This window comes from Anomaloglossus baeobatrachus, chromosome 1, assembly GCF_048569485.1.
Source record: "Anomaloglossus baeobatrachus isolate aAnoBae1 chromosome 1, aAnoBae1.hap1, whole genome shotgun sequence".
Classification (NCBI taxonomy): Eukaryota; Metazoa; Chordata; class Amphibia; order Anura; family Aromobatidae; genus Anomaloglossus; species Anomaloglossus baeobatrachus.
Window position 1 is genome coordinate 116817530 of NC_134353.1, and position 142316 is coordinate 116959845.

Consider the following 142316-nt stretch of genomic DNA (forward strand, 5'->3'; position numbering starts at 1 on the left):
CACAGCCCTGTTAGTTGTGGAATTGCAGTGATTGGCCGGTCCGCACAGCGTGACCGAGCCTTTATACCGGCGGGCGCGCTGTGCTCTGCACACAGCCATCCAGACAGTCAGTGCAGGGAGAGTGTTGCTGCTTCAGGGAAAGGTTTGCGGCCCTTTATAGTTATTTCCGTAGCAGGGCTGCAAACAGTGTGACCAGAAGTCCTTCTCAGGACTATTGTAGTTGTATACAGGCAGGCAGGGTATAGCCAGGTCGGAGTACAGAAGCAGAGTCCTTCTCAGGACTATTGTAGTTGTATACAGGCAGGCAGGGTATAGCCAGGTCGGAGTACAGGAGCAGAGTCCTTCTCAGGACTATTGTTGCTGTATACAGGCAGGGCAGGCAGGGTATATCCAGGTCGGAATACAGGCTAGTGACCAGAAGAGTCCTTCTCAGGACTATTGTAGCTGTATACAGGCAGGCAGGCAGGGTATATAGCTATTCCTAGTGGTGACCGTATACCAGCCTTCATCACCATATCTGGGGCTGGTGTACACAGTTTAAAACAGTCCTGATAGTGTCAGACTTCTCAGTAATTGTCGCTCTTAAAAAGCTGTTAGGTTCTTAGTGCGTCCGTGCGTGCATTTAAAAACCGCACGTGTGTGCCTGTCGGTGGCAGCATACAGGTGCACTTGTGTGCGTTTTGCACAAACTTGGACATAACGCACAAGTCTAGTGAATATAATACACGTCAGTCAGCAGTGTCTGATAGTGTCAAACTTCTCAGTAATTGTCTCTCCTAAAAACCTGTTAGGTTCTTAGTGCGTCCGTGCTTGCATTTAAAAACCGCACGTGTGTGCCTGTCAGTGGCAGCGTACAGGTGCACTTGTGTGTGTTTTGCACAAACTTGGATATAACGCACAAATCTAGTGAATACACGTCAGCACAGCATTGCAAAATGCGCAAGGGCGTTGGCAACGAACAAGGAAGTGGACGTGATGGTGGTGCAGGCAGAGGCCGAGGTCGTGGGCAAGCTCTAATTTCGCCACAACAAAGGGCCACATCTACTCGCTCGCACGTCCTGTCCCAAATTCTTGGGGACCGCAGCAGTACACCGCTCTTGAACCAAGACCAGTGTCAACAGGTTGTTAGTTGGATAGCGGATAATGCTTCCAGTCAGATTGGCACCACCACAAACACTCTGTCTTCCACACGGTCAAGTGTCAGTAGCCGTGATACTGCACCGCACATTTCAGAACCTGATCCTCCTTCCTACCACAAGGCTGAGTACATGTCCACGGACATTACTGATCCCACACTTGGACACTCGGAAGAGCTGTTCACGTTTCCATTCGCACATTCTGGCCTCTCGCCAGCTCCTGTTGAAGTGGGTCATGAGGAGATCGTATGTACAGATGCCCAAATATTTGAGCAGCCACGTTCTCACGAAGTTGGCAATGTGTCTCAACAAGGGGTGGACGATGATGAGACACAATTGTCAGGAAGTCAGGAGGAGGAGCAGGGTGCGGAAGAGGAAGACGACGTGGTGGATGATCCAGTAACTGACCCAACCTGGCAGGAGGATATGCAGAGCGAGGACAGCAGTGCACAGGGGGAGGGAGGCGTAGCATCCCAACAGGCAGTAAGAAGCAGGGTGGTGGCCCCAGGCAGAAGTCAGGCAACCGTTCCCCGGAACAACAACACGACACAAAGTGCCTGTACAAATGTTAGGTCTTCCCGAGTCTGGCAGTTTTTTAAGTTGGCTCCAGATGATTCTAAAAAGGCCATTTGCAACACCTGCCATGCCAGCATCAGCAGGGGTACCAAAACTATCAGCCTGACCACCACCAGCATGATCAGGCACATGTCAGCCAAGCACCCGACTTTGTGGGAGGTACAACAGAGTCGAGGAGCAGTGCTTGCTGATGTCACTGCTACGTCTTCGCTTGTTGTGCATACGAGCCAATCCCCTGTCCATGCTGCCTGCGAACAAGCCTCCTCCGGCCCTGAACCTGCAGTTGCCTACGCAGAAATAACACCATCATCAAGCACGTCCTTGTCCCAGCATAGCGTTCAGTTATCCATTCAGCAAACCTTTGAACGCAGGCGCAAATACACTGCCAACGCCCCACATGCCACACTTCTAAATGCTAACATTTCGCGACTGCTTGCGCTGGAAATGTTGCCTTTTAGGCTGGTGGAGACAGAAGCATTCCGCGACCTGATGGCGGCAGCTGTCCCACGTTACTCGGTCCCCAGCCGCCACTATTTCTCTCGGTGTGCCGTCCCCGCATTGCATAACCACGTGTCACAAAACATCACACGTGCCCTGAACAACGCTGTTTCAGCCAAAGTCCACCTAACCACAGACACGTGGACAAGTGCTTGTGGGCAAGGCCGCTACATCTCGTTGACGGCACACTGGGTTAATATTGTGGAAGCTGGGACCCAGTCTGAGCGAGGGACGGAACACGTCCTTCCCACACCAAGGTTTGCAGGCCCTACCTCAGTCAGGGTTTCACCCACACTCTACAGCTCCGGAATGTCATGCTCCTCAGCCTCATCCTCATCCTGCGCATCCTCATCCACTTTACCCTCCACACCAGTCCCAAGCTGGAAGCACTGCAGCACTGCCTCGGCGAAACGGCAACAGGCTGTGCTGAAGCTAATCTGCATAGGTGACAAACCCCACAATGCAGAAGAGGTGTGGACAGCTCTGAAACAGCAGGCAGATCACTGGCTCACACCTCTGAACCTAAAGCCAGGAAAGGTCGTGTGTGACAATGGCCGGAACCTGGTGGCGGCTTTGAGGCGAGGCCAGCTGACACATGTTCCATGCGTGGCCCATGTGCTCAACCTCGTGGTTCAGCGGTTTCTAAAGTCATACCCAGAGCTGTCTGATCTGCTGGTAAAAGTTTGCCGCCTGCCTGCACATTTTCGAAAGTCACCTACTGCTTCAGCCGGCCTTGCCGGCTTTCAGCGCCGTTTGCATCTTCCGGCTCACAGACTGGTGTGTGATGTCCCCACGCGTTGGAATTCAACTCTGTACATGTTGGTCAGGATATGTGAGCAGAAGAGGGCAGTTGTTGAGCACCTGCATCACCTAAGCCGTCGGGAAATGGGTCAAACTCCACACATAACACCTGAGGAGTGGAGATGGATGTCCGACCTATGTACCATCCTCCAAAACTTTGAGGACTCCACCAAGATGGTGAGTGGGGATGACGCCATTATTAGCGTCACCATACCGCTTCTCTGCCTTCTAAAACGGTCTCTGCTCAAAAACAAACATGATGCATTGCATAAACTGAAAAATAAGGAGCGCTGAGAGTGTAATACCAACAGATCAGTGAGGTAGATCAGGAAAAATACACTCACCTGAAAAGGTTGTGATAGTCACAACCACTGATAGAGCATAGGATGATGGCGTCTGCTGCAGCCCCACATGAATGTGCATACAAATCAGAGTGAAAAAGGGGGTTAACGCCGCGCATCAGCCAAAATGAAGATGTAGCACGTTGATGTTATAAACGTATTCTTTTATTCCATCGGTCTACGCGTTTAGAGGATATACCTCTTCTTCAGGACCAGTGCATCAACATAGTATCATACTATGTTGATGCACTGGTCCTGAAGAAGAGGTATATCCTCGAAACGCATAGACTGATAGAATAAAAGAATACGTTTATAACATCAACGTGCTACATCTTCATTTTGGCTGATGCGCGGCATTAACCCCCTTTTTCACTCTGATTTGTATGCACATGATGCATTGCAGGCGGAGCGCGATGAGTTGGAGCAAGAAACAGTAGTGGGTGTGGGTGATAACACATAGCCGAGCCTTGTCTCATCACAACATGCAGTGGAGGACTATGACGAGGAGGAGGATGAAGACATGGAGCAACTCTCCGGCCAAATTGAGGATATGACATACACACCTGTCATATCCTCGGTTCAGTGTGGCTGGCCAGAGGACAGGGTAGATGAGGAGGAGGACAGCATGTTCAGTCATCGTGTTGGTCAGGATACTGAAGTACTGGCTGTTAAGAGTCTGGCGCACATGGCTGACTTTATGGTAAGCTGCCTGTCTTGTGACCCTCGCGTTAAGAACATCTTGGCCGACAATCATTACTGGTTGGTAACACTGTTAGACCCACGCTACAAGGAGAACTTTATGTCTCTTATTCCCGAGGCGGAGAGGTCAGCCAAAATGCAGCAGTTCCGGAAGGCCATAGTCACGGAAGTAGGCAAAGCATTCCCCTCACAAAACGCTAGCGGCATAGGTCAGGAATCAGTGGACAACCAAGGCGTACAGCTGAGAGGGGCACAAGTCCAATCCGCCAGAGGTAGGGGAACAGTCTTTAAGATGTGGGACAGTTTTCTCAGCCCCTCACGTACCACAGCCCCTGAGGTGCGAGGTAGTGCCACAAGAAATCCTAAGTTTGCCCAGATGCTCAAGGAGTACCTTGCAGATCGAACAACTGTACTCCGACATTCCTCTGTGCCTTACAATTATTGGGTATCCAAGCTGGACACGTGGCATGAATTGGCTCTCTACGCCTTGGAAGTCCTTGCCTGCCCTGCCGCTAGCGTTTTGTCAGAGCGTGTTTTTAGTGCCGCAGGTGGAATCATTACAGATAAACGCACCCGCCTGTCAACTGAAAATGCTGACAGGCTGACTCTGATCAAGATGAACAAGGGTTGGATTGGGCCAGACTTCACCACACCACCAGCAAATGAGAGCGGAATTTAAAGTTTGTAACGGGAATTTGCCATGTACCTCCACTCACCCATGGGTACACACTTCTGGACTTTGGATAATCGCTGGACTGCTCCTCCTTCTCCTCATGCGCCACCATGATGACCGTTCCAATAGTTAGGCCGTTGTTTCAGGTATACCCCCAGTGGTAGATTTTTTCGCCCATTCTTTCAGAATGAACATTACAACGACAGGAGACCCGCTCCTTTGCAATGGGAACAATGTTTTGAGGCCCTCATGCACATCTCTATCCAGGGACAATGTGGAGCCTCCCAATTTTTGGCTGCCCTGCCAAAGGGCTATACTACAATAGACCCACTTCCTTACAATGGGCACTTCTGGTTTACAGGCCCTCATGCACGTCTCTATCCAGGGACAATGTGGAGCCTCCCAATTTTTGGCTGCCCTGCCAAAGGGCTATACTACAATAGACCCACTTCCTTACAATGGGCACTTCTGGTTTACAGGCCCTCATGCACGTCTCTATCCAGGGACAATGTGGAGCCTCCCAATTTTTGGCTGTCCTGCCAAAGGGCTATACTACAATAGACCCACTTCCTTACAATGGGCACTTCAGGTTTACAGGCCCTCATGCACGTCTCTATCCAGGGACAATGTGGAGCCTCCCAATTTTTGGCTGTCCTGCCAAAGGGCTATACTACAATAGACCCACTTCCTTACAATGGGCACTTCAGGTTTACAGGCCCTCATGCACGTCTCTATCCAGGGACAATGTGGAGCCTCCCAATTTTTGGCTGTCCTGCCAAAGGGCTATACTACAATAAACCCACTTCCTTACAATAGGCACTTCAGGTTTACAGGCCCTCATGCACGTCTCTATCCAGGGACAATGTGGAGCCTCCCAATTTTTGGCTGTCCTGCCAAAGGGCTATACTACAATAGACCCACTTCCTTACAATGGGCACTTCAGGTTTACAGGCCCTCATGCACGTCTCTATCCAGGGACAATGTGAAGCCTCCCAATTTTTGGCTGTCCTGCCAAAGGGCTATACTACAATAGACCCACTTCCTTACAATGGGCACTTCTGGTTTACAGGCCCTCATGCACGTCTCTATCCAGGGACAATGTGGAGCCTCCCAATTTTTGGCTGTCCTGCCAAAGGGCTATACTACAATAGACCCACTTCCTTACAATGGGCACTTCAGGTATACAGGCCCTCATGCACGTCTGTATGCAGGGGCATTGGTGAACCTCACAATTTTGGACTGCCCTGGCAAAGGAAAATACTACAAAGACTCACTTCCTCAAAATGGGCACATTAGACTCAAGAGGCCTTCATGTACGTCTCTTCTCAGGGACATCGGAGTGCCACACAATGTTTTCACGTAAAATCTTTCATGTAATCTCCAAAAGTAACATACACCAGCTCTATCTCACTATTGGGTTTGTGCCCTTAACATTTCCGCCATGAAAATTCATTTTGGTGTCATTTTTGAAGGTTTTCTGGTGAGTTCGTAAAAATGGCGTAAAACGCGGACAAAATTGTTCACAGCTGTGACTTTTGAGTGATAAATGCTTCAAGGGGTCTTCCCCATGCTGTTGCCATGTCATTTGAGCACTCTTCTGAGCCTTATGTGACATTTTTAGGGTTTCTGCATGCTGCCGGGGGTCATTTCATAAAAATACTCGGGTCTCCCATAGGATAACATTGGGCTCGGTGCTCGGGCCGAGTACACGAGTATCTTGGGATGCTCGGCCCGAGCCTCGAGCACCCGAGCTTTTTAGTACTCGCTCATCACTACTGTTAAAGCCTACAAAGTACAAGTACACAATGTAATCTTTGATGTAGTAATTGAAAGCATGAATCAACATTTTCTCACCAGCAGAACAATGTATGCTGACTATGGTGTCTGAACCCTAGAAATTTCCCTGACATCAGAGATAAAGGCCTTCCAACATCAGCACTTGAACAATTAAGCAATCATTTGCTCGAATTTGATGGAAGAACCACAATTGATAACTTGCACTGTGAATTAGAAGAATATACTGTCAGGGTGGCAAGAGTAACACCAGTTGAAGACGATGGTACAAAATGTGATGAGGAGTCAGAAATGGAACTTGTGAATAAGTCATGTGGTTCATGTAAGAACTGTGCTATTTGCTGCTATCAAATTCTACGGCGATACAATTTATTAACGGATGCATATAATGCGATTGGTCTGGCGTACAAGTTCCTACTCACATTATCTTTCACACAAGTATCTTGTGAAAGAAGTTTTTCAACCCTAAAGTTCATCAAGAGCCGTCTAAGAAACTCAATGTCCCAAGAGCATTTGGATTCTTTCACGCTGATCGAAACAGAAAAGGAAATTCTTATGAATCTTGATGTGGATTGTGTTATTAAAAGAGTTGCAGAAAAGAGTGAAGTTCTGCAAAAACTTCTCATTCCTTAACACTAGAATTCCCAGAAATTTTGAGCTCCACCCTGAAGTCCTGAAAGAGGGTCAAATGACCCTTAGTCCAAACTGAATAGAACTAACTAGAAACTAAATGGCTAAACTCAATGGAAAACAACAATCTCCTGTGGTGCGACAGTAATGGCCTTAATTACAGAACAAAAGACGGTGATTATAGGATGTTAGCTAGGTTAGGTTCCAAAGGTAGAAATGTTAAATGACCCCTCTCTGGGACTTCTCGTGTTAAGAACAAAAAAATAGTTCTGCAAAGACGTTTTGCAAGAAAAAACCTCTAGGATCTACATGTGGTATATTTGTGATTAGTTGCAAAAGAATTTTGTTTTGTTTGACTATTTCAAGTATAAGTTAGGCATCATGGGTTGAAAAATGTTGTGTTTATCCTGGGATGCATTATAGTTTTTGGCAAGAAAAGTGGTGAAAAAAGAGAAAACATACTCATTTAAATGAACCTAAAGACTTTAATTTTCATTGCACTAAACATTTTTATATATAACTGCTCTTTACAAACAAAGTTGATTTTAATCAAAAGATATTGGGAGAAGAATAATTTCCACAATTGGATGTATTTTAAAAAAATATTCTTGTGCTGAGATAATCTTATATATGTGCCCCTGCTATGTACTGTGTAATGGCCGTGTCTGACCGTACAGGGATATGGTCTGATCATACCACATCTCCAGGGCAGGGGAGGACACAAGAGTATACAGACATTACTGCACGGAATAACAGCTGATTCTTTTTGAGAGTTAAAACGTTGCTTAAGAACAAGCAGGGAAATGGTTTACCTTACAAAAAGAATCCCATGCTGTAATGCTTGTATACTTTATTACTTCCTCCCCGAAACAGGAGATGTGGTATGATCAAACCATGTCCCTGTACAGTCAGACACAGCCATTACACAGTATATACCAGGGACACAAATATAAGATTACCTCAGCACAGAAACATTTTATATACCGTCCAATTGTGGAAATTATTATTCGAAGATCTATTGATTAAAATCAACTTTAAAATGAACATTGTTCATGGGAAAACACCTTTAACTTATTACTTTGTAAAATAATAATAAAAAGATGTAATCTGAGGTTGTTTTGATGCATTCAGATGTTATGTTATATATTTATGTTATATTTTATTAAATTAACCCGCTCTTTAAAATGATTACCAAGTACTTGATACTGATGGCCTATCTGTAGGATAGATCATCAATATTAGTTCAGTGAGCATAGGACTCATTACATCCATGTCCATCAGGTATATGAAGACGCTACAGCACTATATGGACAGTACCTCATCCTCTTCATTATCTACAACAATGTTCCCCAACTCCAGTTCTTAAGGCGCACCAAAAGTGCATGTTTTCAGAATTTCATTTTTATTGCATAAGTGAAGATTTCAATACCTGCGCAATACTAAGAAAACCCTGAAAACATGCACTGTTGGTGGGCCTTGAAAACTGGAGTTGGGGAACACTGGTCTATGGGACCCAGCTCTGTAGGTAAAATAGAAGATTTGCCAGGTCCTGCAACTAGAATCAATAAATAGGATTGAGCTGTAATACAGGACACAGCTGTGACTACACAACCTACAAGTGCACAAGGATATTACACATTCGCAACGCGACAAGTGGGTCTGTGCACCCCCAAATGCCAGGGCTCCCAGTCCGGCCATGCTTGCATGGGAGGACAGACACAGTGATAAAATGAGGGTCAGGAGTCAGAGCTGCCAGGAGGGCTGTGATTGGTGATGGCCATCCCCTCTATACGTTACATGTACAGCACTAGTGTAGAAACTGCTTGGTCTCAATTCATAATTTGCATTCTTGTCGCTTTTTTTTCTATAGAGTATCTATTGCTCCAAATTCGTCAAAACTGAGTGTGTACTTCATGAATTTCTCGAAAAGTTAAAAAGCGGTTTGCCTACTTGTCTTTGCTAGATTTTGTGACTTTTTAAGCTCAAAGTTTCACATTTTGAAAAATACCATAAACTTACACCAAAATAACTACCTTAGATAAAGTCACTCTCAGATTACATTTGGGCATAATTCTTGTCATTTTTTAAAAATTGAAATTGATGAATCAGGTGAAAAAAAAAACAGCTTGGATCACCCAATATTCTGCCCACAATGGGAAAACAGCTCCTCCCCTGAAAAAACAAAACAAATAACAACAAACGAAAAACAACAAACAGGCAAACTTAAGGGGGAAAAAAAAAAGTAGAAAACTTCCACAGCAACAATGAGGTGTGCAAAAGATTGAGCCATTTGAAAAAGTCACATGTCATGAATGAAACAATACCCTTAATAAAAAAAAAATATATATATATATATATATATATATATATATATATGTGCCCACATAGCAGATTTGCGTGCACATTTTTTGTACACAACACTGCATGTTTTGGCAGGAAAAACGCAGAAGAAAAAACACATTTTTAATCATTTTTTGTATGGCAATCGCGAGTGGTCCCTGTGCTGTACCCCTGCGATCACCACTGGGTCTCCAGCTGATGTTATAGTTGAGACCTGACTCTCACTGCCAGGAGTGGTGCTCGTGCCACTCCTGACAGTTTCACCCCCTAAAAGCTGCAATCAATCGTGACCGCAGCTTCAGGAAACAGGGAGAGGAATCGCTTAATCTCTCCTTGGTGATCGGGTCCCTGTAATGTGATCACAGGGACCCGATCGCTGCCATAGTAACCCTGAATCATCACTATGACAACCCTCGGTTACTGAGCTACAGAGATCCTCACACACTATGCCGGATGCATGGTGTGTGAGACTAAGTGGCAGTGAAGCACTGACAGATATAATCCACTGCAGTGATCAAGGAAGAGCGCTGCAGTGGATTGTATCAGTGATCAAACACAAGAAGAAAAAATAAAAGAATTGACATGTTGCTTTTTTTCTGCACTAAAATCGGTAAGTAAAAAATCTGCAACATGTGCACAGCAAGTCAGGAATCCCATAGACTTTGCTAGGATGTCCTTTTCCTTGGAGTATTGATTACAATCTGGCGGCAGGCTCCCAGGTGTGAGAATTTGTGACTAATGCCGACAGTATGGCAGGCTCTCTGCTGTGAGGGCTTGTGGCCAATGTTGGTAGTATGGCAGGCCCTCAGCTGTGAGGATTTGTGGCCCATGCCAGCAGTATGGTAGGCTCTCTGTTGTGAGGATTTGTGGCCAATGCCGGCAGTATGGCAGGCTCTCAGCTGTGAGGGCTTGTAGCCAGTGATGGCAGTATGGCAGGCTCTCAGCTGTGAGGGCTTGTAGCCAGTGATGGCAGTATGGCAGGCTCTCAGCTGTGAGGATTTGTGGCCAATGCCGGCAATATGGCAGGCTCTCTGTTGTGAGGATTTGTGGCCAATGCCGGCAGTATGGCAGGCTCTCAGCTGTGAGGATTTGTGGCCAGTGATGGCAGGCTTCCAGCTGTGAGGATTTGTGGCCAGTGATGGCAGTATGGCAGGCTCCCATCTGTGAGGGCTTGTGGCCAGTGATGGCAGTATGGCAGGCTTCCAGCTGTGAGGATTTGTGGCCAGTGATGGCAGTATGGCAGGCTCTCTGCTGTGAGGGCTTGTGGCCAGTGATGGCAGTATGGCAGGCTCTCTGCTGTGAGGACTTATTGCCAATGCCGTATGCAGGCTCTCAGCTGTGAGGATTTGTGGCCAGTGATGGCAGTATGGTAGGCTCCCAGCTGTGAGGATTTGTGGCCAGTGATGGCAGTATGGCAGGCTCCCAGCTGTGAGGATTTGTGGCCAGTGATAGCAGTATGGCAGGCTCTCTGCTGTGAGGATTTGCGGCCAGTGATGGCAGTATGGCAGGCTCTCTGCTGTGAGGATTTGCGGCCAGTGATGGCAGTATGGCAGGCTCTCAGCTGTGAGGATTTGCGGCCAGTGATGGCAGTATGGCAGGCTCTCTGCTGTGAGGATTTGCGGCCAGTGATGGCAGTATGGCAGGCTCTCTGCTGTGAGGATTTGTGGCCAGTGATGGCAGTATGGCAGGCTCTCTGCTGTGAGGGCTTGTGGCCAGTGAAGGAAGTATGGCAGGCTCCCAGCTGTGAGGATTTGTGGCCAGTGATGGCAGTATGGCAGGCTCCCAGCTGTGAGGATTTGTGGCCAGTGATGGCAGCATGGCAGGCTCTGTGCTGTGAGGGCTTGTGGCCAGTGAAGGCAGTATGGCAGGCTCCCAGCTGTGAGGATTTGTGGCCAGTGATGGCAGTATGGCAGGCTATCAGCTGTGAGGATTTGTGGCCAGTGATGGCAGCATGGCAAGCTCTCTGCTGTGAGGGCTTGTGGCCAGTGATGGCAGTATGGCAGGCTCTCTGCTGTGAGGACTTATTGCCAATGCCGTATGCAGGCTCTCAGCTGTGAGAATTTGTGGCCAGTGATGGCAGTATGGTAGGCTCCCAGCTGTGAGGATTTGTGGCCAGTGATGGCAGTATGGCAGGCTCCCAGCTGTGAGGATTTGTGGCCAGTGATGGCAGTATGGCAGACTCTATGCTGTGAGGGCTTGTGGCCAGTGATGGCAGTATGGCAGGCTCTCAGCTGTGAGGATTTGTGGCCAGTGATGGCAGTATGGCAGGCTCTCTGCTGTGAGGATTTGCGGCCAGTGATGGCAGTATGGCAGGCTCTAAGCTGTGAGGATTTGTGGCCAGTGATGGCAATATGGCAGGCTCCCAGCTGTGAGGATTTGTGGCCAGTGAAGGCAGTATGGCAGGCTCTCTGCTGTGAGGGCTTGTGGCCAGTGAAGGCAGTATGGCAGGCTCCCAGCTGTGAGGATTTGTGGCCAGTGATGGCAGTATGGCAGGCTCTCTGCTGTGAGGATTTGTGGCCAGTGATGGCAGTATGGCAGGCTCCCAGCTGTGAGGATTTGTGGCCAGTGATGGCAGTATGGCAGGCTCTCTGCTGTGAGGGCTTGTGGCCAGTGATGGCAGTATGGCAGGTTCTCTGCTGTGAGGGCTTGTGGCCAGTGATGGCAGTATGGCAGGCTCTCTGCTGTGAGGATTTGTGGCCAGTGATGGCAGTATGGCAGGCTCCCAGCTGTGAGGATTTGTGGCCAGTGATGGCAGTATGGCAGGCTCTCTGCTGTGAGGGCTTGTGGCCAGTGAAGGCAGTATGGCAGGCTCCCAGCTGTGAGGATTTGTGGCCAGTGATGGCAGTATGGCAGGCTCCCAGCTGTGAGGATTTGTGGACAGTGATGGCAGTATGGCAGACTCTCTGCTGTGAGGATTTGTGGCCAGTGATGGCAGTATGGCAGGCTCCCAGCTGTGAGGATTTGTGGCCAGTGATGGCAGTATGGCAGGCTCTCTGCTGTGAGGGCTTGTGGCCAGTGATGGCAGTATGGCAGGCTCCCAGCTGTGAGGATTTGTGGCCAGTGATGGCAGTATGGCAGGCTCTCTGCTGTGAGGGCTTGTGGCCAGTGATGGCAGTATGGCAGGCTCTCTGCTGTGAGGGCTTGTGGCCAGTGATGGCAGTATGGCAGGCTCCCAGCTGTGAGGATTTGTGGCCAGTGATGGCAGTATGGCAGGCTCTCTGCTGTGAGGATTTGTGGCCAGTGATGGCAGTATGGCAGGCTCTCAGCTGTGAGGATTTGTGGCCAGTGATGGCAGTATGGCAGGCTCTCTGCTGTGAGGATTTGTGACCAGTGATGGCAGTATGGCAGACTCTCTGCTGTGAGGATTTGTGGCCAGTGATGGCAGTATGGCAGGCTCCCAGCTGTGAGGATTTGTGGCCAGTGATGGCAGTATGGCAGGCTCTCTGCTGTGAGGGCTTGTGGCCAGTGATGGCAGGTTCTCTGCTGTGAGGGCTTGTGGCCAGTGATGGCAGTATGGCAGGCTCTCTGCTGTGAGGATTTGTGGCCAGTGATGGCAGTATGGCAGGCTCCCAGCTGTGAGGATTTGTGGCCAGTGATGGCAGTATGGCAGGCTCTCTGCTGTGAGGGCTTGTGGCCAGTGATGGCAGTATGGCAGGCTCTCTGCTGTGAAGGCTTGTGGCCAGTGATGGCAGTATGGCAGGCTCCCAGCTGTGAGGATTTGTGGCCAGTGATGGCAGTATGGCAGACTCTCTGCTGTGAGGGCTTGTGGCCAGTGATGGCAGTATGGCAGGCTCCCAGCTGTGAGGATTTGTGGCCAGTGATGGCAGTATGGCAGGCTCTCTGCTGTGAGGGCTTGTGGCCAGTGAAGGCAGTATGGCAGGCTCCCAGCTGTGAGGATTTGTGGCCAGTGATGGCAGTATGGCAGGCTCCCAGCTGTGAGGATTTATGACCAGTGATGGCAGTATGGCAGGCTCTCTGCTGTGAGGACTTGTGGCCAGTGATGGCAGTATGGCAGGCTCCCAGCTGTGAGGGCTTGTGGCCAGTGATGGCAGTATGGCAGGCTCTCTGCTGTGAGGATTTGTGGCCAGTGATGGCCGTATGGCAGGCTCCCAGCTGTGAGGGCTTGTGGCCAGTGATGGCAGTATGGCAGACTCTCAGCTGTGAGGATTTGTGGCCAGTGATGGCAGTATGGCAGGCTCTCTGCTGTGAGGATTTGTGGCCAGTGATGGCAGTATGGCAGGCTCTCTGCTGTGAGGGCTTGTGGCCAGTGATGACAGTATGGCAGGCTCTCTGCTGTGAGGGCTTGTGGCCAGTGATGGCAGTATGGCAGGCTCTCTGCTGTGAGGGCTTGTGGCCAGTGATGGCAGTATGGCAGGCTCCCAGCTGTGAGGATTTGTGGCCAGTGATGGCAGTATGGCAGGCTCTCTGCTGTGAGGATTTGTGGCCAGTGATGGCAGTATGGCAGGCTCTCAGCTGTGAGGATTTGTGGCCAGTGATGGCAGTATGGCAGGCTCTCTGCTGTGAGGATTTGTGGCCAGTGATGGCAGTATGGCAGGCTCCCAGCTGTGAGGATTTGTGGCCAGTGATGGCAGTATGGCAGGCTCTCTGCTGTGAGGGCTTGTGGCCAGTGATGGCAGTATGGCAGGCTCCCAGCTGTGAGGATTTGTGGCCAGTGATGGCAGTATGGCAGGTTCTCTGCTGTGAGGGCTTGTGGCCAGTGATGGCAGTATGGCAGGCTCTCTGCTGTGAGGATTTGTGGCCAGTGATGGCAGTATGGCAGGCTCTCAGCTGTGAGGATTTGTGGCCAGTGATGGCAGTATGGCAGGCTCTCTGCTGTGAGGATTTGTGGCCAGTGATGGCAGTATGGCAGGCTCCCAGCTGTGAGGATTTGTGGCCAGTGATGGCAGTATGGCAGGCTCTCTGCTGTGAGGGCTTGTGGCCAGTGATGGCAGTATGGCAGGCTCCCAGCTGTGAGGATTTGTGGCCAGTGATGGCAGTATGGCAGGTTCTCTGCTGTGAGGGCTTGTGGCCAGTGATGGCAGTATGGCAGGCTCTCTGCTGAGGGCTTGTGGCCAGTGATGGCAGTATGGCAGGCTCCCAGCTGTGAGGATTTGTGGCCAGTGATGGCAGTATGGCAGACTCTCTGCTGTGAGGGCTTGTGGCCAGTGATGGCAGTATGGCAGGCTCCCAGGTGTGAGGATTTGTGGCCAGTGATGGCAGTATGGCAGGCTCTCTGCTGTGAGGGCTTGTGGCCAGTGAAGGCAGTATGGCAGGCTCCCAGCTGTGAGGATTTGTGGCCAGTGATGGCAGTATGGCAGGCTCCCAGCTGTGAGGATTTATGACCAGTGATGGCAGTATGGCAGGCTCTCTGCTGTGAGGACTTGTGGCCAGTGATGGCAGTATGGCAGGCTCTCTGCTGTGAGGATTTGTGGCCAGTGATGGCCGTATGGCAGGCTCCCAGCTGTGAGGGCTTGTGGCCAGTGATGGCAGTATGGCAGACTCTCTGCTGTGAGGATTTGTGGCCAGTGATGGCAGTATGGCAGGCTCCCAGCTGTGAGGATTTGTGGCCAGTGATGGCAGTATGGCAGGCTCTCTGCTGTGAGGGCTTGTGGCCAGTGATGGCAGTATGGCAGGCTCTCTGCTGTGAGGGCTTGTGGCCAGTGATGGCAGTATGGCAGGCTCTCTGCTGTGAGGGCTTGTGGCCAGTGATGGCAGTATGGCAGGCTCCCAGCTGTGAGGATTTGTGGCCAGTGATGGCAGTATGGCAGGCTCTCTGCTGTGAGGATTTGTGGCCAGTGATGGCAGTATGGCAGGCTCTCTGCTGTGAGGATTTGTGGCCAGTGATGGCAGTATGGCAGACTCTCTGCTGTGAGGATTTGTGGCCAGTGATGGCAGTATGGCAGGCTCTCTGCTGTGAGGGCTTGTGGCCAGTGATGGCAGTATAGCAGGTTCTCTGTTGTGAGGGCTTGTGGCCAGTGATGGCAGTATGGCAGGCTCTCTGCTGTGAGGATTTGTGGCCAGTGATGGCCGTATGGCAGGCTCCCAGCTGTGAGGATTTATGACCAGTGATGGCAGTATGGCAGGCTCTCTGCTGTGAGTACTTGTGGCCAGTGATGGCAGTATGGCAGGCTCTCTGCTGTGAGGATTTGTGGCCAGTGATGGCAGTATGGCAGGCTCTCTGCTGTGAGGGCTTGTGGCCAATGTCGGCAGTATGGCAGGCTCTCAGCTGTGAGGATTTGTGGCCAATACCGGCAGTATGGCAGGCTCCCTGCTGTGAGGATTTGTGGCCAGTGATGGCAGTATGGCAGGCTCCCTGCTGTGAGGATTTGTGGCCAATACCGGCAGTATGGCAGGCTCTCTGCTGTGAGGGCTTGTGGCCAATGTCGGCAGTATGGCAGGCTCTCAGCTGTGAGGATTTGTGGCCAGTGATGGCAGTATGGCAGGCTCCCAGCTGTGAGGATTTGTGGCCAGTGATGGCAGTATGGCAGACTCTCTGCTGTGAGGATTTGTGGCCAGTGATGGCAGTATGGCAGGCTCCCAGCTGTGAGGATTTGTGGCCAGTGATGGCAGTATGGCAGGCTCTCTGCTGTGAAGGCTTGTGGCCAGTGATGGCAGTATGGCAGGCTCTCTGCTGTGAGGGCTTGTGGCCAGTGATGGCAGTATGGCAGGCTCTCTGCTGTGAGGGCTTGTGGCCAGTGATGGCAGTATGGCAGGCTCCCAGCTGTGAGGATTTGTGGCCAGTGATGGCAGTATGGCAGGCTCTCTGCTGTGAGGATTTGTGGCCAGTGATGGCAGTATGGCAGGCTCCCAGCTGTGAGGATTTGTGGCCAGTGATGGCAGTATGGCAGGCTCTCTGCTGTGAGGATTTGTGGCCAGTGATGGCCGTATGGCAGGCTCCCAGCTGTGAGGATTTGTGGCCAGTGATGGCAGTATGGCAGGCTCTCTGCTGTGAGGGCTTGTGGCCAGTGAAGGCAGTATGGCAGGCTCCCAGCTGTGAGGATTTGTGGCCAGTGATGGCAGTATGGCAGGCTCTCTGCTGTGAGGGCTTGTGGCCAGTGATGGCAGTATGGCAGGCTCTCTGCTGTGAGGGCTTGTGGCCAGTGATGGCAGTATGGCAGGCTCTCTGCTGTGAGGATTTGTGGCCAGTGATGGCAGTATGGCAGGCTCTCTGCTGTGAGGACTTGTGGCCAGTGATGGCAGTATGGCAGGCTCTCTGCTGTGAGGATTTGTGGCCAGTGATGGCCGTATGGCAGGCTCCCAGCTGTGAGGGCTTGTGGCCAGTGATGGCAGTATGGCAGACTCTCTGCTGTGAGGATTTGTGGCCAGTGATGGCAGTATGGCAGGCTCCCAGCTGTGAGGATTTGTGGCCAGTGATGGCAGTATGGCAGACTCTCTGCTGTGAGGATTTGTGGCCAGTGATGGCAGTATGGCAGGCTCCCAGCTGTGAGGATTTGTGGCCAGTGAAGGCAGTATGGCAGGCTCTCTGCTGTGAGGGCTTGTGGCCAGTGATGGCAGTATGGCAGGATCTCTGCTGTGAGGGCTTGTGGCCAGTGATGGCAGTATGGCAGGCTCTCTGCTGTGAGGGCTTGTGGCCAGTGATGGCAGTATGGCAGGCTCCCAGCTGTGAGGATTTGTGGCCAGTGATGGCAGTATGGCAGGCTCTCTGCTGTGAGGATTTGTGGCCAGTGATGGCAGTATGGCAGGCTCTCAGCTGTGAGGATTTGTGGCCAGTGATGGCAGTATGGCAGGCTCTCTGCTGTGAGGATTTGTGGCCAGTGATGGCAGTATGGAAGACTCTCTGCTGTGAGGATTTGTGGCCAGTGATGGCAGTATGGCAGGCTCCCAGCTGTGAGGATTTGTGGCCAGTGATGGCAGTATGGCAGGCTCTCTGCTGTGAGGGCTTGTGGCCAGTGATGGCAGTATGGCAGGTTCTCTGCTGTGAGGGCTTGTGGCCAGTGATGGCAGTATGGCAGGCTCTCTGCTGTGAGGATTTGTGGCCAGTGAATGCAGTATGGCAGGCTCCCAGCTGTGAGGATTTGTGGCCAGTGATGGCAGTATGGCAGGCTCTCTGCTGTGAGGGCTTGTGGCCAGTGAAGGCAGTATGGCAGGCTCCCAGCTGTGAGGATTTGTGGCCAGTGATGGCAGTATGGCAGGCTCCCAGCTGTGAGGATTTGTGGCCAGTGATGGCAGTATGGCAGACTCTCTGCTGTGAGGATTTGTGGCCAGTGATGGCAGTATGGCAGGCTCCCAGCTGTGAGGATTTGTGGCCAGTGATGGCAGTATGGCAGGCTCTCTGCTGTGAGGGCTTGTGGCCAGTGATGGCAGTATGGCAGGCTCTTTGCTGTGAGGGCTTGTGGCCAGTGATGGCAGTATGGCAGGCTCTCTGCTGTGAGGATTTGTGGCCAGTGATGGCAGTATGGCAGGCTCCCAGCTGTGAGGATTTGTGGCCAGTGATGGCAGTATGGCAGGCTCTCTGCTGTGAGGGCTTGTGGCCAGTGATGGCAGGCTCTCTGCTGTGAGGATTTGTGGCCAGTGATGGCAGTATGGCAGGCTCCCAGCTGTGAGGATTTGTGGCCAGTGCTGGCAGTATGGCAGGCTCCCAGCTGTGAGGATTTGTGGCCAGTGATGGCAGTATGGCAGGCTCTCTGCTGTGAGGATTTGTGGCCAGTGATGGCAGTATGGCAGGCTCCCAGCTGTGAGGATTTGTGGCCAGTGATGGCAGTATGGCAGGCTCTCTGCTGTGAGGGCTTGTGGCCAGTGATGGCAGTATGGCAGGCTCTCTGCTGTGAGGGCTTGTGGCCAGTGATGGCAGTATGGCAGGCTCCCAGCTGTGAGGATTTGTGGCCAGTGATGGCAGTATGGCAGACTCTCTGCTGTGAGGGCTTGTGGCCAGTGATGGCAGTATGGCAGGCTCCCAGCTGTGAGGATTTGTGGCCAGTGATGGCAGTATGGCAGGCTCTCTGCTGTGAGGGCTTGTGGCCAGTGAAGGCAGTATGGCAGGCTCCCAGCTGTGAGGATTTGTGGCCAGTGATGGCAGTATGGCAGGCTCCCAGCTGTGAGGATTTATGACCAGTGATGGCAGTATGGCAGGCTCTCTGCTGTGAGGACTTGTGGCCAGTGATGGCAGTATGGCAGGCTCTCTGCTGTGAGGATTTGTGGCCAGTGATGGCCGTATGGCAGGCTCCCAGCTGTGAGGATTTATGACCAGTGATGGCAGTATGGCAGGCTCTCTGCTGTGAGGACTTGTGGCCAGAGATGGCAGTATGGCAGGCTCTCTGCTGTGAGGATTTGTGGCCAGTGATGGCAGTATGGCAGGCTCTCTGCTGTGAGGGCTTGTGGCCAATGTCGGCAGTATGGCAGGCTCTCAGCTGTGAGGATTTGTGGCCAATACCGGCATTATGGCAGGCTCTCTGCTGTGAGGATTTGTGGCCAGTGATGGCAGTATGGCAGGCTCCCTGCTGTGAGGATTTGTGGCCAATACCGGCAGTATGGCAGGCTCTCTGCTGTGAGGGCTTGTGGCCAATGTCGGCAGTATGGCAGGCTCTCAGCTGTGAGGATTTGTGGCCAGTGATGGCAGTATGGCAGGCTCCCAGCTGTGAGGATTTGTGGCCAGTGATGGCAGTATGGCAGACTCTCTGCTGTGAGGATTTGTGGCCAGTGATGGCAGTATGGCAGGCTCCCAGCTGTGAGGATTTGTGGCCAGTGATGGCAGTATGGCAGGCTCTCTGCTGTGAAGGCTTGTGGCCAGTGATGGCAGTATGGCAGGCTCTCTGCTGTGAGGGCTTGTGGCCAGTGATGGCAGTATGGCAGGCTCTCTGCTGTGAGGGCTTGTGGCCAGTGATGGCAGTATGGCAGGCTCCCAGCTGTGAGGATTTGTGGCCAGTGATGGCAGTATGGCAGGCTCTCTGCTGTGAGGATTTGTGGCCAGTGATGGCAGTATGGCAGGCTCCCAGCTGTGAGGATTTGTGGCCAGTGATGGCAGTATGGCAGGCTCCCAGCTGTGAGGATTTATGACCAGTGATGGCAGTATGGCAGGCTCTCTGCTGTGAGGACTTGTGGCCAGTGATGGCAGTATGGCAGGCTCTCTGCTGTGAGGATTTGTGGCCAGTGATGGCCGTATGGCAGGCTCCCAGCTGTGAGGGCTTGTGGCCAGTGATGGCAGTATGGCAGACTCTCTGCTGTGAGGATTTGTGGCCAGTGATGGCAGTATGGCAGGCTCCCAGCTGTGAGGATTTGTGGCCAGTGATGGCAGTATGGCAGGTTCTCTGCTGTGAGGGCTTGTGGCCAGTGATGGCAGTATGGCAGGCTCTCTGCTGTGAGGGCTTGTGGCCAGTGATGGCAGTATGGCAGGCTCCCAGCTGTGAGGATTTGTGGCCAGTGATGGCAGTATGGCAGGCTCTCTGCTGTGAGGATTTGTGGCCAGTGATGGCAGTATGGCAGGCTCTCTGCTGTGAGGATTTGTGGCCAGTGATGGCCGTATGGCAGGCTCCCAGCTGTGAGGGCTTGTGGCCAGTGATGGCAGTATGGCAGACTCTCTGCTGTGAGGATTTGTGGCCAGTGATGGCAGTATGGCAGGCTCCCAGCTGTGAGGATTTGTGGCCAGTGATGGCAGTATGGCAGACTCTCTGCTGTGAGGATTTGTGGCCAGTGATGGCAGTATGGCAGGCTCCCAGCTGTGAGGATTTATGACCAGTGATGGCAGTATGGCAGGCTCTCTGCTGTGAGGACTTGTGGCCAGTGATGGCAGTATGGCAGGCTCTCTGCTGTGAGGATTTGTGGCCAGTGATGGCCGTATGGCAGGCTCCCAGCTGTGAGGGCTTGTGGCCAGTGATGGCAATATGGCAGACTCTCTGCTGTGAGGATTTGTGGCCAGTGATGGCAGTATGGCAGGCTCCCAGCTGTGAGGATTTGTGGCCAGTGATGGCAGTATGGAAGGCTCTCTGCTGTGAGGGCTTGTGGCCAGTGATGGCAGTATGGCAGGCTCTCTGCTGTGAGGGCTTGTGGCCAGTGATGGCAGTATGGCAGGCTCTCTGCTGTGAGGGCTTGTGGCCAGTGATGGCAGTATGGCAGGCTCCCAGCTGTGAGGATTTGTGGCCAGTGATGGCAGTATGGCAGGCTCTCTGCTGTGAGGATTTGTGGCCAGTGATGGCAGTATGGCAGGCTCTCTGCTGTGAGGATTTGTGGCCAGTGATGGCAGTATGGCAGACTCTCTGCTGTGAGGATTTGTGGCCAGTGATGGCAGTATGGCAGGCTCTCTGCTGTGAGGGCTTGTGGCCAGTGATGGCAGTATAGCAGGTTCTCTGCTGTGAGGGCTTGTGGCCAGTGATGGCAGTATGGCAGGCTCTCTGCTGTGAGGATTTGTGGCCAGTGATGGCCGTATGGCAGGCTCCCAGCTGTGAGGATTTATGACCAGTGATGGCAGTATGGCAGGCTCTCTGCTGTGAGTACTTGTGGCCAGTGATGGCAGTATGGCAGGCTCTCTGCTGTGAGGATTTGTGGCCAGTGATGGCAGTATGGCAGGCTCTCTGCTGTGAGGGCTTGTGGCCAATGTCGGCAGTATGGCAGGCTCTCAGCTGTGAGGATTTGTGGCCAATACCGGCAGTATGGCAGGCTCCCTGCTGTGAGGATTTGTGGCCAGTGATGGCAGTATGGCAGGCTCCCTGCTGTGAGGATTTGTGGCCAATACCGGCAGTATGGCAGGCTCTCTGCTGTGAGGGCTTGTGGCCAATGTCGGCAGTATGGCAGGCTCTCAGCTGTGAGGATTTGTGGCCAGTGATGGCAGTATGGCAGGCTCCCAGCTGTGAGGATTTGTGGCCAGTGATGGCAGTATGGCAGACTCTCTGCTGTGAGGATTTGTGGCCAGTGATGGCAGTATGGCAGGCTCCCAGCTGTGAGGATTTGTGGCCAGTGATGGCAGTATGGCAGGCTCTCTGCTGTGAAGGCTTGTGGCCAGTGATGGCAGTATGGCAGGCTCTCTGCTGTGAGGGCTTGTGGCCAGTGATGGCAGTATGGCAGGCTCTCTGCTGTGAGGGCTTGTGGCCAGTGATGGCAGTATGGCAGGCTCCCAGCTGTGAGGATTTGTGGCCAGTGATGGCAGTATGGCAGGCTCTCTGCTGTGAGGATTTGTGGCCAGTGATGGCAGTATGGCAGGCTCCCAGCTGTGAGGATTTGTGGCCAGTGATGGCAGTATGGCAGGCTCCCAGCTGTGAGGATTTATGACCAGTGATGGCAGTATGGCAGGCTCTCTGCTGTGAGGACTTGTGGCCAGTGATGGCAGTATGGCAGGCTCTCTGCTGTGAGGATTTGTGGCCAGTGATGGCCGTATGTCAGGCTCCCAGCTGTGAGGGCTTGTGGCCAGTGATGGCAGTATGGCAGACTCTCTGCTGTGAGGATTTGTGGCCAGTGATGGCAGTATGGCAGGCTCCCAGCTGTGAGGATTTGTGGCCAGTGATGGCAGTATGGCAGACTCTCTGCTGTGAGGATTTGTGGCCAGTGATGGCAGTATGGCAGGCTCCCAGCTGTGAGGATTTGTGGCCAGTGAAGGCAGTATGGCAGGCTCTCTGCTGTGAGGGCTTGTGGCCAGTGATGGCAGTATGGCAGGATCTCTGCTGTGAGGGCTTGTGGCCAGTGATGGCAGTATGGCAGGCTCTCTGCTGTGAGGGCTTGTGGCCAGTGATGGCAGTATGGCAGGCTCCCAGCTGTGAGGATTTGTGGCCAGTGATGGCAGTATGGCAGGCTCTCTGCTGTGAGGATTTGTGGCCAGTGATGGCAGTATGGCAGGCTCTCAGCTGTGAGGATTTGTGGCCAGTGATGGCAGTATGGCAGGCTCTCTGCTGTGAGGATTTGTGGCCAGTGATGGCAGTATGGAAGACTCTCTGCTGTGAGGATTTGTGGCCAGTGATGGCAGTATGGCAGGCTCCCAGCTGTGAGGATTTGTGGCCAGTGATGGCAGTATGGCAGGCTCTCTGCTGTGAGGGCTTGTGGCCAGTGATGGCAGTATGGCAGGTTCTCTGCTGTGAGGGCTTGTGGCCAGTGATGGCAGTATGGCAGGCTCTCTGCTGTGAGGATTTGTGGCCAGTGATGGCAGTATGGCAGGCTCCCAGCTGTGAGGATTTGTGGCCAGTGATGGCAGTATGGCAGGCTCTCTGCTGTGAGGGCTTGTGGCCAGTGAAGGCAGTATGGCAGGCTCCCAGCTGTGAGGATTTGTGGCCAGTGATGGCAGTATGGCAGGCTCCCAGCTGTGAGGATTTGTGGCCAGTGATGGCAGTATGGCAGACTCTCTGCTGTGAGGATTTGTGGCCAGTGATGGCAGTATGGCAGGCTCCCAGCTGTGAGGATTTGTGGCCAGTGATGGCAGTATGGCAGGCTCTCTGCTGTGAGGGCTTGTGGCCAGTGATGGCAGTATGGCAGGCTCTATGCTGTGAGGGCTTGTGGCCAGTGATGGCAGTATGGCAGGCTCTCTGCTGTGAGGATTTGTGGCCAGTGATGGCAGTATGGCAGGCTCCTAGCTGTGAGGATTTGTGGCCAGTGATGGCAGTATGGCAGGCTCTCTGCTGTGAGGGCTTGTGGCCAGTGATGGCAGTATGGCAGGCTCTCTGCTGTGAGGGCTTGTGGCCAGTGATGGCAGTATGGCAGGCTCCCAGCTGTGAGGATTTGTGGCCAGTGATGGCAGTATGGCAGACTCTCTGCTGTGAGGGCTTGTGGCCAGTGATGGCAGTATGGCAGGCTCCCAGCTGTGAGGATTTGTGGCCAGTGATGGCAGTATGGCAGGCTCTCTGCTGTGAGGGCTTGTGGCCAGTGAAGGCAGTATGGCAGGCTCCCAGCTGTGAGGATTTGTGGCCAGTGATGGCAGTATGGCAGGCTCCCAGCTGTGAGGATTTATGACCAGTGATGGCAGTATGGCAGGCTCTCTGCTGTGAGGACTTGTGGCCAGTGATGGCAGTATGGCAGGCTCTCTGCTGTGAGGATTTGTGGCCAGTGATGGCCGTATGGCAGGCTCCCAGCTGTGAGGATTTGTGGCCAGTGATGGCAGTATGGCAGGCTCTCTGCTGTGAGGGCTTGTGGCCAGTGAAGGCAGTATGGCAGGCTCCCAGCTGTGAGGATTTGTGGCCAGTGATGGCAGTATGGCAGGCTCTCTGCTGTGAGGGCTTGTGGCCAGTGATGGCAGTATGGCAGGCTCTCTGCTGTGAGGGCTTGTGGCCAGTGATGGCAGTATGGCAGGCTCTCTGCTGTGAGGATTTGTGGCCAGTGATGGCAGTATGGCAGGCTCTCTGCTGTGAGGACTTGTGGCCAGTGATGGCAGTATGGCAGGCTCTCTGCTGTGAGGATTTGTGGCCAGTGATGGCCGTATGGCAGGCTCCCAGCTGTGAGGGCTTGTGGCCAGTGATGGCAGTATGGCAGACTCTCTGCTGTGAGGATTTGTGGCCAGTGATGGCAGTATGGCAGGCTCCCAGCTGTGAGGATTTGTGGCCAGTGATGGCAGTATGGCAGACTCTCTGCTGTGAGGATTTGTGGCCAGTGATGGCAGTATGGCAGGCTCCCAGCTGTGAGGATTTGTGGCCAGTGATGGCAGTATGGCAGGCTCTCTGCTGTGAGGGCTTGTGGCCAGTGATGGCAGTATGGCAGGTTCTCTGCTGTGAGGGCTTGTGGCCAGTGATGGCAGTATGGCAGGCTCTCTGCTGTGAGGATTTGTGGCCAGTGATGGCAGTATGGCAGGCTCCCAGCTGTGAGGATTTGTGGCCAGTGATGGCAGTATGGCAGGCTCTCTGCTGTGAGGGCTTGTGGCCAGTGAAGGCAGTATGGCAGGCTCCCAGCTGTGAGGATTTGTGGCCAGTGATGGCAGTATGGCAGGCTCCCAGCTGTGAGGATTTGTGGCCAGTGATGGCAGTATGGCAGACTCTCTGCTGTGAGGATTTGTGGCCAGTGATGGCAGTATGGCAGGCTCCCAGCTGTGAGGATTTGTGGCCAGTGATGGCAGTATGGCAGGCTCTCTGCTGTGAGGGCTTGTGGCCAGTGATGGCAGTATGGCAGGCTCTTTGCTGTGAGGGCTTGTGGCCAGTGATGGCAGTATGGCAGGCTCTCTGCTGTGAGGATTTGTGGCCAGTGATGGCAGTATGGCAGGCTCCCAGCTGTGAGGATTTGTGGCCAGTGATGGCAGTATGGCAGGCTCTCTGCTGTGAGGGCTTGTGGCCAGTGATGGCAGGCTCTCTGCTGTGAGGATTTGTGGCCAGTGATGGCAGTATGGCAGGCTCCCAGCTGTGAGGATTTGTGGCCAGTGCTGGCAGTATGGCAGGCTCCCAGCTGTGAGGATTTGTGGCCAGTGATGGCAGTATGGCAGGCTCTCTGCTGTGAGGATTTGTGGCCAGTGATGGCAGTATGGCAGGCTCCCAGCTGTGAGGATTTGTGGCCAGTGATGGCAGTATGGCAGGCTCTCTGCTGTGAGGGCTTGTGGCCAGTGATGGCAGTATGGCAGGCTCTCTGCTGTGAGGGCTTGTGGCCAGTGATGGCAGTATGGCAGGCTCCCAGCTGTGAGGATTTGTGGCCAGTGATGGCAGTATGGCAGACTCTCTGCTGTGAGGGCTTGTGGCCAGTGATGGCAGTATGGCAGGCTCCCAGCTGTGAGGATTTGTGGCCAGTGATGGCAGTATGGCAGGCTCTCTGCTGTGAGGGCTTGTGGCCAGTGAAGGCAGTATGGCAGGCTCCCAGCTGTGAGGATTTGTGGCCAGTGATGGCAGTATGGCAGGCTCCCAGCTGTGAGGATTTATGACCAGTGATGGCAGTATGGCAGGCTCTCTGCTGTGAGGACTTGTGGCCAGTGATGGCAGTATGGCAGGCTCTCTGCTGTGAGGATTTGTGGCCAGTGATGGCCGTATGGCAGGCTCCCAGCTGTGAGGATTTATGACCAGTGATGGCAGTATGGCAGGCTCTCTGCTGTGAGGACTTGTGGCCAGAGATGGCAGTATGGCAGGCTCTCTGCTGTGAGGATTTGTGGCCAGTGATGGCAGTATGGCAGGCTCTCTGCTGTGAGGGCTTGTGGCCAATGTCGGCAGTATGGCAGGCTCTCAGCTGTGAGGATTTGTGGCCAATACCGGCATTATGGCAGGCTCTCTGCTGTGAGGATTTGTGGCCAGTGATGGCAGTATGGCAGGCTCCCTGCTGTGAGGATTTGTGGCCAATACCGGCAGTATGGCAGGCTCTCTGCTGTGAGGGCTTGTGGCCAATGTCGGCAGTATGGCAGGCTCTCAGCTGTGAGGATTTGTGGCCAGTGATGGCAGTATGGCAGGCTCCCAGCTGTGAGGATTTGTGGCCAGTGATGGCAGTATGGCAGACTCTCTGCTGTGAGGATTTGTGGCCAGTGATGGCAGTATGGCAGGCTCCCAGCTGTGAGGATTTGTGGCCAGTGATGGCAGTATGGCAGGCTCTCTGCTGTGAAGGCTTGTGGCCAGTGATGGCAGTATGGCAGGCTCTCTGCTGTGAGGGCTTGTGACCAGTGATGGCAGTATGGCAGGCTCTCTGCTGTGAGGGCTTGTGGCCAGTGATGGCAGTATGGCAGGCTCCCAGCTGTGAGGATTTGTGGCCAGTGATGGCAGTATGGCAGGCTCTCTGCTGTGAGGATTTGTGGCCAGTGATGGCAGTATGGCAGGCTCCCAGCTGTGAGGATTTGTGGCCAGTGATGGCAGTATGGCAGGCTCCCAGCTGTGAGGATTTATGACCAGTGATGGCAGTATGGCAGGCTCTCTGCTGTGAGGACTTGTGGCCAGTGATGGCAGTATGGCAGGCTCTCTGCTGTGAGGATTTGTGGCCAGTGATGGCCGTATGGCAGGCTCCCAGCTGTGAGGGCTTGTGGCCAGTGATGGCAGTATGGCAGACTCTCTGCTGTGAGGATTTGTGGCCAGTGATGGCAGTATGGCAGGCTCCCAGCTGTGAGGATTTGTGGCCAGTGATGGCAGTATGGCAGGTTCTCTGCTGTGAGGGCTTGTGGCCAGTGATGGCAGTATGGCAGGCTCTCTGCTGTGAGGGCTTGTGGCCAGTGATGGCAGTATGGCAGGCTCCCAGCTGTGAGGATTTGTGGCCAGTGATGGCAGTATGGCAGGCTCTCTGCTGTGAGGATTTGTGGCCAGTGATGGCAGTATGGCAGGCTCTCTGCTGTGAGGATTTGTGGCCAGTGATGGCCGTATGGCAGGCTCCCAGCTGTGAGGGCTTGTGGCCAGTGATGGCAGTATGGCAGACTCTCTGCTGTGAGGATTTGTGGCCAGTGATGGCAGTATGGCAGGCTCCCAGCTGTGAGGATTTGTGGCCAGTGATGGCAGTATGGCAGACTCTCTGCTGTGAGGATTTGTGGCCAGTGATGGCAGTATGGCAGGCTCCCAGCTGTGAGGATTTGTGGCCAGTGATGGCAGTATGGCAGGCTCTCTGTTGTGAGGGCTTGTGGCCAGTGATGGCAGTATGGCAGGCTCTCTGCTGTGAGGGCTTGTGGCCAGTGATGGCAGTATGGCAGGCTCTCTGCTGTGAGGGCTTGTGGCCAGTGATGGCAGTATGGCAGGCTCCCAGCTGTGAGGATATGTGGCCAGTGATGGCAGTATGGCAGGCTCTCTGCTGTGAGGATTTGTGGCCAGTGATGGCAGTATGGCAGGCTCTCAGCTGTGAGGATTTGTGGCCAGTGATGGCAGTATGGCAGGCTCTCTGCTGTGAGGATTTGTGGCCAGTGATGGCAGTATGGCAGACTCTCTGCTGTAAGGATTTGTGGCCAGTGATGGCAGTATGGCAGGCTCCCAGCTGTGAGGATTTGTGGCCAGTGATGGCAGTATGGCAGGCTCTCTGCTGTGAGGGCTTGTGGCCAGTGATGGCAGTATGGCAGGTTCTCTGCTGTGAGGGCTTGTGGCCAGTGATGGCAGTATGGCAGACTCTCTGCTGTGAGGATTTGTGGCCAGTGATGGCAGTATGGCAGGCTCCCAGCTGTGAGGATTTGTGGCCAGTGATGGCAGTATGGCAGGCTCTCTGCTGTGAGGGCTTGTGGCCAGTGATGGCAGTATGGCAGGTTCTCTGCTGTGAGGGCTTGTGGCCAGTGATGGCAGTATGGCAGGCTCTCTGCTGTGAGGGCTTGTGGCCAGTGATGGCAGTATGGCAGGCTCCCATCTGTGAGGATTTGTGGCCAGTGATGGCAGTATGAAAGGCTCTCTGCTGTGAGGATTTGTGGCCAGTGATGGCAGTATGGCAGGCTCTCAGCTGTGAGGATTTGTGGCCAGTGATGGCAGTATGGCAGGCTCTCTGCTGTGAGGATTTGTGGCCAGTGATGGCAGTATGGCAGACTCTCTGCTGTGAGGATTTGTGGCCAGTGCTGGCAGTATGGCAGGCTCCCAGCTGTGAGGATTTGTGGCCAGTGATGGCAGTATGGCAGGCTCTCTGCTGTGAGGGCTTGTGGCCAGTGATGGCAGTATGGCAGGCTCCCAGCTGTGAGGATTTGTGGCCAGTGATGGCAGTATGGCAGGTTCTCTGCTGTGAGGGCTTGTGGCCAGTGATGGCAGTATGGCAGGCTCTCTGCTGTGAGGATTTGTGGCCAGTGATGGCAGTATGGCAGGCTCCCAGCTGTGAGGATTTGTGGCCAGTGATGGCAGTATGGCAGGCTCTCTGCTGTGAGGGCTTGTGGCCAGTGATGGCAGTATGGCAGGCTCTCTGCTGTGAGGGCTTGTGGCCAGTGATGGCAGTATGGCAGGCTCCCAGCTGTGAGGATTTGTGGCCAGTGATGGCAGACTCTCTGCTGTGAGGGCTTGTGGCCAGTGATGGCAGTATGGCAGGCTCCCAGCTGTGAGGATTTGTGGCCAGTGATGGCAGTATGGCAGGCTCTCTGCTGTGAGGGCTTGTGGCCCGTGAAGGCAGTATGGCAGGCTCCCAGCTGTGAGGATTTGTGGCCAGTGATGGCAGTATGGCAGGCTCCCAGCTGTGAGGATTTGTGGCCAGTGATGGCAGTATGGCAGACTCTCTGCTGTGAGGATTTGTGGCCAGTGATGGCAGTATGGCAGGCTCCCAGCTGTGAGGATTTGTGGCCAGTGATGGCAGTATGGCAGGCTCTCTGCTGTGAAGGCTTGTGGCCAGTGATGGCAGTATGGCAGGCTCTCTGCTGTGAGGGCTTGTGGCCAGTGATGGCAGTATGGCAGGCTCCCAGCTGTGAGGATTTGTGGCCAGTGATGGCAGTATGGCAGGCTCTCTGCTGTGAGGGCTTGTGGCCAGTGATGGCAGTATGGCAGGCTCCCAGCTGTGAGGATTTGTGGCCAGTGATGGCAGTATGGCAGGCTCTCTGCTGTGAGGATTTGTGGCCAGTGATGGCAGTATGGCAGACTCTCTGCTGTGAGGATTTGTGGCCAGTGATGGCAGTATGGCAGGCTCCCAGCTGTGAGGATTTGTGGCCAGTGATGGCACTATGGCAGGCTCTCTGCTGTGAGGGCTTGTGGCCAGTGATGGCAGTATGGCAGGTTCTCTGCTGTGAGGGCTTGTGGCCAGTGATGGCAGTATGGCAGGCTCTCTGCTGTGAGGATTTGTGGCCAGTGATGGCAGTATGGCAGGCTCCCAGCTGTGAGGATTTGTGTCCATTGATGGCAGTATGGCAGGCTCTCTGCTGTGAGGGCTTGTGGCCAGTGATGGCAGTATGGCAGGCTCTCTGCTGTGAGGGCTTGTGGCCAGTGATGGCAGTATGGCAGGCTCTCTGCTGTGAGGGCTTGTGGCCAGTGATGGCAGTATGGCAGGCTCCCATCTGTGAGGATTTGTGGCCAGTGATGGCAGTATGGCAGGCTCTCTGCTGTGAGGATTTGTGGCCAGTGATGGCAGTATGGCAGGCTCTCAGCTGTGAGGATTTGTGGCCAGTGATGGCAGTATGGCAGGCTCCCAGCTGTGAGGATTTGTGGCCAGTGATGGCAGTATGGCAGGCTCTCTGCTGTGAGGGCTTGTGGCCAGTGATGGCAGTATGGCAGGCTCCCAGCTGTGAGGATTTGTGGCCAGTGATGGCAGTATGGCAGGTTCTCTGCTGTGAGGGCTTGTGGCCAGTGATGGCAGTATGGCAGGCTCTCTGCTGTGAGGATTTGTGGCCAGTGATGGCAGTATGGCAGGCTCCCAGCTGTGAGGATTTGTGGCCAGTGATGGCAGTATGGCAGGCTCTCTGCTGTGAGGGCTTGTGGCCAGTGATGGCAGTATGGCAGGCTCTCTGCTGTGAGGGCTTGTGGCCAGTGATGGCAGTATGGCAGGCTCCCAGCTGTGAGGATTTGTGGCCAGTGATGGCAGTATGGCAGACTCTCTGCTGTGAGGGCTTGTGGCCAGTGATGGCAGTATGGCAGGCTCCCAGCTGTGAGGATTTGTGGCCAGTGATGGCAGTATGGCAGGCTCTCTGCTGTGAGGGCTTGTGGCCCGTGAAGGCAGTATGGCAGGCTCCCAGCTGTGAGGATTTGTGGCCAGTGATGGCAGTATGGCAGGCTCCCAGCTGTGAGGATTTATGACCAGTGATGGCAGTATGGCAGGCTCTCTGCTGTGAGGACTTGTGGCCAGTGATGGCAGTATGGCAGCCTCTCTGCTGTGAGGATTTGTGGCCAGTGATGGCCGTATGGCAGGCTCCCAGCTGTGAGGGCTTGTGGCCAGTGATGGCAGTATGGCAGACTCTCTGCTGTGAGGATTTGTGGCCAGTGATGGCAGTATGGCAGGCTCCCAGCTGTGAGGATTTGTGGCCAGTGATGGCAGTATGGCAGGCTCTCTGCTGTGAGGGCTTGTGGCCAGTGATGGCAGTATGGCAGGCTCTCTGCTGTGAGGGCTTGTGGCCAGTGATGGCAGTATGGCAGGCTCTCTGCTGTGAGGGCTTGTGGCCAGTGATGGCAGTATGGCAGGCTCCCAGCTGTGAGGATTTGTGGCCAGTGATGGCAGTATGGCAGGCTCTCTGCTGTGAGGATTTGTGGCCAGTGATGGCAGTATGGCAGGCTCTCAGCTGTGAGGATTTGTGGCCAGTGATGGCAGTATGGCAGGCTCTCTGCTGTGAGGATTTGTGGCCAGTGATGGCAGTATGGCAGACTCTCTGCTGTGAGGATTTGTGGCCAGTGATGGCAGTATGGCAGGCTCTCTGCTGTGAGGGCTTGTGGCCAGTGATGGCAGTATGGCAGGTTCTCTGCTGTGAGGGTTTGTGGCCAGTGATGGCAGTATGGCAGGCTCTCTGCTGTGAGGATTTGTGGCCAGTGATGGCAGTATGGCAGGCTCTCTGCTGTGAGGGCTTGTGGCCAGTGATGGCAGTATGGCAGGCTCTCTGCTGTGAGGATTTGTGGCCAGTGATGGCAGTATGGCAGGCTCCCAGCTGTGAGGATTTGTGGCCAGTGATGGCAGTATGGCAGGCTCTCTGCTGTGAGGGCTTGTGGGCAGTGATGGCAGTATGGCAGGCTCTCTGCTGTGAGGGCTTGTGGCCAGTGATGGCAGTATGGCAGGCTCCCAGCTGTGAGGATTTGTGGCCAGTGATGGCAGTATGGCAGACTCTCTGCTGTGAGGATTTGCGGCCAGTGATGGCAGTATGGCAGGCTCCCAGCTGTGAGGATTTGTGGCCAGTGATGGCAGTATGGCAGGCTCTCTGCTGTGAGGGCTTGTGGCCAGTGATGGCAGTATGGCAGGCTCCCAGCTGTGAGGATTTGTGGCCAGTGATGGCAGTATGGCAGGTTCTCTGCTGTGAGGGCTTGTGGCCAGTGATGGCAGTATGGCAGGCTCTCTGCTGTGAGGATTTGTGGCCAGTGATGGCAGTATGGCAGGCTCCCAGCTGTGAGGATTTGTGGCCAGTGATGGCAGTATGGCAGGCTCTCTGCTGTGAGGGCTTGTGGCCAGTGATGGCAGTATGGCAGGCTCTCTGCTGTGAGGGCTTGTGGCCAGTGATGGCAGTATGGCAGGCTCCCAGCTGTGAGGATTTGTGGCCAGTGATGGCAGTATGGCAGACTCTCTGCTGTGAGGGCTTGTGGCCAGTGATGGCAGTATGGCAGGCTCCCAGCTGTGAGGATTTGTGGCCAGTGATGGCAGTATGGCAGGCTCTCTGCTGTGAGGGCTTGTGGCCAGTGATGGCAGTATGGCAGGCTCCCAGCTGTGAGGATTTGTGGCCAGTGATGGCAGTATGGCAGACTCTCTGCTGTGAGGATTTGCGGCCAGTGATGGCAGTATGGCAGGCTCCCAGCTGTGAGGATTTGTGGCCAGTGATGGCAGTATGGCAGGCTCTCTGCTGTGAGGGCTTGTGGCCAGTGATGGCAGTATGGCAGGCTCCCAGCTGTGAGGATTTGTGGCCAGTGATGGCAGTATGGCAGGTTCTCTGCTGTGAGGGCTTGTGGCCAGTGATGGCAGTATGGCAGGCTCTCTGCTGTGAGGATTTGTGGCCAGTGATGGCAGTATGGCAGGCTCCCAGCTGTGAGGATTTGTGGCCAGTGATGGCAGTATGGCAGGCTCTCTGCTGTGAGGGCTTGTGGCCAGTGATGGCAGTATGGCAGGCTCTCTGCTGTGAGGGCTTGTGGCCAGTGATGGCAGTATGGCAGGCTCCCAGCTGTGAGGATTTGTGGCCAGTGATGGCAGTATGGCAGACTCTCTGCTGTGAGGGCTTGTGGCCAGTGATGGCAGTATGGCAGGCTCCCAGCTGTGAGGATTTGTGGCCAGTGATGGCAGTATGGCAGGCTCTCTGCTGTGAGGGCTTGTGGCCCGTGAAGGCAGTATGGCAGGCTCCCAGCTGTGAGGATTTGTGGCCAGTGATGGCAGTATGGCAGGCTCCCAGCTGTGAGGATTTATGACCAGTGATGGCAGTATGGCAGGCTCTCTGCTGTGAGGAATTGTGGCCAGTGATGGCAGTATGGCAGCCTCTCTGCTGTGAGGATTTGTGGCCAGTGATGGCCGTAAGGCAGGCTCCCAGCTGTGAGGGCTTGTGGCCAGTGATGGCAGTATGGCAGACTCTCTGCTGTGAGGATTTGTGGCCAGTGATGGCAGTATGGCAGGCTCCCAGCTGTGAGGATTTGTGGCCAGTGATGGCAGTATGGCAGGCTCTCTGCTGTGAGGGCTTGTGGCCAGTGATGGCAGTATGGCAGGTTCTCTGCTGTGAGGGCTTGTGGCCAGTGATGGCAGTATGGCAGGCTCTCTGCTGAGAGGGCTTGTGGCCAGTGATGGCAGTATGGCAGGCTCTCTGCTGTGAGGGCTTGTGGCCAGTGATGGCAGTATGGCAGGCTCCCAGCTGTGAGGATTTGTGGCCAGTGATGGCAGTATGGCAGGCTCTCAGCTGTGAGGATTTGTGGCCAGTGATGGCAGTATGGCAGGCTCTCTGCTGTGAGGATTTGTGGCCAGTGATGGCAGTATGGCAGACTCTCTGCTGTGAGGATTTGCGGCCAGTGATGGCAGTATGGCAGGCTCCCAGCTGTGAGGATTTGTGGCCAGTGATGGCAGTATGGCAGGCTCTCTGCTGTGAGGGCTTGTGGCCAGTGATGGCAGTATGGCAGGCTCCCAGCTGTGAGGATTTGTGGCCAGTGATGGCAGTATGGCAGGTTCTCTGCTGTGAGGGCTTGTGGCCAGTGATGGCAGTATGGCAGGCTCTCTGCTGTGAGGATTTGTGGCCAGTGATGGCAGTATGGCAGGCTCCCAGCTGTGAGGATTTGTGGCCAGTGATGGCAGTATGGCAGGCTCTCTGCTGTGAGGGCTTGTGGCCAGTGATGACAGTATGGCAGGCTCTCTGCTGTGAGGGCTTGTGGCCAGTGATGGCAGTATGGCAGGCTCCCAGCTGTGAGGATTTGTGGCCAGTGATGGCAGTATGGCAGACTCTCTGCTGTGAGGGCTTGTGGCCAGTGATGGCAGTATGGCAGGCTCTCTGCTGTGAGGGCTTGTGGCCAGTGATGGCAGTATGGCAGGCTCTCTGCTGTGAGGGCTTGTGGCCAGTGATGGCAGTATGGCAGGCTCCCAGCTGTGAGGATTTGTGGCCAGTGATGGCAGTATGGCAGGCTCTCTGCTGTGAGGATTTGTGGCCAGTGATGGCAGTATGGCAGGCTCTCAGCTGTGAGGATTTGTGGCCAGTGATGGCAGTATGGCAGGCTCTCTGCTGTGAGGATTTGTGGCCAGTGATGGCAGTATGGCAGACTCTCTGCTGTGAGGATTTGTGGCCAGTGATGGCAGTATGGCAGGCTCTCTGCTGTGAGGGCTTGTGGCCAGTGATGGCAGTATGGCAGGCTCTCTGCTGTGAGGGCTTGTGGCCAGTGATGGCAGTATGGCAGGCTCTCTGCTGTGAGGATTTGTGGCCAGTGATGGCAGTATGGCAGGCTCCCAGCTGTGAGGATTTATGGCCAGTGATGGCAGTATGGCAGGCTCCCAGCTGTGAGGATTTGTGGCCAGTGATGGCAGTATGGCAGGCTCTCTGCTGTGAGGGCTTGTGGCCAGTGATGGCAGTATGGCAGGCTCTCTGCTGTGAGGGCTTGTGGCCAGTGATGGCAGTATGGCAGGCTCTCTGCTGTGAGGGCTTGTGGCCAGTGATGGCAGTATGGCAGGCTCCCAGCTGTGAGGATTTGTGGCCAGTGATGGCAGTATGGCAGGCTCTCTGCTGTGAGGATTTGTGGCCAGTGATGGCAGTATGGCAGGCTCTCTGCTGTGAGGATTTGTGGCCAGTGATGGCAGTATGGCAGACTCTCTGCTGTGAGGATTTGTGGCCAGTGATGGCAGTATGGCAGGCACTCTGCTGTGAGGGCTTGTGGCCAGTGATGGCAGTATGGCAGGTTCTCTGCTGTGAGGGCTTGTGGCCAGTGATGGCAGTATGGCAGGCTCTCTGCTGTGAGGATTTGTGGCCAGTGATGGCAGTATGGCAGGCTCCCAGCTGTGAGGATTTATGACCAGTGATGGCAGTATGGCAGGCTCTCTGCTGTGAGGACTTGTGGCCAGTGATGGCAGTATGGCAGGCTCTCTGCTGTGAGGATTTTTGGCCAGTGATGGCAGTATGGCAGGCTCTCTGCTGTGAGGGCTTGTGGCCAATGTCGGCAGTATGGCAGGCTCTCAGCTGTGAGGATTTGTGGCCAATGCCGACAGTATGGCAGGCTCTCTGCTGTGAGGATTTGTGGCCAGTGATGGCAGTATGGCAGGCTCCCTGCTGTGAGGATTTGTGGGCAATACCGGCAGTATGGCAGGCTCTCTGCTGTGAGGGCTTGTGGCCAATGTCGGCAGTATGGCAGGCTCTCAGCTGTGAGGATTTGTGGCCAGTGATGGCAGTATGGCAGGCTCCCAGCTGTGAGGATTTGTGGCCAGTGATGGCAGTATGGCAGACTCTCTGCTGTGAGGATTTGTGGCCAGTGATGGCAGTATGGCAGGCTCCCAGCTGTGAGGATTTGTGGCCAGTGATGGCAGTATGGCAGGCTCTCTGCTGTGAAGGCTTGTGGCCAGTGATGGCAGTATGGCAGGCTCTCTGCTGTGAGGGCTTGTGGCCAGTGATGGCAGTATGGCAAGCTCTCTGCTGTGAGGGCTTGTGGCCAGTGATGGCAGTATGGCAGGCTCTCTGCTGTGAGGGCTTGTGGCCAGTGATGGCAGTATGGCAGGCTCTCTGCTGTGAGGGCTTGTGGCCAGTGATGGCAGTATGGCAGGCTCCCAGCTGTGAGGATTTGTGGCCAGTGATGGCAGTATGGCAGGCTCTCTGCTGTGAGGATTTGTGGCCAGTGATGGCAGTATGGCAGGCTCCCAGCTGTGAGGGCTTGTGGCCAGTGATGGCAGTATGGCAGACTCTCTGCTGTGAGGATTTGTGGCCAGTGATGGCAGTATGGCAGGCTCCCAGCTGTGAGGATTTGTGGCCAGTGATGGCAGTATGGCAGGCTCTCTGCTGTGAGGGCTTGTGGCCAGTGATGGCAGTATGGCAGGCTCTCTGCTGTGAGGGCTTGTGGCCAGTGATGGCAGTATGGCAGGCTCCCAGCTGTGAGGATTTGTGGCCAGTGATGGCAGTATGGCAGGCTCTCTGCTGTGAGGATTTGTGGCCAGTGATGGCAGTATGGCAGGCTCTCAGCTGTGAGGATTTGTGGCCAGTGATGGCAGTATGGCAGGCTCTCTGCTGTGAGGATTTGTGGCCAGTGATGGCAGTATGGCAGACTCTCTGCTGTGAGGATTTGTGGCCAGTGATGGCAGTATGGCAGGCTCTCTGCTGTGAGGGCTTGTGGCCAGTGATGGCAGTATGGCAGGTTCTCTGCTGTGAGGGTTTGTGGCCAGTGATGGCAGTATGGCAGGCTCTCTGCTGTGAGGATTTGTGGCCAGTGATGGCAGTATGGCAGGCTCTCTGCTGTGAGGGCTTGTGGCCAGTGATGGCAGTATGGCAGGCTCTCTGCTGTGAGGATTTGTGGCCAGTGATGGCAGTATGGCAGGCTCCCAGCTGTGAGGATTTATGGCCAGTGATGGCAGTATGGCAGGCTCCCAGCTGTGAGGATTTGTGGCCAGTGATGGCAGTATGGCAGGCTCTCTGCTGTGAGGGCTTGTGGCCAGTGATGGCAGTATGGCAGGCTCTCTGCTGTGAGGGCTTGTGGCCAGTGATGGCAGTATGGCAGGCTCTCTGCTGTGAGGGCTTGTGGCCAGTGATGGCAGTATGGCAGGCTCCCAGCTGTGAGGATTTGTGGCCAGTGATGGCAGTATGGCAGGCTCTCTGCTGTGAGGATTTGTGGCCAGTGATGGCAGTATGGCAGGCTCTCTGCTGTGAGGATTTGTGGCCAGTGATGGCAGTATGGCAGACTCTCTGCTGTAAGGATTTGTGGCCAGTGATGGCAGTATGGCAGGCACTCTGCTGTGAGGGCTTGTGGCCAGTGATGGCAGTATGGCAGGTTCTCTGCTGTGAGGGCTTGTGGCCAGTGATGGCAGTATGGCAGGCTCTCTGCTGTGAGGATTTGTGGCCAGTGATGGCAGTATGGCAGGCTCCCAGCTGTGAGGATTTATGACCAGTGATGGCAGTATGGCAGGCTCTCTGCTGTGAGGACTTGTGGCCAGTGATGGCAGTATGGCAGGCTCTCTGCTGTGAGGATTTTTGGCCAGTGATGGCAGTATGGCAGGCTCTCTGCTGTGAGGGCTTGTGGCCAATGTCGGCAGTATGGCAGGCTCTCAGCTGTGAGGATTTGTGGCCAATGCCGACAGTATGGCAGGCTCTCTGCTGTGAGGATTTGTGGCCAGTGATGGCAGTATGGCAGGCTCCCTGCTGTGAGGATTTGTGGGCAATACCGGCAGTATGGCAGGCTCTCTGCTGTGAGGGCTTGTGGCCAATGTCGGCAGTATGGCAGGCTCTCAGCTGTGAGGATTTGTGGCCAGTGATGGCAGTATGGCAGGCTCCCAGCTGTGAGGATTTGTGGCCAGTGATGGCAGTATGGCAGACTCTCTGCTGTGAGGATTTGTGGCCAGTGATGGCAGTATGGCAGGCTCCCAGCTGTGAGGATTTGTGGCCAGTGATGGCAGTATGGCAGGCTCTCTGCTGTGAAGGCTTGTGGCCAGTGATGGCAGTATGGCAGGCTCTCTGCTGTGAGGGCTTGTGGCCAGTGATGGCAGTATGGCAAGCTCTCTGCTGTGAGGGCTTGTGGCCAGTGATGGCAGTATGGCAGGCTCCCAGCTGTGAGGATTTGTGGCCAGTGATGTCAGTATGGCAGGCTCTCTGCTGTGAGGATTTGTGGCCAGTGATGGCAGTATGGCAGGCTCCCAGCTGTGAGGATTTATGACCAGTGATGGCAGTATGGCAGGCTCTCTGCTGTGAGGACTTGTGGCCAGTGATGGCAGTATGGCAGCCTCTCTGCTGTGAGGATTTGTGGCCAGTGATGGCCGTATGGCAGGCTCCCAGCTGTGAGGGCTTGTGGCCAGTGATGGCAGTATGGCAGACTCTCTGCTGTGAGGATTTGTGGCCAGTGATGGCAGTATGGCAGGCTCCCAGCTGTGAGGATTTGTGGCCAGTGATGGCAGTATGGCAGGCTCTCTGCTGTGAGGGCTTGTGGCCAGTGATGGCAGTATGGCAGGCTCTCTGCTGTGAGGGCTTGTGGCCAGTGATGGCAGTATGGCAGGCTCCCAGCTGTGAGGATTTGTGGCCAGTGATGGCAGTATGGCAGGCTCTCTGCTGTGAGGATTTGTGGCCAGTGATGGCAGTATGGCAGGCTCTCAGCTGTGAGGATTTGTGGCCAGTGATGGCAGTATGGCAGGCTCTCTGCTGTGAGGATTTGTGGCCAGTGATGGCAGTATGGCAGACTCTCTGCTGTGAGGATTTGTGGCCAGTGATGGCAGTATGGCAGGCTCTCTGCTGTGAGGGCTTGTGGCCAGTGATGGCAGTATGGCAGGTTCTCTGCTGTGAGGGTTTGTGGCCAGTGATGGCAGTATGGCAGGCTCTCTGCTGTGAGGATTTGTGGCCAGTGATGGCAGTATGGCAGGCTCTCTGCTGTGAGGGCTTGTGGCCAGTGATGGCAGTATGGCAGGCTCTCTGCTGTGAGGATTTGTGGCCAGTGATGGCAGTATGGCAGGCTCCCAGCTGTGAGGATTTATGGCCAGTGATGGCAGTATGGCAGGTTCCCAGCTGTGAGGATTTGTGGCCAGTGATGGCAGTATGGCAGGCTCTCTGCTGTGAGGGCTTGTGGCCAGTGATGGCAGTATGGCAGGCTCTCTGCTGTGAGGGCTTGTGGCCAGTGATGGCAGTATGGCAGGCTCTCTGCTGTGAGGGCTTGTGGCCAGTGATGGCAGTATGGCAGGCTCCCAGCTGTGAGGATTTGTGGCCAGTGATGGCAGTATGGCAGGCTCTCTGCTGTGAGGATTTGTGGCCAGTGATGGCAGTATGGCAGGCTCTCTGCTGTGAGGATTTGTGGCCAGTGATGGCAGTATGGCAGACTCTCTGCTGTGAGGATTTGTGGCCAGTGATGGCAGTATGGCAGGCACTCTGCTGTGAGGGCTTGTGGCCAGTGATGGCAGTATGGCAGGTTCTCTGCTGTGAGGGCTTGTGGCCAGTGATGGCAGTATGGCAGGCTCTCTGCTGTGAGGATTTGTGGCCAATGATGGCAGTATGGCAGGCTCCCAGCTGTGAGGATTTATGACCAGTGATGGCAGTATGGCAGGCTCTCTGCTGTGAGGACTTGTGGCCAGTGATGGCAGTATGGCAGGCTCTCTGCTGTGAGGATTTTTGGCCAGTGATGGCAGTATGGCAGGCTCTCTGCTGTGAGGGCTTGTGGCCAATGTCGGCAGTATGGCAGGCTCTCAGCTGTGAGGATTTGTGGCCAATGCCGACAGTATGGCAGGCTCTCTGCTGTGAGGATTTGTGGCCAGTGATGGCAGTATGGCAGGCTCCCTGCTGTGAGGATTTGTGGGCAATACCGGCAGTATGGCAGGCTCTCTGCTGTGAGGGCTTGTGGCCAATGTCGGCAGTATGGCAGGCTCTCAGCTGTGAGGATTTGTGGCCAGTGATGGCAGTATGGCAGGCTCCCAGCTGTGAGGATTTGTGGCCAGTGATGGCAGTATGGCAGACTCTCTGCTGTGAGGATTTGTGGCCAGTGATGGCAGTATGGCAGGCTCCCAGCTGTGAGGATTTGTGGCCAGTGATGGCAGTATGGCAGGCTCTCTGCTGTGAAGGCTTGTGGCCAGTGATGGCAGTATGGCAGGCTCTCTGCTGTGAGGGCTTGTGGCCAGTGATGGCAGTATGGCAAGCTCTCTGCTGTGAGGGCTTGTGGCCAGTGATGGCAGTATGGCAGGCTCCCAGCTGTGAGGATTTGTGGCCAGTGATGGCAGTATGGCAGGCTCTCTGCTGTGAGGATTTGTGGCCAGTGATGGCAGTATGGCAGGCTCCCAGCTGTGAGGATTTGTGGCCAGTGATGGCAGTATGGCAGGCTCCCAGCTGTGAGGATTTATGACCAGTGATGGCAGTATGGCAGGCTCTCTGCTGTGAGGACTTGTGGCCAGTGATGGCAGTATGGCAGGCTCTCTGCTGTGAGGATTTGTGGCCAGTGATGGCCGTATGGCAGGCTCCCAGCTGTGAAGTCTTGTGGCCAGTGATGGCAGTATGGCAGACTCTCTGCTGTGAGGATTTGTGGCCAGTGATGGCAGTATGGCAGGCTCCCAGCTGTGAGGATTTGTGGCCAGTGATGGCAGTATGGCAGACTCTCTGCTGTGAGGATTTGTGGCCAGTGATGGCAGTATGGCAGGCTCCCAGCTGTGAGGATTTGTGGCCAGTGATGGCAGTATGGCAGGCTCTCTGCTGTGAGGGCTTGTGGCCAGTGATGGCAGTATGGCAGGCTCCCAGCTGTGAGAATTTGTGGCCAGTGATGGCAGTATGGCAGGCTCTCTGCTGTGAGGGCTTGTGGCCAGTGATGGCAGTATGGCAGGCTCTCTGCTGTGAGGGCTTGTGGCCAGTGATGGCAGTATGGCAGGCTCCCAGCTGTGAGGATTTGTGGCCAGTGATGGCAGTATGGCAGGCTCTCTGCTGTGAGGATTTGTGGCCAGTGATGGCAGTATGGCAGGCTCTCAGCTGTGAGGATTTGTGGCCAGTGATGGCAGTATGGCAGGCTCTCTGCTGTGAGGATTTGTGGCCAGTGATGGCAGTATGGCAGACTCTCTGCTGTGAGGATTTGTGGCCAGTGATGGCAGTATGGCAGGCTCCCAGCTGTGAGGATTTGTGGCCAGTGATGGCAGTATGGCAGGCTCTCTGCTGTGAGGGCTTGTGGCCAGTGATGGCAGTATGGCAGGTTCTCTGCTGTGAGGGCTTGTGGCCAGTGATGGCAGTATGGCAGGCTCTCTGCTGTGAGGATTTGAGGCCAGTGATGGCAGTATGGCAGGCTCACAGCTGTGAGGATTTGTGGCCAGTGATGGCAGTATGGCAGGCTCTCTGCTGTGAGGGCTTGTGGCCAGTGAAGGCAGTATGGCAGGCTCCCAGCTGTGAGGATTTGTGGCCAGTGATGGCAGTCTCCCAGCTGTGAGGATTTGTGGCCAGTGATGGCAGTATGGCAGACTCTCTGCTGTGAGGATTTGTGGCCAGTGATGGCAGTATGGCAGGCTCCCAGCTGTGAGTATTTGTGGCCAGTGATGGCAGTATGGCAGGCTCTCTGCTGTGAGGGCTTGTGGCCAGTGATGGCAGTATGGCAGGCTCTTTGCTGTGAGGGCTTGTGGCCAGTGATGGCAGTATGGCAGGCTCTCTGCTGTGAGGATTTGTGGCCAGTGATGGCAGTATGGCAGGCTCCCAGCTGTGAGGATTTGTGGCCAGTGATGGCAGTATGGCAGGCTCTCTGCTGTGAGGGCTTGTGGCCAGTGATGGCAGGTTCTCTGCTGTGAGGATTTGTGGCCAGTGATGGCAGTATGGCAGGCTCCCAGCTGTGAGGATTTGTGGCCAGTGATGGCAGTATGGCAGGCTCTCTGCTGTGAGGGCTTGTGGCCAGTGATGGCAGTATGGCAGGCTCTTTGCTGTGAGGGCTTGTGGCCAGTGATGGCAGTATGGCAGGCTCTCTGCTGTGAGGATTTGTGGCCAGTGATGGCAGTATGACAGGCTCCCAGCTGTGAGGATTTGTGGCCAGTGATGGCAGTATGGCAGGCTCTCTGCTGTGAGGGCTTGTGGCCAGTGATGGCAGGTTCTCTGCTGTGAGGATTTGTGGCCAGTGATGGCAGTATGGCAGACTCTCTGCTGTGAGGATTTGTGGCCAGTGATGGCAGTATGGCAGGCTCCCAGCTGTGAGGATTTGTGGCCAGTGATGGCAGTATGGCAGGCTCTCTGCTGTGAGGGCTTGTGGCCAGTGATGGCAGTATGGCAGGCTCCCAGCTGTGAGGATTTGTGGCCAGTGATGGCAGTATGGCAGGCTCTCTGCTGTGAGGATTTGTGGCCAGTGATGGCAGTATGGCAGGCTCTCAGCTGTGAGGATTTGTGGCCAGTGATGGCAGTATGGCAGGCTCTCTGCTGTGAGGATTTGTGGCCAGTGATGGCAGTATGGCAGACTCTCTGCTGTGAGGATTTGTGGCCAGTGATGGCAGTATGGCAGGCTCCCAGCTGTGAGGGCTTGTGGCCAGTGATGGCAGTATGGCAGGCTCTCTGCTGTGAGGGCTTGTGGCCAGTGATGGCAGTATGGCAGGTTCTCTGCTGTGAGGGCTTGTGGCCAGTGATGGCAGTATGGCAAGCTCTCTGCTGTGAGGATTTGTGGCCAGTGATGGCAGTATGGCAGGCTCACAGCTGTGAGGATTTGTGGCCAGTGATGGCAGTATGGCAGGCTCTCTGCTGTGAGGGCTTGTGGCCAGTGAAGGCAGTATGGCAGGCTCCCAGCTGTGAGGATTTGTGGCCAGTGATGGCAGTCTCCCAGCTGTGAGGATTTGTGGCCAGTGATGGCAGTATGGCAGACTCTCTGCTGTGAGGATTTGTGGCCAGTGATGGCAGTATGGCAGGCTCCCAGCTGTGAGGATTTGTGGCCAGTGATGGCAGTATGGCAGGCTCTCTGCTGTGAGGGCTTGTGGCCAGTGATGGCAGTATGGCAGGCTCTTTGCTGTGAGGGCTTGTGGCCAGTGATGGCAGTATGGCAGGCTCTCTGCTGTGAGGATTTGTGGCCAGTGATGGCAGTATGGCAGGCTCCCAGCTGTGAGGATTTGTGGCCAGTGATGGCAGTATGGCAGGCTCTCTGCTGTGAGGGCTTGTGGCCAGTGATGGCAGGTTCTCTGCTGTGAGGATTTGTGGCCAGTGATGGCAGTATGGCAGGCTCCCAGCTGTGAGGATTTGTGGCCAGTGATGGCAGTATGGCAGGCTCCCAGCTGTGAGGATTTGTGGCCAGTGATGGCAGTATGGCAGGCTCTCTGCTGTGAGGGCTTGTGGCCAGTGATGGCAGTATGGCAGGCTCTTTGCTGTGAGGGCTTGTGGCCAGTGATGGCAGTATGGCAGGCTCTCTGCTGTGAGGATTTGTGGCCAGTGATGGCAGTATGGCAGGTTCCCAGCTGTGAGTATTTGTGGCCAGTGATGGCAGTATGGCAGGCTCTCTGCTGTGAGGGCTTGTGGCCAGTGATGGCAGGTTCTCTGCTGTGAGGATTTGTGGCCAGTGATGGCAGTATGGCAGACTCTCTGCTGTGAGGATTTGTGGCCAGTGATGGCAGTATGGCAGGCTCCCAGCTGTGAGGATTTGTGGCCAGTGATGGCAGTATGGCAGGCTCTCTGCTGTGAGGGCTTGTGGCCAGTGATGGCAGTATGGCAGGCTCCCAGCTGTGAGGATTTGTGGCCAGTGATGGCAGTATGGCAGGTTCTCTGCTGTGAGGGCTTGTGGCCAGTGATGGCAGTATGGCAGGCTCTCTGCTGTGAGGATTTGTGGCCAGTGATGGCAGTATGGCAGGCTCCCAGCTGTGAGGATTTGTGGCCAGTGATGGCAGTATGGCAGGCTCTCTGCTGTGAGGGCTTGTGGCCAGTGATGGCAGTATGGCAGGCTCTCTGCTGTGAGGGCTTGTGGCCAGTGATGGCAGTATGGCAGGCTCCCAGCTGTGAGGATTTGTGGCCAGTGATGGCAGTATGGCAGACTCTCTGCTGTGAGGGCTTGTGGCCAGTGATGGCAGTATGGCAGGCTCCCAGCTGTGAGGATTTGTGGCCAGTGATGGCAGTATGGCAGGCTCTCTGCTGTGAGGGCTTGTGGCCAGTGAAGGCAGTATGGCAGGCTCCCAGCTGTGAGGATTTGTGGCCAGTGATGGCAGTATGGCAGGCTCCCAGCTGTGAGGATTTATGACCAGTGATGGCAGTATGGCAGGCTCTCTGCTGTGAGGACTTGTGGCCAGTGATGGCAGTATGGCAGCCTCTCTGCTGTGAGGATTTGTGGCCAGTGATGGCCGTATGGCAGGCTCCCAGCTGTGAGGGCTTGTGGCCAGTGATGGCAGTATGGCAGACTCTCTGCTGTGAGGATTTGTGGCCAGTGATGGCAGTATGGCAGGCTCCCAGCTGTGAGGATTTGTGGCCAGTGATGGCAGTATGGCAGGCTCTCTGCTGTGAGGGCTTGTGGCCAGTGATGGCAGTATGGCAGGCTCTCTGCTGTGAGGGCTTGTGGCCAGTGATGGCAGTATGGCAGGCTCTCTGCTGTGAGGGCTTGTGGCCAGTGATGGCAGTATGGCAGGCTCCCAGCTGTGAGGATTTGTGGCCAGTGATGGCAGTATGGCAGGCTCTCTGCTGTGAGGATTTGTGGCCAGTGATGGCAGTATGGCAGGCTCTCAGCTGTGAGGATTTGTGGCCAGTGATGGCAGTATGGCAGGCTCTCTGCTGTGAGGATTTGTGGCCAGTGATGGCAGTATGGCAGACTCTCTGCTGTGAGGATTTGTGGCCAGTGATGGCAGTATGGCAGGCTCTCTGCTGTGAGGGCTTGTGGCCAGTGATGGCAGTATGGCAGGTTCTCTGCTGTGAGGGTTTGTGGCCAGTGATGGCAGTATGGCAGGCTCTCTGCTGTGAGGATTTGTGGCCAGTGATGGCAGTATGGCAGGCTCTCTGCTGTGAGGGCTTGTGGCCAGTGATGGCAGTATGGCAGGCTCTCTGCTGTGAGGATTTGTGGCCAGTGATGGCAGTATGGCAGGCTCCCAGCTGTTAGGATTTGTGGCCAGTGATGGCAGTATGGCAGACTCTCTGCTGTGAGGGCTTGTGGCCAGTGATGGCAGTATGGCAGGCTCCCAGCTGTGAGGATTTGTGGCCAGTGATGGCAGTATGGCAGGCTCTCTGCTGTGAGGGCTTGTGGCCAGTGAAGGCAGTATGGCAGGCTCCCAGCTGTGAGGATTTGTGGCCAGTGATGGCAGTATGGCAGGCTCCCAGCTGTGAGGATTTATGACCAGTGATGGCAGTATGGCAGGCTCTCTGCTGTGAGGACTTGTGGCCAGTGATGGCAGTATGGCAGCCTCTCTGCTGTGAGGATTTGTGGCCAGTGATGGCCGTATGGCAGGCTCCCAGCTGTGAGGGCTTGTGGCCAGTGATGGCAGTATGGCAGACTCTCTGCTGTGAGGATTTGTGGCCAGTGATGGCAGTATGGCAGGCTCCCAGCTGTGAGGATTTGTGGCCAGTGATGGCAGTATGGCAGGCTCTCTGCTGTGAGGGCTTGTGGCCAGTGATGGCAGTATGGCAGGCTCTCTGCTGTGAGGGCTTGTGGCCAGTGATGGCAGTATGGCAGGCTCTCTGCTGTGAGGGCTTGTGGCCAGTGATGGCAGTATGGCAGGCTCCCAGCTGTGAGGATTTGTGGCCAGTGATGGCAGTATGGCAGGCTCTCTGCTGTGAGGATTTGTGGCCAGTGATGGCAGTATGGCAGGCTCTCAGCTGTGAGGATTTGTGGCCAGTGATGGCAGTATGGCAGGCTCTCTGCTGTGAGGATTTGTGGCCAGTGATGGCAGTATGGCAGACTCTCTGCTGTGAGGATTTGTGGCCAGTGATGGCAGTTAGGCAGGCTCTCTGCTGTGAGGGCTTGTGGCCAGTGATGGCAGTATGGCAGGTTCTCTGCTGTGAGGGTTTTTGGCCAGTGATGGCAGTATGGCAGGCTCTCTGCTGTGAGGATTTGTGGCCAGTGATGGCAGTATGGCAGGCTCTCTGCTGTGAGGGCTTGTGGCCAGTGATGGCAGTATGGCAGGCTCTTTGCTGTGAGGATTTGTGGCCAGTGATGGCAGTATGGCAGGCTCCCAGCTGTGAGGATTTATGGCCAGTGATGGCAGTATGGCAGGCTCCCAGCTGTGAGGATTTGTGGCCAGTGATGGCAGTATGGCAGGCTCTCTGCTGTGAGGGCTTGTGGCCAGTGATGGCAGTATGGCAGGCTCCCAGCTGTGAGGATTTGTGGCCAGTGATGGCAGTATGGCAGGCTCTCTGCTGTGAGGATTTGTGGCCAGTGATGGCAGTATGGCAGGCTCTCTGCTGTGAGGATTTGTGGCCAGTGATGGCAGTATGGCAGGCACTCTGCTGTGAGGGCTTGTGGCCAGTGATGGCAGTATGGCAGGTTCTCTGCTGTGAGGGCTTGTGGCCAGTGATGGCAGTATGGCAGGCTCTCTGCTGTGAGGACTTGTGGCCAGTGATGGCAGTATGGCAGGCTCTCTGCTGTGAGGATTTTTGGCCAGTGATGGCAGTATGGCAGGCTCTCTGCTGTGAGGGCTTGTGGCCAATGTCGGCAGTATGGCAGGCTCTCAGCTGTGAGGATTTGTGGCCAATGCCGGCAGTATGGCAGGCTCTCTGCTGTGAGGATTTGTGGCCAGTGATGGCAGTATGGCAGGCTCCCTGCTGTGAGGATTTGTGGGCAATACCGGCAGTATGGCAGGCTCTCTGCTGTGAGGGCTTGTGGCCAATGTCGGCAGTATGGCAGGCTCTCAGCTGTGAGGGCTTGTGGCCAGTGATGGCAGTATGGCAGGCTCTCTGCTGTGAGGGCTTGTGGCCAGTGATGGCAGTATGGCAGGCTCCCAGCTGTGAGGTTTTGTGGCCAGTGATGGCAGTATGGCAGGCTCTCTGCTGTGAGGATTTGTGGCCAGTGATGGCAGTATGGCAGGCTCCCAGCTGTGAGGATTTGTGGCCAGTGATGGCAGTATGGCAGGCTCCCAGCTGTGAGGATTTATGACCAGTGATGGCAGTATGGCAGGCTCTCTGCTGTGAGGACTTGTGGCCAGTGATGGCAGTATGGCAGGCTCTCTGCTGTGAGGATTTGTGGCCAGTGATGGCCGTATGGCAGGCTCCCAGCTGTGAAGGCTTGTGGCCAGTGATGGCAGTATGGCAGACTCTCTGCTGTGAGGATTTGTGGCCAGTGATGGCAGTATGGCAGGCTCCCAGCTGTGAGGATTTGTGGCCAGTGATGGCAGTATGGCAGGCTCTCAGCTGTGAGGATTTGTGGCCAGTGATGGCAGTATGGCAGGCTCTCTGCTGTGAGGATTTGTGGCCAGTGATGGCAGTATGGCAGACTCTCTGCTGTGAGGATTTGTGGCCAGTGATGGCAGTATGGCAGGCTCTCTGCTGTGAGGGCTTGTGGCCAGTGATGGCAGTATGGCAGGTTCTCTGCTGTGAGGGCTTGTGGCCAGTGATGGCAGTATGGCAGGCTCTCTGCTGTGAGGATTTGTGGCCAGTGATGGCAGGCTCCCAGCTGTGAGGATTTGTGGCCAGTGATGGCAGTATGGCAGGCTCTCTGCTGTGAGGGCTTGTGGCCAGTGAAGGCAGTATGGCAGGCTCCCAGCTGTGAGGATTTGTGGCCAGTGATGGCAGTATGGCAGGCTCCCAGCTGTGAGGATTTGTGGCCAGTGATGGCAGTATGGCAGGCTCCCAGCTGTGAGGATTTGTGGCCAGTGATGGCAGTATGGCAGGCTCCCAGCTGTGAGGATTTGTGGCCAGTGATGGCAGTATGGCAGGCTCCCAGCTGTGAGGATTTGTGGCCAGTGATGGCAGTATGGCAGGCTCTCTGCTGTGAGGGCTTGTGGCCAGTGAAGGCAGTATGGCAGGCTCCCAGCTGTGAGGATTTGTGGCCAGTGATGGCAGTATGGCAGGCTCCCAGCTGTGAGGATTTGTGGCCAGTGATGGCAGTATGGCAGGCTCCCAGCTGTGAGGATTTGTGGCCAGTGATGGCAGTATGGCAGGCTCCCAGCTGTGAGGATTTGTGGCCAGTGATGGCAGTATGGCAGGCTCCCAGCTGTGAGGATTTGTGGCCAGTGATGGCAGTATGGCAGGCTCCCAGCTGTGAGGATTTGTGGCCAGTGATGGCAGTATGGCAGGCTCCCAGCTGTGAGGATTTGTGGCCAGTGATGGCAGTATGGCAGGCTCTCTGCTGTGAGGGCTTGTGGCCAGTGATGGCAGTATGGCAGGCTCTTTGCTGTGAGGGCTTGTGGCCAGTGATGGCAGTATGGCAGGCTCTCTGCTGTGAGGATTTGTGGCCAGTGATGGCAGTATGGCAGGCTCCCAGCTGTGAGGATTTGTGGCCAGTGATGGCAGTATGGCAGGCTCTCTGCTGCGAGGGCTTGTGGCCAGTGATGGCAGTATGGCAGGCTCTCTGCTGTGAGGGCTTGTGGCCAGTGATGGCAGTATGGCAGGCTCTTTGCTGTGAGGGCTTGTGGCCAGTGATGGCAGTATGGCAGGCTCTTTGCTGTGAGGGCTTGTGGCCAGTGATGGCAGTATGGCAGGCTCTCTGCTGTGAGGATTTGTGGCCAGTGATGGCAGTATGGCAGGCTCTCTGCTGTGAGGGCTTGTGGCCAGTGATGGCAGTATGGCAGGCTCTCTGCTGTGAGGATTTGTGGCCAGTGATGGCAGTATGGCAGGCTCCCAGCTGTGAGGATTTGTGGCCAGTGATGGCAGTATGGCAGGCTCTCTGCTGTGAGGGCTTGTGTCCAGTGATGGCAGGTTCTCTGCTGTGAGGATTTGTGGCCAGTGATGGCAGTATGGCAGGCTCCCAGCTGTGAGGATTTGTGGCCAGTGATGGCAGTATGGAAGGCTCTCTGCTGTGAGGATTTGTGGCCAGTGATGGCAGTATGGCAGGCTCTCTGCTGTGAAGGCTTGTGGCCAGTGATGGCAGGCTCCCTGGTTTCTCTGTGTGAACCGCTGCCTGCACGGGGCCGTTATTTCTCTCAAACGGCCACCTGACTGCGTGTTGCGCACTTCACCATCCTCCTCCCTACACTGTTACTTTCCCGCCCTGCGCTCACACCTGTTATCAGGCTCCAGGAACAGACGATTCGGTTCGGGAAGAGGGAAAGGAAATACTGCTCCACACTGAATATCCTGGGTACCAGCTGACTCACTCCCCCCTCCTCGCGGCTCAGTTGGTACCTATCCTCCCACATAAAAGCAGCCGGGGCGTGGCGCCTGCCTCACAGACTCGCAGCACAGAAGCATCGCGTGCAACCGAGGAGGATTTATCATGGCAGTGTCACCGATGGAGATTAACCCTGAGGTACCGCCCGCTCGTCTCCTCTGCCCAGGTCTGTTTCTATGGCGGAATCTCATTCTGTTCATTTCTTTGTGTCTCCACAGATGCTGAATAAAGTGAGTGACGCTGGCGGGGCTGAGTCCTACACGGCCGGCGCCCATTAATAATGGATGACCCGGATCAGGGCGCGGTCCATGTGCCCCTCTGTCATTGCGTGTGCCCCTCTGTCATTGCGTGTGCCCCTCTGTCATTGCGTGTGCCCCTCTGGCATTGCGTGTGCCCCTCTGGCATTGCGTGTGCCCCTCTGGCATTGCGTGTGCCCCTCTGGCATTGCGTGTGCCCCTCTGGCATTGCGTGTGCCCCTCTGGCATTGCGTGTGCCCCTCTGGCATTGCGTGTGCCCCTCTGGCATTGCGTGTGCCCCTCTGGCATTGCGTGTGCCGCTCTGTCATTGCGTGTGCCGCTCTGTCATTGCGTGTGCCGCTCTGTCATTGCGTGTGCCGCTCTGTCATTGCGTGTGCCGCTCTGTCATTGCGTGTGCCGCTCTGGCATTGCGTGTGCCGCTCCATTTTCTGCCATCACTGGGAGATGAGGCTGTGGGTTTAGTCTGAAGTGTAAAGTTGGTGATGTGCACAATGTGTCCTCACTAGTCCTCAGCCTGATACTGATAGGGGTCTCGTATGGGAGCCAGAGCCTAATGTGTGCTCCTCCAGGGTGTGACCTGTGGCTCTGAGCTCAGCCTCCATAGTGTTCTCCTAATGAGGGCACAGGGACCCCTACTACTGGGGTATTACAATGTAGTGCAAACGTGTATTTATCGCACACTGCACAAAGGGACACATACTTTTGTTTTTGGGAGGTAGGGGCCACTGTTGGTGCAGGCATGCAGATGGGCGATGGCTCTGTATTTTATTCCCTTTATGAGGCATTATGGATAACTTGAGCCCTTCTGGATGCTGAATCTGCCCTGTCATCATTACTTGGTCACATGGTTACAGATCTTTGCTAAATCTGGCACTGGGTTGTTTTTTCTTCTGCCACTGATGCCTTCAGGTTTTATTGGTTAACACCTTTCTGAGGTTATCCTTTTTTTCTTTTACCACTTTTTTTTTTTTTTTGGGGGGGGGGGAGAGAGGTCTGTCTCCTCCATAGCTGTCCGAGAGCTTGTTCATTTTTTTTTTTATTTTTTATTTTTTTTTTTGTGGTATGAGCTGTACTTTTGTATTACATCAACTTTTATATAATTTGAAATCTGGAGGGGAAAAAAATTCTAGGTGTTGAAATTTAAAGAAGCACTATTCCACTTTTTTTTTTTTTTTTTTTTTTTTTTTACGGGGACCACTATATGGTAAGTGACCTGGCAGTTTGAGTCTCCATGTCAGCATGAGTAGATCAAACTTGTGCGTAGGAAATTTGGAAGCATAATTGCTTGTCACATTTTTTTTTTTTTTCTCTTTGGCCCAGAATGTTTCCTTTTTTGGGTGGGATGGGGATCTGGGGCTGTGACTTTTTTTTTTTTTTTCTTCCCCCTTCCTTCTCCCAAGTTTTATTAATCAGTGCCCTACAATCATCTCACGGGTGTGGCGATGGGTGGTAGAAATGATGCATCTCCACACCACATGGTAAATGCTGGTGTCGGACCATGGGATTTAACAGCCACGTACTGATCTCCGATCCACCAGCAGTTGATGGCGGTGTCGGGCAGGGAAAGGTGTGGGCTTGGCATGCAAGCCTGCATCAAAGGCATAGAAACTACTTTTGATATAAAAGTTGTGAAGGGGTTGACAGGGTTTTTTTTTTTTTCCCTCTCAATCTCCCCTTTCACTTTTGTCCTCAAAGGTATTTTAAAAGTTTATTGGGTCTTTAACATTCATTCTTTTAACTGGGGCTGGTATGATTTTTCAGGGTAAGGCTAGTTTCACACTTGCGGTGAACGGCATCCGTTGCATTGTGTTGTGTGACGGATGTGTTGCATATAGTAGCACAACTGATGCAACGGACAAAACTGAATCTGTTTTGTTTTGGTTTTTTTTGTTTGTTTTTTGAAAAATAAAAATAAGGATGCCGACAGATCCAGCGCCGTCCAGCGTGTTGTATAATGAAAGCTTATGGGCGCCGGATCCGTCGTAATACGGCAAACGCAATACAGTGACGGATTGCCTTTTTAAACTGAGCATGCTCAGTATCACAATGGATTCGTCAAAAAGCAGATGGGGGGGGGGAACTGGTGCGATGGATCAGTTTTTTTCAACGGATAAGGGTACTTTCACACTTGCGTTATTTTCCTTCCGTTACAATCCGCCCTTTTGGGAAACAGCGGAATCCGTTAACGGATTCCGCTGTTTCCCATAGACTTGTATGGTTGACGGATTGTACCAAAAGGAGCTGCGTTGCTTCCGCTGGGCGACGCTCCGTTGCTTCCGCCCAGCGGGAGGAACGCAGCATGTAACGTTATTTTGAGCAGCGGAATCCTCTGGATTTCACTGCGCATGCTCTTTTTTTTTTTTTTTTTTAATTAAACTTTATTTTGGCTCGCGGTGGCCGAACGTTCAGCTGAGCGCCCGGCCGTCGGCAAGCGACAGCGCTCAGCTGAATGACCGGCCACCAGCATGCCCGGCCGCCGGCAAGTCACAGCGCTCAGCTGAGCGCCCGCCCGCCGGCATGCCCGGGCGCCGGCAAGTGACAGCGATCAGCTGATCACCCGGCGGCCGGTTGCAGGGAGCGATCAGCTGATCACCCGGCGGCCGGGAGCGATCAGCTGATCAGCCGGCTGCAGGGAGCGATCAGCTGATCACCCGGCGGCCGGCTGCAGGGAGCGATCAGCTGATCACCCGGCGGCCGGGAGCGATCAGCTGATCACCCGGCGGCCGGCTGCAGGGAGCGATCAGCTGATCACCCGGCGGCCGGCTGCAGGGAGCGATCAGCTGATCACCCGGCGGCCGGCTGCAGGGAGCGATCAGCTGATCACCCGGCGGCCGGCTGCAGGGAGCGATCAGCTGATCACCCGGCGGCCGGCTGCAGGGAGCGATCAGCTGATCACCCGGAGGCCGGCTGCAGGGAGCGATCAGCTGATCACCCGGCGGCCGGCTGCAGGGAGCGATCAGCTGATCACCCGGCGGCCGGCTGCAGGGAGCGATCAGCTGATCACCCGGCGGCCGGCTGCAGGGAGCGATCAGCTGATCACCCGGCGGCCGGCTGCAGGGAGCGATCAGCTGATCACCCGGCGGCCGGCTGCAGGGAGCGATCAGCTGATCACCCGGCGGCCGGCTGCAGGGAGCGATCAGCTGATCACCCGGCGGCCGGGAGCGATCAGCTGATCACCCGGCGGCCGGCTGCAGGGAGCGATCAGCTGATCACCCGGCGGCCGGGAGCGATCAGCTGATCACCCGGCGGCCGGCTGCAGGGAGCGATCAGCTGATCACCCGGCGGCCGGCTGCAGGGAGCGATCAGCTGATCACCCGGCGGCCGGCTGCAGGGAGCGATCAGCTGATCACCCGGCGGCCGGCTGCAGGGAGCGATCAGCTGATCACCCGGCGGCCGGCTGCAGGGAGCGATCAGCTGATCACCCGGCTGCAGGGAGCGATCAGCTGATCACCCGGCGGCCGGGAGCGATCAGCTGATCACCCGGCGGCCGGGAGCGATCAGCTGATCACCCGGCGGCCGGGAGCGATCAGCTGATCACCCGGCGGCCGGGAGCGATCAGCTGATCACCCGGCGGCCGGGAGCGATCAGCTGATCACCCGGCAGCCGGCTGCAGGGAGCGATCAGCTGATCACCCGGCGGGCGGGAGCGATCAGCTGATCACCCGGCGGCCGGCTACTGGGAGCAATCAGCTGATCACCCAGCGGCCGGCTGCAGGGAACGATCAGCTGATCGTTCACTATAGTCTGCCGCTGGTAAAACCGGGAAAAAAAAAAAAAAAAAAAAAATCAAAACGAATTGCGTTGTTTTGCAGCATCCGTTGTGTCACTATATGCAACACATCCGTTGCATCCGTTACACAACGCAATGCAACGGATACCGTTCAACGCAAGTGTGAAAGTAGCCTTAGGCTAAGTTCACACTTCAGTTGTTTTGCATCAGTCACAATCCGTCGCCTTGATGAATTACGGTATCCTGCAAAATATTTTGCAGGAATCCTGTTTTTCCCCATAGGCTTCTATTAGTGACGGATGGTGACTGATGCTTTGTTGCATCCGCTGCGTCGTGGTCAGTTTTTTAACTGACCGCCGGGCGGGAGCAATGCAGCATGTAACGTTTTTTTGAGCAGCGCGATCCGTAGGATTTTGCTGCGCATGCTCTCTCTGGCTCCCCGCCCCCGTAACCAGGATAAACATCGGGTAACCAAGCAATGCGCTTTGGTTAGTTACCCGATATTTACAGTGGTTACGGGTGCAGGGAGCCCACGCTAAGCTGGTATCCAAGATAAATATCGGGTAACCAAGCAAAAAGTGCTTTGCTTTTAGTTACCCGATATTTACCCTGGATACAGTGTGCAAGGAGGCCAACACTTCACCACTCGGCTCCGCCCCCTCCCGCACTCCGCATGTGTACACACTCACTCACTTGTCCCCGCGGCACTGACGTCCTCAGCTCCATGGCTCCGCCCCCTCGCGCTCCGCCCCCTCCCACACTCCGCATGTACACACGCATGTAGACACATACATACACACTCACCTGTCCCCAGCCATGCAGACCGCGGCACTGACGTCCTCAGCTCCGCCCCCGAACTCTGCCCCAGCACATAACTGAGTCCGACAAAGAAATTCTTTTCTTTGTCATCCGTTGTACAACGCATCAGTCACGTGCGTCAAGCAACGCATGTGACTGATGCAAAACTGAAGTGTGAACTTAGCCTAAGTCACATCACTTTTTGCCAGATTGTGCCTGATGCCAAACTGATGTGTGACAGTAGCCTAAGAGAATTTAGTGGCTGTCACTGGGGATCCGGCTCCTGTCAGTCACAGGGTGTTGGATCGTTCACCACCGACACATCACTAGTACATACCCTTAGATGGAATCAATGGTAAACTCTAGCACACTCAAACTCCGATGCTCAATCGAGCAACAAGCTGTGGCAAGGATGCCTGCTCATCACTAGTCAGAAGCGCTACATGCTAGTCTGAGCCAGAACGAGCCTATCATAGGCTTGCATTAAGTTGTGACCTGCAGCACGCTTCATGAAACACTGGAGCAGCCAGCAGATCACATTGTCAGACCCACTGAACTGACACTGGAAAACGATGAAGGTGAGTATAATACTAGGTGCAGGGACTTATATTTAAAGCACCAATTCAGCAATTAAATTAAATAAATTGCTGGAGTGAACTGTTAAGAATCCCATTCTCTGGGAACACTCAAATCTTTGTGGTGTAGATTGCCCCAGTGGTATAACTCGCTGTCCTTGCCCTTCATCTTTGGTACTGCAGATATACAGGTGCCTATAATATAGTAATGGATCAATTACGGGCACTGCCATGACTTCATAGTGCTGCCTTTGGAACAGAATCGTGAGTGCTGGTGGGGAAATGGTGAATATTATCTGATGTGTTCCGAATACCGAGGATTAGAAAAGTGGAAAGGATTAATGGTGGTCACTGCATCTAATGGAAAGGACTTTATTATGTACTATTGTGGGCACTGCCAACATTCAATAGCGTAACTATAATTTTTGGGTTAATGGGAAGATTTTAATGTTAGATTTATGGTGTAAGCTGGGTCTTAAATTAAGAGAAACCGTAGAAGTGCGATATTGATCTGAGCTCCTCCTTGCTAGGGTTACACTGCAGCAGCCTTTCCCGTCATGCCTGTAATGTCTTCCGGATACGATGAGTTTGCAGATTAGAATTGTATGGTCAATATTTATAGAAAATTAACCCTTTGCTGTACACATGTCTACCTTCAGTATGTACTGAATTGTCAAGCTAGACGTCTTCTCGTGTCATTCTGTCTCTCCTAATCATATTTTTATTTTCAGCTATTGATGAAAGTGGGAGTCTTGCCGACCTACAAGTTTGTGGATGTTTTAGGGTTTGAGAAGGATTATCTCAAGTCTTTTTCCCATGAAGTCTGTGCTGTGCTGCTGCTGTTCCCACACACCGAACAGGTATCGGCACTTATATCAATTACATCTTCACTAAGGTGTAAATCCTTTTTTGTGCAAGTTTTGTTAACATTTTTCCTCCCCCCCCCCCCATTTCTGGAATAACAAAGATTTGCCATTAGTCTGTTCCAGAGCTAGAAAAAGCATCTTACAATTTCATTATATTTTCATTATGACCAAAAAAATGGTTCGCTAGTTTGAGTATTCCCACCTTGGTTTGCCAATTTTATAAAGATATTGTTATAGAATTGGCATTAGGTCAGTGAGCGCAGCAGTTGGCACCCTGCCCAGATGGGTGTTTGTAGCTTGTGAATAGGACTAGGTGAGGCTTAGTGCCACTAGATGAACTTTGTTTTTAAAAGGGTTTTCCTTCCTATGTATAGGGCTTTGTGCGCACGGAGCATTTTTCATAGCTTTTTTTTTGTGCGCATTTTTTGGGTGCGGTTTTGGGCTCAAAACTGCATGACTTTGCTTCCCCAGCAAAGTCTATGACTTCATTTTTGCTGTCCGCACACAATATATATTTTTTTTTATCTGTTTTTGAGCTTAAAAAAATAAACATGTCAATTCTGCGTTTTTCCCCATGCATGCGAAAGTGATCAAATGTGGTAAAAACGCATGCATTTTTACCAGTTTGTTTTTCCAGGTTTTGGCTGTGGGTGCTTTTTTTTTTTTTTTTTTTTTTTTTTTTTTTTTTTTTTTTTGCGGTCAAAAACTCAAATGCTCAGTGCGCACATAGCCTAACAATCCTTTCAGAGCTGAAAGTGGCTCTCCTAGTTGAGAAGGACAGGGGCCACTGCTGTAGTGCCATATGGGGTATCAGTGTTTGGTTCATGCCTTTTTGTTTCTCATTGCATTGATTCATTGTTTTAGCATGATGCATTCAGGAAGAACCAACATGATGAACACAAGGGCAAAGAACCTGATGCCAGCATATATTTCATAAAGCAGACAATTGAAAACTCTTGTGGCATTGTTGGTCTCATTCATGCTGCTGCCAGTAATAAAGACAAACTGAAATTTGGTGAGTTTCCCTAATTTCAATCTTTGGCTTAAACTGAGTGGGAATTATACCCCACCATAGCATGACTTGTCGTATGTAGCATAAACAAATGACTGACAGCCCAATTCCAAATCTGACTTGCTGCCCTAGTACCACTGATGCATTTCTCTCATTTAAAATATAGCTGGGGGGCATAAGCAGTGAAATCAAAAGCCAGTGAGCTTCTGCTCAAATCTCAAGGACTAAGGAGTGTGCATGTTGAATTACTTCTGCACTGATGTCCTCTAGTACCTTCCCCTCATAAGTGGTGTATCTTGGGCAACTATTTGACACTTGGTGGTCTGTTTTGGTGGGACAGTCTACTGCAAAACTGGAGGTCTCCTGGTTGGCTTGGCCTCTTTCACACCAGTTTTTTGCCATCAGTCACAATCCATTGGCTTGACGGATTGTGGAAAAACTGACGCGACGTATAAGTTTTTCGACGGATACGACTGGCTGACTATTACTGAATAAAATAAATTGAAGCATCCTCGGTTAAAAAAAAAAACCTGATTCCGTCATTTTACAGATTACAATGGATCCAGCGCATATAGGCTTCCATTCTACCAAACGACGGACTGTGACGGATCCGTTGCTGTCCGATTTTTCGATGTATAGATCAAAAAAAAAATTGGTCTGCACTCAGACAAATGGGTGCAAGTGAAAAATGGATCCAATCCAAGACATATAAATTGACTGCAGGCATAGATTATGATGCAAATACATATTTAAATTTATCGATGCGACTGAAGTCATTCGATGACGTTTCGACCCCCCCCCCCCCCCCCCCCAGCATGGGTCTTAGTCAGAGTCGCTGAAAGATGGGTGCGTGGGATATGGAAATTTGGGTGGATTATAGCGTTGGTAGAGAATACCTTGCAGATAAAGGTCCTGGGTTTAGCCAGTACAGCAGCGCTATGGCTGGTGATTTGGTATATCCTGGATCTTGACTAAGACCCAGGTGGAGTCGAAACGTTATCGAATGACTTCAGTCGCCTCAGTAAACTTAAGTATTTGCATCATCTGAGTGCAGTAAATTTATTACCTTCGATTTTTCAATTTAGACAAACGTTACTTTGTCCATTGTCTCCATCCGACGGTCAATTTTTGACAGATCCGTCGAACTAATGAAACGTGAAGCAGTCAGTCGCTAATACAAGTCAATAATTAAAAAAACACGGATCAAGCGGAATCAGTCGCCGGATCAGTTTTTTCAAAATTCGACAGATGGCGACGGACACAAAAATGGACGTGTGAAAGGGGTCTTAGGAACACTGTCGTCCTGGAGTATTTAACCCCCTTGACTACAAAGCAATTCATCTATAATTTTTTTTTTTTTTTTTTTTTTTTTTTTTTCTTTTCCCTTTCTTTCAAGAGCCATAACTTATATATTCTCCTTTTCCTATCAATATATCCATAGAAGTGTTAGTATCATAAGTGGTACTTTTAAATGACACCATTAATTCTGCCTCATATTGTACAGGAGAAAAAAATTGACGTGGTGAGATTGCAAAAAGTGCAAATTCCAGTTTGCACCTTTTTTTTACCAATTTAAACTCTTAAGGCATTTCTGAACACAGTGCATACTACATAGGCATAGGATTAGTCAATTGCCATAGTAGGATCCTGGCGGGGTGTGCTGCTGACAGACTGGATAAAATCCTCCTCGAGCTTCCACTAAAATTGAGAAAGGTAGAAGTGTCACACTCCTAGGAATCCATTTAAAATCGTGTTTTATTGTAAACTACGTGTTTCGCCCCTCATCACCTTTTAATTGGTTTGTCCAGGAGGTATTGGTGTAGCATTTTTATACTTCTCTAAATTTTAGAGAAAATGTTTTATTATGCTCTCAAGCCCAAAGTTTTAAAAGGAGGGGGAAAACATTCATTGAATGACTCCTCTCAGTGAGGGGTGCAGGGTGTGTTCTCAATTATCGCTGCCCTCCTAAGACTCCTCCAGTCTATAGAACTGTGGTAGTGGTCTGATGTATCTTGCTAAAAAATGCTTTAGTTTGCCTGATAAAGGCTCTATGGGGCAAAACATGTAGTTTACAATAACATCCTTTCTTTGTCGCTCCATTGGGAGACCCAGACAAATGGGTGTATAGCTATGCCTCCGGAGGCCACACAAAGTATTACACTAAAAGTGTAAAGCCCCTCCCCTTCTGCCTATACACCCCCCGTGCTCACGGGCTCCTCAGTTTTTATGCTTTGTGCGAAGGAGGCAGACATCCACGCATAGCTCCACAGCTTGGTCAGCAGCAGCTGCTGACTAGGTCGGATGGAAGAAAAGAGGGCCCATAACAGGGCCCCCAGCATGCTCCCTTCTCACCCCACTTTGTCGGCGGTGTTGTTGAGGTACCCATTGCTGGTACACAGGCAGGAGCCACATGCTGTTTTCCTTCCCCATCCCTTAATGGGCTCTGGGTGAAGTGGGACCCGGATCGGTCTCCAGGCACTGGGACCGTGCTCCCTCCGCAGCCCCTGGGATTCTGCAGGATAGGAGCTGGGTATCGTCAGGGACAAGGCCCTGCTACTATGAGGTACTCTGTGTCCCCGTGGGGACCGCGCATGGGGCGCTGGTGCCATACACATTACAGCACTGCTGGGTGTGTTAGTGCGCCGGGCATGGAGCGCTTGTGCCAGACACCTTCCAGCTCTGCTGGGTGTGTTAGTGCGCCGGACATGGAGCGCTTGTGCCAGACACTTTCCAGCACTGCTGGGTGTGTTAGTGCGCCGGACATGGGGCGCTTGTGCCAGACGCTTTCCAGCACTGCTGGAGGTGTTAGTGCGCCGGGGGACTACGCGCGGCCGCGCTTATTGCCGGCCGCGCTTATAACTTTAGTCCCCGGCTTCTGCGGCCTAGTGTCGTTTCTTCCCGCCCACAGGCCTGCCAGTCAGGGGAGGGGCGGGACGCTGCACGGATCGTCAGCGGAGGGCTGGAGCATACATTAGTATCCTCCTCCCTCCTCACTCAGTACAGTGGGGCACTGGGTTCCCGCACTTTTCTTGGGCACGCCCACGGTCTCCTCCTCACAGAACGCCGGCAGCCATTCCTGTCAGCGATTCAGACGCTGGAGAGGAGAGACAACAGGGAGACCCAGGCAGGGAATCTGGTGTCCACACAACCGCTCTGAGCGGTCGGTAAGCAGCACCTGTGGTGCTGGCCCCACTGAGTACCGAAGTGTGTGTGTGTGTGTGTGTGTGTGTGTGTGTGTGTTATATAATATATAATATATATATATATTAGGCTATACATTGCACTGTACGGTCGCCCTGTTGATTCTTGGCTATATACCCTCCTGGTTGTTCTCAGAGGAGACAACATGTCATCTGCAAAAAGCAAGGGTGCCACAGCACAGGCGTACTTTGCAACCTGTACCTCATGTACAGCTGTACTACCGGCAGGTTCCACTGACCCTCATTGTGTGCAATGCTCGGCCCCTGTAGCACTTACTCAGCCGGAGCCTCTGCTACAGGTGGCCCAGGTGGATCCACCTGCTACCACTGTCCAGGTGACAGGGACGGAGTTTGCAGCCTTTGCTGACAAACTGTCTGAGAGTATGGATAAATGGTCTGCTAAGATACTGGAAGCTTTGCAGTCCAGACCGGTGATTCAGGCCCCGGGCTCTATCCAATCCTTGACCCCTGGTCCCCCTCAATTGGAACGGCAAAGTGCCCCGGGGGTAAACCATAGGACCCAGGGTGAGGTCTCTGACACGGACTGCAGTCCCAGGCCGCCCAAACGGGGTCGCTGGGAAATTCCCTCCACTTCAGCGCACTGTTCAGGGTCCCAGCAGGGGGACTCTCTGGAGGATGAAGCGGAGGTATCAGATCAGGATTCTGATCCTGAAGCCGCTCTCAACCTAGATACACCTGAAGGTGACGCAGTAGTGAATGACCTTATAGCGACCATCAATCAGGTGTTGGATATTTCTCCCCCAGCTCCTCCAATTGAGGAGTCTGCTTCTAAGGAGAAATTCCGTTTCAGGTTTCCAAAGCGTACATTAAATAGGTTTCTGGATCACTCTGACTTCAGAGAGGCAATCCAGAAAAACCGAGACTGTCCAGACAAGCGTTTTTCCAAGCGCCTTAAGGACACACGTTATCCCTTCCCCCCCCCACCTGGACTCTACGAGCCGTACGGCGGTGGCATCCGCCAACTCGGTGCTACTCCGCAGGGCCATGTGGCTACGTGAATGGAAGGCAGACTCTGCTTCCAAAAAGTTCTTAACCGGTTTGCCATTGGCTGGCGACCGCTTGTTTGGTGAGCGATTGGATGAAATCATTAAACAATCCAAGGGAAAGGATTCATCCTTACCCCAGTCCAAACCAAACAGACCTCAACCACGGAAAGTACAATCGAGGTTTCTGTCCTTTCGGACCGCGGGGAGATCTCAATTTTCCTCGTCCAAAAGGCCTCAGAAAGATCAGAGGAACTCCGATGCATGGCGGTCTAAGTCACGTCCTAAAAAGACCGCCGGAGGAACCGCTACCAAAGCGGCCTCATGACTTTCGGCCTCCTCAAACCGCATCCTCGGTCGGTGGCAGGCTCTCCCGCTTTTGCGACGCCTGGCTGCCACAAGTAAAAGACCGATGGGTGAGAGACATTCTATCTCAAGGTTACAGGATAGAGTTCAGCTCTCGTCCTCCGACTCGATTCTTCAGAACATCTCCGCCCCCCGACAGAGCCGAGGCTCTTACGCAGGCGGTGGACACCCTGAAGGCGGAAGGAGTGGTGATCCCGGTTCCTCTTCAGCAACGGGGTCACGGTTTTTACTCCAACTTGTTCGTGGTGCCAAAAAAGGACGGATCCTTCCGTCCCGTTCTGGACCTAAAGCTGCTCAACAAGCATGTGAAAACCAGGCGGTTCCGGATGGAATCGCTCCGCTCCGTCATCGCCTCAATGTCCCAAGGAGATTTCCTGGCATCAATAGACATCAAAGATGCTTATCTCCACGTACCGATTGCGCCAGAGCATCAGCGCTTCCTGCGCTTCGCCATAGGGGACGAACACCTTCAGTTCGTAGCACTACCTTTTGGCCTGGCGACAGCCCCAGGGGTCTTCACCAAGGTCATGGCAACAGTGGTGGCAATCCTACACTCTCAGGGACACTCGGTGATCCCTTACTTAGACGATCTTCTTGTCAAGGCACCCTCTCAAGGGGCATGCCAACACAGCCTGAACATTGCTCTGGAGACTCTCCAGAGTTTCGGGTGGATCATCAATTTTCCAAAGTCAAATCTGACACCGGCCCAATCACTGACATATCTTGGCATGGAGTTTCATACTCTCTCAGCGATAGTGAAGCTTCCGCTGAACAAACAGCGTTCACTACAGACAGGGGTGCAGTCTCTCCTTCATGGTCAGTCACACCCCCTGAGGCGCCTCATGCACTTCCTAGGGAAGATGGCAGCAATGGAGGCAGTTCCTTTTGCGCAGTTTCATCTGCGCCCACTTCAATGGGACATTCTTCGCAAATGGGACAGGAAGTCGATGTCCCTCGACAGGAACGTCTCCCTTTCTCGGGCAGCCAAAGCTTCCCTTCAGTGGTGGCTTCTTCCCACTTCTCTGTCGAAGGGGAAATCCTTCCTGCCCCCATCCTGGGCTGTGGTCACGACGGACGCAAGCCTGTCAGGGTGGGGAGCGGTCTTTCTCCACCACAGGGCTCAGGGGACTTGGACTCAGAGTCTTCCCTTCAGATCCCCGGATCTGTGGCATCTCACGGTCGGCCAACCGTGGGCACTACCAGACCGACCAGACTTGCTGTCTCAAGGGCCGTTTTTCCATCTGAATTCTGCGGCCCTGAACCTGACTGTGTGGCCATTGAGTCCTGGATCCTAGCGTCTTCAGGATTATCTCAAGAGGTCATTGCCACCATGAGACAGGCTAGAAAACCAACGTCCGCCAAGATCTACCACAGGACGTGGAAAATATTCCTGTCATGGTGCTCTGCTCAGGGTGTTTCTCCCTGGCCGTTTACCTTGCCCACTTTTCTGTCCTTCCTTCAATCCGGATTGGAAAAGGGTTTGTCGCTCGGCTCCCTTAAGGAACAAGTCTCTGCGCTCTCTGTCTTTTTTCAGAAGCGCATAGCCAGACTTCCACAGGTACGCACGTTCCTGCAGGGGGTTTGTCACATCGTACCTCCTTACAAGCGTCCGTTAGAACCCTGGGATCTGAACAGGGTACTGATGGTTCTTCAGAAACCACCGTTCGAGCCAATGAGGGATATTTCTCTCACGCCTTTCACAGAAGGTGGTTTTCCTAGTAGCAGTCACTTCGCTTTTGAGAGTGTCTGAGCTAGCAGCGCTGTCATGCAAAGCTCCCTTCTTGGTGTTTCACCAGGACAAGGTGGTTCTGCGTCCGGTTCCGGAATTTCTCCCTAAGGTGGTATCCCCCTTTCATCTCAATCAGGATATCTCCTTACCCTCTTTTTGTCCTCATCCAGTTCACCAATGTGAAAAGGATTTGCACTTGTTAGATCTGGTGAGAGCACTCAGATTCTACATTTCTCGTACGGCGCCCCTGCGCCGCTCGGATGCACTCTTTGTCCTTGTCGCTGGCCAGCGTAAAGGGACACAAGCTTCCAAATCAACCCTGGCTCGGTGGATCAAGGAACCAATTCTCGAGGCTTATCGTTCCTCCGGGCTTCCGGTTCCCTCAGGGCTGAAGGCCCATTCTACCAGGGCCGTGGGAGCGTCCTGGGCTTTGCGGCACCAGGCTACGGCTCAGCAGGTGTGTCAGGCGGCTACCTGGTCGAGCCTGCACACTTTCACGAAACACTATCAGGTGCATACCTATGCTTCGGCAGATGCCAGCCTAGGTAGGCGAGTCCTTCAGGCGGCGGTTGCCCACCTGTAGGACGGAGCCGGTTGCGGCTCTATTATGAGGTATTCTTTTACCCACCCAGGGACTGCTTTTGGACGTCCCAATTGTCTGGGTCTCCCAATGGAGCGACAAAGAAGGGAATTTTGTTTACTTACCGTAAATTCCTTTTCTTCTAGCTCCAATTGGGAGACCCAGCACCCGCCCCTGTTTTTTGTGTACACATGTTGTTCATGTTGAATGGTTTCAGTTCTCCGATATTCCTTCGGATTGAATTTACTTTAAACCAATTTATAACTTTTCCTCCTTCTTGCTTTTGCACCAAAACTGAGGAGCCCGTGAGCACGGGGGGTGTATAGGCAGAAGGGGAGGGGCTTTACACTTTTAGTGTAATACTTTGTGTGGCCTCCGGAGGCATAGCTATACACCCAATTGTCTGGGTCTCCCAATTGGAGCTAGAAGAAAAGGAATTTACGGTAAGTAAACAAAATTCCCTTCTTTTTTAAAAAAAAATCTCAAAGCTTCCTGGGAGTGTGACGCTAAGGGTGCGTGCCCACGATCGGGGTTTGCTGTGTTTTGGACACAAGCTTTAGCTGCGTCCAAAATGCAGCGTTGTAAAATCAGTGGGCGAGATTTCTTAAAATCACATGTCCACTATGCTTGTTTTTTTTCCACAGCAAACACTGACCTGCGGTGCGTCTTTCCAGACCACAGCATGTCAATTTTTTTGCTGGGGAATCGCATGCGTCCTCCGTAGGGAGAAGACCAAGCTGGAGACCGCAGCGCACTGAACCCTAATCATGGCCACAAGCAGCTGTGGTCTCCTGCGGAGGAGACACGCAGCCCCACAGCTCCGGACGTAGTGAGTCCTGATCGTGGGCACATGCCCTAATACCTTGCCAATGGAAATGGAGAATGAGGCACTCTGCCGGCGTGCATGAAATCCTGCTGTCAATCTCAAGTTAACTGGTACAGGTGGCTCTCCAGTCCACCTGCACATGTTGGCTGATCAGATATCACATTATATATGCAGGATCACTGCACAAGCTCAAAGGGATTGACCTTGGATGTACCAGTACATCCAAGGTCATGAAGGGGTTAAAGAACCCCTAACTGTTTAAGACAACACATCTTAACCTTCACAGCAGTGTGCAAATGCATTGTGGGCCTTACTAATTGAATGTGGGATGAGCGCCTCTCCTGTACCACCTCCAAATTTGGTGACCACTTATGTAATGTAAACCTAATGTTCCGTCTTGAAATTTCATGGGCACATGGATACACAAATGTAGGGTATGCTTGAGAATACGCTGGTGTATGACTTTAATTTAAATAGCCAATAATCACGTCAGTGCTGTCACCTATTGTAGATGCTGATTCTGCTTTGAAGAAATTCCTTGACAAATCTGCTGATGCATCGCCTGATGACAGGGCCAAAATTCTGGAGAAAAATGAGGTAAGTTTGCCAGTCATAATTATGACTTTTTGTCGCTCCATTGGGAGACCCAGACAATTGGGTGTATAGCTTCTGCCTCCGGAGGCCACACAAAGTATTACACTTTAAAAAGTGTAACCCCTCCCCTCTGCCTATACACCCTCCCGTGCATCACGGGCTCCTCAGTTTTATGCTTTGTGTGGAAGGAGGCACACATCCACTCATGCATTCTCAGATTAGTTATATCGGTTGGAAGAAAAGAGGACCCCCACGGGGCCCCCGGCATGTTCCCTTCTCACCCCACTATGTCGGCGGTGCTGTTAAGGTTGAGGTACCCATTGCGGGTACAAAGGCCGGAGCCTCATGCCATTTTCCTTCACCATCCCTTAGTGGCTCTGGGAGAAGTGGGATCCTGACCGGTCATCCATTTCACTGGGACCGGGCTCCCTCCGCAGCCCCTGTGGGAATCTGCCGGACAGAAGTCTATTCATCCTCAGGGACCGGGCCCTGCATCTATAAGGTACTCTGTGTCCCCATGGGGACTGTGCATGGAGTGCCTTCTTCCCGGACGCTGCAGCAGCTGCTGATTTGTGAAGACCGGCGGACTTCCGCGCCTGCTTGTCGGCCGCGGTCGTAAATTTAGTCCCCGGCTTCATCGCGGCCTAGTAGCAAAAATCCCGCCCCCGGGCCTGCCTGTCAGGGGTAAGGGCGGGACGGCCGGCCTGACGTCTGATGTGAGGGCCGGAGCATCCTGTATGTTTCCTCCCCCCTCACTGATCACTGTGGGGACCCCAGATTCCCGCACTTTTTCTAGCACCGCCCACGGCTCCACTCCTCCCCTGAGAGCTCCGGCAGCCGTGTTTTTGGCATTCTGCCGGTGGAGGATTATCAGGGAAGAGCTCTGCAGCTCTGGGAGACCTAAGGCAGGGAATCTGGAGGACACACACTCCGCTTTTTAGCGGTCGGTAAGCCACACCGGTCACCCGGTGCTGGTCCCCCCTAGGGTGCCGGAATATATACGTATTTATATACATATTTCTGTTCGGTCGGGCTGTATACCCCTTCCCATATACCCTCAGTGATCACTCTCCTAGGAGACAACAGCATGTCGTCCACAAGGAGCAAAGGTGCTAAGGCACAGGGTTTTTTTGCGACCTGTACCTCTTGCGGGGCTATGTTACCTGCGGGTTCCACCTACCCGCACTGTGAGCAGTGCTCGACCCCTGTTTCGCTTGCTCAGCCGGAGCCTCGGTCACTAGTGGGCCCCTCCGCTCAGGTAGACCCCCCCCCCCCTGCTCCCCCTGTCCAGGCGGCAGGGACAGAGTTTACTGCGTTTGCTGAGAAACTGAGTCACTTTCACAATCCATGACTCAGTCTATGGACAAATGGTCTGCCAAGCTGCTAGAAGCTTTGCAGTCCAGACCGGTCCTTACACAGGCCCCGGTCCCTGTTGGATCGTCGCCTCCAGGCCCCTCTCGGTCCGCGCCGCAGCGCACTCCCAGGTTGGGCCCTAGGTCCCACGCGGAGGACTCCTGCCCGGACCACAGTCCCAGACCGACTAAGCGGGCCTGCTGGGAATCTTCCCCGACGTCTTCACGCTGCTCGGGTTCACAGCTTGAGGACGAGGCGGACGTCGCAGCTCAGGGCTCTGAACCTGACGTTGCCCTCAATCTTCATACACCTGAAGGGGACGCCTTAGTAAATGATCTTATCTCGTCCATCAACCAGGTGTTAGATCTTTCTCCCCCGCCTCCACCTGTAGAGGAGTCGGCTTCTCAGCAGGAGAAACACCAGTTTCGGTTCCCCAAACGTACACGGAGTGCGTTTTTCGATCACTCTAACTTCAGAGATGCTGTCCAGAAGCCCAGAGCGGTTCCAGACAAGCGCTTTACTAAGCGCCTTACTGACACACGTTACCCTTTCCCCTCTGACGTAGTTAAGGGTTGGGCTCAGTGTCCCAAGGTGGATCCTCCAGTCTCTAGATTGGCGGCTAGATCTGTGGTATCTGTGGCAGATGGTTCATCTCTAAAAGATGCCACTGACAGGCAGAGCTCCTGGTGAAGTCCATCTATGAAGCCACGGGCGCGTCTTTTGCCCCGGCCTTTGCAGCCGTGTGGGCACTCCAAGCTATCTCAGCTTGTCTGGCTGAGATTAATGCAGTCACACGTAATTCTGCTCCGCAGGTTGCGTCTCTGACTTCCCAAGCGTCAGCTTTTTCTTCCTACGCCATGAACGCAGTCCTAGACTCTGCTAGCCGTACAGCGGTGGCATCCGCTAATTCTGTGGCAGTCCGCAGGGCCATGTGGCTGCGCGAATGAAAGGCAGACTCTGCCTCCAAGAGGTTCTTAACCGGTTTGCCGTTTTCTGGTGACCGATTGTTTGGCGAACGATTGGATGAGATTAAGGAATCCAAGGGAAAGGACTCCTCCTTACCCCAGTCCAAACCTAAGACCTCAGCAACGGAAAATTCAATCGAGGTTTCGGTCCTTTCGTCCCTCCGCCAAGTCCCAATCCGCTTCGTCCAGCAGGCCGGAGAAAGGCCAGAGGAACTCCTATGCGTGGCGGTCTAAGTCACGCCCCCAAAAGGCCGCCGGAGGCGCTGCCTCCAAGGCGGCCTCCTCATGACTCTCGGCATCCCCGAACCGCATCCTCGGTCGGTGGCAGGCTCTCCCGCTTTTGCGACGCCTGGTGGCCACATGTTCAAGACCGATGGATGAGAGACATTCTGTCTCACGGTTACAGGATAGAGTTCAGCTCTCGTCCTCAGACTCATTTCTTCAGAACCTCTCCGCCCCCCGCTCGGGCCGACGCACTTTTTCAGGCAGTGGACGCTCTGAAGACAGAAGGAATTGCGATCCCTGTTCCCCCTCAGGAACGTGGTCGCGGCTTTTACTCCAACTTGTTCGTGTTGCCAAAGAAGGACTGATCATTCCGTCCTGTTCTGGACCTCAAACTGCTCAACAGACATGTGAGCACCAGACGGTTTCGGATGGAATCTCTCCGCTCGGTCATCGCCTCGATGTCACAAGGAGACTTCCTAGCATCGATCGACATCAAAGATGCTTATCTCCATGTGCCGATCGCACCCGGACATCAACGCTTCTTGCGTTTTGCCATCGGGGACTAACACCTTCAGTTCGTGGCATTGCCTTTCGGCCTGGCGACAGCCCCACGGGTGTTCACCAAACATCCAACCATGTCAGTGTGTTACATAGTCTGAGGGAAGATTAGGGGTGTTGGTGCAACAGTCACACTATTTATAATCTTGCACTCCACAAATTAAATTTGCCAAAACATGTTGCAACTCTCATAATTGACATAGGAAAACTCTTAAATTATTTTACTGTGATTTTAAAGTGGAACAAAAAAATATAAATCTGGTGTCTCTGTAATTGCACCATTAACCCTGCCCCTCGCCCTCCCCAGCCTGAGAGTACCGGGCCGCCGCTGTTTACCACGGCTGGACGGTAAAAATAGAGCGGAGCCCGCTTTTTTTTTTTTTTTTTTTTTTAATGTACGTTTGATTTCTACGTTTGATTTTCTGTGTATTCTATGTCTGTGTGTGTAATGTGTTTACTATGTCTGTGTGTGAGTATGATCTGTGTTTACTCTCTGCTCTGCTTCATCTTCCTGTCATGACATCACTTCCCTGCAAACCGCAGGCAGTGATAAACATTATGTCCTGAAAACTCAAAATAACGCAGGAGAATGCAATGAAACACACAGAATTTGCTACCTGCGTTATTCCCTGCGGGATTTCATGATTACATTAGTCAATGGAGTGAAATCCCACAGCTACCTGCGGAAAAGTGACGTTCAATTGTTCTTGCTGCAGGAATCCCGCAGCAAAACATGCAGCTGTCAAAATCTGCATAGTGCGCACTGCACTTTTTTTTTTTTTTTTTTTTTTTTTTTTTTTTTTTTTTTTTTTTTCCCTCCTCATAGAATTTGCTGGTGAATCACTGCAGAGATGTTCTGAACATTTTCTGCAGCGACACTTGCAGCAAATCCGCAGAAAAACCGGCAAGTGTGCACAGGGCCTTAGATGCATTGTCGGTTGGCTGCATTTACTTTTTCCGGCATTGATGAATCTCCTGTGAGCAGAATACCTCCCCATTGTTTAATTAAACATAAGATATTTTTTTTCTTTCTGATTCTAACAAATTCACTTAATGTCTTCCAGGCCTTGTGCGCTGCACATAACGCCATCGCAGCTGAAGGACACTGCCGGGTAAGCGCAAATATGAAATGTGTACTTGCTATATAATGCTGAACCTGTCATTCTGTCCAAATCCTGATGGCAAGAGGAGACGCCCCCAGCTACTGATTGGCTTCAGCAGTGCATGAGACCAGTCACAGGCCACGCCTCTTTACTATTACAGAACTAAAGCCAAGAAAAGGTATTGGTTGTGGGTTTTTTTTTTATTCCCTATACAATGTTGAACGTGTCCTTGTTCACGTCAGCATATCACTGCACACGTGCCAGCCATTGCCTTTGCCTGCCCACATTAGCATCATGGTCTGGGAGAGAAGAGGAACTGCCTGCCAACATCACACATGTCATGGTGAGGTAGGGCAGCAGCACGCAGACATCAAATGACCTGAAGACAGCTAAGCATGCAGGCTGCACTGTGGTGCGGGGCACTGTTGCGGGATTCAGGGTTTGGATTCTGAGTCGGGGAGAGTGGAGGCTGCACATTGTGGTGTTCATTATATAATGCAGAAAGTGTCCGTCTGTCCCAAGCCAGGATTGATCCGTTTGACAGGTTCGTGTGCAGTGCTATGTTAACTTTGTAGTTGATCTCTTCAATAAATGTTTTGTCAGTGTGTGCATACTGACAACTCCAGCAGCATTTTATAGAAGACTCTCACTGTGAATATCAAACAGTGTCTCAAATATAATGGCAGCAGAGTTGGTGGTATGCGCAAACACTGAAACTGGAACCATTTTATTAAGCAAACTTCAAGATAAAGCTAGCACTTGCGCACACCAGCCATACAGATGAGGGCCACCGCGCAAAACTTCAATAAAAAGGAGGAATAAAGGCCCCAGCCATACTGGGTTTTTTTGTTTGTTTTTTTTTGGGGGGGGGTAGCAGTCTTCTGGTATAAAACATTTGCACACACTTAACGGTATTCTTGTTGGTCTTGGTCACTTTGCCAAAACTGCGCTGGTGCCGGCACAATTAACTCAAAGGGAAGCTATGGCCAGGCACTAATTATTTCTTCAGTATTCAGCCCTTATCACCTGTCCAGGCAGTGGTGTAGAAGAGGGAGGGGGGGGGAGAGTTCGCCCTGGGCGGCACGTGTCATGGGGTATTTTGGGGTAAAAAAAGTAGAAAGCTTATAGAAAAGGGCCATCCGCAGCTGCATTCATGAACATATTTAACCCCTTAAAATAAATCTTTATTTTATAGCGCTAACATATTGCGCAGCGCTTTACATACATCAGGCACACTGTCCCCATTGGGGCTCACAATCTAAATTCCCCATCTGTATGTCTTAACGACCCATGAGGTACTGGGTATGTCATGGTGACATAGTACTTAATGACCCATGGCGAAATCGTGGCCTCGGTGGTTGCGATCTATGTGCAAAAACCTTAGATTCGGGGAGGAGGGTACCTCTACCTGACCTCAGGAGGGGTGGGGTCCGTGGCTGAAACATTGAAATCCAGCAATGATCAGTTCTGCTATAGCACTGATCGTTGGCTGGAGCTGGGTGAACTGTTACACCAGCCCACAGCTCTGATTGGCCTTGTGACCGATCTCACCAATCACCTTGGATCTGGGGCCGGTGACCTGTAGGTGACCACTCCCCTCAGCTTCACTCCATCCGTGAAAGCTGAGGGTGATCCCTGCAAGTGCAATTTGGTAAGTGCCCCGATCCACCGCTGCACACTATCAGCCCCGCAGTAGCCACCGCCCTCCTCCATCTGTTGCGGGGTAGCTATCCCCAATCTCACCTTCCACCCTTCCTTCCCCCTCACCCCTCTCAAACGGAGGGGGGCGTCAAATTTGACCTCCCCGGGCAGCAAAAGCAGTTGCTACGCCACTTTGTCCAGGGGCTAAGTAATGTATATTCATTCTGAGAATCTTTGACTTGCATGCAAGTTTTGGTTTTTTTTTTCCCCTTTTAAATCTCTGGTGCAAATTACCTTGTATTTTTTCCCCAGCCTAATGAAGATGGTGTTCACTTCCACTTGGTGGTGTTAACAGCTGTTGGTGGTAATCTCTATGAACTGGGTGAGGATGTGGGTTTTTTTTTTTTTTTTTTTTCTTAACCAGTTTTAGTGCTTTAGTCCAATGTGAACAGCCACCTTTCTTTGTCGCTCCATTGGGAGACCCAGACAATTGGGTGTATAGCTATGCCTCCGGAGGCCACACAAAGTATTACACTAAGTGTAAAGCCCCTCCCCTTCTGCCTATACACCCCCCGTGCTCACGGGCTCCTCAGTTTTTATGCTTTGTGCGAAGGAGGCTGACATCCACGCATAAGCTCCACAACTTAGTCAGCAGCAGCTGCTGACTAGGTCGGATGGAAGAAAAGAGGGCCCATAACAGGGCCCCCAGCATGCTCCCTTCTCACCCCACTCTGGTCGGCGGTGTTGTTAAGGTTGAGGTGCCCATTGCGGGTACATAGGCAGGAGCCACATGCTGTTTTCCTTCCCCATCCCTTAATGGGCTCTGGGTGAAGTGGGATCCGGATCGGTCTCCAGGCACTGGGACCGTGCTCCCTCCGCAGCCCCTGGGATTCTACTGGATAGGAGCCGGGTATCCTCAGGGACAAGGCCCTGCTACTGTGAGGTACTCTGTGTCCCCGTGGGGACCGCGCATGGAGCGCTTGTGCCATACACATTACAGCACTGATGGGTGTGTTAGTGCGCCGGGGACTACCGCGCATGGAGCGCTTGTGCCATACACTTTCCAGCACTGCTGGGTGTGTTAGTGCGCCGGGGACTACCGCGCGGCCGCGCTTATTGCCGGCCGCGCTTATAACTTTAGTCCCCGGCTTCTGCGGCCTAGTGTCGTATATTCCCGCCCACAGGCCTGCCAGTCAGGGGAAGGGCGGGACGCTGCACAGATCGTCAGCGCTGAGGGCTGGAGCATACATTAGTATCCTCCTCACTCAGTACACTGGGGCACTAGATTCCCGCACTTTTCTTGGGCACGCCCACGGTCCCCTCCTCCCCACAGAACGCCGGCAGCCATTCCTGTCAGCGATTCAGACGCTGGAGAGGAGAGACAACACAGGGAGACCCAGGCAGGGAATCTGGTGATCACACAACCGCTCTGAGCGGTCGGTAAGCAGCACCTGTGGTGCTGGCCCCACTGAGTACCGAAGTGTGTGTGTGTGTGTGTGTGTGTGTGTGTGTGTGTGTGTGTGTGTGTGTGTGTTATATAATATATATAATATATATATATATTAGGCTATACATTGCACTGTACGGTCGCCCTGTTGATTCTTGGCTATATACCCTCCTGGTTGTTCTCAGAGGAGACATGTCATCTGCAAAAAGCAAGGGTGCCACAGCACAGGCGTACTTTGCAACCTGTACCTCATGTACAGCTGTACTACCGGCAGGTTCCACTGACCCTCATTGTGTGCAATGCTCGGCCCCTGTAGCACTTACTCAGCCGGAGCCTCTGCTACAGGTGGCCCAGGTGGAACCACCTGCTACCACTGTCCAGGTGACAGGGACGGAGTTTGCAGCCTTTGCTGACAAACTGTCTGAGAGTATGGATAAATGGTCTGCTAAGATACTGGAAGCATTGCAGTTCAGACCGGTGATTCAGGCCCCGGGCACTGTCCAATCCTTGACCCCTGGTCCCCCTCAATTGGAACAGCAAAGTGCCCCTGGGGTAACCCATAGGTCCCAGGGTGAGGTCTCTGACACGGACCGCAGTCCCAGGCCGCCCAAGCGGGGTCGCTGGGAAATTCCCTCCACTTCATCACACTGTTCAGGGTCCCAGCAGGGGGACTCTCTGGAGGATGAAGCGGAGGTATCAGATCAGGATTCTGATCCTGAAGCCGCTCTCAACCTAGATACACCTGAAGGTGACGCAGTAGTGAATGATCTTATAGCGACCATCAATCAGGTGTTGGATATTTCTCCCCCAGCTCCTCCAATTGAGGAGTCTGCTTCTCAGGAGAAATTCCGTTTCAGGTTTCCCAAGCGTACATTAAATATGTTTCTGGATCACTCTGACCTCAGAGAGGCAATCCAGAAAAATCGATACTGTCCAGACAAGCGTTTTTCCAAGCGCCTTAAGGACACACGTTATCCCTTCCCCCCCTGATGTTGTCAAGGGCTGGACTCAGTGTCCTAAGGTGGATCCTCCAATCTCCAGACTGGCGGCTAGATCCATAGTTGCAGTGGAAGATGGGGCTTCACTCAAAGATGCCACTGACAGACAGATGGAACTATGGTTGAAATCCATCTATGAAGCGATCGGCGCGTCTTTTGCTCCAGCATTCGCAGCCGTATGGGCACTCCAAGCTATCTCAGCTTGTCAGGCGCAGATTAATGCAGTAACACGTACATCTGCCCCGCAAGTGGTGTCCTTAACCACTCAGGCGTCGGCGTTTGCGTCCTACGCCATTAATGCTATCCTGGACTCGGCGAGCCGTACGGCGGTGGCATCCGCCAATTCGGTGGTACTCCGCAGGGCCATGTGGCTACGTGAATGGAAGGCAGACTCTGCTTCCAAAAAGTTTTTAACCGGTTTGCCATTGTTTGGCGACCGCTTGTTTGGTGAGCGATTGGATGAAATCATTAAACAATCCAAGGGAAAGGATTCATCCTTACCCCAGTCCAAACCAAACAGACCTCAACCACGGAAGGTACAATCGAGGTTTCGGTCCTTTCGGACCGCGGGCAGGTCTCAATTTTCCTCGTCCAAAAGGCCTCAGAAAGATCAGAGGAACTCCGATGCATGGCGGTCTAAGTCACGTCCTAAAAAGACCGCCGGAGGAACCGCTCCCAAAGCGGCCTCCTCATGACTTTCGGCCTCCTCAAACCGCATCCTCGGTCGGTGGCAGGCTCTCCCGCTTTTGCGACGCCTGGCTGCCACAAGTAAAAGACCGATGGGTGAGAGACATTCTATCTCAAGGTTACAGGATAGAGTTCAGCTCTCGTCCTCCGACTCGATTCTTCAGAACATCTCCGCCCCCCGACAGAGCCGAGGCTCTTCTGCAGGCGGTGTGCACTCTGAAGGCGGAAGGAGTGGTGATCCCTGTTCCTCTTCAGCAACGGGGTCACTGTTTTTACTCCAACTTGTTCGTGGTGCCAAAAAAGGACGGATCCTTCCGTCCCGTTCTGGACCTAAAACTGCTCAACAAGCATGTGAAAACCAGGCGGTTCCGGATGGAATCGCTCCGCTCCGTCATCGCCTCAATGTCCCAAGGAGATTTCCTGGCATCAATAGACATCAAAGATGCTTATCTCCACGTACCGATTGCACCAGAGCATCAGCGCTTCCTGCGTTTCGCCATAGGGGACGAACACCTTCAGTTCGTGGCACTGCCTTTTGGCCTGGTGACAGCTCCACGGGTCTTCACCAAGGTCATGGCAACAGTGGTGGCAATCCTACACTCTCAGGGACACTCGGTGATCCCTTACTTAGACGATCTTCTTGTCAAGGCACCCTCTCAAGGGGCATGCCAACACAGCCTGAACATTGCTCTGGAGACTCTCCAGAGTTTCGGGTGGATCATCAATTTTCCAAAGTCAAATCTGACACCGGCCCAATCACTGACATATCTTGGCATGGAGTTTCATACTCAGCGATAGTGAAGCTTCCGCTGAACAAACAGCGTTCACTACAGACAGGGGTGCAATCTCTCCTTCAAGGCCAGTCACACCCCCTGAGGCGCCTCATGCACTTCCTAGGGAAGATGGTGGCAGCAATGGAGGCAGTTCCTTTTGCGCAGTTTCATCTGTGCCCACTTCAATGGGACATTCTCTGCAAATGGGACAGGAAGTCGACGTCCCTCGACAGGAACGTCTCCCTTTCTCGGGCAGCCAAAGCTTCCCTTCAGTGGTGGCTTCTCCCCACTTCTCTGTCGAAGGGGAAATCCTTCCTGCCCCCATCCTGGGCGTTGGTCACGACGGACGCGAGCCTGTCAGGGTGGGGAGCGGTCTTTCTCCACCACAGGGCTCAGGGTACTTGGACTCAGACCGAGTCCTCCCTTCAGATCAATGTTCTGGAGATAAGGGCAGTGTATCTTGCCCTAAAGGCGTTCCAGCCGTGGCTGGAAGGCAAACAGATCCGAATTCAGTCGGACAACTCCACAGCGGTGGCATACATCAACCACCAAGGCGGGACACGCAGTCGGCAAGCCTTCCAGGAAGTCCGGCGGATTCTTCTGTGGGTGGAAGCCACAGCCTCCACCATATCCGCAGTTCACATCCCGGGCGTCAAACTGGGAAGCAGACTTTCTCAGTCGCCAGGGCATGGACGCAGGGGAATGGTCCCTTCACCCGGACGTGTTTCAGGAGATCTGTTGCCGCTGGGGCATGCCGGACGTCGACCTAATGGCGTCCCGGCACAACAACAAGGTCCCGACATTCATGGCACGGTCCCAAGATCACAGAGCTCTGGCGGCAGACGCCTTAGTTCAGGATTGGTCGCAGTTTCAACTCCCTTATGTGTTTCCTCCTCTGGCACTGTTGCCCAGAGTGTTACGCAAGATCAGGGCCGACTGCCGCCGCGCCATCCTCGTCGCTCCAGACTGGCCGAGGAGGTCGTGGTACCCGGATCTGTGGCATCTCACGGTCGGCCAACCGTGGGCACTACCAGACCGACCAGACTTGCTGTCTCAAGGGCCGTTTTTCCATCTGAATTCTGCGGCCCTCAACCTGACTGTGTGGCCATTGAGTTCTGGATCCTAGCGTCTTCAGGATTATCTCAAGAGGTCATTGCCACTATGAGACAGGCTAGGAAACCAACGTCCGCCAAGATCTACCACAGGACGTGGAAAATATTCCTGTCGTGGTGCTCTGCTCAGGGTTTTTCTCCCTGGCCGTTTACCTTGCCCACTTTTCTGTCCTTCCTTCAATCCGGATTGGAAAAGGGTTTGTCGCTCGGCTCCCTTAAGGAACAAGTCTCTGCGCTCTGTCTTTTTTCAGAAGCGCCTAGCCAGACTTCCACAGGTACGCACGTTCCTGCAGGGGGTTTGTCACATCGTCCCTCCTTACAAGCGTCCGTTGGAACCCTGGGATCTGAACAGGGTGCTGATGGTTCTTCAGAAACCACCGTTCGAGCCAATGAGGGAGATTTCTCTCACGCCTTTCGCAGAAGGTGGTTTTCCTAGTAGCAGTCACTTCACTTCGGAGAGTGTCTGAGCTAGCAGCGTTGTCGTGCAAAGCCCCTTTCCTGGTGTTTCACCAGGACAAGGTGGTCCTGCGTCCGGTTCCGGAATTTCTCCCTAAGGTGGTATCCCCTTTTCATCTCAATCAGGATATCTCCTTACCCTCTTTTTGTCCTCATCCAGTTCACCAATGTGAAAAGGATTTGCACTTGTTAGATCTGGTGAGAGCACTCAGATTCTACATTTCTCGTACGGCGCCCCTGCGCCGCTCGGATGCACTCTTTGTCCTTGTCGCTGGCCAGCGTAAAGGGACACAAGCTTCCAAATCAACCCTGGCTCGGTGGATCAAGGAACCAATTCTCGAGGCTTATCGTTCCTCGGGGCTTCCGGTTCCCTCAGGGCTAAAGGCCCATTCTACCAGGGACGTGGGAGCGTCCTGGGCCTTGCGGCACAAGGCTACGGTTCAGCAGGTGTGTCAGGCAGCTACCTGGTCGAGCCTGCACACTTTCACGAAACACTATCAGGTGCATACCTATGCTTCGGCAGATGCCAGCCTAGGTAGGCGAGTCCTTCAGGCGGCGGTTGCCCACCTGTAGGACAGAGCCGTTTACGGCTCTATTATGAGGTATTCTTTTACCCACCCAGGGACTGCTTTTGGACGTCCCAATTGTCTGGGTCTCCCAATGGAGCGACAAAGAAGGGAATTTTGTTTACTTACCGTAAATTCCTTTTCTTCTAGCTCCAATTGGGAGACCCAGCACCCGCCCCTGTTTTTTGTGTACACATGTTGTTCATGTTGAATGGTTTCAGTTCTCCGATATTCCTTCGGATTGAATTTACTTTAAACCAATTTATAACTTTTCCTCCTTCTTGCTTTTGCACCAAAACTGAGGAGCCTGTGAGCACGGGGGGTGTATAGGCAGAAGGGGAGGGGCTTTACACTTTTAGTGTAATACTTTGTGTGGCCTCCGGAGGCATAGCTATACACCCAATTGTCTGGGTCTCCCAATTGGAGCTAGAAGAAAAGGAATTTACGGTAAGTAAACAAAATTCCCTTTTTTTGCAAACCACAAATCTGCTATCTGTTCGACAATGTACAAATCTTGCCTTTAATACAGTTTATTTGAAAGTGATAGCTATATACCATTAATTACAAAATTGATTTTTGCTGTTCTGAACCTAGGCTGTGCACATTTAGTGTTTTTTTTGGTTGCAGACTTGGTGCAGTTTATCACCAAAATCTGCATGTTCATACTTATGCCAGCTAAGTCAATGAGAGTTCTGAAGTGCTGTGCACATGTTACGGTTTTGATTGTTTGGGGGTTTGTGTTTTTTTTTGTTTTTCCCACTTGCAGTTTTGGGTGGAAAAAATCTTCAGCATGTCAATTGTTGGTGTCTTTCCTGCATTTAGCCCTTCCAGGCATAGATTTCACAAACACATGCTGCTTTTTGGGTGTGGTTTTTTTTTTTTTTTTTTTTTTTTTTTTCTTTTGGGTTTTTTTTGTGTGCAGAAAACTACTTCCTTTGCCGGTGGAAGGACCTGTGAGGTCACACCCATGTGACCAGGTATCCAGCTTTGTTGTCTGAGGCCCTGCCCCTTCTGGTCACATGGGTATGACCTCACAGGTGCTTCCTAGTGAAAACGTAATCAATGGTATAATACTTATGCTAATTCTAATAAAGGGAGGGGATAACTATGAATATGATCTGCTCCAGTGCAACTGTCAGTCAAGCAGCTGCTCATTTTATAAAGTTTAATTTCTTTGTCGCTCCATTGGGAGACCCAGACAATTGGGTGTATAGCTTCTGCCTCCGGAGGCCACACAAAGTATTACACTTTAAAAAGTGTAACCCCTCCCCTCTGCCTATACACCCTCCCGTGCATCACGGGCTCCTCAGTTTTATGCTTTGTGTGGAAGGAGGCACACATCCACTCATGCATTCTCAGATTAGTTATATCGGTTGGAAGAAAAGAGGACCCCCACGGGGCCCCCGGCATGTTCCCTTCTCACCTCACTATGTCGGCGGTGCTGTTAAGGTTGAGGTACCCATTGCGGGTACAAAGGCCGGAGCCTCATGCCGTTTTCCTTCACCATCCCTTAGTGGCTCTGGGAGAAGTGGGATCCTGACCGGTCATCCATTTCACTGGGACCGGGCTCCCTCCGCAGCCCCTGTGGGAATCTGCCGGACAGGAGTCTATTCATCCTCAGGGACCGGGCCCTGCATCTATAAGGTACTGTGTCCCCATGGGGACTGTGCATGGAGCGCCTTCTTCCTGGACGCTGCAGCAGCTGCTGATTTGTGAAGACCGGCGGACTTCCGCGCCGACCGCGCCTGCTTGTCGTTTCTTCAGAACCTCTCCGCCCCCCGCTCGGGCCGACGCACTTTTTCAGGCAGTGGACGCTCTGAAGACAGAAGGAGTTGTGATCCCTGTTCCCCCTCAGGAACATGGTCGCGGCTTTTACTCCAACTTGTTCGTGGTGCCAAAGGACGGATCATTCCGTCCCGTTCTCGACCTCAAACTGCTCAACAGACATGTGTGAACCAGACGGTTTCGGATGGAATCTCTCCGCTCGGTCATCGCCTCGATGTCACAAGGAGACTTCCTAGCATCGATCGACATCAAAGATGCTTATCTCCATGTGCCGATCGCACCCAAACATCAACGCTTCTTGCGTTTCGCCATCGGGGATGAACACCTTCAGTTCGTGGCATTGCCTTTCGGCCTGGGGACAGCCCCACGGGTGTTCACCAAAGTCATGGCATCCGTTGTGGCGGTCCTACACTCTCAGGGCCACTCGGTGATTCCCTACTTAGACGATCTCCTAGTCAGGGCACCTTCTCGGGTGGCGTGTCAACACAGCCTTACCGTCGCTCTGGCGACTCTCCAGCAGTTCGGGTGGATAATCAACTTCCCAAAATCCAAGTTGACACCGACCCAATCACTGACTTACCTCGGGATGGAGTTTCATACACAGTCAGCGGTAGTCAAGCTACCGCTGGACAAACGGCTTTCTCTGCAGGCAGGGGTGCATTCTCTTCTTCGGGGTCAGTCACACCCCTTGAGGCGCCTCATGCACTTCCTGGGGAAGATGGTGGCAGCGATGGAGGCAGTGCCGTTCGCGCAATTCCATCTGCGGCCACTCCAATGGGACATTCTCTGCAAATGGGACAGGTCTACTTCCCTCGACAGGAACGTCTGTCCCTTGCAACCAAGACGTCTCTTCAGTGGTGGCTCCTTCCCAATTCTCTATCGCAAGGAAAATCCTTCCTACCCCCAACCTGGGCTGTGGTCACCACGGACGCGAGCCTGTCAGGGTGGGGAGCGGTTTTCCTCCACCACAGGGCTCAGGGAACCTGGACTCCGGTAGAGTCTTCCCTTCAGATCAATGTTCTGGAGATAAGGGCAGTGTATCTAGCCCTATTGGCTTTCCATCGGTGGCTGGAGGGTAGACAGATCCGTATACAGTCGGACAACGCCACTGCCGTCGCATACATCAACCACCAGGGCGGCACGCGCAGTCGTCAGGCCTTCCAGGAAGTCAGGCGGATTCTGCAGTGGGTGGAAGCCACAGCCTCCACGATCTCCGCAGTTTACATCCCGGGCGTAGAAAACTGGGAAGCAGCTTTTCTCAGTCGTCAGGGCATGGATGCGGGGGAATGGTCTCTTCACCCAGACGTGTTTCGAGAGATCTGTCGCCGCTGGGGAACGCCGGACGTCGATCTCATGGCGTCACGACACAACAACAAAGTCCCGGCATTCATGGCCCGTTCCCAAGATCACAGAGCTCTGGCGGCGGACGCATTAGTTCAGGATTGGTCGCAGTTTCGACTGCCTTATGTATTTCCTCCTCTGGCGATGCTGCCCAGAGTGTTACGCAAGATCAGGTCCGACTGTCGTTGCGCCATTCTCGTCGCTCCAGATTGGCCGAGGCGATCGTTGTACCCGGATCTGTGGCATCTCACGGTGGGTCAACCGTGGGCGCTTCCAGACTGCCCAGACTTGCTGTCACAAGGGCCGTTTTTCCATCTGAATTCTGTGGCCCTCAACCTGACTGTGTGGCCATTGAGTCCTGGCTCCTAGCGTCTTCAGGATTATCTCAGGATGTCATTGCCACTATGAGACAGGCCAGGAAACCAACGTCCGCCAAGATCTATTACAGATCTTGGCGGATCTTCTTATCCTGGTGCTCTGATAATGGGTTTACTCCCTGGCCGTTTGCCTTACCCACCTTTTCTTTCATTCCTTCAATCCGGAATGGACAAGGGTTTGTCACTCGGCTCTCTCAAGGGACAAGTATCGGCGCTCTCCGTATTTTTTTAAAAGCGCCTGGCCAGGCTTCCGCAGGTCCACACGTTCCTGCAGGGAGTTTGCCACATAGTCCCACCTTACAAGCGTCCGCTGGAACCCTGGGACCTTAACAGGGTGCTAACTGCTCTTCAGAAACCACCTTTCGCGGCGCTGCGGGATGTTTCTTTATCACGTCTTTCGCAGAAGGTGGCATTTCTAGTGGCAGTTACATCACTCAGAGTGTCGGAGCTTGCAGCGCTGTCATGCAAAGCCCCCTTCCTGGCTTTTCACCAGGATAAGGTGGTTCTGCGTCCTGTCCCGGAATTTCTCCCTAAGGTGGTATCTCCTTTTCATCTCAATCAGGATATCTCCTTCCCTTCATTTTGCCCTAATCCAATTCACCAATGTGAAAAGGATTTGCACTCATTAGATCTAGTGAGGGCACTCCGGTTCTACGTGTTTCGCACGGCGCCCCTGCGCCGTTCAGATGCGCTCTTTGTCCTTGTCGCTGGCCAGCGTAAGGGTTCGCAGGCTTCCAAGTCAACCTTGGCTCGGTGGATCAAGGAACCGATTCTTGAAGCCTACCGTTCTTCTGGGCTTCAGCTTCCTTCAGGGCTGAAAGCCCATTCTACCAGAGCCGTGGGTGCGTCCTGGGCATTGCGGCACCGGGCTACGGCTCAGCAGGTGTCAGGCAGCTACCTGGTCTAGTCTGCACACTTTCACGAAACACTATCAGGTGCATACCTATGCTTCGGCAGACGCCAGTCTAGGTAGGCGAGTCCTTCAGGCGGCGGTTGCCCACCTGTAAGAGGGGGCCGTTTCGGCTCTTTTCTTTGTCGCTCCTAATTGGGAGACCCAGACAATTGGGTGTATAGCTACTGCCTCCGGAGGCCACACAAAGTACTACACTTAAAAGTGTAAGGCCCCTCCCCTTCTGGCTATACACCCCCCCCCCCCGTGGGATCACGGGCTCCTCAGTTTTATGCTTTGTGCGAAGGAGGCCAGACATCCATGCATAGCTCCACTGTTTAGTCAGCAGCAGCTGCTGACTATGTCGGATGGAAGAAAAGAGGGCCCATACTAGGGCCCCCAGCATGCTCCCTTCTCACCCCACTTTCTGTCGGTGGTGTTTGTTAAGGTTGAGGTACCCATTGCGGGTACGGAGGCTGGAGCCCACATGCTGATTCCTTCCCCATCCCCATTAGGGCTCTGGGTGAAGTGGGACTTTACCGGTCTCCGGGCACTGAGGCCGTGCTCCATCCACAGCCTCTGGAGGATCTGCTGGATACGGAGCGGAGTTTTCTCAGGGACAGGACCCTGCTCCATCAAGGTACTCCGTGTCCCCGTGCTTATCGCACGCACACTGCAGCATTGCTGGGTGTGTTAGTGCGCCGGGGTAAACAGCGCTGCTGCGCTGGTGTTGTTACTCACTACAGCTCTGCTGAGTGAGGTGACTTTGTACGATCGGCCGATCCGGCCGCTGGGGTCAGTGTTTACTGGTCGCGGCTGGGATTTGTGGTGCGCCGGGGACTTCCGCGCTGGCCGTGCATATATGACGGCCGCGCTAGATTACTACAGTCCCCGGCTTTTGCGGCCTAGTTCGTATCGTTCCCGCCCCCGGACCTGCCAGTCAGGAGGAGGGCGGGACGCTGTACAGTCCAGCAGCGTTAAGAGCTGGAGTCTGTTTTACATACTCCAGCCCTCACACTAGGCACAGGGGGACGCAGCTTCCCGCTCTTTTGTTTGGGACGCCCACGGTCCGCCCCTCTTCACAGGACGCCGGCAGCCATTCCTGCCTGCACGCTGAACTGCGGAGGGGAGGCTGGGAGACCCAGACAAGGGATTCTACGATCTCACACCCGCTTTTCAGCGGGCGGTAAGCAGCCCTCAAGGGCTCTCCCCCACTTGTGCCATAGTGTACTTTTGTATTTTGTGCTGGCAATACTTTGCACTGTACAGTCGCTGGTGATTTTCTGCTATATACCCTCCTTAGATTTCTCAAGGAGATAACAGCATGTCGTCCGCAAAAAGCAAAAGTGCCAAGGCACGGACTTTATATGCTGCTTGTACCGCATGTGGGGCTACTCTACCGGCAGGTTCCACTGACCCCCATTGTGTGCAGTGCTCGGCCCCTGTGGCAATTGCTCAGCCGGGGCCGCTGCTAGAGGTGACCCAGGGAGAACCACCTGTAAATGCTGTCCAGGTGACAGGGACGGAGTTTGCAGCTTTTGCTGACAAATTGTCTATGACTGTCTAAAATTCTTGAAACATTGCAGTCTAGACCAGTAACTCAGACCATGGGCACTGTTGATCCATTGCCCCCTGGTCCCCCTCAGCTGGACCACTTCCTAGCTCCGGGGGTGTCATATGCACCCCAGGGTGACGGCTCTGACTCGGACGACAGTCCCAGACAACCTAAGCGGGCTCGCTATGAGCGACCCTCAACTTCATCACACTGGTCAGGGTCCCAGCGGGACGACTCTGTGTGATGAGGCGGATGTAACTGATCAGGAGTCTGATGCTGGGGCCGCTCTCAATCTAGATACCCCGGATGGTGACGCCATAGTGAATGATCTTATAGCGTCCATCAATAGGATGTTAGACATTTCTCCACCAGCTCCTCTTGCGGAGGAGGCAGCTTCACAGCAGGAGAAATTCCATTTCAGGTATCCCAAGCGTAAATTAAGCACGTTTCTGGACCACTCTGACTTTAGAGACGCAATCCAGAAACACCACGCTTATCCAGATAAGCGTTTTTCCAAACGGCTTAAAGATACACGCTATCCTTTTCCCCCTGACGTGGTCAAGGGCTGGACACAGTGTCCCAAGGTGGACCCTCCAATCTCCAGGCTTGCAGCCAGATCTCTAGTTGCAGTGGAAGATGGGGCGGCACTTAAAGATGCCACTGACAGACAGATGGAGCTCTGGTTAAAATCCATCTATGAAGCTATTGGAGCGTCGTTGGCGCCAGCATTCGCAGCCGTATGGGCACTCCAAGCTATTTCAGCTGGGCTTACACAGGTCGACACGGTCACACGTACATCTGCTCCGCAGGTGGCACCCTTGACCTCTCAAATGTCTGCATTCGCGTCTTACGCGATTAATGCTGTCCTAGACTCTACGAGCCGTACGGCGGTGGCGTCAGCCAACTGTGGTTTTACGCAGAGCCCTGTGGTTGAGAGAATGGAAGGCAGATTCTTCTTCCAAGAAGTGCTTAACCAGTTTGTCTTTTTTCTCGTGACCGATTGTTTGGTGAGCGTTTGGATGAAATCATTAAACACTCCAAGGGTAAGGATTCATCCTTACCTCAGCCCAGACAAAACAAACCTCAACAGAGGAGGGGACAGTCTGGTTTTCGGTCCTTTCGAGGCTCAGGCAGGTCCCAATTCTACTCGTCCAAAAGGACTCAGAAGGATCAGAGGGGCTCAGATTCTTGGCGGACTCAATCACGCCCAAAAAAGCCAGCCGGAAGAACCGTTACCAAGACGGCTTCCTCATGACTCTCAGCCTCCTCTCTCCGCATCCTCGGTCGGTGGCAGGCTCTCCCGCTTTGGCGACATTTGGTTGTCACAGGTCAAAGACCGTTGGGTGAGAGACATTCTGTCTCACGGGTACAGGATAGAGTTCTGCTCTCGTCCTCCAACTCGCTTCTTCAGAACTTCCCCACCGCCCGACCGAGCCGATGCTCTGCTGCAAGCGGTGTCCGCTCTAAAGGCGGAAGGAGTGGTGACTTCTGTTCCTCTTCAGGAACAAGGTCACGGTTTTTACTCCAATTTGTTTGTGGTGCCAAAGAAAGACGGGTCGTTCCGTCCCGTCCTGGATCTAAAGCTGCTCAACAAACACGTAAAAACCAGGAGGTTCCGGATGGAATCTCTCCGCTCCGTTATCGCCTCAATGTCTCAAGGAGATTTCCTAGCATCAATAGACATCAAGGATGCTTATCTCCACGTGCCAATTGCGCCAGAGCATCAGCGTTTTCTACGCTTCGTTATAGGAAGCTAACACCTGCAGTTCGTAGCTCTACCTTTCGGGCTGGCGACAGCCCCTCGGGTCTTCACCAAGGTCATGGCAGCAGTAGTAGCAGTCCTGCACTCACAAGGTCACTCCGTGATCCCGTATTTGGACGATCTACTTATCAAGGCACCCTCTCAAGAGGCATGCCAACACAGCCTGAACGTGGCACTGAAGACTCTCCAGAGTTTCGGGTGGATTATCAACTTTTCAAAGTCAAATCTAACCCCGACCCAATCACTAACATATCTTGGCATGGAGTTTCATACTCTCTCAGCGATAGTGAAACTTCCACTGGACAAACAGTGCTCGCTACAGATAGGGGTGCAATCTCTCCTTCAGGGCCAGTCGCACCCCTTGAGGCGCCTCATGCACTTCCTAGGGAAGATGGTAGCAGCAATGGAAGCAGTTCCTTTTGCGCAGTTTCATCTGCGTCCACTACAATGGGACATTCTCCGCCAATGGGACGGGAAGTCGACGTCCCTCGACAGGGAGGTCTCCCTCTCTCAGGCAGCCAAGGAATCTCTCCGGTGGTGGCTTCTTCCCACCTCATTGTCAAAAGGAAAGTCGTTCCTACCCCCATCCTGGGCGGTGGTCACGACAGATGCGAGTCTATCAGGGTGGGGAGCAGTGTTTCTCCACCACAGGGCTCAGGGTACGTGGACTCGGAAAGAGTCCACCCTTCAGATCAATGTTCTGGAGATCAGAGCAGTCTATCTTGCCCTACAAGCCTTCCAACAGTGGCTGGAAGGCAAGCAGATCCGAATTCAGTCGGACAACTCCACAGCGGTGGCATACATCAACCACCAAGGGGGAACACGCAGTCGGCAAGCCTTCCAGGAAGTCCGGCGGATTCTGACGTGGGTGGAAGACACGGCATCCACCATATCCGCCGTTCACATCCCAGGCGTAGAAAACTGGGAAGCAGACTTTCTCAGTCGCCAGGGCATGGACGCAGGGGAATGGTCCCTTCACCCGGACGTGTTTCAGGAGATCTGTCGCCGCTGGGGGATGCCGGACGTCGACCTGATGGCGTCACGGCACAACAACAAGGTCCCGGTTTTCATGGCACGGTCTCACGATCACCGAGCTCTGGCGGCAGACGCCTTAGTTCAAGATTGGTCGCAGTTCCGACTACCGTATGTGTTCCCACCTCTGGCATTGTTGCCCAGAGTGCTCCGCAAAATCAGGTCTGACTGCCGCCGCGCCATTCTCGTCGCTCCAGACTGGCCAAGGAGGTCGTGGTACCCGGATCTGTGGCACCTCACGGTAGGCCATCTGTGGGCACTACCAGACCGTCCAGACTTGCTGTCTCAAGGGCCGTTTTTCCATCTGAATTCTGCGGCCCTGAACCTGACTGTGTGGCCATTGAGTCCTGGATCCTAGCGGCCTCAGGTTTATCTCATGAAGTGGTTGCCACCATGAGACAGGCTAGGAAACCATCCTCCGCCAAGATCTACCACAGGACGTGGAGGATATTCCTATCTTGGTGCTCGGCTCAGGGAGTTTCTCCCTGGCCTTTTGCATTGCCTACTTTTCTTTCCTTCCTGCAGTCTGGGTTGGAAAAAGGTTTGTCGCTTGGCTCCCTTAAGGGTCAAGTCTCCGCGCTATCCGTAGTTTTTCAGAAACGCCTGGCGCGACTTCCTCAGGTACGCACGTTCCTGCAAGGGGTTTGTCATATCGTCCCCCCTTACAAGCGGCCATTGGAGCCCTGGGACCTGAACAAGGTTCTAATTGCTCTCCAAAAGCCGCCTTTCGAGCCTATGAAGGAGGTTTCCCTTTCTCGTCTTTCACAGAAAGTGGCCTTTCTAGTGGCGGTCACGTCTCTTCGGAGAGTGTCCGAGCTGGCGGCGTTATCATGCAGATCTCCATTCCTGGTGTTTCACCAGGACAAGGTAGTTCTGCGTCCAATTCCAGAATTTCTTCCCAAGGTGGTATCTTCCTTTCATCTCAATCAAGATATCACTTTACCGTCTTTGTGTCCGCATCCAGTTCACCAATTTGAAAAAGGTTTGCATTTATTGGATCTGGTGAGAGCACTCAGGATCTACATTTCCCGCATGGCGCCTCTGCGCCGCTCGGATACACTCTTTGTCCTTGTCGCTGGTCAGCGTAAAGGGTCGCAAGCTTCCAAATCCACCCTTGCGCGTTGGATCAAGGAACCAATTCTTCACACCTACCGTTCTGCTGGGCTTCCGATTCCATCAGGACTGAAAGCCCATTCTACCAGAGCCGTGGGTGCGTCCTGGGCATTACGGCACCAGGCTACGGCTCAGCAGGTGTGCCAGGCGGCTACCTGGTCGAGTCTGCACACTTTTACCAAGCATTATCAGGTGCATACCTACGCTTCGGCGGATGCCGGCCTAGGTAGACAAGTCCTTCAGGCGGCGGTGACTCACCTGTAGGAAAGGGCTGTTTGACGGCCCTATCACGAGGTATTCTTTTACCCACCCAGGGACTGCTTTTGGACGTCCCAATTGTCTGGGTCTCCCAATTAGGAGCGACAAAGAAGGGAATTTTGTTTACTTACCGTAAATTCCTTTTCTTCTAGCTCCTATTGGGAGACCCAGCACCCGCCCCTGTGCCCTTCGGGCTGGTTGTTCTTTTGTGTACACATGTTGTTCATGTTGAATTGTTCTTTTGGTTCATGGTTCAGTTCTCCGAACATCCTTCGGATTGAATTTACCTTAGACCAATTTATAAGTTTCCTCCTTCCTGCTTTTGCACCAAAACTGAGGAGCCCGTGATGCACGGGAGGGTGTATAGGCAGAGGGGAGGGGTTACACTTTTTAAAGTGTAATACTTTGTGTGGCCTCTGGAGGCAGTAGCTATACACCCAATTGTCTGGGTCTCCCAATAGGAGCTAGAAGAAAAGGAATTTACGGTAAGTAAACAAAATTCCCTTCTTTTGGATTTCAAAACCTAAACATCCGAGCTGACCACTACAGGTATGTATAGAATCAGCCCGATAATGCCAGTACAGCATTGGCTTTAGGCTATATACAAAAATCCTGGTGACTGGCTACTTGGAGATCTGTTAAAGGGAACCAATCTCTAGAACCTCTAGCTTTCACCTTCCTGATTTAATGTGACCTGCAGAATAAGAAACTTACTCTAGAACTGCCTTTTTGGCAGCTGGTTCTGGCTTGTATCTTACTTTCTTAGCAAAGTTTGCGTTGCCTTGTGTAAGTGGCTCCCACAAGGCCTTAAGATGGCAGCAATTGCAAAGACAGATCAAGAAGATTCTCCTGATTAACTTTTGCAAGGTTTCAGAAGTCTACACTTTTGGCCCACAAATAAGTCAATTCCATGGCTGCTTGGTGCTCAAGTCCTGAGCAGCATACAAAAAAATGCCCTTGCCAGGCTTTCATAGATCCTATGCTATTTGGAATATTCTAGATAAGGTCAAGGATGCTACCAAATGGAAAGAGCGCTCTGCCTCATGGAATCCTACACTCGGCCATCTAGAGATTCCTAGAGGTTATGCTGCTTTAACAAATTCACTTCCTGTGGAGATGACAAGGACCTCTGAAGTAAATGGCTTACACAGAAGCCTTCCTGACAAGTCTTTCCAACCACTGCAAAGACCTGCGTTTCCTTTTGCCCTCCATGCAGTTCACCTATTTGGGTGGAGGGACATCTTCTTTCAGCGATTTTGATGAGTTTTTTTGGGGTTTTTTTTTCTTTAGGTCAGGGAAATGATTTGCCTTTCTGCCATCCAACCTGGTTCATCACTCATGCTCTCCGCACCATGTAATTCATGTTCAGAGACAATTTCCAGGGATACAATTTCAATCTGCTGTCCCCCCCAAGGAGGATGGCTTGCTCAGACCTAGGCCACAGACTTGTACAGGTTGTGTGGAGTCTGTGGTTCATAGTCTTGTCACAGAAGCTTGGTGGATTGTTGGACATGTCCAATGCATCTTATGTTCCCTCTGCAGAGTCCAAAAAGGGACCTCTTGGCTCTGCAGTCATTTAATTTCTAGTTTACTGTAACTTTGAAGACCCAGACAGCTGTTGCTAATACAAAAGTGTTTGCTCCCTTGATGGCACTCTTGGCATTGCAGAGGTCTGGAAGTCATGCTGTATCTGACTTGAATGTCCATTCTCAAAATCACTTGGGAATTCCTTAGCTGGATCAACTAACAAATCATGTCAGACACAATCCTAGCTCCTGTAAGTTTTGGATATTGCCTTTGCCATATGGTTGGGTCTGCCTTCCACCAGAGAATCTTTCAACCAGTCTCCATTTGTGGGTATAGACCTTGTTTCTGGGTAGGATGGTCTTGGGTGTTGAGTCCATTTGACAGTGTAACGTTGTAGTGATTTTTATTGTCTACTTGGATCAAGTAATGATCCAAGGAGTCAATGACATCAGTCTACCTGTAAGTCTAGAGACCTAAAAGCAGCAGCTGTCGGCCACGATATGCTGTACTGCAGCTCTCTACCCCCTTCAGTAACAAGTGATATTTGATGCCAGTCTTGAGGTGGGGGAGCAGGTAATCATCACTCCACTTAGGATCTCTAGAGGAATACTGCCTCCTGATCAATCTTCTAGAGCTTTACCAATTTTTCTGGCTTTCCCACTAGTCTCCCTTCTTGGGGACCACCCACTTAGCATGCAGACAACTGACTGTTTGCCCTACTTAATCAGGATGGCACCAGCCTTTGAAACCAACATAATCCTTCCCTGGGTAGAACTTGACACTGCAGTGATTTTTACTGGCCACATTTTTGGCAAAACTCTGCATACCTGTTGTTGGAAACCCCATTCTGCCTTTGTTGGTGCACCTCCTGACAGACCTTCACAGGTCCTGAGGGACTCTGCTGTAAATGTACTGGTCTCTTGGACAGTTCATGCTGCTCTTCCTACTTCCAGCAATTTGAAGACTGAAGACCTTAGTTATCATGGCTGTGAGGCATGAAACTCCAACAAACAGTTGGTGACCGATGATTCCCCTCAATTATGATGGTCTCCCACTGTCTTCCCTCTTTTTTTCTTTTTCTTTTTTTCTTTTTCTTTTTTTTTTTTTTTTTTTTTTTTTCTGTAGTCTTGTAAACCGCAATCTTCTGCATTTTACGTGTTCGCGTGCAGAGGTATTTGTATCCTGTGACAATTCCTATGATTCTTTTCTTCAGTCCAGTCTATATATGGTCCCCAGAGTTGACTCTCTTCCATAATCTCATGAGAAGCCAGTGTACAGACTGTCAGGGGTGGCTTTTATGCCCCTTGTTAAAGGCATACAGTGGACGCTTGGGACCTTAATCTTCTGTCTGTGCTGTGGGAGTCTTATTGTAGAGTCTCCCAAAAGTTCCTGTTAATGAAAGGTTGCATTTCTGGTGGCCATACACTTCAGACAAGTTATATAGGCTTGATTTCCTTTCCTGCTGGCTATATGCTTATCAAAGGTGGTCTTGGTTTTCCACAGCAAAAGTTGCCACATTGCAAATCTGCAGTTAGGTCTTAACTATCAGAGAAATCGGATATGTAATTATGCCACCTGTGCCTTTTCCCATACTATAAAGTAAGGTGTTGCAGATTTGTGGTTGTTTGGCCATTTTAGGCCATATTAATGTTCTGGCACACTCCTTACCCACACTTTCTAGCCACTAGTCAATCACCATCCAGGTCAAAATAATTAACCTAAAAACGAGCACGTTCTCTAGGCTAATTGATCCCACCTCCCTTTTCTTTGTCGCTCTATTGGGAGACCCAGACAATTGGGTGTATAGGCTATGCCTCCGGAGGCCGCACAAAGTATTACACAAAAGTGTTAAGCCCCTCCCCTTCTGCCTATACACCCCCCGTGCTCCCACAGGCTCCTCAGTTTTTTGCTTTGTGCGAAGGAGGCAGACATGCACAGCACAGCTCCACAGATTAGTCAGCAGCAGCTGCTGACTATGTCGGATGGAAGAAAAGTGGGCCCATATAGGGCCCCCAGCATGCTCCCTTCTCACCCCACTCTTGTCGGCGGTGTTGTTAAGGTTGAGGTATCCATGGCGGGTACGGAGGCTGGAGCCCACATGCTGCTTTCCTTCCCCATCCCCCTCAGGGCTCTGGTGAAGTGGGATCCTATCGGTCTCCAGGCACTGAGACCGTGCTTCATCCACAACTCCTGGGAGCCTGATGGATAGGAGCCGGGTATCGTTCAGGGACATGGCCCTGCTACTTGGAGGTACTCTGTGTCCCCGTGGGGACCGAGCACAGCAACACTCCAGCATTGCTGGGTGTGCTAGTGCACCGGGGACCGCGGCGCTGACCGGGTTAATGTGCCATTACACACTCAGCATCGCTGAGTGTGTTTATGTAGGAAGACTACCGCGCTGACCGCCGCCGCCATGTTTAACACTGAGGCGCGGCTGGGACTTGTAGTGCGCCGGGGACTTCCACGCGGCCGCGCTTTTACGGCGGCCGCGTTTATTACTCGACTCCCCGGCTTTTTGCGGCCTAGTCTTTCTTCCTCCCGCCCACAGCCCTGACAAGCAGGGGAAGGGCGGGAAGCTGCACAGGACGAGCAGCACTGAGGGCTGGAGCATGCTTTGCATACTCCACTCCCCTCACTGTGCACAGTGCAGGCACCAGTTCCCGCACTTTCTGGGTCACGCCCACGGCTCCCTCCTCTCCTCAGGACATTCCTGTCAGCTCCTTGAACGCTGTAGAGGGGGACAAATTCTGACAGACCCAGGCAGGGACCCTGGTGGCCTCACAACCGCTTTAAGCGGGGGGCATGCAGCATCTGTGGTGCTAGCCACATTTCTGCAGGAGTGTAATTTTAAATTATATGTTTATAAGATATACTTTACACTTTATGGTGCACAGTTGATTCTGGATATATATATTGTGTTGCTCAGGGAAGACAACAGCATGGCGCCCATAAAAGGCAGGAGTGCCAAACACAGGCTTACTATGCTGCCTGCGCCGCATGTACGACCCCGCTACCGGCAGGATCCACTGAGTAATCCAGACCGGTATCTCAGCACAGGGGCACTGTTGAATCATTGCTCCCTGGCCCCCCTCAGTTGGACCAGCAAGGTCCCCCCGGGGTGTCTCATAGATCCCAGAGTGAGGTCTCTGATACAGACCCCAGCCCCTGACCGACTAAGCGAGCTCGCTGGGAAATCCCCTCGACATCTTCATATTGGTCAGGGTCTCAGCGGGGGAACCTCTGGTTGATGAAGCGGAGACAGTTGATCAGGATTCTGATCCTGAGGCCGCTCTCAATCTTGATACGCCTGACGGGGACGCCATAGTGAACGATCTTATTGCGTCCATCAATCAAAGTTGGATATTTCTCCCTCAGCTCCTCCAGTGGAGGAGTCTGCTTCTCAGCAGGAGAAATTCCGTTTCAGGGTTCCCAAGCGTACACTGAGCATGTTTCTGGACCACTCTGATTTCAGAGAGGCAGTCCAGAATCACCGTGCCTGTCCTGATAAGCGTTTTTTTTCAAAGCGCCTTAAGGATACACGTTATCCTGTTCCCCTGACGTGGTCAAAGGTTGGACTCAGTGTCCCAAGGTGGATCCTAGCCTGGCGGCTAGATCCATACTTGCAGTGGAAGATGGGGCTTCACTCAAGGATGCCACTCACAGGCAGATGGAGCTCTGGTTGAAATCCAGCTATGAAGCTATCGGCGCTTCTTTTGCCCCAGCATTTGCAGCCGTATGGGTGCTACAAGCTATCAGCAGGTCAAGCGCAAATTGACGCAGCCACACAGACGTCGGCATTTGCGTCTTACGCTTTTAATGCTGTCCTGGTCTCTGCGAGCCGTACGGCGGTTGCATCCGCCAATTCGGTGGTACTCCACAGGGCCTTGTGGCTACGGAAATGGAAGGCAGATTCTGCTTCCAAAAAAGCGCTTAACCAGTTTGCCAATTTCTGGCGACCGATTGTTTGGCGAACGTTTGGATGAAATCATCAAACAATCCAAGGGAAAGGATACATCCTTACACCAGCCCAAACCGAACATACCCCAACAGAGGAAGGGGCAGTCGAGGTTTCGGTCCTTTCGGGGCGCGGGCAGGTCCCAATTCTCCTCGTCCAAAAGGCCTCAGAAAGATCAAGGGCACTCAGATTCATGGCGGTCTAAGTCACGTCCTGAAAGACCACCGGAGGTGCCGCTACCAAAGCGGCTTCATGGCTTTCGGTCTCCTCAATCTGCATCCTCGGTCGGTGGCAGGCTCTCCCGCTTTTGCGACACCTGGCTGCCAAGGGTAAAAGACCGTTGGGCGAGAGACATTCTGTCTCACGGTTACAAGTTAGAGTTCGCCTCTCGTCCCCCGACTCGATTCTTCAGGTCATCCCCGCCTCCCGAGCGAGCCAAGGCTCTTCTGCAGGCGCTGGGCACTCTGAGGGCAGAAGGAGTGGTGGTCCATGTTCCTCTTCAGCAACAGGGTCAAGGTTTTTTCCCCAACCTGTTTGTGGTTACAAAGAAGAACGGGTCTTTCCGTCCTGTCCTGGACCCATAACTGCTCAACAAACACGTAAAGACCAGGTGGTTCCGGATGGAATCCCTCCGCTCCGTCATCGCCTCAATGTCCCCAGGAGATTTCCTTGCATCGATCGATATCGAAGATGCTTATCTCCACGTACCGGTTGCTCCAGAGCACCAACGCTTCGTGCGCTTCACCATAGGAGACGAACGCCTGCAGTTCGTGGCACTGCAGTTCGGCCTGGCTACAGCCCCACGGGTTTTCACCAAGGTTAGGGCTCCCGTAGTAGCGGTCCTCCACTCTCAGGGTCACTCGGTGATCCCTTGGACGATCTGCTGATCAAGGCACCCTCTCAAGAGGCATGCCAACACAGCCCCGACGCTTCTCTGGAGGCTCTCCAGAGTTTCGGGTGGATCATCAATTTTCCAAAGTCAAATCTGACACCAGCCCAATCGCTGACATATCTTGGCATGGAGTTTCATACCCTATCAGCGATAGTGAAGCTTCCGCTGATCAAGCAGTGTTCACTACAGAAAGGGGTGCAATCTCTCCTTCAAGGTCAGGCACACACCTTGAGGGGCCTCATGCACTTCCTGGGGAAGATGGTGGCAGCAATGGAGGCAGTCCCTTTCGCGCAGTTTCACCTGCGTCCTCTTCATTGGGACATCCTTAACAAAGCTTCCCTTCGGGGGTGGCTTTCTTCCCACTTCTTTATCGCATGGGAAATCCTTCCTACCGCCATCCTGGGAGGTGGTCACGACGGACGCGAGTCTGTCAGGGTGGGGAGCAGTCTTTCTCCGCCACAGGGCTCGGGGTACGTGGACTCGGCAAAAGTCCTCGCTTCAGATCAATGTTCTGGAGATCAGGGCAGTGTATCTTGCCCTAAAAGTGTTCCAGCAGTGGCTGGAAGGCAAGCAGATCCGAATTCAGTCGCACAACTCCACAGTGGTGGCTTACATCAACCACCAAGGCGGAACACGCAGTCGGCAAGCCTTCCAGGAAGTCCGGCGGATTTTGATGTGGGTGGAAGCCACGGCCTCCACCATCTCCGCAGTTCACATCCCGGGCGTCAAACTGGGAAGCAGACTTTCTCAGTCGCCAGGGCATGGACGCAGGGGAATGGTCCCTTCACCCGGACGTGTTTCAGGAGATCTGTTGCCGCTGGGGGAGGCCGGACGTCGACCTAATGGCGTCCCGGCACAACAACAAGGTCACGGCATTCATGGCACGATCTCACGATCACAGAGCTCTGGCGGCAGACGCCTTAGTTCGGGATTGGTCGCAGTTTCAACTCTCTTATGTGTTTCCTCCGCTGGCACTGTTGCCCAGAGTGTTGCGCACGATCAGGGCCGACTGCCGCCGCGCCATCCTCGTTACTCCAGACGGGCCGAGGAGGTCGTGGTACCCGGATCTGTGGCATCTCACGGTCGGCCAAACGTGGGCACTACCAGACCGACCAGACTTGCTGTCTCAAGGGCCGTTTTTCCATTTGAATTCTGCGGCCCTCAACCTGACACTGTGGCCATTGAGTCCTGGATCTTAGCGTCTTCAGGATTATCTCAAGAGGTCATTGCCACTATGGGACAGGTTAGGAAACCAACGTCCGCCAAGATCTAACACAGGACGTGGAAAATTTTCCTGTCATGATGCTCTGCTGGGGGTTTTTCTCCCTGGCCTTTGGCCTTGCCCACTTTTCTGTCCTTCCTTCAATCTGGACTGGAAAAGGGTTTGTCGCTCGGCTTCCTTAAGGGACAAGTCTCAGCGCTCTCTGTGTTTTTCCAGAAGCGCCTAGCCAGACTTCCACAGGTACGCACGTTCCTGCAGGGGGTTTGTCACATCGTCCCTCCTTACAAGCGGCCGTTAGAACCCTGGGATCTGAACAGGGTGCTGATGGTTCTTCAGAAACCACCATTCGAGCCAATGAGGGATATTTCTCTCTCACGCCTTTCGCAGAAAGTGGTTTTTCTAGTAGCAGTCACTTCACTTCGGAGAGTGTCTGAGCTAGCAGCGCTGTCATGCAAAACCCCTTTCCTGGTGTTTCACCAGGACAAGGTGGTTCTGCGTCCGGTTCTGGAATTTCTCCCTAAGGTGGTATCCCCCTTTCATCTCAATCAGGATATCTCCTTACCTTCTTTTTGTCCTCATCCAGTTCACCAATGTGAAAAGGATTTGCACTTGTTAGATCTGGTGAGAGCACTCAGACTCTACATTTCTCGTACGGCGCCCCTGCGCCGCTCGGATGCACTCTTTGTCCTTGTCGCTGGCCAGTGTCGCAGGCTTCCAAATCAACCCTGGCTCGGTGGATCAAGGAGCCAATTATCGAAGCTTACCGTTCGGCTGGGCTTCCGGTTCCCTCAGGGCTGAAGGCCCATTCTACCAGAGCCGTGGGCGCGTCCTGGGCTTTGAGGCACCAGGCTACGGCTCAGCAGGTGTGTCAGGCGGCTACCTGGTCGAGCCTGCACACTTTCACGAAGCACTATCAGGTGCATACCTATGCTTCGGCGGATGCCAGCCTAGGTAGACGAGTCCTTCAGGCAGCGGTTGCCCACCTGTAGGAAGAGGCCGTTTTACGGCTCTTACGAGGTATTATTTTACCCACCCAGGGACTGCTTTTGGACGTCCCAATTGTCTGGGTCTCCCAATAGAGCGACAAAGAAGGGAATTTTGTTTACTTACCGTAAATTCCTTTTCTTCTAGCTCTAATTGGGAGACCCAGCACCCGCCCCTGTTTTTTTGTGTACACATGTTGTTCATGTTGAATGGTTTCAGTTCTCCGATATTCCTTTGGATTGAAGTTACTTTAAACCAGTTTATAATTCTTTTTCCTCCTTCTTGCTTTTGCACCAAAACTGAGGAGCCCGTGGGAGCACGGGGGGTGTATAGGCAGAAGGGGAGGGGCTTAACACTTTTAAGTGTAATACTTTGTGCGGCCTCCGGAGGCATAGCCTATACACCCAATTGTCTGGGTCTCCCAATTAGCTAGAAGAAAAGGAATTTACGGTAAGTAAACAAAATTCCCTTCTTTGCACTAAAGACAAACTTGTCTTTCTCCTTCTATAGTACTTTTCTTATTTCATAGACTCAGTATGCAAAAACCTGCTGACACTGGCTGTTCTGGCCAGCAAATAATGGCAACTTTCACCTTGTCTAGCTACTCCTAAGCTCATGGGCATGGTTCCTATCTAATCTGGCTTGTAAACTTCATTTTCTACGTTGTTACACTAGTACCCTCAATATTATGCAATTTCAATGTGATGTACTTTAACATTTTTTTGTTTTATTAGATGGGTTAACTTCAAAGCCTATTGACCATGGTGCTACTTCTAAAGGAACATTACTGGAGGTAAGGCTTTAAACCAATTTTAATATATTGTAAATCAAAACTTGTTGTGCCTCTTATGCCTGATTGTTTAAACCATTGTTAAAAGATCAAATTAATATGAAAAACAATGCAATGGACTATTTTTGGTGGCATGGAAAGGGCATGCTACAATCTTGGTTCAAACTGCTGCTAATGCCTTAACTTTCATATCAAATACACTACCATTACATTTCTAAAATTATGGGATTATAAACACAATTGTGCAGAGAATATATCCACTGGGCTTTATTTTAAGGAACAGGGCAAGGCTAACTTTTCAGATTCCCCCTGAATTTACAGTTGTAAAAGGGGTTACCGCAACACATGTAAGTACAGTGCTGCAGTCCAAAAACTCTTTGCTTACCATAGGTGGTGCATGATTGAGTCTACAAACGCTGTAATTAACCTAATAGGTGTGGAAAATCTGCAACATCAAACACTCAATACTCCTTGTGTAACAGATTCCCTTGAAGGCGATCAGCAGGTTTTTGCAATGTAATCTCAAGCTGTACACCCTGAGGTTAGGGTTAAAACCGTTTGTGTCTCTGATGAAGCTGTGTGCTGTTTACTTGCAATGATTTAGTACCAGGAGCTTATTGCATGGACTACATTGGCTACACAGCTTGTGAAGACCTAAGCTGGGTTCACACATAGCGACAGACGTCGCTGTTACGTCACAATTTTCTGTGACGCAACAGCAACCTTGTAAGTCGCTGTTATGATTGCTGCTTAGCTGTCAAACACAGCAGACGCAGCAGCGATCATAACTACACGCGTCGCTGTGCTACATGTGCAGAGAGCCGCGCTTAGCGCGGGCTCCCTGCACTCCTAGCTACAGTACACATGGGGTTAATTACCCGATGTGTACTGCAGCTACATGTGCAGAGAGCAGGAGCCGGCACTGGCAGCGAGAGCGGCGGACGCTGGTAACTAAGGTAAATATCGGGTAACCAGGGAAAGGTCTTCCCTTGATTACCCGATGTTTACCCTGGTTACAGCTTACCGCAGCTGCCAGATGCTGGCTCCTGCTAGCTTCATTTCGTCGCTCTCGCTGTCACACACAGCGATGTGTGCGTCACAGCGGTAGAGCGACGACCAAAAAATTAAGCTGGACATTCAGCAACGACTGGCGACCTCACAGCAGGGGCCAGGTCATTGCTGGATGTCACACACAGCGACTGGACGTCGCTGCAACGTCACAGAAAATTGTGACGTAGCAGCGACGTCGTCGTCGCTGTTTGACACCACCCCTAGTCTGACAAAGCCCAAAGCCCCCTCCTTCCTACCCCCCCCCCGTGATCAGCTCACTGAGACATTGTACATAGAGCTGTGGTATGGGAAGAGTTGGCCTTCTCCACTCTGCAACATCAGTTTACTTGGTCCAGCAGTTGATAAGAACTTGTACAGTGCTGGACTCAGGCTTTTTCCTGCATGATGCTGCTCTCATCAAGTAGCAACTTGGTGCCCATTTCCCTTTATGCAAATGATCCCTGTGCAGAGTGAGCACAGCACTCTATAGCTTTGCTGCCACTTCTCTATTCCCCATGAGTCTGATGGGTCATGTTGAGTGATCTGCCTCGCCTACCTGAGAGCTGGAGCAAGTGGAGCCTTGCACTAGATCTGACTAACTCCTTCACAACCAAGGACTGATCTCTCCATCATGGATCGTGTGAGGTTAATCCCCGCCCCCTGCCGTGGGCAGGTCGCGGCGATCCGCACACATCGGCTGTTTTCAACAGCTGACATGTGTCCCTGCATGTTCCAAGTGGAATCTCATTGCACCCGGAACATTTAACCCCTTACATCTCACTGCCAAAGTCTGGCAGCGAGATGAATATGCGTGTGGCCATTTTCACTTACTGCCGCCCCCACCGGAAGTTACGTGCGTGATCACTCAGAGCCAAATGAATCAGGAAGTGACCATATCTGCTGTTTACAGCTGTATAGCTGTGATCAGCAGTAGTGCAGAGCGATCGCATTGTTGATCCATATAGCCCCCTAGGGGAGTAGTAAAATAAAGTTAAAAAAAAGTTTTGAATAAAAAAACCTAAGTTTAAATCACCCCATTAAAAATTAAAGGGTTAAATAAAAAACACATACATGTGGTATCGCTGCGTTCAGAAATGCCCAATTTATCAAAATGTAAAATAATTTAATCTGATTTAAATTTTTTTGCTGCTACGCTATTTACCAAACTCCAAAATTACGTTTTTCTTTGTCGCTCCATTGGGAGACCCAGACAATTGGGTGTATAGCTTCTGCCTCCGGAGGCCACACAAAGTATTACACTTTAAAAAGTGTAACCCCTCCCCTCTGCCTATACACCCTCCCGTGCATCACGGGCCCATCAGTTTTATGCTTTGTGTTGAAGGAGGCTCACATTCACACAATGCTCCACATTTTAGTCAGCAGCAGCTGCTGATTATATCGGATGGAAGAAAAGAGGGCCCCTAACAGGGCCCCGGCATGCTCCCTTCTCACCCCACTGAGTCGGCGGTGCTGTTAAGGTTGAGGTACCCATTGCGGGTACAAAGGCAGGAGCCACATGCAGTTTTCCTTCCCCATCCCTTAGGGGCTCTGGGTGAAGTGGGATCCTAACCGGTCATCCAGGCACTGGGACCGGGCTCCCTCCGCAGCCCCTGGTGGTATCTGCCGGACAGGAGACTGAGTATCGTCAGGGAAGGACCCTGCATCTACAGGTACTCTGTGTCCCCTTTGGGACGGTGCATGGAGCACCTTGGCCTCAGACGCTGCAGCGACTGCGGTGTTGATTTTTGACCGGGACTACCGCGCCGACCGTGCCTGCTTGCCGGCCGCGGTTTTTACTTTAGTCCCCGGCTTTTGCGGCCTAGTGCATTAAACTCCCGCCCCCGGGCCTGCCAGTCAGGGGTAAGGGCGGGACGGTCGGTCTGACGCCGACAGTGAGGGCTGGAGCACACGTAGCTGTCCTCCTCCCCCCTCACTAATCACTATGGGGCACCAGATTCCCGCACTTTTGTAGTTACGCCCACGGCTCCCTCCTGCCCTGTGAACGCAGACAGCCATGTTTTAACACATTCTGCCGGTGGAGGACTTCTGGCTGCAGCTCTGGGAGACCCGAGACAGGGAATCTGGTGGCCACACACCGCTGGAGCGGTCGGTAAGCCACACCGGTGCTGGTCCCCCTTGGGTGCTGGACTGTGTATATAGATAGATATATATATATAGATATATATATATATAGATATATATATATATATATATATATATATATATATATATATATATATATATATATTAATTTTTGTATACATTTTCCGGTTCGGCTGTACTGTTAGCTTGTGGCTATATACCCTCAGTGATCACGCTCCTGGGAAACAACAGCATGTCGTTCACAAGGAGCAAGGGTGCCAAGACACAGGGTTATTTCTTTGTCGCTCCATTGGGAGACCCAGACAATTGGGGTGTATAGCTTATGCCTCCAGAGGCCACACAAAGTATTACACTTAAAAGTGTAAAGCCCCTCCCCTTCTGCCTATACACCCCCCGTGCATCACGGGCTCCTCAGTTTTTATGCTTTGTGCGAAGGAGGCTGACATCCACGCATAGCTCCACAGCTTAGTCAGCAGCAGCTGCTGACTAGGTCGGATGGAAGAAAAGAGGGCCCAGAACAGGGCTCCCGGCATGCTCCCTTCTCACCCCACTCTGGTCGGCGGTGTTAAGGTTGAGGTACCCATTGCGGGTACATAGGCAGGAGCCACATGCTGTTTTCCTTCCCCATCCCTTATGGGCTCTGGGTGAAGTGGGATCCTAATCTGTCTCCAGGCACGGGGACTGTGCTCCCTCCGCAGCCCCTGGGGAATCTGCTGGATAGGAGCCGGGTATCGTCAGGGACAAGGCCCTGCTACTGTGAGGTACTCTGTGTCCCCGTGGGGACCGCGCATGGAGCGCTTGTGCCATACACATTGCAGCACTGCTGGGTGTGTTAGTGCGTCGGGGACTACAGCGCGGCCGCGCTTATTGCCGGCCGCGCTTATAACTTTAGTCCCCGGCTTTTGCGGCCTAGTATCGCATATTCCCGCCCACAGGCCTGCCAGTCAGGGGAAGGGCAGGACGCTGCACAGGACGTCAGCGCTGAGGGCTGGAGCATACTTTAGTATCCTCCTCCCCCCCTCACTCAGTACAGTGGGGCACTAGATTCCCGCACTTTCTTGGGCACGCCCACGATCTCCTCCTCCCCACAGAACGCCGGCAGCCATTCCTGTCAGCACTTCGGACGCTGGAGAGGAGAGACAACACAGGGAGACCCAGGCAGGGAATCTGGTGATCACACAACCGCTCTGAGCGGTCGGTAAGCAGTACCTCTGGTGCTGGCCCCACTGAGTGCCGAAGTGTGTGTGTGTGTATGTGTGTATATATATATATATATATAATACTTATAGGCTATACATTTGCACTGTGCGGTCGCACTGTTGATTTTTGGCTATATACCCAAAGGAGGAGGAGGAGACAACAGCATGTGCAACCTGTACCTCATGTGCGGCTATACTACCGGCAGGTTCCACTGACCCTCATTGTGTGCAATGCTCGGCCCCTGTGGCACTTACTCAGCCGGAGCCTCTGCTACTGGTGGCCCAGGTGGAACCACCTGCTACCACTGTCCAGGTGACAGGGACGGAGTTTGCAGCTTTTGCTGACAAACTGTCTGAGAGTATGGATAAATGGTCTGCTAAGATACTAGAAGCCTTACAGTCCAGACCGGTGATTCAGGCCCCGGGCACTGTTCAATCTTTGACCCCAGGCCCCCGTCAATTGGAACAGCAAAGTGCTCCTGGGGTGACCCATAGGTCCCAGGGTGAGGTCTCTGACACGGACCGCAGTCCCAGACCGCCTAAGCGGGCTCGCTGGGAAATTCACTCGACTTCATCATACTGTTCAGGGTCTCAGCAGGAGGACTCTCTGGAAGATGAAGCGGAGGTAGCAGATCAGGATTCTGATACTGAAGCCGCTCTCAACCTAGAAACACCTGAAGGTGACGCCATAGTGAATGACCTTATAACGTCCATCAATCAGGTGTTGGATATTTCTCCCCCAGCTCCTACAATTGAGGAGTCAGCTTCTCAGGAGAAATTCCGTTTCAGGTTTCCCAAGCGTACATTAAATACGTTTCTGGATCACTCTGACTTCAGAGAGGCAGTCCAAAAAAACAGAGATTGTCCAGATAAGCGTTTTTCCAAGCGCCTTAAGGATACACGTTATCCCTTCCCCCCCTGATGTTGTCAAGGGCTGGACTCAGTGTCCTAAGGTGGATCCTCCAATCTCCAGACTGGCGGCTAGATCCATAGTTGCAGTGGAAGATGGGGCTTCACTCAAAGATGCCACTGACAGACAGATGGAACTATGGTTGAAATCCATCTATGAAGCTATCGGCGCGTCTTTTGCTCCAGCATTAGCAGCCGTATGGGCACTCCAAGCTATCTCAGCTTGTCATGCGCAGATTAATACAGTCACACTTACATCTGCTCCGCAAGTGGTGTCATTAACCTCTCAGGCGTCGGCGTTTGCGTCCTATGCCATTAATGCTATCCTGGACTCTGCGAGCCGTACGGCGGTAGCATCTGCCAATTCGGTGGTAGTCCGCAGGGCCATGTGGCTACGTGAATGGAAAAAGTTCTTAACCGGTTTGCCATTGTCTGGCGACCGCCTGTTTGGTGAGCGATTGGATGAAATCATTAAACAATCCAAGGGAAAGGACTCATCCTTACCCCAGTCCAAACCAAACAGACCTCAACCACGGAAGGTACAATCGAGGTTTCGGACCGCGGGCAGGTCTCAATTCTCCTCGTCCAAAAGGCCTCAAAGATCAGAGGAACTCCAATTCATGGCGGTCTAAGTCACGTCCTAAAAAGACCGCCGGAGGAACCGCTCCCAAAGCGGCCTCCTCATGACTTTCGGCCTCTTCAAACTGCATCCTCGGTCGGTGGCAGGCTCTCCCGCTTTTGCGACGCCTGGCTGCCACAGGTAAAAGACAGAATGTCTCTCACCCATCGATCTCAAGGTTACAGGATAGAGTTCAGCTCTCGTCCTCCGACTCGATTCTTCAGAACATCTCCGCCCCCCGACAGAGCCGAGGCTCTTCTGCAGGCGGTGTGCACTCTGAAGGCGGAAGGAGTGGTGATCCCTGTTCCTCTTCAGCAACGGGGTCACTGTTTTTACTCCAACTTGTTCGTGGTGCCAAAAAAGGACGGATCCTTCCGTCCTGTTCTGGACCTAAAACTGCTCAAGCATGTAAAAACCATGCGGTTCCGGATGGAATCGCTCCGCTCCGTCATCGCCTCAATGTCCCAAGGAGATTTCCTGGCATCAATAGACATCAAAGATGCTTATCTCCACGTACCGATTGCACCAGAGCATCAGCACTTCCTGCGTTTCGCCATAGGGGACGAACACTTTCAGTTCGTGGCACTGCCTTTTGGCCTGGTGACAGCTCCACGGGTCTTCACCAAGGTCATGGCAACAGTGGTGGCAATCCTACACTCTCAGGGACACTCGGTGATCCCTTAGACGATCTACTTGTCAAGGCACCCTCTCAAGTGGCATGCCAACACAGCCTGAACATTGCTCTGGAAACTCTCCAGAGTTTCGGGTGGATCATCAATTTTACAAAGTCAAATCTGACACCGGCCCAATCACTGACATATCTTGGCATGGAGTTTCATACTCTCTCAGCGATAGTGAAGCTTCCGCTGAACAAACAGCGTTCACTACAGACAGGGGTGCAATCTCTCCTTCAAGGCCAGTCACACCCCCTGAGGCGCCTCATGCACTTCCTAGGGAAGATGGTGGCAGCAATGGAGGCAGTTCCTTTTGCGCAGTTTCATCTGCGTCCACTTCAATGGGACATTCTCCGCAAATGGGACAGGAAGTCGACGTCCCTCGACAGGAACGTCTCCCTTTCGCGGGCAGCCAAGGCTTCCCTTCAGTGGTGGCTTCTCCCCACTTCTCTGTCGAAGGGGAAAACCTTCCTGCCCCCATCCTGGGCGGTGGTCACGACGGACGCGAGCCTGTCAGGGTGGGGAGCGGTCTTTCTCCACCACAGGGCTCAGGGTACTTGGACTCAGACCGAGTCCTCCCTTCAGATCAATGTTCTGGAGATAAGGGCAGTGTATCTTGCCCTAAAGGCGTTCCAGCCGTGGCTGGAAGGCAAACAGATCCGAATTCAGTCGGACAACTCCACAGCGGTGGCATACATCAACCACCAAGGCGGGACACGCAGTCGGCAAGCCTTCCAGGAAGTCCGGCGGATTCTGCTGTGGGTGGAAGCCACAGCCTCCACCATATCCGCAGTTCCAATCCCGGGCGTAGAAAACTGGGAAGCAGACTTTCTCAGTCGCCAGGGCATGGACGCAGGGGAATGGTCCCTTCACCCGGACGTGTTTCAGGAGATCTGTTGCCGCTGGGGGATGCCGGACGTCGACCTAATGGCATCCCGGCACAACAACAAGGTCCCGACATTCATGGCACGGTCTCAAGATCAGAGCTCTGGCGGCAGACTCTTTAGTTCAGGATTGGTCGCAGTTTCAACTCTCTATGTGTTTCCTCCTCTGGCACTGTTGCCCAGAGTGTTACGCAAGATCAGGTCCGACTGCCGCCGCGCCATCCTCGTCGTTCCAGACTGGCCGAGGAGGTCGTGGTACCCGGATCTGTGGCATCTCACGGTCGGCCAACCGTGGGCACTACCAGACCGACCAGACTTGCTGTCACAAGGGCCGTTTTTCCATCTGAATTCTGCGGCCCTCAACCTGACTGTGTGGCCATTGAGTCCTGGATCCTAGCGTCTTCAGGATTATCTCAAGAGGTCATTGCCACTATGAGACAGGCTAGGAAACCAACGTCCGCCAAGATCTACCACAGGACGTGGAAGATATTCCTATCGTGGTGCTCTGATCAGGGTTTTTCTCCCTGGCCATTTGCCTTGCCCACTTTTCTGTCCTTCCTTCAATCCGGATTGGAAAAGGGTTTGTCGCTCGGCTCCCTTAAGGGACAAGTCTCTGCGCTCTCTGTCTTTTTTTTCAGAAGCGCCTAGCCAGACTTCCACAGGTACGCACGTTCCTGCAGGGGGTTTGTCACATCGTCCCTCCTTACAAGCGTCCGTTAGAACCCTGGGATCTGAACAGGGTGCTGATGGCTCTTCAGAAACCACTGTTCGAGCCAATGAGAGATATTTCTCTTTCACGCCTTTCGCAGAAGGTGGTTTTCCTAGTAGCAGTCACTTCACTTCGGAGAGTGTCTGAGCTAGCAGCGCTGTCATGCAAAGCCCCTTTCTTGGTGTTTCACCAGGACAAGGTGGTTCTGCGTCCGGTTCCGGAATTTCTCCCTAAGGTGGTATCCCCTTTTCATCTCAATCAGGATATCTCCTTACCCTCTTTTTGTCATCCAGTTCACCAATGTGAAAAGGATTTGCACTTGTTAGATCTGGTGAGAGCACTCAGATTCTACATTTCTCGTACGGCGCCCCTGCGCCGCTCGGATGCACTCTTTGTCCTTGTCGCTGGCCAGCGTAAAGGGACACAAGCTTCCAAATCAACCCTGGCTCGGTGGATCAAGGAACCAATTCTCGAAGCTTACCGATCTTCGGGGCTTCCGGTTCCATCAGGGCTGAAGGCCCATTCTACCAGGGCCGTGGGTGCATCCTGGGCTTTGCGGCACCAGGCTACGGCTCAGCAGGTGTGTCAGGCGGCTACCTGGTCGAGCCTGCACACTTTCACGAAACACTATCAGGTGCATACCTATGCTTCGGCAGATGCCAGCCTAGGTAGGCGAGTCCTTCAGGCGGCGGTTGCCCACCTGTAGGACGGGGCCGTTTTACGGCTCTATTATGAGGTATTATTTACCCACCCAGGGACTGCTTTTGGACGTCCCAATTGTCTGGGTCTCCCAATGGAGCGACAAAGAAGGGAATTTTGTTTACTTACCGTAAATTCCTTTTCTTCTAGCTCCAATTGGGAGACCCAGCACCCGCCCCTGTTCCCTTCGGGCTGTTGTTCTTTGTGTACACATGTTGTTCATGTTGAATGGTTTCAGTTCTCCGATATTCCTTCGGATTGAATTTACTTTAAACCAATTTATAACTTTTCCTCCTTCTTGCTTTTGCACCAAAACTGAGGAGCCCGTGATGCACGGGGGGTGTATAGGCAGAAGGGGAGGGGCTTTACACTTTTAAGTGTAATACTTTGTGTGGCCTCCGGAGGCATAAGCTATACACCCCAATTGTCTGGGTCTCCCAATTGGAGCTAGAAGAAAAGGAATTTACGGAAAGTAAACAAAATTCCCTTCTTTGCTACCTGTACCTCTTGTGCGGCTATGCTACCTGCAGGTTCCACCTACCCTCACTGTGAGCAATGCTCGGCCCCTGTGGCACTCGCTCAGCCGGAGCCTGAGGCACTGGGGGGTCCCTCGGCCCAGGTAGAACCGCCGGCTCCCCCTGTCCAGATGGCAGGGACAGAGTTTGCTGTTTTAGCTGACAAACTCTGAGTCGCTTTCACATTCCATGACTCAGTCTATGGATAAATGGTCTGCTAAGTTTTCTAGAGGCTTTGCAGTCCAGACCGGCCCTTACACAGGCCCCGGGCACTGCGGGATCACCCCCAGGCCCCTCTCGGTCCCCGACTAAGCGTGCTCCTGATGTGGCCTATAATTATTACGTGCAGGACTCCGGCACGGACCGCAGTCCCAGACCAGCTAAGTGGGCTCGCTTAGAATCTTCCCCGACTTCATCACGCTGTTCGGGGTCTCAGCTTGAGGACTCTCTAGAGGATGAGGCGGAGGTCGCAGCCCAGGACTCTGACCCTGACGTTGCTCTCAATCTTGATACACCTGAAGGGGACGCCATAGTAAATGATCTTATAGCGTCCATCAACCAGGTGCTAGATCTTTCTCCCCCAACTCCGCTTGTAGAGAATCCAGCTTCACAACAGGAGAAACACCAGTTTAGGTTTCCTAAACGTACTCTGAGTGTTTTCTTCGATCACTCTAACTTTAGAGATGCTGTCCAGAAACACAGGGCTTTCCCGGACAAGCGCTTTACTAAACGCCTTAATGACACACGTTTCCCCTTCCCCCTCTGACGTGGTTAAGGGTTGGGCTCAGTGTCCCAAGGTGGATCCTCCAGTCTCTAGACTGGCGGCTAGATCTGTAGTATCGGTTGCAGATGGATCATCGCTCAAGGATGCCACGGACAGGCAGAGCTCCTACTGAAATCCATCTATGAAGCTATAGGCGCGTCTTTTGCCCCAGCCTTTGCAGCTGTGTGGGCACTCCAGGCTATCTCAGCTTGTCTGTCTGAGATTAATGCGGTCACCCGTACCGCTGCGCCACAAGTAGCATCTTTGACTTCTCAGGCGTCAGTATTTGCATCCTACGCCATGAATGCTGTCCTGGACTCGGTTAGCCGTACAGGGGTAGCATCCGCCAATTCTGTGGCAGTCCGCAGGGCCATGTGGCTACGCGAATGTAAGGCAGACTCTGCTTCCAAAAAGTTCTTGACCGGTTTGCCGTTTTCTGGCGACCGACTGTTTGGCGAGCGATTGGATGAAATTATTAAGCAATCCAAGGGAAAGGACTCGTCCTTACCCCAGCCCAAACCATACAGACCTCAGCAACGGAAAGTTCAAGCGAGGTTTCGGTCCTTCGGCCCTCATCCAGTTCCCAATCCTCCTCGTCCAACAGGCCACAGAAGAGCCAGAGAAACTCTTCTGCATGGCGGTCTAAGTCACGTCCTCCAAAGACCGCCGGAGGCACCGTCTCCAAGGCGGCCTCCTCATGACTTTCGGCCGCCCCAAACCGCATCCTCAGTCGGTGGCAGGCTCTCCCGCTTTTGCGACGCCTGGTGGCCACATGTCCAAGACCGATGGGTGAGAGACATTCTGTCTCACGGTTACAGGATAGAGTTCAGCTCTCGTCCTCCGGCTCGTTTTTCCAGAACATCTCCGCCTCCCGAGAGAGCCGATGCTCTTCTGCAGGCGGTGTGCACTCTGAAGGCGGAAGGAGTGGTGATCCCTGTTCCTCTTCAGCAACGGGGTCACGGTTTTTACTCCAACTTGTTCGTGGTGCCGAAAAAGGACTGATCCTTCCGTCCTGTTCTGGACCTAAAACTGCTCAACAAGCATGTAAAAACCAGGCGGTTCCGGATGGAATCGCTCCGCTCCGTCATCGCCTCAATGTCCCAAGGAGATTTCCTGGCATCAATCGACATCAAAGATGCTTATCTCCACGTACCGATTGCACCAGAGCATCAGCGCTGTTGCGCTTTTTCAGGCGGTGGACACTCTGAAGACAGGAGTGGTGATCCCCGTTCCCCTTCAGGAACGCGGTCGCGGTTTTTACTCCAACCTGTTCGTGGTGCCAAAAAAGGACGGCTCATTCCGTCCCGTTTTGGACCTCAAATTGCTCAACAGACATGTGAGAACCAGGCGGTTTCGCATGGAATCCCTCCGATCGGTCATCGCTTCGATGTCCCAAGGAGACTTCCTAGCATCAATCGACATCAAAGACGCCTATCTCCATGTGCCGATCGCTCCAGAGCATCAACGCTTCCTGCGTTTCGCCATTGGGGACGAACACCTTCAGTTTGTGGCACTGCCTTTTGGCCTGGCGACAGCCCCACAAGTCTTCACCAAGGTCATGGCATCCGTTGTAGCGGTCCTACACTCTCAGGGCCACTCGGTGATCCCCTACCTAGACGATCTCCTAGTCAAGGCACCCTCCCGGGTGGCTTGTCAACACAGTCTGACCGTTGCTCTGGAGACTCTCCAGAGGTTCGGGTGGATCATCAATTTTCCAAAGTCAAAATTGACTCCGACCCAGTCACTGACGTACCTCGGGATGGAGTTTCATACTCTCTCAGCGATAGTCAAGCTGCCGCTGGACAAACAGCGGTCGCTGCAAACAGGGGTGCAATCCCTTCTTCGGGCCCAGTCGCACCCCTTGAGGCGCCTCATGCACTTCCTGGGGAAGATGGTGGCAGCAATGGAGGCAGTTCCCTTTGCGCAATTTCATCTGCGTCCACTCCAATGGGACATTCTCCGCAAATGGGACAAGAGGTCGACGTCCTTAGACAGGAACGTCTTTTCTCTGGCAGCCAAGACCTCTCTTCAGTGGTGGCTTCTCCCCACTTCTCTGTCGAAAGGAAAATCCTTCCTGCCCCCATCCTGGGCTGTGGTCACGACGGACGCGAGCCTGTCAGGATGGGGAGCGGTTTTTCTCCACCACAAGGCTCAGGGAACCTGGACTCCGACAGAGTCCTCCCTTCAGATCAATGTTCTGGAGATAAGGGCAGTGTTTCTAGCCCTCAAGGCGTTCCATCGGTGGCTGGAGGGCAGGCAGATCCGCGTACAGTCGGACAACGCCACGGCGGTTGCGTACATCAACCACCAGGGCGGCACTCGCAGTCGTCAAGCCTTCCAAGAAGTCCGGCGGATTCTGCTGTGGGCGGAGGCCACAGCCTCCACCATCTCCGCGGTTCACATCCCGGGCGTAGAAAACTGGGAAGCAGACTTTCTCAGTCGCCAGGGCATGGACGCGGGGGAATGGTCTCTCCACCCGGACGTGTTTCAAGAGATCTGTTGCCGCTGGGGAACGCCGGACGTCGATCTCATGGCGTCTCGGCACAACAACAAAGTCCCGGCATTCATGGCACGGTCTCAGGATCACAGAGCTCTGGCGGCGGACGCCTTAGTTCAGGATTGGTCGCAGTTTCAACTGCCTTATGTATTCCCTCCTCTGGCAATGCTGCCCAGGGTGTTGCGCAAGATCAGGTCCGACTGCCGCCGCGCCATCCTCGTCGCTCCAGATTGGCCGAGGCGGTCGTGGTACCCGGATCTGTGGCACCTCACGGCGGGTCAACCGTGGGCGCTCCCAGACCGACCAGACTTGCTGTCTCAAGGGCCATTTTTCCATCTGAATTCTGCGGCCCTCAACCTGACTGTGTGGCCATTGAGTCCTGGCTCCTAGCGTCCTCAGGGTTATCTCAATATGTCATTGCCACTATGAGACAGGCCAGGAAACCAACGTCAGCTAAGATCTATCACAGAACTTGGAGGATCTTCTTAGCCTGGTGCTCTGAGAAGGGGTTTACCCCCTGGCCGTTTGCCTTACCCACGTTTCTTTCATTCCTTCAATCTGGATTGGGCAAGGGTTTGTCTCTCTGCTCTCTCAAGGGACAAGTATCGGCGCTTTCAGTGTTTTTTCAAAAGCGTCTAGCCAGGCTTCCGCAGGTCCGCACGTTCCTGCAGGGAGTTTGCCACATAGTCCCTCCTTACAAGCGTCCGCTGGATCCCTGGGATCTCAACACGGTTCTACGGGCTCTTCAAAGACCGCCCTTCGAGCCGCTGCGGGATGTCTCTCTATCACGTCGTCTTTCGCAGAAGGTGGCATTTCTAGTGGCGGTTACATCACTCCGAAGAGTGTCAGAGCTTGCAGCGCTGTCATGCAAGGCCCCTTTCCTGGTATTTCACCAGGATAAGGTGGTTCTGCGTCTGGTCCCGGACTTTCTCCCTAAGGTGGTGTCCACTTTTCATCTCAATCAGGATATCTCCTTACCTTCTTTTTGCCCTCATCCAATTCACCAATGTGAAAAGGATTTGCATTTGTTAGATCTAGTGAGAGCCCTCCGGATCTACGTATCTCGCACGGCGCCACTGCGCCGTTCTGATGCGCTTTTTGTCCTTGTCGCTGGCCAGCGTAAGGGGTCGCAGGCTTCCAAGTCAACCTTGGCTCGGTGGATCAAGGAACCGATTTCTGAAGCCTACCGTTCTTCTGGGCTTCCGATTCCTTCAGGGCTGAAAGCCCATTCTACCAGAGCCGTGGGTGCATCCTGGGCATTGCGGCACCAGGCTTCGGCTCAGCAGGTGTGTCAGGCGGCTACCTGGTCGAGTCTGCACACTTTCACAAAACACTATCAGGTGCATGCCTATGCTTCGGCAGATGCCAGCCTAGGTAGGCGAGTCCTTCAGGCGGCGGTTGCTCACCTGTAAGAGGGGGCCGTTGTTTCGGCTCTTTTTATCGAGGTATTCTTTTACCCACCCAGGGACTGCTTTTGGACGTCCCAATTGTCTGGGTCTCCCAATGGAGCGACAAAGAAGGGAATTTTGTTTACTTACCGTAAATTCCTTTTCTTCTAGCTCCTATTGGGAGACCCAGCACCCGCCCCTGTTTCCTTCGGGCTGTTTGTTCTTTTGTGTTCACATGTTGTTCATGTTGAATTGTTCTTTTGGTTCATGGTTTCAGTTCTCCGAACATCCTTCAGATTGAATTTACCCTAGACCAATTTATAAGTTTCCTCCTTTTTGCTTTGGCACCAAAACTGATGAGCCCGTGATGCACGGGAGGGTGTATAGGCAGAGGGGAGGGGTTACACTTTTTAAAGTGTAATACTTTGTGTGGCCTCCGGAGGCAGAAGCTATACACCCAATTGTCTGGGTCTCCCAATAGGAGCTAGAAGAAAAGGAATTTACGGTAAGTAAACAAAATTCCCTTCTTTGGTTGCTGCAAGTTTTATGTAAAATGCAATAACAGCGATAATGTAGCATCTGCGCAAAAATATTAAAAATGTCAGCTCGAGACGCAAAAAATAAGCTGTCACTGAGCCATAGATCCCAAAAAATGAGAACTCTATGGGTTTCGGAAAATGGCGCAAAACATACACCACTTTTATTAGACAAGCTTGTGAAATTTTTTTAACCCCTTAGATAAAAGTAAATCTAGACATGTTTGGTGTCTACAAACTCACACAGACCTGAGGCATCACACCCACACATCAGTTTTACCATATAGTGAACACAGTGAATAAAACATCCCAAAAACTATTGTGCCATCACTTTTTTTTGCAATTTTCCAGTTCACTATATGGTAAAACTTATGGTTTCATTTAAAAGTACAACTTGTCCCGCAAAAAAGCCCTCATTCATATGGAAAGATTGACGGAAAAATAAAGTTACGGCTCTTGGAAGAAGGGGAGCAAAAAACAAACGGAAAGTGCCCAGGGGCTGAAGGGGTTAAAGCGCCATTTGAGTTCTCAGGGGTGGGGGGGGTTGTGCTGGAGTAGTGCTTTAAGTCCCCTGCTCCAGTATTATACTTGCCTGCCACTGCTGTCATCCTTTTTCAGCACCACTCCAGTCCCATTCCATTGTGGCTATAAAATGACAAAGTTGCAGCACAAGGTCGAAATACATTGGAGAGCCAGAATGAGGATCTTGGAAATTAGTGATGAACGAGCGTACTCTCCACAGCTTGTTACTCGACCAAGCATCTGAGTTTAAAAATACTAGTTTCCAATTGACTTCAATTATATTTGGTAGTTGGGTCTGAGAAACCCTATGCTTTGATCATGTGGAAAGCACACTCAGTACATCCATTATTCCTGGACAAGTTGTCCTCCATGAAACACTGGTACTAGATCTCTGGCAATTTGTGAAGACTGAAGAGGGGTGCAGCTGAACCCCATGTAAGGCTCATTAGGGGTCAATATTGACTTTCAGGATTGCTACATCCAATAGGCCACCAGAGACAAAGTGCTCTTCCTTCTCAAGACACTTTGCATGCATGTTATTACTCATTCTACATGTACAGCTTAATCTTTTGCTCTCTCCTAGGATGCTGGGAAGATCTGCAAGCAGTTTACAGAGCGAGAGTGTGGTGATGTTCGCTTTTCATCTGTGGCGCTGGTCAAGGCTGCATAACTTGTTTCCACCCAAGACTAAGTTCCTTGTTTGGTTATTAACCGTTACTGCCTTGTTTTACCATTAAGTGTTTCACCAACTTACTGCTCAAGCAGGATTTGGTATAGAAGTGCTTTTCACCACATGCTCCTGGCTTGGTAGATATGTCTTGCTGTGATTTTGTGCTCTACAAAGTCCTTCACCTCTCTGCAAACATACAGCACTTGGTGCAGCTCTTGAGCTGAATTAAAATGTGTTTTGGAGAACAAGCCTGGTTACTCTGCTAGTCGTTTTTTTTTTTTTTTTTTATCAAGTAAATCAATGCTGTGATCAGCTGATATTGTTTTGTATTGAGACTTGTTTGAACAAAGGCATGGACAGTCATGCTGTTGCTTTTAAATACAGCACAGGTGCTCAGTGCATAAACACTTAAAGTCCAGTCACACATCTCTATCGTTAACAAGATCGTTAGTACGTCAGTTTCTGGATCGTTGTTAAATTGTTGAGATGTCAGTTATTTCTTCAGCGCTCTATTGGGAGACCCAGACGATTGGGTGTATAGCACTGCCTCCGGAGGCCACACAAAGCAATTACACTAAAAAGTGTAAGGCCCCTCCCCTTCTGGCTATACACCCCCAGTGGGATCACTGGCTCACCAGTTTTCTGCTTTGTGCGAAGGAGGTCAGACATCCACGCATAGCTCCACTGTTTGTAGTCAGCAGTAGCTGCTGGCTATATCGGATGGAAGAAAAGAGGGCCCATATGGGGCCCCCAGCATGCTCCCTTCTCACCCGCGGTGGTGCTTGTAAGGTTGAGGTACCTATTGCTGGTACAGAGGCTGGAGCCCACATGCTGTTTTCCTTCCACATCCCCTGGAGGGCTCTGTGGAAGTGGGATCTTGCCGGCCCCCAAGCCCTGAGGCCGGGCTCCATCCACAGACCCAGAGAACCTGCTGGATTTGGAGCGGGAGTGCCGTTCAGGGACAAGGCCCTGCAACTTTCAGGTACTCTGTGTCCCCGGCAGGCACGGACACTCTCAAGGCTTGCTGAGCGTTATAGTGCGCCGGGGACAGTTGCGCTGTGCGCTGGGGTTAGGTCACTGCAGCTTTGCTGAGTGACGTTACATGTTGGGAACTACTGCGCTGACCGCTACTGGAGTGGCGGCGCAGCTGCGACTTGTGGTGCGCCGGGGACTTTGCGCCGACCGCGCTTTTACGGCGGCGGCGCTTCTAACTTTAGCCCCCGGCTTCTGCGGCCTAGCGCCGCTTCGTTCCCGCCCCCACCCTGTCAATCAGGGTAGGGGAGAGACGCTGCTCCATTGGCAGCGCCGAGGGCTGGAGCTTTATTTACATGCTCCAGCCCTCTCACTAGGCACAGTGGGAAGCAGGCTTCCCGCTCTTCGTCTGTATACGCCCAGGGCCCGCCCCCCCTCTCCACAAGGACGCCGGCAGCCATTACACATGCAGTCTGGCTGGGGAAAGGCAGCAGGCTCTGGGAGACCCAGACTAAAGGGATTTCGGCGACCACACACCCGCTCCTAAGCGGGCGGTAAGCTGCACTTTAGTGCTGGCCCCACTAGTGCCTCAGTGTTATATTAGTGTACTTTTTTCTTGGTACCATATATATATATATATAGTTGCACTGTAAGGTCGCTTCTTGGCTGGACACCCTGTACTGCTCTGAGGAGGCAGCAACATGTCATCCGCAAAACGCAAGGGTGCCAAGGCACAGGCTGCGTACACTGTTTGTACTGCATGTGGGGCTAATCTACCGGCAGGCTCCAATGACTCACATTGTGTGCAATGTTCAGTCCCAGTGGCACTTCGTCAGCCAGAGCCTATGGTGGTAGTGGCCCAGGCAGAGACGCCTGTGAACCCTGCCCCGGTGACGGGGACAGACTTTGCAGTTTTTGCTGATAAAATGTCTGTGACTATGACTAAAATCCTGGAGACCTTGCAGTCCAGGCCAGTTACTCAGACCATGGACACTGCTGTGTCTATGCTCTCCGGTCCCCCTCAGTTGGAACTAATCCGTACTTCAAGGGGGTCTCAAGCATCACAGGCTGAAGTCTCTGACTCAGATGACAGTCCCAGGCAGCCTAAGCGAGCTCGCTGGGAAAGACCCTCCACGTCATCACACTGCTCAGGGTCTCAGCGAGAAGAGTCTCTCTGTGATGAGACTGAGGATGGTGATCAGGATTCTAATCCTGGGGCCCCTCTCAATCTGGATGCCCCTGATGGTGACGCCATGGTTAATGACCTTATATCGGCAATTAACCCCTTAACGACCGCGGGCCGTAAAATTACGTCCTAAATGACATAATCTTACTGCCCGCGGTCCTCCGGCGGCAGCATGCCGCGATCGGCACACATCTCAGCTGATTTTCACAGCTGAGATGTGTGCCTGCTAGGCACGAGCAGAATCGTTATCTGCTCGTGCCGATTAACCCCTTATAATGGCGCTGTCAATACATGACAGCGCCATTATAAGCGCAATCGCGGTAAAGTTTTACTTACCGCCGAAACCGGAAGTCACGTGACGCGATCACGTGACTCCCGATAGTTGTCATGGTAGTACAGGGTCATGTGATGACTCCTGTACTACACATGAATTGGTTTCACTTTCGCTGTGCCCGGGGCACAGCAAAAGAGAAAGACAGCGTATCTGCTGTTTACAGCCTTCCAGCTGTGATCAGCAGATGCTGCAGAGCGATCGGAATGCTGATCGCAATAGCCCCCTAGGGGGACTAGTAAAATAAAATAAAAAAGTAAAAAAATAAGTTTTAAAAAATTAAAAAAAAACAAAAAAACCTAAAAGTTCAAATCACCCCCCATTCGCCCCATTGAAAATTAAAGGGTTAAAAAAATAAAAAAATATACACACATTTGGTATCGCCGCGTTCAGAAACGCCCGATCTATCAAAATATAAAATCAATTAATCTGATCAGTAAACGGCGTAGTGGCAAAAAAATTCCAAACGCCAAAACGACGTTTTTTTGTCGCCACAACTTTTGCGCAAAATGCAATAAGAGGCGATCAAAACGTAGCATCTGCGCAAAAATGGTACCGTTAAAAACGTCAGCTCGAGACGCAAAAAATAAGCCATCATTGAGCCTAAGATCCCGAAAAATGAGAACGCTACGGGTCACGGAATATGGCGTAAAACGTGCGCCACTTTTTTCGGACAAACTTCCGATTTTTTTTTAACCCCTTATATAAAAGTAAACCTATACATGTTTGGTGTCTACGAACTCGCACTGACCTAAGGCATCACACCCACACATCAGTTTTACCATATAGTGAACACAGTGAATAAAATATCTCAAAAATCATAGTGCTATCGCACTTTTTTTGCAATTTTTCAGCATTTGGAATTTTTTTGCCATTTTCTAGTACACAATATGGTAAAACTGATGGTTTCATTTAAAAGTACAGCTCGTTCCGCAAAAAATGAGCCCTCACATGACCATATTGACTGAAAAATAAAAAAGTTACGTCTCTCAGAAAAAGAATGGCGAAAAAAAAAAACGGAAAGCGAAAAATCGGCCGGTCGTGAAAGGGTTAATAGACTGTTGGATATTTCTCCCCCAGCCCCTTCTGCAGAGGAGGCAGCTGCACAGCAGGAGAAGTTCCATTTCCTGTATCCCAAGCGTAAATTAAGTGCTTTTTTGGACCACTCTGACTTCAGAGAATCGATCCAGAAACACGACGCTCATCCAGACAAGCGTTTCTCTAAACGTTCTAAGGATACCCGTTATCCTTTTCCCTCTGAGGTGGCCAAACGCTGGACCCAGTGTCCAAAGGTGGATCCCCCAATTTCCAAGCTTGCGGCTAGATCCATAGTCGCAGTAGAGGATGGCGCTTCACTTAAAGATGCCAACGACAGACAGATGGACCTTTGGTTGAAATCTGTCTATGAAGCTATCGGCGCGTCGTTTGCTCCAGCATTCGCGGCCGTGTGGGCACTCCAAGCTATTTCAGCTGGTTTAGCACAGGTGGATGCTATCATGCATCCAGCAGTGCCGCAAGTGGCGTCCCTAACTTCGCAAATGTCTGCGTTTGCGACCTATGCTATCAATGCTGTCCTAGAATCTACGAGCCGTACCGCTATGGCGTCCGCCAATTCTGTGGTTTTGCGCAGAGCCTTGTGGTTAAAGGACTGGAAAGCAGATGCTGGTTCCAAAAAATGCTTAACCAGCTTGCCATTATCTAGAGACAGACTGTTTGGTGAGCCATTGGCTGAAATCATAAAACAAAAGAATATATCCGGCACACCACTATGCAAAAGAGGAATCTTGGAATTGGTTTGAAAAAAACATGGATTTATTGTGTATGTACAGGAAAGTCCGTCCAACGTTTCGATCCAAAAGGATCTTTCACAGGGACAATGGGACCTGAGGTATACAAGGGTTGTCAACTCCTATCAGTGCAGGAGGCCATCAAAGTGTACCAGAAGGATGCAAAAGCGGTCTCAGTGTTTCTATAAAGTGATATAGTGCTAAGGGAGTGTCCAACAAGAACGTGCCGTGGTCTTGTGTATAGAAGGGAAAAATCCGGATCAATGGAACCAAAAATGTTAGTTACACAATGTCGGATGGAGGAATTCCCTTACAGCAAGCAGAGCAGGAATGCTTCCAGAGAGGAGGAATGGCAGTGCTGCCAGCTGAGAATGGGTAAACGGAAGCCTGCAACTGCGTTGGTGGGAAGGTGGATCTCCAGTGATGGCGTCTCTGGAAGCATTCCTGCTCTGCTTGCTGTAAGGGAATTCCTCTCAGACAAATTGGATCCCTCCTCTGTAGGGAACTGGTATATGTCTTTCCAACAAAAGCTATTACCTACAAACCAGCCATATACCCAGTGATACGCATTTTACAGTGACCATCATTGTGCCACTCCACGTTTAATATTAATGCCCTATTTACCAGCAAGGTTCCCCCTTCTCCGATCACGTTATATAAAGGAATTACATTAATGTGACCCAGTCAGTGGCATGATCGGTTTCCCCATCCGACATTGTGTAACTAACATTTTTGGTTCCATTGATCCGGATTTTTCCCTTCTATACACAAGACCACGGCACGTTCTTGTTGGACACTCCCTTAGCACTATATCACTTTATAGAAACACTGAGACCGCTTTTGCATCCTTCTGGTACACTTTGATGGCCTCCTGCACTGATAGGAGTTGACAACCCTTGTATACCTCAGGTCCCATTGTCCCTGTGAAAGATCCTTTTGGATCGAAACGTTGGACGGACTTTCCTGTACATACACAATAAATCCATGTTTTTTTCAAACCAATTCCAAGATTCCTCTTTTGCATAGTGGTGTGCCGGATATATTCTTTTGTTATATTGGACTTATTATTCCAGAGCACCCCCACGTTGAGTGAGCCAGGTCTATCTCTATATTATTGAAATCATAAAACAGTCCAAGGGTAAGGACTCTTCCTTACCACAGCCCAGAGCAAGCAAACCTCAACAGAAAAAGTGGCAGTCGAGGTTTCGGTCCTTTCGAGGCTCGGGCAAGGCCCAATTCTCCTCGTCCAAAAGGACTCAGAAAGAACAAGGGAGCTCAGATTCCTGGCCGGCTCACTCACGCCCCAGGAAAGCAAATGGAGGAACCGCTTCCAAAGCGGCTACCTCATGACTTTCGGCCTCCTCCCTCCGCATCTTCGGTCGGTGGCAGGCTCTCCCGCTTTTGCGACATTTGGCTGTCACAGGTCAAAGACCGATGGGTAACAGACATTTTGTCTCGCGGGTACAGAATCGAGTTCAGTTCTCGGCCTCCACTTCGGTTCTTCAGAACCTCCCCACACCCCAACCGAGCAGATGCCCTGCTGCAGGCGGTGGACTCTCTAAGAGCAGAAGGAGTCGTGATCCCTGTCCCCCCTCAGGAACGGGGGCGAGGATTTTACTCCAATCTCTTTGTGGTTCCAAAAAAGGACGGCTCCTTCCGTCCTGTTCTGGACCTAAAACTGCTCAACAAGCATGTGAACGCCAGGCGGTTCCGGATGGAATCCCTCCGCTCAGTCATTGCCTCAATGTCTCAAGGAGATTTCCTAGCATCAATAGACATCAAAGATGCTTATCTCCACGTGCCGATTGCTACAGAGCACCAACGCTTTCTACGCTTCGTGATAGGAGACGACCATCTTCAGTTCGTAGCTCTGCCATTTGGTCTGGCGACAGCCCCTCGGGTGTTCACCAAGATCATGGCGGCAGTGGTAGCAGTCTTGCACTCTCACGGACACTCTGTGATCCCTTACTTGGACGATCTACTGGTCAAGGCACTCTCTCAAGAGGCATGCCAACTCAGCCTGAATGTTGCACTGGAGACTCTCCAGGCGTTCGGGTGGATCATCAACTTCCCAAAGTCAAATCTGTCACCGACCCAATCACTAACGTATCTTGGCATGGAGTTTCATACTCTCTCAGCGATAGTGAAGCTTCCGCTGGACAAGCAGCGGTCTCTACAGACTGGGGTGCAGGCTCTCCTTCAAAGTCAGTCGCACTCCTTAAGACGCCTCATGCACTTCCTCGGGAAGATGGTGGCGGCAATAGAAGCGGTTCCGTTTGCGCAGTTTCATCTGCGTCCACTTCAATGGGACATTCTCCGCCAATGGGACGGGAAGTCAACATCCCTGGACAGGAAAGTCTCCCTTTCCCAGACGGCCAAAGTCTCTCTGCAGTGGTGGCTTCTTCCCACCTCATTATCACAGGGAAGATCCTTCCTACCACCGTCTTGGGCGGTGGTCACGACAGACGCGAGTCTGTCAGGGTGGGGAGCAGTCTTTCTCCACCACAGGGCTCAGGGTACGTGGACCCAGCAGGAGTCCACCCTTCAGATCAATGTTCTGGAAATCAGAGCAGTGTATCTTGCCCTACTAGCCTTCCAGCAGTGGCTGGAAGGAAGGCAGATCCGAATTCAGTCGGACAACTCCACAGCGGTGGCATACATCAACCACCAAGGGGGGACACGCAGTCGGCAAGCCTTCCAGGAAGTCCGGCGGATTCTGATGTGGGTGGAAGCCACAGCCTCCACCATATCCGCAGTTCACATCCCCGGCGTAGAAAACTGGGAAGCAGACTTCCTCAGTCGCCAGGGCATGGACGCAGGGGAATGGTCCCTTCACCCAGACGTGTTTCAGGAAATCTGTCACCGCTGGGGGGTGCCGGACGTCGACCTAATGGCGTCACGGCACAACAACAAGGTCCCAACCTTCATGGCACGGTCTCGCGATCAAAGAGCGCTGGCGGCAGACGCCCTAGTGCAAGATTGGTCGCAGTTCCGGCTCCCTTATGTGTTTCCACCTCTGGCACTCTTGCCCAGAGTGCTACGCAAGATCAGATCCGATTGCAGCCGCGTCATACTTGTCGCCCCAGACTGGCCGAGGAGGGCGTGGTATCCGGATCTGTGGCAGCTCACGGTCGGCCAACCGTGGGCACTCCCAGACCGACCAGACTTGCTGTCCCAAGGGCCGTTTTTCCATCGGAATTCTGCGGCCCTGAACCTGACTGTGTGGCCATTGAGTCCTGGATCCTAGCGTCTTCAGGATTGTCCCAAGGGGTCGTTGCCACCATGAGACAGGCTAGGAAGCCCACGTCCGCTAAGATCTACCACAGAACGTGGAGGATATTCTTATCCTGGTCCTCTGCTCAGGGAGTGTCTCCCTGGCCATTTGCATTGCCTACCTTTTCTTTCTTTCCTGCAATCTGGGTTAGAAAAAGGTTTGTCGCTCGGCTCCCTTAAAGGTCAGGTCTCGGCGCTATCCGTCTTTTTTCAGAGGCGTTTGGCACGCCTTCCTAAGGTGCGCACGTTCCTACAGGGGGTTTGCCATATCGTACCCCCGTACAAGCGGCCGTTAGATCCATGGGATCTGAACAGGGTACTAGTTGCCCTCCAGAAGCCGCCCTTCGAGCCTCTGAGGGAGGTTTCACTTTCTAGGCTATCACAGAAAGTGGCTTTTCTGGTAGCGATCACATCTCTTCGGAGAGTGTCTGAGCTGGCAGCACTATCATCCAAGGCTCCCTTCCTGGTCTTCCACCAGGACAAGGTTGTGCTGCGCCCCATTCAGGAGTTTCTCCCGAAGGTGGTATCCTCTTTTCATCTTAATCAGGATATCTCTTTGCCTTCTTTTTGTCCTCATGCAGTTCATCGGTATGAGAAGGATTTACATTGTTAGATCTGGTGAGAGCACTCAGAATCTACATTTCCCGCACGGCGCCCTTGCGCCGTTCGGATGCACTCTTTGTCCTTGTCGCTGGTAAGCGCAAAGGGTCGCAGGCTTCTAAGGCCACCCTGGCTCGATGGATCAAAGAACCAATTCTTGAAGCCTACCGTTCTGCTGGGCTTCCGGTTCCATCAGGGCTGAAGGCCCATTCTACCAGAGCCGTGGGTGCATCCTGGGCATTACGACACCAGGCTACGGCTCAACAGGTGTGCCAGGCAGCTACCTGGTCGAGTCTGCACACTTTCACCAAACATTATCAGGTGCATACCTATGCTTCGGCGGACGCCAGCCTAGGTAGAAGAGTCCTGCAGGCGGCAGTTGCCTCCCCGTAGGGGAGGGCTGTCTTGCAGCTCTAACATGAGGTATTTCTTTACCCACCCAGGGACAGCTTTTGGACGTCCCAATCGTCTGGGTCTCCCAATAGAGCGCTGAAGAAGAAGGGAATTTTGTTACTTACCGTAAATTCCTTTTCTTCTAGCTCTTATTGGGAGACCCAGCACCCGCCCTGTTGTCCTTTGGGATTTTTGGTTTGTTTGCGGGTACACATGTTGTTCATGTTGAACGGTTTTCAGTTCTCCGATGTTACTCGGAGAGAATTTGTTTAAACCAGTTATTGGCTTTCCTCCTTCTTGCTTTTGCACTAAAACTGGTGAGCCAGTGATCCCACTGGGGGTGTATAGCCAGAAGGGGAGGGGCCTTACACTTTTTAGTGTAATTGCTTTGTGTGGCCTCCGGAGGCAGTGCTATACACCCAATCGTCTGGGTCTCCCAATAAGAGCTAGAAGAAAAGGAATTTACGGTAAGTAACAAAATTCCCTTCTTTCCCAATGACTTTAGTAACGATGCAGCGACCTGTATAGCGATCTCGTTGGTTGTTGGGACCCTGTCACACAGAATCTATGTAACGATTCTGACCTCGAATAGGGGCGTAGTGTTTGACGCTGTGAGCCACATTGGCGTGCATATGCGTCGCCTTTTCCACACCCCTCTGCTCCGATTGGTGGCAAATACTGTGCTCTGAATATGCGGCCGACCTAGAAGGCAACTTTGTATCGCTTCATCCTTAGTCATTTTTTGAGCCTTGCTTTAAGGATAGAACCTGCGACTCCACCCGGATTCATTTGTACTTTGTTCCCAGTTGCTTGCTTGCTTTTCGGATTGAAGCTGCATCTGCACCCGGATTCATCCCTCCTTCGTTCCCAAGTGTTTGCTTTGAGGATCGAAGCTGCAATTCCACCAGGATTACCTGTTCACTGATAGACCTCAAAGCAAGGCTCAAAAAGGAACAAAGCATGAAGCGATACCCAATCAGAACGCAGTAATGTTCTCAGCGCCAACCAATCGGTGCAGAGGGGGGCGTGGAAAAGGTGACACAACTGCACGCCTACATGTCACAATGTGTAAGTTCTCATCTAGGTTGTTAACGAGATCGTTGGTAGGTGTCAAACATACAGATCCATTCTGCCCAGCAGGACTCAAACGAGCCCAAAAATGGCCCAGGACATTCAGCAACGACCAACGATCTCACAGCAGGGGGAGGATCGTTGGTACGTCTCAAACATAACGAGATCGCTGGTGAAGTCGTTGTTTCGTCACAAACTGACGTAGCAATGATTTCTTAGGCTGTGTTCACGGGAGATTAAACCTGCAGATTTATCTGCGGAAAATCCATGGATTTTCCAGATAAATCCACAGGTTTCAGCATGCACACTCCTCATATTATCCTATGGGACATGGAGTGCTGTTTCCATGCTGCGGATACATGCAGCTGCGGATACATGCAGCTGCGGATACATGCAGCTGCAGATGTCCCACAGCCGCACGTAATTGCATGTCAATGCTTTCTGCGGATTTACCTGCTGAAATCACTTTCCTCCACTATGGAGATAGGGCTGAGACTTCCGCAGGTAATCCACAGGTTTACCGTAGCTATTTTGCTGGAATCCCGCAGCTAAAAATAACTGCGCTTTCTGGCGAGCAGCTGCGGAAAACCTGGGGCCGTATCTGCGGATATATCCGCAGGTACAAAGTCCCGTGGGCACATAGATTCCCTCTAAGGCTATCAGCAGGTTTTTGCTATGTAAGCGGATGTCTGCAATAGTTAAGACAGAATTCAGGGATGTCTGTCTCAAGGTCAGATCTGTTTATTAGCTATGTTGAACCAACAGGACGTTTCTTGCTTTAAACTGTCAGACATGGCATTACAGCATGCCCCCTCCTCTGTACACTGACAGTTGTCAATCTCTATGAAGACCATGGTGTGGGTGGGACAGCTCGGCTCTGCTACATGACTAATTATGTAAAAATTCTGAATGTCAGAACAGCTGCAGCCAATAATCTAAGTGATCAATCATTGGATTTAGGATCTATTTGCCTAAATCATGCTGCCCTCAGATGAGATGTCAAAAACCTGCTGACAGATTTCTTAAGTGCACCTCCCACCTGCTTGTTTTCCCTCTAGCTCTGCCCATCTGGCATCTTTTATAGGCTTTATAGACCTAATCAGTGGCGATATATATGGGGAAGATGCAATTAAATGTCCAAAGTACAGGTATCATGGTGCAGCCAGTCATTCGGTGTTGATCAATTTTGTATTTATTTTTTTTACCCCTCTACAACCAAAGATTTATGTATTAGTCCTTAGCAGTGTTTGTCCCTATAATGCAGGCTCATGTGGTGAGCCTACACTATTCCCTGTATGTCTCCTGACCTGGTCAGACGTGTACAGTACAGGTGAATCTGACAATGTGTTCTAAGGGGCTAACAGGAACAGGTGGATCATCTTGACAGCACAATAGAACATGCTCTGGCAGTTTGCACTGTTCGCTGCTGCCATCAGTGGCCTTGTGATGCAATCATAGGGTGCCAATGTCAATTACCCCTGTTACTGCCTTGTTTTCTGTGAATGCTGACACTCCTGTGGCGTGCAATTGTAGCTGGAATAGAATACAGGCTAGTGTTGCTGGGGCCCCAGCTGTGCCAAAACTGTAAACTTCTTTGCTCTTACTATAAGGCCGGATTCACATTTGCGAGAGCCTTGCATCCCATCACCCGGCATGGCCGCACACTCTCTTGACAGGAGCGGATCGGCTGCATGTATTTCTATGCAGCTGGCCTGCTCCTATCCGGAGAGTGTGCTGCCGTGCCGGGTGATGGAAGACTCGCGCAAGTCTCTCAAGTGTGAATCCGGGCTAATCCTCAAGGAATTTAAAGGCATGGTGATAATGTTAAAGGCATAAGTGCTGCGCCAAACCCTTTTTTTTTTTTTTTTTTTTTTTTTTTTTTTTCTTCCCCCCCTCTATTATATTGCTTTATTCACTTTAAAACAAAAATAAGCTGCCCAGTTTGAGCAATGTCTCCTGTATGCTGAGACCTTATGTAATCAGTAACTAGCTTTTTATGAGAATAAGCAGCCTGGTTGGAAGAAGGAGGCAATAGCGGCTGAAGGCATCACCACTGGAGAAGGGGTATAAATTTATTTTCTTCGGCGCTCTATTGGGAGACCCAGACGATTGGGTGTATAGCACTGCCTCCGGAGGCCACACAAAGCAATTACACTAAAGTGTAAGGCCCCTCCCCTTCTGGCTATACACCCCCAGTGGGATCACTGGCTCACCAGTTTTCTGCTTTGTGCGAAGGAGGTCAGACATCCACGCATAGCTCCACTGTTTAGTCAGCAGTAGCTGCTGACTATATCGGATGGAAGAAAAGAGGGCCCATATGGGGCCCCCAGCATGCTCCCTTCTTACCCCACTTGTGGTTTGTAAGGTTGAGGTACCCATTGCGGGTACTGAGGCTGGAGCCCACATGCTGTTTTCCTTCCCCATCCCCCTGAGGGGCTCTGAGGAAGTGGGATCTTACCGGCCACCAAGCCCTGAGGCCGGGCTCCATCCACAGACCCATAGAACCTGCTGGATGTGGAGCGGGAGTGCCGTTCAGGGACAAGGCCCTGCAACTTTCAGGTACTCTGTGTCCCCGTATGGCAGGCCACGCGCACCCCAGGCTTGCTGGGTGTGCTAGTGCGCCGGGGACTGTAGCGCTGTGCGCTGGGCTTATAGTCCCCGCAGATTACTGGGGGACTTTATGTGTGTGGATCGCCGCGCCGACCGCCCCTGGAGCGACGGCGCAGCTGCGACTTGTAGTGCGCCGGGGTCGCGCCGACCGCGCTTTTACGGCGGCGGCGCTTCTAACTTTAGTCCCCGGCTTTCTGTGGCCTAGCGCCGCTTCGTTAACGCCCCCCACCCTGTCAATCAGGGTAGGGGAGAGACGTTATTCAATCGGCAGCGCCGAGGGCTGGGGCACGATTTACATGCTCCAGCCCTCTCACTGAGCACAGTAGGACACAGGCTTCGCGCTTTTTCTCTGTGCACGCCCTAGGCCCGCCCCCAGGCTTGCAGCTCCCCAGGACGCCGGCAGCCATTATACACATGCAGTCTGGCTGGAGAACGCACGCAGGCTCTGGGGGACCCAGGCTAGGGGTTTCTGGCGACCACACACCCGCGCTCAGCGGGCGGTAAGCAGCACATACGTGCAGGCCCACTAGTGCCACAGTGTTATATTTTTCGCTGTACATAGACACTGCTGTGTCTAGATATATTTAATACTGCACTGTAAGGTCGCTTCTTGGCTGTACACCCTATATTGCTTTGAGGAGACAACAGCATGTCATCCGCAAAACGCAAGGGTGCCAAGGCACGGGCTGTATACACTACTTGTACAGCATGTGGGGCTAATCTACCAGCAGGCTCCAACGACTCTCATTGTGTGCAATGTTCAGTCCCAGTGGCACTTCGTCAGCCAGAGCCTACTGTGGTGGTAGCCCAGGCAGAGACGCCTGTGAACCCTGCCCCGGTGACGGGGACAGAATTTGCAGTCTTTGCTGATAAAATGTCTGTGACTATGACAAAAATCCTGGAAACCTTGCAGTCCAGGCCAGTTGCTCATACCATAGACACTGCTGTGTCTATGTTCCCCGGTCCCCCTCAGTTGGAACTAATCCGTACTTCAAGGGGGTCCCAGGCATCACAGGCTGAGGGCTCTGACTCCGATGACAGTCCCAGTCCGCCTAAGCGAGCTCGCTGGGAGAGACCCTCCACGTCATCACGTGGATCAGGGTCTCAGCGAGAAGGGTCCCTATATGAGGGTTCAGAGGTGGGTGATCAGGAGTCTTGTCCTGACGCCGCACTCAATTTGGATACGCCAGATGGTGACGCCATGGTAAATGACCTTATAGCGGCCATCAATAGGCTGTTGGATATTTCTCCCCCAGCCCCTTCTGCAGAGGAGGCAGCTGCACAGCAGGAGAAATTCCATTTCCTGTATCCCAAGCGTAAACTGAGTACTTTTCTGGACCACTCTGACTTCAGAGAATCCATCCAGAAACATAATACTTACCCGGACAAGCGTTTTTCTAAACGCCTTAAGGATACACGGTATCCTTTTCCCCCTGACGTGGTCAAACGCTGGACCCAGTGTCCAAAAGTGGACCCTCCAATATCCAGGCTTGCAGCTAGATCCATAGTTGCAGTGGAGGATGGGGCTTCACTTAAAGATGCCAATGACAGACAGATGGACCTTTGGTTGAAATCTGTCTATGAAGCTATCGGCGCGTCGTTTGCTCCAGCATTCGCGGCCGTGTGGGCGCTCCAAGCTATTTCAGCTGGTCTGGCACAGGTGGACTCTCTCATACGTCCAGCAGTGCCGCAAGTGGCGTCCCTAACTACGCAAATGTCTGCGTTTGCGACCTACGCTATCAATGCGGTACTGGACTCTACGAGCCGTACCTCAATGGCATCTGCCAACTCTGTAGTTTTGCGCAGAGCCTTGTGGTTAAAGGAATGGAAAGCAGATTCTGCTTCTAAAAAATGTTTAACCAGCTTGCCATTATCTGGAGACAGACTGTTTGGTGAGCAATTGGCGGAAATCATCAAACAGTCCAAAGGTAAGGACTCCTCCTTACCCCAGCCCAGATCAAGCAAACCTCCACAGAGGAAGTGGCAGTCAAAGTTTCGGTCCTTTCGAGGCTCGGGCAAGCCCCAATTCTCCTCGTCCAAAGGGACTCAAAGAGCAAAGGAGCTCTGATTCCTGGCGGGCTCACTCACGCCCCAAGAAAGCAACCGGAGGTACCGCTTCCAAGGCGGCTGCCTCATGACTTTCGGCCGCCTCCCTCCGCATCCTCGGTCGGTGGCAGGCTCTCCCGCTTTTGCGACATTTGGCTGCCACAGGTCAAAGACCGGTGGGTAACAGACATTTTGTCTCACGGGTACAGGATAGAGTTCAGTTCTCGTCCTCCGCCTCGGTTCTTCAGAACTTCCCCACATCCCGACCGAGCAGATGCCCTTCTGCAGGCGGTGAATTCTCTAAGAGCAGAAGGAGTGGTGGTCCCTGTTCCTCTTCAGGAACGAGGTCAAGGTTTTTACTCCAATCTCTTTGTGGTGCCAAAAAAGGACGGCTCATTCCGTCCTGTTCTGTACCTAAAACTGCTCAACAAGCATGTGAACGCCAGGCGGTTCCGGATGGAATCCCTCCGCTCAGTCATTGCCTCAATGTCTCAAGGAGATTTCCTAGCATCAATAGACATCAAGGATGCTTATCTCCACGTGCCGATTGCTACAGAGCACCAACGCTTTCTACGCTTCGTGATAGGAGACGACCATCTTCAGTTCGTAGCTTTGCCATTTGGTCTAGCGACAGCCCCACGGGTGTTCACCAAGATCATGGCGGCAGTGGTAGCAGTCTTGCACTCTCAGGGACACTCTGTGATCCCTTACTTGGACGATCTACTGGTCAAGGCACCCTCTCAAGAGGCATGCCAACTCAGCTTGACTGTTGCACTGGAGACTCTCCAGACGTTCGGGTGGATCATCAACTTCCCAAAGTCAAATCTGTCACCGACCCAATCACTAACATATCTTGGCATGGAGTTTCATACTCTCTCAGCGATAGTGAAGCTTCCGCTGGACAAGCAGAGGTCACTACAGACTGGGGTGCAGGCTCTCCTTCAAAGTCAGTCGCACTCCTTAAGACGCCTCATGCACTTCCTCGGGAAGATGGTGGCGGCAATGGAAGCGGTTCCGTTTGCGCAGTTTCATCTGCGCCCACTTCAATGGGACATTCTCCGCCAATGGGACGGGAAGTCAACATCCCTGGACAGGAAAGTCTCCCTTTCCCAGATAGCCAAGGACTCTCTGCAGTGGTGGCTTCTTCCCACCTCATTATCACAGGGAAGATCCTTCCTACCCCCATCCTGGGCGGTGGTCACGACAGACGCGAGTCTGTCAGGGTGGGGAGCAGTTTTTCTCCACCACAGGGCTCAGGGTACGTGGACCCAGCAGGAGTCCACCCTTCAGATCAATGTTCTGGAAATCAGAGCAGTGTATCTTGCCCTACTAGCCTTCCAGCAGTGGCTGGAAGGAAGGCAGATCCGAATTCAGTCGGACAACTCCACAGCGGTGGCATACATCAACCACCAAGGGGGGACACGCAGTCGGCTAGCCTTCCAGGAAGTCCGGCGGATTCTGATGTGGGTGGAAGCCACAGCCTCCACCATATCCGCAGTTCACATCCCCGGCGTAGAAAACTGGGAAGCAGACTTCCTCAGTCGCCAGGGCATGGACGCAGGGGAATGGTCCCTTCACCCAGACGTGTTTCAGGAAATCTGTCACCGCTGGGGGGTGCCGGACGTCGACCTAATGGCGTCACGGCACAACAACAAGGTCCCAACCTTCATGGCACGGTCTCGCGATCAAAGAGCGCTGGCGGCAGACGCCCTAGTGCAAGATTGGTCGCAGTTCCGGCTCCCTTATGTGTTTCCACCTCTGGCACTCTTGCCCAGAGTGCTACGCAAGATCAGATCCGATTGCAGCCGCGTCATACTTGTCGCCCCAGACTGGCCGAGGAGGGCGTGGTACCCGGATCTGTGGCAGTTCACGGTCGGCCAACCGTGGGCACTACCAGACCGACCAGACTTACTGTCCCAAGGGCCGTTTTTCCATCGGAATTCTGCGGCCCTGAACCTGACTGTGTGGCCATTGAGTCCTGGATCCTAGCGTCTTCAGGATTGTCCCAAGGGGTCGTTGCCACCATGAGACAGGCTAGGAAGCCCACGTCCGCTAAGATCTACCACAGAACGTGGAGGATATTCTTATCCTGGTGCTCTGCTCAGGGAGTGTCTCCCTGGCCATTTGCATTGCCTACCTTTCTTTCTTTCCTGCAATCTGGGTTAGAAAAAGGTTTGTCGCTCGGCTCCCTTAAAGGTCAGGTCTCGGCGCTATCCGTCTTTTTTCAGAGGCGTTTGGCACGCCTTCCTAAGGTGCGCACGTTCCTACAGGGGGTTTGCCATATCGTACCCCCGTACAAGCGGCCGTTAGATCCATGGGATCTGAACAGGGTACTAGTTGCCCTCCAGAAGCCGCCCTTCGAGCCTCTGAGGGAGGTTTCACTTTCTAGGCTATCACAGAAAGTGGCTTTTCTGGTAGCGATCACATCTCTTCGGAGAGTGTCTGAGCTGGCAGCACTATCATCCAAGGCTCCCTTCCTGGTCTTCCACCAGGACAAGGTAGTGCTGCGCCCCATTCAGGAGTTTCTCCCGAAGGTGGTATCCTCTTTTCATCTTAATCAGGATATCTCTTTGCCTTCGTTTTGTCCTCATGCAGTTCATCGGTATGAGAAGGATTTACATTTGTTAGATCTGGTGAGAGCACTCAGAATCTACATTTCCCGCACGGCGCCCTTGCGCCGTTCGGATGCACTCTTTGTCCTTGTCGCTGGTAAGCGCAAAGGGTCGCAGGCTTCTAAGGCCACCCTGGCTCGATGGATCAAAGAACCAATTCTTGAAGCCTACCGTTCTGCTGGGCTTCCGGTTCCATCAGGGCTGAAGGCCCATTCTACCAGAGCCGTGGGTGCATCCTGGGCATTACGACACCAGGCTACGGCTCAACAGGTGTGCCAGGCAGCTACCTGGTCGAGTCTGCACACTTTCACCAAACATTATCAGGTGCATACCTATGCTTCGGCGGACGCCAGCCTAGGTAGAAGAGTCCTGCAGGCGGCAGTTGCCTCCCCGTAGGGGAGGGCTGTCTTGCAGCTCTAACATGAGGTATTTCTTTACCCACCCAGGGACAGCTTTTGGACGTCCCAATCGTCTGGGTCTCCCAATAGAGCGCCGAAGAAGAAGGGAATTTTGTTACTTACCGTAAATTCCTTTTCTTCTAGCTCTTATTGGGAGACCCAGCACCCGCCCTGTTGTCCTTCGGGATTTTTGGTTTGTTTGCGGGTACACATGTTGTTCATGTTGAACGGTTTTCAGTTCTCCGATGTTACTCGGAGTGAATTTGTTTAAACCAGTTATTGGCTTTCCTCCTTCTTGCTTTTGCACTAAAACTGGTGAGCCAGTGATCCCACTGGGGGTGTATAGCCAGAAGGGGAGGGGCCTTACACTTTTTAGTGTAATTGCTTTGTGTGGCCTCCAGAGGCAGTGCTATACACCCAATAGTCTGGGTCTCCCAATAAGAGCTAGAAGAAAAGGAATTTACGGTAAGTAACAAAATTCCCTTCTTCTTTGTCGCTCCATTGGGATACCCAGACAATTGGGTGTATAGCTTCTGCCTCCGGAAGCCACACAAAGTATTACACTTTAAAAAGTGTAACCCCTCCCGTGGATCACAGGCTCTTCAGTTTTATGCTTTGTGTGGAAGGAGGCACACATCCACTCATGCATTCTCATACTAGTTATGTCGGTTGGAAGAAAAGAGGGCCCCCGGCATGTTCCCTTCTCGCCCCACTATGTCGGCGGTGTTGTTAAGGTTGAGGTACCCATTGCAGGTACAAAGGCCGGAGCCTCATGCCGTCTCCTTCACCATTCCTTAGCGGCTCTGGGAGAAGTGGGATCCTGAACGGTCAGCCATTTGCTGGGACTGTGCTCCCTCCGCAGCCCCTGTGGGAATCTGCCGGCCGGAGTCTATTCAACCTCAGGGACCGGGCCCTGCAACTCTAAGGTACTCTGTGTCCCCATTGGGGAATATGCAGGAGCGCACCTTCTTCCCGGACGCTGCGGCAGCTGCTGAATTGAGAAGACCGGCGGACTTCCGTGCCTGCTTGTCGGGCGCAGTCTCAAATTTAGTCCCCGGCTTCATCGCGGCCTAGTCGCAAAAATCCCGCCCCCGGGCCTGCCTGTCAGGGATAAGGGCGGGACTGCCGACCTGACGTCGGATGTGAGGGCCGGAGCATCCTGTATGTTTCCTCCCCCCCTCACTGATGACTGTGGGGACCCCAGATTCCCGCACTTTCCTGGCGCCGCCCACGGCTCCACTCCTCCCCTGAGATCTCCGGCAGCCATTTTTTGGGCATTCTGCCGGTGGAGGATTCTCGAACAGCTCTGCAGCTCCAGGGGACCTAAAGCTGGGAATCTGGAGGCACACACTCCGCTTGTTAGCGGTCGGTAAGCCACACCGGTCACCCGGTGCTGGTCCCCCCCCGGGTGCCGGAATAGAGATTTTATATATATATATATATATATATATATATATATATATATATATATTTATTTATTTTGTTTTTCTGTTCGGTCGGGCTGTATACCCTGTTTTTGCCCATATACCCTCAGTGATCATTCTCCTAGGAGACAACAGCATGTCGTCCACAAGGAGCAAAGCTGTTAAGGCACAGGGTTTTTTTGCGGCCTGTACCTCTTGTGGGGCTATGTTACCTGCTGGTTCCACCTACCCTCACTGTGAGCAATGCTCGACCCCCTGTTTCACTTGCTCAGCCGGAGCCTCGGTCATGGACCCCTCGGCTCATGTAGACCCCCCTGCTCCCCCTGTCCAGGCGGCAGGGACAGAGTTCTCTTTCTTTGTCGCTCCATTGGGAGACCCAGACAATTGGGTGTATAGCTTCTGCCTCCGGAGGCCACACAAAGTATTACACTTTAAAAGTGTAACCCCTCCCCTCTGCCTATACACCCTCCCGTGCATCACGGGCTCCTCAGTTTTATGCTTTGTGTGGAAGGAGGCACACATCCACTCATGCATTCTCAGATTAGTTATATCGGTTGGAAGAAAAGAGGACCCCCACGGGGCCTCCGGCATGTTCCCTTCTCACCCCACTAAGTCGGCGGTGCTGTTAAGGTTGAGGTACCCATTGCGGGTACAAAGGCCGGAGCCTCATGCCGTTTTCCTTCACCATCCCTTAGTGGCTCTGGGAGAAGTGGGATCCTGACCAGTCATCCATTCACTGGGACCGGGCTCCCTCCGCAGCCCCTGTGGGAATCTGCCGGACAGGAGTCTATTCATCCTCAGGGACCGGGCCCTGCATCTATAAGGTACTCTGTGTCCCCATGGGGACTGTGCATGGCGTGCCTTCTTCCCGGACGCTGCAGCAGCTGCTGATTTGTGAAGACCGGCGGACTTCCGCGCCGACCGCGCCTGCTTGTCGGCCGCGGTCTTAAATTTAGTCCCCGGCTTCATCGCGGCCTAGACGCAAAAATCCCGCCCCCGGGCCTGCCTGTCAGGGATAAGGGCGGGACTGCCGACCTGACGTCGGATGTGAGGGCTGGAGCATCCTGTATGTTTCCTCCCCCCCTCACTGATCACTGTGGGGACCCCAGATTCCCGCACTTTTTCTAGCACCGCCCACGGCTCCACTCCTCCCCTGAGAGCTCCGGCAGAAATGTTTTTGGCATTCTGCCGGTGGAGGATTATCAGGGAAGAGCTCTGCAGCTCTGGGAGACCTAAGGCAGGGAATCTGGAGGACACACACTCCGCTTTTTAGCGGTCGGTAAGCCACACCGGTCACCCGGTGCTGGTCCCCCCTAGGGTGCCGGAATATATACGTATTTATATACATATTTCTGTTCGGTCGGGCTGTATACCCCTTCCCATATACCCTCAGTGATCACTCTCCTAGGAGACAACAGCATGTCGTCCACAAGGAGCAAAGGTGCTAAGGCACAGGGTTTTTTTGCGACCTGTACCTCTTGTGGGGCTATGTTACCTGCGGGTTCCACCTACCCTCACTGTGAGCAATGCTCGACCCCTGTTTCGCTTGCTCAGCCGGAGCCTCGGTCACTAGTGGGCCCCTCGGCTCAGGTAGACCCCCCTGCTCCCCCTGTCCAGGCGGCAGGGACAGAGTTTGCTGCTTTTGCTGAGAAACTCTCTGAGTCACTTTCACAATCCATGGCTCAGTCTATGGACAAATGGTCTGCCAAGCTGCTAGAAGCTTTGCAGTCCAGACCGGTCCTTACACAGGCCCCGGTCCCTGTTGGATCGTCGCCTCCAGGCCCCTCTCGGTCCGCGCCGCAGCGCGCTCCCAGGTTGGGCCCTAGGTCCCACGCGGAGGACTCCTGCCCGGACCACAGTCCCAGACCGGCTAAGCGGGCTCGCTGGGAATCTTCCCCGACTTCTTCACGCTGCTCGGGTTCCCAGCTTGAGGACTCTCTGGAGGACGAGGCGGACGTCGCAGCTCAGGGCTCTGAACCTGACGTTGCCCTCAATATTGATACACCTGAAGGGGACGCCTTAGTAAATGATCTTATCTCGTCCATCAACCAGGTGTTAGATCTTTCTCCCCCGCCTCCACCTGTAGAGGAGTCGGCTTCTCAGCAGGAGAAACACCAGTTTCGGTTCCCCAAACGTACACGGAGTGCGTTTTTCGATCACTCTAACTTCAGAGATGCTGTCTAGAAGCCCAGAGCGGTTCCGGACAAGCGCTTTACTAAGCGCCTTACTGACACACGTTACCCCTTCCCCTCTGACGTAGTTATGGGTTGGGCTCAGTGTCCCAAGGTGGATCCTCCAGTCTCTAGATTGGCGGCTAGATCTGTGGTATCGGTGGCAGATGGTTCATCGCTAAAAGATGCCACTGACAGGCAGATAGAGCTCCCGGTGAAATCCATCTATGAAGCCACGGGCACGTCTTTTGCCCCGGCCTTTGCAGCCGTGTGGGCACTCCAAGCTATCTCAGCTTGTCTGGCTGAGATTAATGCAGTCACACGTAATTCTGCTCCGCAGGTTGCGTCTCTGACTTCTCAAGCGTCAGCTTTTTCTTCCTACGCCATGAACGCAGTCCTAGACTCTGCTAGCCGTACAGCTGTAGCATCCGCTAATTCTGTGGCAGTCCGCAGGGCCATGTGGCTGCGCGAATGGAAGGCAGACTCGGCCTCCAAGAGGTTCTTAACCGGTTTGCCGTTTTCTGGCGACCGATTGTTTGGCGAACGATTGGATGAGATTATTAAGGAATCCAAGGGAAAGGACTCCTCCTTACCCCAGTCCAGACCTAAGAGACCTCAGCAACGGAAAATTCAATCGAGGTTTCGGTCCTTTCGTCCCTCCGCCAAGTCCCAATCCTCTTCGTCCAGCAGGCCAGAGGAACTCCTATGCGTGGCGGTCTAAGTCACGCCCCCAAAAGGCCGCCGGAGGCACTGCCTCCAAGGCGGCCTCCTCATGACTCTCGGCATCCCCGAACCGCATCCTCGGTCGGTGGCAGGCTCTCCCGCTTTTGCGACGCCTGGTGGCCACATGTTCAAGACCGATGGGTGAGAGACATTCTGTCTCACGGTTACAGGATAGAGTTCAGCTCTCGTCCTCCGACTCGTTTCTTCAGAACCTCTCCGCCCCCCGCTCGGGCCGACGCACTTTTTCAGGCAGTGGACGCTCTGAAGACAGAAGGAGTTGCGATCCCTGTTCCCCCTCAGGAACATGGTCGCGGCTTTTACTCCAACTTGTTCGTGGTGCCAAAGAAGGACGGATCATTCCGTCCCGTTCTGGACCTCAAACTACTCAACAGACATGTGAGCACCAGACGGTTTCGGATGGAATCTCTCCGCTCGGTCATCGCCTCGATGTCACAAGGAGACTTCCTAGCATCGATCGACATCAAAGATGCTTATCTCCATGTGCCGATCTCACCCAAACATCAACGCTTCTTGCGTTTCGCCATCGGGGACGAACACCTTCAGTTGGTGGCATTGCCTTTCGGCCTGGCGACAGCCCCACGGGTGTTCACCAAAGTCATGGCATCCGTTGTGGCGGTCCTACACTCTCAGGGCCACTCGGTGATTCCCTACTTAGACGATCTCCTAGTCAGGGCACCTTCTCGGGTGGCGTGTCAACACAGCCTTACCGTCGCTCTGGCGACTCTCCAGCAGTTCGGGTGGATAATCAACTTCCCAAAATCCAAGTTGACACCGACCCAATCACTGACTTACCTCGGGATGGAGTTTCATACACAGTCAGCGGTAGTCAAGCTACCGCTGGACAAACAGCTTTCTCTGCAGGCAGGGGTGCAATCTCTTCTTCGGGGTCAGTCATACCCCTTGAGGCGCCTCATGCACTTCCTGGGGAAGATGGTGGCAGCGATGGAGGCAGTGCCGTTCGCGCAATTCCATCTGCGGCCGCTCCAATGGGACATTCTCCGCAAATGGGACAGGAGGTCGACTTCCCTCGACAGGAACGTCTCTCTGTCCCTTGCAACCAAGACATCTCTTCAGTGGTGGCTCCTTCCCAATTCTCTATCGCAAGGAAAATCCTTCCTACCCCCAACCTGGGCTGTGGTCACCACGGACGCGAGCCTGTCAGGGTGGGGAGCGGTTTTCCTCCACCACAGGGCTCAGGGAACCTGGACTCCGGTAGAGTCTTCCCTTCAGATCAATGTTCTGGAGATAAGGGCAGTGTATCTAGCCCTATTGGCTTTCCATCGGTGGCTGGAGGGTAGACAGATCCGTATACAGTCGGACAACGCCACTGCCGTCGCATACATCAACCACCAGGGCGGCACGCGCAGTCGTCAGGCCTTCCAGGAAGTCAGGCGGATTCTGCAGTGGATGGAAGCCACAGCCTCCACGATCTCCGCAGTTTACATCCCGGGCGTAGAAAACTGGGAAGCAGCTTTTCTCAGTCGTCAGGGCATGGATGCGGGGGAATGGTCTCTTCACCCAGACGTGTTTCGAGAGATCTGTCGCTGCTGGGGAACGCCGGACGTCGATCTCATGGCGTCACGACACAACAACAAAGTCCCGGCATTCATGGCCCGGTCCCAAGATCACAGAGCTCTGGCGGCGGACACATTAGTTCAGGATTGGTCGCAGTTTCGACTGCCTTATGTATTTCCTCCTCTGGCGATGCTGCCCAGAGTGTTACGCAAGATCAGGTCCGACTGTCGTCGCGCCATTCTCGTCGCTCCAGATTGGCCGAGGCGATCGTGGTACCCGGATCTGTGGCATCTCACGGTGGGTCAACCGTGGGCGCTTCCAGACCGCCCAGACTTGCTGTCACAAGGGCCGTTTTTCCATCTGAATTCTGTGGCCCTCAACCTGACTGTGTGGCCATTGAGTCCTGGCTCCTAGCGTCTTCAGGATTATCTCAGGATGTCATTGCCACTATGAGACAGGCCAGGAAACCAACGTCCGCCAAGATCTATTACAGATCTTGGCGGATCTTCTTATCCTGGTGCTCTGATAATGGTTTCTCTCCATGGCCGTTTGCCTTACCCACTTTTCTTTCATTCCTCCAATCCGGAATGGACAAGGGTTTGTCACTCGGCTCTCTCAAGGGCTAAGTATCGGCGCTCTCCGTATTTTTTCAAAAGCGTCTAGCCAGGCTTCCGCAGGTCCGCACGTTCCTGCAGGGAGTTTGCCACATAGTCCCACCTTACAAGCGTCCGCTGGAACCCTGGGATCTTAACAGGGTGCTAACGGCTCTTCAGAAACCACCTTTCGAGCCGCTGCGGGATGTCTCTTTATCACGTCTTTCGCAAAAGGTGGCCTTTCTAGCAGGGCTGTGGAGTCGGAGTCGTGGAGTCGGAGTCGGAGCTCATTTTGGTGGAGTCGGAGTTAGAGTCGGTATAAAATGCTCCGACTCCTAAAATATATAATAAATTGGGGACAGGAGTGCAATGCAGAATGTGCTGAATATTTTACTAAATAATATCTAGTATAATGCTTATATTTAAGTGAAAAATTTATTGTAGTACAGTGTGAACATCAGACATTTAATTGTTTTTATGATACAATAATCAAGATATTTGGATAAAACATAAAATATTTATTGGAATACAACTTTAGAACACAAACTAATAAATTGTAAATATGTAATATATACAGTGTATATACACACACAAGATATATATGTAATCTACTGTATATTACATATTGTATTACATATTTACAATTTATTACAGTTTTTTGTGTTCTAAAGTTGTATTCCAATAAATATATTTTATGTTCTATCCAAATATCTTGATTATTGTATCATAAAAATTATTAAATGTCTGATGTTCACATACACATATTCATGTACTACAATAAATTTTTCACCTAACTATAAGCAATATATGTCGGAGTCGGTGCAAGAGAATTTGAGGAGTCGGAGTCGAAGGTTTGGCTTACCGACTCCACAGCCCTGCTTTCTAGTGGCAATTACATCACTCCGGAGAGTGTCTGAGCTTGCAGCGCTGTCATGCAAAGCACCCTTCCTGGTGTTTCACCAGGATAAGGTGGTTCTGCGTCCGGTTCCGGAATTTCTCCCTAAGGTGGTATCTACTTTTCATCTCAATCAGGATATCTCCTTACCTTCATTTTGCCCTAATCCAATTCACCAATGTGAAAAGGATTTGCACTCTTTGGATCTGGTGAGAGCACTCCGGCTCTACGTGTCTCGCACGGCGCCTCTGCGTCGTTCAGATGCGCTCTTTGTCCTTGTCGCTGGCCAGCGTAAGGGTTCGCAGGCTTCCAAGTCAACCTTGGCTCGGTGGATCAAGGAACCGATTCTTGAAGCCTACCGTTCTTCTGGGCTTCCGCTTCCTTCAGGGCTGAAAGCCCATTCTACCAGAGCCGTGGGTGCGTCCTGGGCATTGCGGCACAGGGCTACGGCTCAGCAGGTGTGTCAGGCAGCGACGTGGTCTACTCTGCACACTTTCACGAAGCACTATCAAGTGCATACCTATGCTTCGGCAGACGCCAGTCTAGGTAGGCGAGTCCTTCAGGCGGCGGTTGCCCACCTGTAAGAGGAGGGCCGTTCGGCTCTTTTTATTGAGGTATTCTTTTACCCACCCAGGGACTGCTTTTGGACATCCCAATTGTCTGGGTCTCCCAATGGAGCGACAAAGAAGAAGGGAATTTTGTTTACTTACCGTAAATTCCTTTTCTTCTAGCTCCTATTGGGAGACCCAGCACCCGCCCCTGTTCCCTTCGGGCTGTTGTTCTTTTGTGTACACATGTTGTTCATGTTGAATTGTTCTTTTGGTTCATGGTTCAGTTCTCCGAACATCCTTCGGATTGAATTTACCCTAGACCAATTTATAAGTTTTCTCCTTCCTGCTTTTGCACCAAAACTGAGGAGCCCGTGATCCACGGGAGGGTGTATAGGCAGAGGGGAGGGGTTACACTTTTTAAAGTGTAATACTTTGTGTGGCCTCCGGAGGCAGAAGCTATACACCCAATTGTCTGGGTCTCCCAATAGGAGCTAGAAGAAAAGGAATTTACGGTAAGTAAACAAAATTCCCTTCTTTATTTTTATTGCATGTGTTTTTCTGGTAAGTGTTTGTTTCACGGATCACACAATAGTGTGGTCCATGGGATATTAGTGATGCCAGAGAAAAATGAACAGGTCTCTGCGGAACACACAGACCTGAGCATATGCCGCATGGAGACCCGGTCAGTGAGAAATCGCTGATGTTTGCGCAGACCCATTGATTATAATGGTCTGCGTATGTTCGTGATTCTGGCATGTATAAAAACTTGCTCATGCGTACCAGACGTGTTAGAGGCTTAAGTGGTAGCTAAGCTCAAGCTGTCCCTGCCAGAGCCGGTGCCCTCACCGCCCATGGCTGTTTAACCCCCTAAGTGCAGTGAGCAATGGCGAGAGCAATATTTAGGAGGCTCTGAGGAGTATGTTCCCTCTCCTACCAGATTAGGATCGTCACAACATGATTATGGGAACCTGATTGTCATGGCAAATAGACGACAAATGACTACCTGGTCTGGCACCTACAGTGGCCCCTTAAGACCATGCCAATAGCATAGTCTAAAAGGTGTTTTGTCAGTGTCTCACTGACAGGTGTAATGTATTGTAAAGCTTGTGTATTGCAATCCATCCATTACAGCAGTGATCCAAATAAGTAATGCATTGGAAATAGAAAAAACGCATCAAACACGCTGCAGCTTTGTGGTCAGAAAAAGGCAACGTGCGTACATAGTACTTCTATGGGGGATTAAGGCGAAGATAAAAGAAAGTGAAGATACAAAAAACCTGTAAAAACAAACTATATACAGTAAGACCTTTTTTGTTCTGTACATTACCACAATGTATTTTGAACAAAGCAATTCAGATACAATTGTAGTTCAGATTTTCAACTTTAATTCAGCAGGTTAAACAAAATGATCACATACAAAGGTGAGGAACTAAAGCAATTATTTAAACAATTTTAGGGTCTCAAAAGTAAATGGAAAAATTCAAATATTTAGAAATAAAATGTTGGAATTTCTAATACTTGGTTGAAAACCCTTTGTTGGCAATGACTGCCTGAAGATTTGAACTCATGGACCTCACCAGACGCTGTTTCCTCCTTGTTAATGCTTTGCCGGCCTTTACTGCAGCAGTTTTCAGTTGCTGTTTGTTTGTGGCCTTTCTGTCTGAAGTTTAGTCTGTAACAAGTGAAATGCGACTATTGGGCTGAGATCAGGTGATGACTCGGCCATTCAAGAATATTGCACTTCTTTGCTTTAAACTTCTGGGTTGCTTTGGCTTTGTTTTGGGTCATTGGTCAGTGATTCATAATACAGATTGACAAGCGGTTTGGCTGGATTTGAGGACACAGTACGTCTCTGAAAACCCTAAAATTCATCCAGCTGCATCTTTCCTGTGTCACATATTCAGTAATCACTAGAAACCCAGTGCCACTGGTAGCCATGCATGCTCAAGCCATTGCACTGCCTCAGCCGTGTTACAGATGATGTGGTATGCTTTGGATCATAAGCTGTACCATGGTTTGCCAAAAAAAAAATTCTTTCCATCATTCTGGTTTCATCTGTCCAAAGAATGTTTGTTTTTTTGTTTTTTTTTTTTGTAAACTCCAACCTAACTTTCTTATTCTTGACGTTTATGACTGTCTTGCACCGTGCAGTGAACCCTCGGTATTTTCTTTCATGCAGTTCTTTTTATGGTAGATATGGATACTTCTAAAGTTTTGTTCACTTGGTTGGATGTTGTGAAGGTGGTTCTCTTCACCATGATTTATTCTGCGATCATCCATCACTTCTGTGGTCATCCAGGTCTTTTTGCACTGCTGAGGTTATCAATGCTTTTTCTCAGGATGTACCAAACTGTAGATTTAACCACTCCTAATAATATTGTAGCAATTTCTCATGGTAGTTTTTTTTTTTTTGTTTCCTACTTTTGAAGATTAAGGAGGGCTTGTTTCACCTGTGTAAGGAGGGTGCTGGGTGGGCTCTGCCCACTCCAGACCTGCAGGCTGGTTGTAACTTGTAGTTCTTCTGGTTTTGTAATGTTATTTTACAGTTTGGCCACAAGATGGCCATGTTGTTCTCGGCCACTTCCCTGGTCCTGTGAGGTAGGGAGGGGATAGTGGGGAGGAGCACGGGTGACAGAAGGTACCTGCAGGAGAAAATCAGCAGGAGAGTAACGAAGGAGAGAACGTAGACACATCTGTGGGTGATGTGTAATGGAGGCCTGCCCTCAAACTTAGTCGGCCCTAAGGGACAATCCTGGACCATCGGAATGAGGAATTCTGTTGCTAATGATTGTCTGAATCTCGTCCCCTGCTTTGGATATCCACAAGCAGTTCTGGGTGAATATTGTTAATCCCTGCCAAATTAGTCTCTGTATCTATCAGCAAACATAAAGAGATGTTTAGAAAAAGTATTTGACCAGAAGTGCCGGAATTCTAATCATGCACACTGCCGGCGTCTGACGTGGTTACAACGGACACAGGTACGCGCGTCAACGCTGATGACACTGGTAGAATAGGAATTGAATAGTATGTTAGCACGCCCCTGGGAAGTGCCAGTGTGACTAGTCCCTGCTCTCATTAGCATATCATAAAAGATCTTTAGAAATACTTTTTCTAAAGATCTGTATGCTACTAGATGCAGGGATTGGCAATTAGCAATATGCACCCAGAACTGTTCGTAGTTCTGGGTGCATATTGCATCAGACAACTTCCCTTTAATTGAAAATAAAATAACAAAGGAATTGCCCCCACATGCCCATGAACTGCCTTTGCGTCAATTGTCCAATTACTTTTGGACCCTTTAAAACCAGGTTGGCACATGTAAAGGAAATGAAACTCCTAAACCCTTTAATTAAATTACCGTATTTTTTGCTTTATAAGACGCACCTGATTATAAGACGCACCCCCAAATTTGGTGAAGGAAAAGAGAATTTTTTTTTTTTAATGTTAAATGGGGTCCGTCTTATAATGCCAGTGTCCCTCAACAAATCATATAGGATATATGTCCCTCATAGCCCCACATCCTAAAATTATCCCCCTTAATCTGGATATGGCCCCCTTATATTGAATATAGCCCCCTTGTGATGGCACACGTTCCCATGTGCTGCCTATGGCCCCCTATGGATTGCATACATTCCCCTGTGCTGCCTATGGCCCCCTATGGATTGCATACATTCCCCTGTGCTGCCTATGGTCCCCTATGGATTGCATACATTCCCCTGTGCTGCCTATGGTCCCCTATGGATTGCACAAGTCCCCCTGTGTTAGATATCGCCCCCATAGTGCTGCCCATGGCCCCTATAGATCACACAAGTCCCCCTGTGTTAGATATCGCCCCCATAGTGCTGCCCATGGCCCCTATAGATCGCACAAGTCCCCCTGTGTTAGATATCGCCCCCATAGTGCTGCCCATGGCCCCTATAGATCGCACAAGTCCCCCTGTGTTAGATATTGCCCCCATAGTGCTGCCCTTAGTAAAATAAAACCCTCTTTCCTTACCTCCTCCAGCGCTGAGTTCCCTCCTGCCTCCCTCCTACCTCCCTCCTACCTCCCTCCTGCCTCCCTCCTGCCTCCCTCCTGCCTCCCTCCTGCCTCCCGCCTCCCTCCCGCCTCCCTCCCGCCTCCCTCCTGCCTGCCTCCCGCCTCCCTCCTGCCTGCCTCCCGCCTGCCTCCCTCCTGCCTCCCTCCTGCTTCTGTTCCTCCACTTCCTGGTTCTCAGTGCGGTCATGTGATCGACACAGCAGACTGAGCTCTCTGCCTGATCACAGTGGAAGCAGGGACATTGGGGAGAAACGCTGCAGGGGGTAAGTAAAGATTTTTTATTTTAGAATGAGCAGCAGCCTGGGGGCCAAATCTAACACAGGGGTGGCATGTGCGATCACAGGGGGGCGCAGGCTCATATAATATGCACCGCTGCCCCAGCCCATCACTGCGGTGCGATTTCAGCACCATTGGAGATGGACAGCGGCTGTGCATATTATATGAGCGGGAGCAGGAGATCAAAGGCTGCAGCCCGCAGTGTTCCCCTGCACTCCAGAGCTGCTGCCCCCACCTCCCCTGGACCCTGAAGTGTACATATATATATATATATACCCCTGTATATTCGGCTTATAAGACGCACCCCCTACTGTCCCCCAAAATTTGGGGGAACAAAAGCGCGTCTTATAAAGCGAAAAATACGGTATGTGAATTACAAACTCTCAAATGAAAAGTAAGTCAGGACTTTATGGTCATTATACAACTGACGTTTCTGTAAACATATAAAAAAAAAAACTTGTCAGTGTTGAAATATATATATGGATCTAACTGTGTGGTTTTTATACAATCTATAGTGCATCTCAATAAATTAGAATATCATGAAAAAGTTTAAGTAATTATATAAAAAGGGAAATGCATATATTATACACAGTGTGCAGAATTATTAGGCAAATTGTATTTTAGAGGGGTTTTTTTATTATTGATTAACAACTATGTTCTCAACCCAAAAATTAAAGCTTAATATTTTTGGAAGTTGGGGTTTTTTGCTGTTTTTTTTTTTAGATTTGGCTATCTTAGGAGGATATCTGTTTTTGCAGGTAACTATTACTATGCAGAATTATTAGGCAACTTAATAAAAACCAAATAGTCCCATCTCACTTGTTTATTTCTAAATTTTGTGCAGTTATATCGGTTTACCTGGTGAAAATAAACATTTCTTACATGCAAAAACAAAACTCAAAAAAATTAGTGACCAATATAGCCACCTTTCTTTCTGATGACACTTAGGGGCACTTTGCACACTGCGACATCGCAGGTGCGATGTCGGTGGGGTCAAATTGAAAATGACGCACTTCCGGCATCGCATGCGACATCGCAGTGTGTAAAGGCTGGATGATACGATTAACGAGCGCAAAAGCGTCGTAATCGTATCATCGGTGCAGCGTCGGCGTAATCCATGATTACGCTGACGCGACGGTCCGATGTTGTTCCTCGCTCCTGCGGCTGCACACATCGCTGTGTGTGAAGTCGCAGGAGCGAGGAACGTCTCCTACCGGCCTCACTGCGGCTTCCGTAGGATATGCGGAAGGAAGGAGGTGGGCAGGATGTTGACATCCTGCTCATCTCCGCCCCTCCGCTCTGATTGGCCGCCTGCCGTGTGACGTCGCAGTGACGCCGCACGACCCGCCCCCTTAACAAGGAGGCGGGTCGCCGGCCACAGGGACGTCGCACGGCAGGTGAGTGTGTGTGTGAAGCTGGCGTAGCGAAAGTTATCACCACATATCGCTGCTGCGACGGGGGCGGGCACTATCGCACTCGGCATCGCAGCATCGGCCTGCGATGTCGTAGTGTGCAAAGCCCGCCTTAGCCTACCATCCAGAGATTCTGTCATTGCTTGATCTGTTTACGATCAACATTGCGTGTAGCAGCCACCACAGCCTCCCAGACACTCTTCTGAGATGTATACTGTTTTCCCTCCCTGTCTCACATTTTATCAGATCAGGTGAACAAGGGGGCAATGTCTTTTTTTTTTTTTTTTTTTCTTCTCCACTTTTAGGCCAGTGTTTCTCAACTCCAGTCCTCAAGACCCACCAACAGATCATGTTTTCAGGTTTTCCTCAATCAGGGTTTCAGACTTTCATTAATGTTGCACAGGTGATGGAATTATTCCCTTTCTAATATTGAGGAAAACCTGAAAACATGATCTGTTGATGGGTCTTGAGGACTGGAGTTGATAAACACTGTTTAGACCTTTACTGACCAGCCATGCTGTGGAGTAGTTGGATGCATGTGATGGAGCATTGTCCCTGCATGAAAATCATGTTTCTTCGGCGCTCCATTGGGAGACCCAGACGATTGGGTGTATAGCTA

General features: G+C 52.4%; 1 protein-coding gene across 2 annotated transcripts; it reads left to right on the plus strand.

Moving 5' to 3' along the window:
* The first annotated feature begins 48313 nt into the window (after positions 1-48313).
* Positions 48314-111047, plus strand: UCHL1 (ubiquitin C-terminal hydrolase L1). 2 transcript variants are annotated; one of them, XM_075346994.1, is made up of 8 exons: positions 48314-48390; positions 54251-54379; positions 55250-55400; positions 63614-63699; positions 67862-67909; positions 69854-69923; positions 95007-95065; positions 110713-111047. In XM_075346994.1, exons 1-8 carry the CDS (start codon positions 48337-48339, stop codon positions 110797-110799), a joined length of 684 nt encoding a protein of 227 aa, XP_075203109.1. In that variant the 5' UTR covers positions 48314-48336; the 3' UTR covers positions 110800-111047. The 2 variants fall into 2 exon arrangements, with proteins under 2 accessions (XP_075203109.1, XP_075203110.1); XM_075346995.1 differs by lacking the exon at positions 48314-48390 and adding an exon at positions 53502-53522.
* The last annotated feature ends 31269 nt before the right edge of the window (positions 111048-142316 follow it).

Bases quoted from the DNA above. Each gene is read 5' to 3' on its own strand.
- UCHL1 (XM_075346994.1), top strand. From the start codon at position 48,337: ATGGCGGAATCTCATTCTGTTCATTTCTTTGTGTCTCCACAGATGCTG. The intron at 67,910-69,853 runs GTAAGCGCAAAT...TTTTTTCCCCAG, and splicing joins CAGCTGAAGGACACTGCCGG to CCTAATGAAGATGGTGTTCA. The intron at 95,066-110,712 runs GTAAGGCTTTAA...GCTCTCTCCTAG, and splicing joins CTAAAGGAACATTACTGGAG to GATGCTGGGAAGATCTGCAA.